Source organism: Xenia sp. Carnegie-2017, unplaced genomic scaffold (genome assembly GCF_021976095.1).
Source record: "Xenia sp. Carnegie-2017 unplaced genomic scaffold, XeniaSp_v1 HiC_scaffold_24, whole genome shotgun sequence".
Taxonomy (NCBI): domain Eukaryota; kingdom Metazoa; phylum Cnidaria; class Anthozoa; order Malacalcyonacea; family Xeniidae; genus Xenia; species Xenia sp. Carnegie-2017.
In genome coordinates, this window is record NW_025813487.1 from 5,992,802 (window position 1) to 6,136,980 (window position 144,179).

The following is a 144,179-nucleotide window of genomic DNA, read 5'->3' on the forward strand; positions in this document are numbered from 1 at the left end:
ATCTAATATTTTAAATCTATATTTATACAAAAATGTAGACAAAAAGATAGCACGGTATTTTAACATTTGTGCAACTAATCTTTGCCACAGCGATGGCAGACCTAAATGACAAGATACAATTGCCCACAACTTTCAAAATATTAAGTTTCAGCCATCAATAGTTTCACCAAAGCCAAGTTACATCGCATCAGGATGCGTAGATGCAGTGTAGATTTTGTTAACTGAGTAAAGAATTGAATTCAATTTAAATGATTCTATACAAGAAAACGTATTTTCTGTATAGGCAAATTAGAGCTTGTGTAAAATTGAAATTGAAGTTGGTGGATCTTTGCAATATACATTCGCTTTTATACGAAAATTAGCTCACAAGGAATAATTACCCTTTTCTTTTGTTTTTTCGATTCGACAACGAAAATACAATAACACTTCTAAACTCCAAATCAATTCTCCGATTTGCTGCGGGCAAATGTTGAATACAATACTGCATTTTTCTTAGTAAACAGAAAAAAAACATGCTGTTCTCCACGAAGAATCATACATGGCGAGAAGATCATTTTAAATTAACCGCTGAATTTCGTTTTGCCAATCAGGAAAGAGTTTGTATTTTCAAAAATAAACCAACCAATCAGAGAGCGCAAAATGTTTTTGAGAATATACTTCTAAAACTGAAAGATTCATGTCAAGTATTAGTTTTTGCGTTTTTGTTTGAACTTTAAAATCATAAATAGCACTGCAAGGTAAAAGAATGACAATATGTATATCTGTGAGCCAATGGCTGTGTTTCTTTAAATAGGATCTTGTACATGTATAAATTTTAAGTGCCTTGCTTCTGACATATATTTCCAACCTAACAAATTAACCTAACACCTTAACCCTTAAATACCCGGGGTGACATATATGTCACATGTCTATTATGGGAACGTCCTTGTTTTAAAATATTTATTTTCTCTATTTAATACCCATTGTGACATATATGGCACTCTTGGCCGCCATATTAATCATTAAACTCAATAAACGGGGGGGACAAGCACTATATATTTTGATTTCAAAAAGGCTGCCATCACGCTTCGAACATTGTAATGATGTCCTTGAGTTGTTCGCGATAGAAATTGCACTTAAACGGTAAAGCTATGACATTTTAGCTGTTTCATATATACAAGCTATAGTTAAGGTATAAAATATAGTTAAATAATGGCATTAACATAAAAAATTTTCATCGTGGAATTCGTTTGAATTGAGACCTGCCAAATATGTCATATTGGTCATTTAAGTACCTTGAAAGGCATTATTGAAATGAAGTAGAAAAACTGCCATATTTTTAAATTATCATTTGTGGAGATATTATACATCTATGTATTCTCTGTAAATATTATTATTACAAATTAAATAATGTCAGTGTGCCATTTATGTATTTTTCATAGCTTTTCTTAGTTCATTCAGTTGACAGTTTCATATGTAAGTATGCGAAGAAGTCGACAAGCTTATGCAGTAAATGATCTACTAGAGTTGATTGACAAAAGTGATAGCCAGTTTGAATTCAGTGATGGGGATTCTGAAGAAGAATACCTTCTTGAAAATGACCAAGAGGTTGAAGAGTGTACTAATAATCAGCAAGGAGAAAATAGTAGTGATGAAAGTGACGGTGTAGATATTGACAATGTCCCTTTGGTTGAATTACAAAAGCGGAAGAATTCCTCCAGCTCCTCTCAAAAAAAGTATGCATACAGATGGAGGAGCCATGGTTTTGATGCACCAGAAGTGCCTTTCCTTGGTGAGGAATGCATTGTGCAAGATCCAGAGCCATCACCATTGGAATTTTTTCATCAATTTGTTTCAAGTGAGATGATTAAAAATATTTGTGAACAAACAAATGTTTACAGTGTAGAAAAGGATGGTGCTTCTGTAGATACAGCAGTCAATGAGCTGGAGAAATTAATTGGCATGTATTTCCTCATGGGGTTGATTCAGCTTCCATCAGTACGTGGAACGTGCCACTCGGTTTCCAGCTATTGCTGATGAAATGAATCGGAATCGGTTCCAAAAGCTCCTTATCTCACTTCATTTTGTTAACAACGAAGTTACTGATGATCAAAAAAAAGATCGGATTTGCGACAATGGCTAAATCAGCTGAGACTAAATTTTCTAAGAGTTACCCCTGAAGAGCACCAATCCATTGATGAGGTCGTAGTAGCATTCAAAGGTAAACATGGGCCTTGTGTGTACATGCCAAATAAACCAAACAAATGGGGCTACAAGTTATGGGCACGGGCTTCAACAAGTGGATTTATGCATGACTTTGTGGTCTATGAAGGGGCATCAGAAGAAACCATTGATCGTTCAGATGTTGGTGTAAGCGGTGAGGTTGTATTGAAACTTGCATCAAGCTTATCTTCTGGTAAAAACCATAAGCTTTTTGCAGACAATTATTTCACTTCACTTCCCCTAGTTGAAAAGCTTCATGAGAGAGGGATTCAATTCACTGGGACCATTCGTAACAACCGATTGAAAGGATGTCCACTAGTCTCTGAAAAAAACCTAAAATCAAAAGGCCGAGGATCGTATGATATGAAAGTTGACTTAAACAAGAAAATTGTTGTTCTAACATGGCCGGACAAAAAAGCTGTGACACTGGTTTCAAGTTATTGTGGCGCACAGCCAATGGGAGTGGCCAAGAGATGGAGCAAAACAGAGAAGTTTGTTGACATTCCAAAACCCAAAATAGTTAATGAGTATAACAAATTCATGGAAGGGATTAATCTTATGGACATGCTCTGCTCTCTCTATTGATATTCGATCAGGTCCTGAAGATGGTATTTGTACATCTGGTACCACACCTTGACAGTTGCCTTGGTCAACTCATGAGTTGTTTATCGCAAGCATCAGCAAAATGGTAAATTCATGGAACTTAGCAAATTCCAAGGCTTGGTTGCAGAAGGTTTGTTAAAGGCTGGGAAAAGCAGGAAAAGAGGTTGTCCATCAGACACCACATCTCCACCATTTAGAAAGCTACCCACCGTAGTGCCGGTAGATGATGTGAGATACGATTGTTGTCGACCACATGCCAGAATGGGACAATGAAAACCGGCAATGCTGCAAGCTTTGTAAAAATAATCACTCTTCTATTATGTGTAAAAAGTGCAAAGTTAACCTGTGTTTCAACAAGGAAAGAAACTTATCTGGAATATCATACCAGGCGATAACACCTTAGTTACTGTATATGGAGAATAATCAGTTGATACTTGACATACATTAAATAATGCCATTTTTTACTATAAATAGTTCATAGACATCTTATGGGTGCTGTTTTATTAAAAGCTTTGGGCTTAGCACATAAATTGGTGTTATTTATAAGTTGCATGTTTCAGCAAAATATTAGAGTAGCACGCACCTGAATGCCCAATGTGACAAATATGTCACAGCATAGAAATATGCTCTAAGAATAAAAATCTTCAATTTTTTTTTAAACTTTACATTTTGGCACTATTTTCAATAAAAATTCAAAAATTCAAATTTTTTTTCAAGTTTTTTATACTTTGGGTCTTTTGGGGTTAATTCGCACAAGACACAAGTACAGTGCATGAATTTTGACTGATAAACTAAACTAAAACATAATATTGTTAGTGTTTTGTTGTATATCCAGGGAAGGATTAACTCTCTATTTGAATAAATTAAATTCAGTCAGGAAATTTGCTTTGCCTGATTGCAACAAATGTAGTGCTCTTTGGAAGGCTTTTTGAGGCTGCATGGAGAATGTCTCTTGTCAGTGCTAGACCTGGCCATTAGCATCTAAAGGTTTTGTTTATCCTAGCATAAACTACAATCTACTTAGTAATTTGCAAGTCTAAGGCAGTGGAGGATCTAGGGTTGTTCAAAATAAATTATAAAACTCATTTTTAATTGAAAAATGTTTTTAAACAATGCAATTGGTTAGCAACTTCTAATGGATAATTAAGACTAAAACTCTTCCAAAACGATTTGCCCTAAAATATTGTTAAATTAAAAAAATTTTCATTAATCATTGTATTCTACCCTGGATGTGCTAGTGTCTAAGGACATTATTCTAAAAACCTGCTTCAAGGGGAAATACTGTACATCCCAGCTTTTAGGTTTGAACACTAGGTAACATTTTTAAAAGTTCAATAACCTGCATTTTCCTCTTCTACCTCTCCTCAAACACTGCTTTCCAGTTTGTGTTCAACAGGCAGTTTTGATTGGATCACCAAACAAATACTTTTTATGGCAGTTTTCAGATTGCTGAACAAACATGTTACAATGGAGCTTATCCAACTTGCAACTGTAACAGAAATGTTATTGCTATCTGCTAACAATTCTGTTAACAACTTCAATTTGATCTCAGGTATGTACAGAGGATGTGAGAACTCAAGTTTCTATATCAGATCACTCCTGTTGAAGACACTAGACTGGAGTATATAAGAACTCAAATTTCAATATCAGGTCACTTCTGATGAAGACACTAGACTGGAGTATACAAGTGCTCAAGTTTTAACATTAGATAACTCCTGATGAAGACACTAAACTGGAGTATATAAAGACTCAAGTTCCAACACTAGATCACTCCTGATAAAGACACTAGACTACAGTATATAAGGACTCAAGTTTTAACATCAGATCATTCCTGATGAAGACAATAGACTGAAGTATATAAGGACTTAAGTTTTAACATCAGATCACTCCTCATAAAGACACTAGACTGAAGTATATAAGGACTCAAGTTTCAACATCAGATCACTCATGATGAAGACACAAAGACTGGAGTTTACAAGTGCTCAGGTTTTAACATCACATCACTCCTAATGAAGGCACTAGACTGAAGTATATAAGGACTCAAGTTTTAACATCAGATCATTCCTGATAAAGACACTAGACTACAGTATATATGAACTCAAGTTTCAACATTAGATCACTCCTAATGAAGGCACTAGACTGGAGTGTATAAGGACTCAAGTTTTAACATCAAATCACTCCTCATAAAGTGATTAGACTTGAGTATATATTCACATTGAAACAAAAATAAAATAAGCAAACAAAAAATTTCAACTCTACACCAACAATGCATACAGCATCACAGCAACAAAATTACATAATTTATTACTCGGAAAGTTAATGTACAGCATACCTAGGAAATCCTGACTTTATTTAAAATCGTGGCCAGAGAATAACACGTTTTTTCAAGGCCTTGACCGTTCACAATTCACTCAACTTCTCTCCCTCTCCGTCAAAAACTGTCATTTCTTCTTTAACGGCCAAGTTTATCAACAGATTGATGGTGTGGCTATGGGCAGCCTCCTAGGCCCACTATTTGCGAACATATTTATGGCCTTCAATGAGAATTCATGGCTTCACAACTGTCCCTCCAACTTCGAACCCCTTCTTTACCAAAGTTACGTTGATGATTGCTTTCTACTCTTCCGATCATTGGATCACCAGGGGCGGATCTAGGATTTTTCAAACATCAGTCATAAAACATAGGAGGCCCTCCGCACCTGGGGGGGGTCTGAGGCATTCTCCCGTGAGAAATTTTGAATTTCAGAGCCTAAAAATGACATTTTCTGCCTTTTAGAGCATTACAAAATGTATTTTGTGGGCATCGTTTTTGCGTAAAAACAACTCATTTTGCTTACGTTTTTTTCAAAAAAAAAAAAATGAAGTGGACAATACTTGAATGTTTTGCCAAATATTTAGGCTCATTATCACGCCAAATATATGGCTCATTAGCATGTCTAGGAAAGTAAAATTTATTTTACAATAATGCTATTGAAAAACAGATATAGTCTTTAAAAATTTCTACCAAGTTGTCAGGCATAGACCCCCCAGAGACCCACATTCAATGTTTAAATGTAGATCTGAAATAATTTAGTTTAGAAATTATAATGATCAGAAAAATTACCTAGTGATCATGAAAAATACTTTGCTGTTTTGCCAAATTTCAAGGTTTATCTGCATACATAGGAAGACATTTTTACTTTATAGAAAATGCTTTTCATACATCAATAGCCCTTTGGAATTTATGGCAAACAATCTAGTAAGTAAATGGACTCCGTCGTTTTCGACGTATGAGGGTTCCACACACAAAATGGAACATCCTGGTCACTGAAATTATAGTGAAGGCAGCTGATCAGACTACAATCACTCCGTACCCTTCACGCAACTACAACGCTGATATCAGCGTGACACAGGGTGACAAGGCTGCAACATTGCAGATGCAGATACAGTCCATCGAGGACATAGTTTCCTCTACCAAATTTCCCTCACATGGCTTTGGTCAACCCGGGCTAGGTTTTCAGACACATTGCCAGATGTGCCACGAGCCGGGAGTGAACCCGCGCCGTCTGGCTTAAAGCTCACGCAATTAACCATTCAGCCACCCGCCCCGTCCCCATCTAGTATGAGCCGTAGATTAACACACCTTTACATCGTGTCAATCTAGTATGAGCCGTAGATTAACACACCTTTACATCTCTACATGAGGTATGCAGTTAGAAAAGGGGACAATATGTGACATGGGACAACATTTCATATATGTGAAATACAAAGGTTTAATACCATTCCAGTCAAATTGTCAAAATAAAAAGCTTCATGGCAGGGGCGGATCTAGAGTATGTCAAATCCGTCGCGCGACTGATGTTTGAAATTCAAAAATTACCTATTCATATTAATTAAAAATTCATTAATTATTCTTACTTTCTTATCGCATTTACTTCGTGATAAAAATCCAGCTTTATTTATTATTGAAAACTAATGACTAATCCAATGAATATCTCGTTGGTAACCAGATCAGTTGAATTTTAATTGACCTGGAATAACCGACTGATAAGCGGGGTGGCTTGACTGGTTCGACGGATAAAGGAGTCTATGAACGTCAAAAACGCTTATTTTATTGGTCAATAGCCAGATCAGTGGACAGTCTGGAATGGTCTCGACTGATAATAAGGGTGGCCGGACGTATAAGGGAGTCCAATTGCTATCTTACAATTGGTTCATTTGAATTTTTGCTTTATTGTGATTGGTTTGACGGATTTCGACTGATAGCCAACTGAACTAACATAGTCAAGCTCACTGTCTGAATTGAATGTTTGATCGTTTCATAGTAATTTTATAAGCATGATAGAAACTAAACTACAATCAGATGGAATTTATGGAAATCTTTTACAAATTCATATATTGACATGAATGCTGCTGTCCAAACTGTGAATTTTTTCAAGAGGGTGAAAAATTTATGGATAAATTTTAAATGCTTGGCAAAGACGATCTCGCGAGCGACATTTCAGTCATTGATGTTCAAAAGAAAGCCAACATTGTTTTGAGTTTTATCAGCAGAAATTTACATCCAAAATCGTAAGTAAAGGACAAGTGAAGTGTATGCATGAATGTAATATATCAAAGTCAATTATGCGAGTGTGTGATGCGATTTATGTCAATATGGCGTATGGTAAGCAGATTGATGCTTCTAAAATTGTTGTTGACGAAGGACTTTTAGCTATGATTTCTTTAGTGCTTGGGGAATCGTGGCCGTTATATGGCAGCGAAATCCTACATTCCTGCAAATATATTTCAATGGACAAAAAATCTGTAGCCATAAGGCGCCATACTATTATTTACTTTATCATAAACAAATGTTTGGGGCTTTTCAGTTTATGATCATTGATCATTCAATCATTGGACAGTTATACTACATATTGTTTAAGATTTGAGAAAACTAACATTGATTACATGAGAAGCTGTTTACTATAACCTGTGATTTTGAGTCTTCTGATCCATGAAGCTTTTTATTTTGACAATTTGACTGAAATGGTATTACACATACATGAAATGTTGTCCCATGTCACATATTGTCCCTTTTCTAACTGAACACCTCATGTAGAGATGTAAAGGTGTGTTAATCTATGGCTCATACCAGATTGTTTGCCATAAATTCCAAAGGGCTATTGATGTATGAAAAGCATTTTCTATAAAGTAAAAATGTCTTTCTATGTATGCAGATAAACCTTGAAATTTGGCAAAACAGCAAAGTATTTTTCATGATCACTAGGTAATTTTTCTGATGATCATTATAATTTCTAAACTAAATTATTTCAGATTTACATTTAAACGAGCTTTGATCATATGAAAAGATATTTATCATAACCAGTAAGCATGACACATGAACCAATTTTAACATTCATGTAATTATATAATTAAAGACATGTTGGTTACATTCTGTTTGTATTTGCAAATACAATGCTACTAGTGATTGCTATATAGCACACCTTGCATATACTTACAGGAGATAATAGTCTAGTGAAATGCCTAATAAACATTTATGGCATTAAGCTGTCCTTAACTGCAAATTTTCACTCTGATAATTTTTGCTTAACCTTTGGCAGAAAAAATTTTGAGTTTTTTCTCAAAAGGTGAATTTGCTGGCACTGATGTGGAGATGGGTAAAGGGTTACAATAAACTTGCATGGTTTGAAGTCTGAGCTTTTCTATATCTATGAACTGTCACTTGTAGTACCAAATTTCTAACTTAACTCATTACATAGAGGTTTGAATGGGGTCTCTAGGGGGGCTATGCCTGACAACTTGGTAGAAATTTTTAAAGACTATATCTGTTTTTGAATAGCATTATTGTAAAATAAATTTTACGTTCCTAGACATGCTAATGGCCATATATTTGGCATGATAATGAGCCTAAATATTTGGCAAAACATTCAAGTATTGTTCACTTCATTTTTTTTTTTGAAAAAAACGTAAGCAAAATGTGTTTTTTTTACGCAAAAACGATGCCCACAAATACATTTTGCATTGCCCTAAAACGCTGAAAATGGCATTTTCAAGGCTCTGAAATTCAAAATTCTCAGGGGAGAATGCCTCAGACCCCCCCAGGTGCGGAGCGCCTTCGACGTTTTATGACTGATGTTTGAAAAATCCTAGATCCACCCCTGGTTGGAACATAAGCAGCAGCATGTTGGCCTCCACCAATAGAGTGCTTGAATAGCAATTTGTAAAACATATACTGTAATATGGTCCACATGACTTAACTTTGTTATTTCTGCCTTTTTAAATTCAATTAGGAGATTATTTATATATTTGACATAGATGCTTATTGATGATGTGAGAAGTGAACATAAAAAAGCTTCCTGAATGCTTTTGTGAATTAGATTGGTGTTGGCTTGGCACAGTTCCCCCTGTTGTCAAATGTTTTAAAAAGGTTTTCTGGTGTATCTGTGTTTCACCTTTTGGTAAACAACTTACTGTGTAAAGTATTAAGATTTAAATAATGGCATTAAGAGTAACTATAACTGGTTTTTGTCAGATAAAGTTCTGTTTGTGACATGATTATTTACAATAAAAATTTCTTTAATGAAGTTTATGGATTTTAGCAAAAATTAAATGTTCGAGCCCTTTGTTGCAATAATTTCTCTCTGCTGGTTGATCAATGTGGTGAATCAAATTCATAATTCTAATCATTTTTCACATACAATTGTTGGTCACAACTCACAAGTGAAGTTTAACCAAAGAGCTAAGCTGTAGGAGTTCGACAATATGTTTTACATAATGACAAAGTTGTTAATTTAATAGAAACAATTTATCAATAACTTCATTCTTTAAATAATTGTGATTTCATATATTGTTCATTAAAAAAAACATCATTATTTGTAAGTTAATACAAATTTGACAGACACGATAGCCACAGGAACTCAATATACAATTACAAATAAAAACTTTCAATTACAATTATGCTGACAAGCTACATTGCAAATGAAAAGTCCCAATCCAAGCATCAAAAATAAAAGTAGTTTAGTCCAAATTTTATACTAATAACGTCTTCATCTGAAGAACGTTCTTTACGCACAGTAGGTCGTTTTATCGCTTTTAACAAATCCATTGACCTTTCAAATAAAAAACTCTTCACTAGAAAATACATAAATGGAATCACACTAAATATATTTATTACCTTTGTATTAGTCCTAAATTATAAATCCTTAGGGCAACTGCCGTTCAATGTAAGAGACGTTCTAAACATGGATTTCGCATACAATTCAAGGCAAGAAACTACGCATAAAACCCGTAAAATTATAGTTGACGAACGTATTTTACAACAAAACTGTTTCTCACCTCATATCCTTGATATCCTGTCTGATGGCATCAAAAATTTTGTCCATAAGTGAATTTACATTCGTCAAATTTTCGAAAAACAACTCTCCATAATATTAACATATATGCATTCTGGCCAGTTAATCTCGCTGATATGTATATAAGACTGGGTTAACGCATCTCTTGCGAAAATTCAAGCCGGAAGATCGATCATTTGCTACTGGCTTCATGGGGCGTATCGGTCCCACTTTACTTTACTTTTGTATTACAAAATCAAAGCTTTCGCGTTTTTATTCGTTTTACAAACTTCTTATCAACGCAAAATTTTATGACATTTAGAGGAAAACTGGTAGAGAGTTTTAACCTTGAAGCTCTGTTTTTTTCGCTTTGTAACGACTGAAAAATAAGATGGCAAGTTGTATTGAAATTTGAAAGTTGAAGGTGACGAGGACAATTTCAGCCGTGCGAGGCATTTTTAGAAGATGAATACTTAAATTACAAATTTACAACAAAGTAAGAACAAAGGTATTCATATCGTCAACATATTCATCGATATTGAAGTTGTTCACGTATGAACTGGTTGAAAATTTTGCTTCGCTTTATGACAACAGAGGTACTTTAATTCGCATATTTTGATGTACATCTCGTAGAGTTTAATCATACCGTTTTCAACTTCTATTGTTCATCAAAATGTCTTTCTCATTATTTTTCTATGTCGATTTGTTTTGTTTCTTCAATGATATAATAAAGACGTAATTTGAAATTATTATGATATTAGCGATGTGAATAACAAAGTGTTGTTAAATAAGTAAATTTGTAGCAATCTTCCATAAACGTCATTGCAGATGAAATTTTGGTAGCAGTAGTAGGATTATGTAATATTTGTACATTTTTTAAGAAGCAGCAGCATCATAATTTCAAAACAATGCAGGTCGACCTTGTACCATCTCACTTTTCTGCCATTATAAAGCCAAGAAGACAAACTTTTTAGGATTAAATATCTTTGCCAGTTGTTCTGTCCCTTTCACTAAAATTTTGCTCGAATCAAAAGTTTGTATAACGAATAAAAACGAAAAAACTGTGATTTTGTAATACAAAAGTGTAGTAAAGTAGAGCCATCTATTTGTAAGAGTTGGGACATCTATTGTTCTCCGTTTTGCTTACATTGATTGGACAATATTGATCACCTGATCAATTTCCGCCATTTTGGTTCCTAGTTTTGAAATTACAGATAGTGTTTAAATGGCGATTACTGCTAGTGATATAGCATTTTGAGATAATATTACGTTTTGTTATGGATAAGTGTATAATATTTGATCGTTGACGGCTACTAAATGTCATTACATATCGCCAAAATCGAGGAATACGAAAAAAATGAAAGAAATGCTTTTACGTCAAAATTACGAAATTTGATTGCGTATGGTGATTGTTGATATAAGGCTCACTCAATTGACTGAAGTGGAGGATCATTTTAGTGCCAACTATAACTGCAAAAGTTCGTGTTAATGCTTTTTCAACAGTTTTCTTATGCTATAGCATGTTTTCAATGGAGAATTATAATTTCTTATTACATTCTGAAATATGGGTCAATTTACAAACCTCTCAATTTATAGCCACTTCGACACTAAAACAAACAAGTACACCAAATCACAAAAAGCTATTATGATTTTCCATGTTGTATGTTTTTTTTATTTCATCATTTAAGAATGAAGTAATTATAATGAGGATATTCGCTGAAACTGCCGAGTACAATGTTTTATTGGTAATGAATTGTAAAATTATACATTCCCTTCTGTAGCTCAAAGTAAAAGATATAATTTACTTTAATAAAATGTTTTGGTCTATATATAAACACAAAGGCATATTTCCATAATTTTAACTAGGAGGGGGCTCTTTGATGTGTATTACAACTGATGCTGGCCTTCTGATGTATATTAAATGTTGCTATGGCTTTCTAATGTATATTAAATTGTTTCTGGCTTTCTGATTTATATTAAAACGTTGCTGGCCTTTTGATGTATATTAAAATGTTGCTGGCTTTCTGATGTAATTTAAATGTTGCTTGATTTCTGATGTAAATTGAAATGTTGCTGGCTTTCTGATATACATATTTCACTAGCAATACAAGGCATTGAATTTTTACAAGAGAGCTGAACCCCCTCCAACACACCCTAGTATGGTCATAAAAATACAGAAGTTTTGTCATTCCTCAACCAATATATTTAACTCTTTGCTAAATTAAAGATTGGATTAGACTTAAAATGCTATATCAAAGACTCTACAAACAGTAACATTTATAGCAAAGAGACTGTTCAACAACAGAAATGTTTTGTGTAAGAGAAATAGTACACTCATTACATGTAATTAGACGACGACTAGCCTTATTGGCATTAGCTATGCCCAAAAAAATAACAAAAATTGATAAGAAAAACCAATGGATATCAATCAATATCCATTGGTTCAGGGTCTTCTTCATTCCCTTGTTGTGAATGACTTGATCCCACAGCATCTCCTACAGGATAAAACAAAAAAATGAACAAATGGCTAAACAATCATTAACAATTTAAAATTTAATTTAGCTATCAACCATTTTAAAATGCTAACTCACGGCTAGGTTGTTGACGAGAAATCACTTCAGTCCTTGGCAACATGGATGTTAAGATAGTCATTGGCACAACAACTCGTACAAGAATATTACCTTCAACTGGAAAAAAAATTCAATTCTAGAGTGTTTGTCAATGTCAACTTTATTTCTTGGATGCAAGTAAAAAATGCTTTAGTCAGGATGAATATGAATATCAAAAATAACAAAAACAGGTGCACTTAGCGTACATGTGGATAGCTGCATTTTGAAAAATGTGTATTGTCACAATAAAACAAGTTGAGTTGTAACAAATATGTGACCATAAACTGATGCTCAAACCACATGTGATTGGAGTATAATATTATGTTTGCATAAACAATTTACAAGTTTCTCATGAAAGTATAAATTAATGCGATTGAGAAAAAGTTTTACATCATATAAGACTTTGAATTAATCCCAAAAGTACATTGCATAGATAAGAGCACTGTTTGCAAGGGCATGGCATTTTTACTTCATAATAGATAACAAAAGAATTGAATACAACACAAAACACAGAGACAGACAGACACATTGCTGGACATTTATGTGTAGACATAGATGGAAAATGGATAAGGTTGTCTGCATTTAGAGATACGATGACTACATAATATAATATGTAAATTGTGTACGTTGCTGTTGAAAGTAAATACTCCAATAAATGCAACAGTAAATCAGATGACTAATGCGTTGTTACGAATGGAGAACATTTCAATACAATATAACACTAACTCAAATTATATTTTAGCAGCATTTTTGATTTTAAATGTTGCTTACTTTGTAGAACTTATCATATAGGTTTGTTAAGTTATGGTTTTTCTATGGTTAGTTTGAATATTGTTTACTTAAAGGCTTTATTTTGTTAATGATAAAAGATACATTATTTTATTTTTACAATGTTTATTCATATTACCTATGGCAGAGTAATAGATTACTTATCATATCTAAATAGTCGTGAGACTAGAGTTGTGTTCTAAAGAAAATTACTTGTTGATGTTGTGTAACTTATTGTATTGTCTGGATTCAACTGCAAGAAGATGAAGAATGAACACGTATGAATAGCATATAAAACTGTCTTCAGAATGTATGACTTTGAAGAAAACACGGCATTCGTAGAGTGTATTCAAATATACTGTATGAATTGATTCCTTCGTAGCTAATGAACTGTCCTTGTAGCTCATGTTTATGAACAGTGACTTGGGAACATAACCTTTGTAATGTAACTATAAACACTGTATGAGATGAATCAGACCCTGATGCCTTTTGAACACTGAACAATGGCTTTGTCATCATTATGAACTATTTTGGGAAAAGTATGATGTAGGCAGCTTGTTCTCACAAAGTGATTTGCTGCACATAGCTACTCACAAAAATTGTCCAAATGGGTAAAAATAGCTATTAAAAGTTTGTAATCTACATTAGTTGCTAACCATTTAAATAGCAGAAAATTTTTTTCATATCTACATAACTTACCATAACAAAGAGGAAAAGCAATGTCTTCAATTTCGGTACTTTGCACCAACACAAATGGTACATTACCTGTTGGTAGTTGATCTTTCTGCTGAACCTCAACTGGAATAAAAGTTTCAATTAGATTTTTTGGATGCATTTTCACAAAAAATTTGTAAAAATGCCTGAATACTGTTAACTTATTGTTCAATTGGATAGAAACAAATCGATATATTTAATAATAGAGAAAGACAATACATTGTCTTAAACCATGTAGTCATATTCTGAAACTATGCTATTTGGATTCCATATTCTATTCTAAAACAAAATCACAAGTATTTGGTTTTTCAAAAATATGCACCCCCTCCCTTATAACTTTCTGTTTACGGTTTAATTCATTTAGAGCAAGAATTAGTGTGCATATAATATTACATCATTCTTTTTAACAAGTACCTGGCCCAGTTACAACTTGCAATTTTTGTGGATTACGTTTGGGAACATTTATGAAAATTTGTTGTTGGTTCATCTGAAAACAAGTAAACATCAGATTTATAAGATCAGTAACAACAACAACTGCTTTGAGAAGCTCACAGTTTGATTTACTTTAATATATTTATACATTTACTCCATTTATCATTATTCCTTGAGTTTAAAATATTCCTTAATGAAATAAAGCTGTCATGGCATTAATGTTATGTTGTATAACAGTTCTTCATAGAAACACAAAGTTGCTAACATAAAGTACGCTAAGAAAACGAAGAACAAACTCATTTCCTCAAAGAGATTTTGCAATAATCAGTATTAATAAACGAAACTAAGTAGCACGTTTAAAGGGGAAAATCGATTTCCCCCACATAAAATATTCTTCTCTTTGAAAACTTGCACAATATTTCAATAAAATAGAACTTATGTCAACAATACTGATAAAATAAAATTCAGTTCGCTAAAATTGTTCAATATATGTTGCTCTCCGAACGTCAGGAAACACTCAACAGACAAGATGGTAGACAACATAAGATAAATTTTATTTGAACATAAAATTATTTTAAACTACGCTCTACTAAAGGCATTTTTATACAAGAAAATTGCCGCTTCATTCCAATAAGCTCACAAGAAACGAGAACAAAGTCATACACTCATAATTTTATATTTTAATAATGCATGTCAGCAAAAATGAAGTAAAAATGTTCCGTCATTTTTATGGATAATTTACATTTCAACATGAAATAATTGATTTCTTCTACCTTCCGTACCAAGGGAAAAACACGTAGAATGACAATCACACACTTCTCAACTAATGTACTTAAATAATATTAACAAATACCAGTTGCAACAAGCTTTAAAATATGGAGTGATCTTGCGGGAAAGTTTAAACTTTAGTTATAAAACAATACTTTCCAACAACAGGAATAACCGCAGAATTTTTACTGCGTCATCCCGTGAATTAGACTTTGTGCTATAAAATTATAAAACTCGCCTCTTAAAGTTTACGTATAAGAATCAAAAAGTTTAAAACACAAAGGATAAATGCTTCCACGAAAATACTACATTACAAATAACTAAGGAACTTACGATAAGAAATTTTCTCTCTACGGAAATACGCCACGACAGCGAAGAGAAATATACTTAATATTTTAAACTCACAAACCTAGTTTACTAAAAAACCCTTTTGTCGCAAATTTGCACGACTTTAACATGAACTAAACGTTTAACGGCGTACAGACATAATATAAAATGAAATCAAAATATAACAGCAAGACAAAAACGCTGGTTTCGATTTTAAGTATCGTTTACTAATACTGTTAGCTTTATCATTGGTATCATTTAACATTTATATGGAGTATATCATCTCCTTTCGTTGATGAAAACATCAATTTTTAAAGACAACCTTGCCATAAAGGACAACATATTCATGCATGTAGCGTTGGTGTTTCGAGCAAATCAACACAACGAAAGATAATTAAAAGTATTCACGGTGAACATTATAGATATCTTAAATGCTAGGTAAGCCAGAAACAAGTTAAAGGTGATAACTTGCATTAAAATAGCGCTGTAATTTTGTTAAAAAAGAACAATTTCACATAATTTATTAACGTATTACATCACGCAATGCGATATTGAGTCATCATATTTGAACTCGGAATTTCTTCAAAAATACTAACAAACTAACAAGATGAATTAACTTACAGTTAATGATCTTCGCAAGATAAAGTCAGTTGATACGCAGAGAGTAGAAAGTTTCACTGTTTCAGATTTACTTGGAGAGTCGCTTCGTGTTGACCGTGAATAATCTGGGTTCGATAAACAAGTGTAAACAAGTTGTCGTACGCAGTGACGTAGTCACAGAATATACAATATATACACTGATCTGATAATAGACTGGATATAGCTTCTGCAGGTAGCAAAATTGAAGCCTAATTATATATGCAAAATGCACTTCCGGGTACCACAAGAAATACAAATTACTATAGAAATGTATGGCGGACAACGTTTACATACAAGGATTTTCGAATATTTAAGGCATTTCGTGACCTTTTACTAATCTCAAACATCTGTCATGGATAAAACAAGTTATGTTAATCAATTTGACGTCAAAATGATACCGATATCTGCAAAATATCGGCGTTCGTGTTCAATTGAAAATTGCGCGTGCAAGAATCGAATTTTCTCCATCGTTGCGAAGGCAAGATAATTCACAGCTCATTTTCCAAGTTCAGAGGCAGTTATGATCTAGAATGAGTTTCGATGCTTTAACAATTCGTTTTGTACCTTTCTTTTATCATTTTTTATTATCTAGACATTGTTGTATGTTACTTTTGCCGTGACTTCATTAGCAGGGTACTCTTGTTGTAGGAAAAAGACAAATTTACTAAGCTTTCTTCCTCACTTTATTCTTATTTTCATTTCCGTTTTTATTTTATAGAGATAATTTAATCACCACGCTTTGCTAATACATTTGGACATGGCCTTCATCAATGAGTGAGTATAGTTGTTATTGACATAACATGTGCATCAATTGCATTGTATACAAAGATTCAGCAACAGAAATTGTATTCCCGTGTAATAAACTACCATCAGAAGCTGAAAACACCCTCCTGCCTTGTTTCATGTTGATATAACGATAGCTGTTGGTTTGAAACAAATTACTTCTGTAGACAAAATATATACTGTGATGATTATCAAGATTATAGTTGTGCACACAGCTTTTCCATTGTTTCTGAATTTAAAGTGATTGCAATACCATACATGGCTAATTTTATAGGCAGATGCTGCCAAAGAAAACCACCTGCCCTACTTATTAAGAAGCTGTTGGTTGAAAAAAATTATTAAAGTGAATCTGTTTTCCTATCTTTAAAAGACATGAGTACTTTGATTCAAACCAACAGCTATTTTTATTCAAGTATGCAATAAAACAGAAAGGTGCTTTTAACTTCAGATGGCAGTTTACCACATTACCACAATTCCTGATGTTACGGCAAAAGTAACATACAACAATGTCAAGGTATTAAAGAATTATAAAAGAAAGGTACTAAACGAATTTTTTAAGCATCGAAACTCATTCTAGATCATAACTGCCTCCTGAATTTGGAAAATGAGCTGTGAATTATCTTGCCTTCGCAACGATGGGGCAAATTCGATTCTTGCACGCGCAATTTTCAGTTGAACAAGAACGCCGATATTTTACAGATATTGGTATCATTTTGATGTCAAATTGATTGACATAACTTGTTTTATCCATAACAGATATTTGAGACAAGGTCACGAAAGGCCTTAAATCCCACGGATTGTTTAACCGTGTGCGTCTTTCTACGACCATAAATTGTTTCCACCCAGAATCTAAATATCACACGAACGAGAAGCAATCATAAAAACAAAATAACTACCTTGATAATAGAAGATAAATCCAGTAAACGTCTCGAACAAGTTGACTTTCTCACTGACAATGACTCAATGTTGTGGTCGATATTCAAAGCAAAACGACCGGTACGAGCACCTGACGATATTAGGGAGTTTTAGCAGAGCTTACGAGTACAACTACGAGTACGATTTACGTCATTTTAGCGCGAAAACATTGTTGCGACAACAAAAACACGTAGCCGTCATCAATCTGAGTACGATGTTTTGTAAAAAATTCGTAGTCGCGACTACGATGTCTTTTTAAGCAAAGAAAGTAGGTATATTTCTTTATTCTGTAAGAAATTAGTTTACAGTACTATTTTCGAGCATCCAGGCTTTAATTTAGAACCCTTTTTGAGCGCAGATGTACATTAAAAAGGAAAATATGACCTGCAAAACTTTCATGTATTTCGTACGCAAAGTGAAAGGTAAACAAACAATAAAATAGTACAAATATATCGTACATAAAACTTAAAATAGTGAAGATTTTTCAGTCTAAAGAGTCCTATATTCTCGCAAAACCAGTATTACCGAGTCATTGATATCATTATTGACAAATAGAGCCGTAGCTGCTTCGCAAACGTCGGTGTTTTTTACAATAAAAAGGCTCGTTCTGTTGTTTATAGCTAAAACTAAATTTTGACGAAGCGACAACGACAACAAACTTCCTCGTGCCATTCTCTTACACGGTCAAATTTCGTACTCGTTCTCGTAGTCGTACTCTTGCTAAAACTCCCTATTAGGGATGAAACCACGGTTAGTTCAAAGGTCAGTGAGAAATTCGGTAGAATTAATCAGTTTTCAAAAAATTGTCAACATTTTGCATTATGCAAACATAATGATCAGATAAATCAAAATGAGAAAAAGTCTCTTTTTTCTAACTATGTATATTTATATATATATAACGACAGTATTTAGGCCAAAGTATAATAAACGCCGAAGTGTATAATGACAGAATTAAGATTCAAACTTTAGAACTGCGACATGTAAAAAATGACGTCATATATAACACAAACTTACGTCATCATTTCGTATATGGCATACATTACTTTGAATGATATTCAGATGCAGCCAGATCATCAACTGGTAGAGAATCTTCCCAATCCAATATTGTATCACGCAATTTACCTCTGAATTGAAAAGAACTGTCAATGTAATACTCCAATTTGAACGATGAGTATTGTGACATGTTCAAGTTAAACTAAAATACAAAATATTTCCTTGGCAGTGATGGCTATGATTTTATGTCTTCTTTTTTAAGTGTGCAAATGATGAAATTGCTAATGACATTTTGAAGGGCAACTCCCCAATCCCTTAACTTGCCCATTTCATGCACAAGACAGACTCTGCCTCCTCTAAAATAACCACTCTTGATAAAATGGCTGCAATTATGAAATGCACATTTTTCATAAGAACCAGATGAAAAACAAAACATGGCATTTTTTTGCCGTATCATGTAATATTTCCTTCATTTCAGGCTTTGTTCAAGGTAGTAAGACCTATATTCTGAAATTCTACCAGGTATTTTGCAAGTCTAAGGATAGTTGTGTATCTAGGGTAAGGCAAAATAAAAACAATAGATGTACCTAGTAGTACCTGGTCCATTAATAATTTTTAAAGACTTTTTTAGCAATGCTCTTGGTTACAAATTTCAGAAGAATATTTACAACTGAAACACTCAAAACTGCATTTGCAAAATGAAAATTTAATTGTACAATTAATTCTGATCTGACCTATCCTAGATCCATCACTCTCTAAAGATATTGTTCCAAAAAATTGTTTCAAAGTGAAATACTGTATATATCCTAGCTTTTGGGTGTAAATGCTTAATAACATTTTGAAGTGTTCAATAACCTGCATTTTCCTCTTCTTCCTCCCAAACACTGCTTTCCAGTTCGTTTTAAACCAACAGTTTTGACTGGATCACCAAAGAGATACTTTCTATGGCAGTTTTCACATTTCTGGACAAACATGTCACCGTGGAGCTCAGCCAACTTACACTTGTAAGAGAAATAATGTTATGGCTATTTTTTAAAGTCATGTTTTCTGGTCAAAAATGAAGATGATGAATTGGGGTATATAAAGACTCAAGTCTCAACATCAGATCTCTCCTGATAAAGACACTAGACTGGAGTATATAAGAACTCAAGTTTCAACATCAGATCACTCCTGATAAAGACACTAGACTGGAGTATATAAGAGATCAAGTTTTAACATAAGATCACTCCAGATGAAGACACTAGACTAGAGTATATATAAACTCAAATTTCAACATCAGATCACTTCTGATGAAGACACTAGACTACAGTATATATAAACTCAAATTTCAACATCAGATCACTTCTGATGAAGACACTAGACTACAGTATATATAAACTCGAATTTCAACATCAGATCACTCCTGATGAAGACACTACACAGGAGTATATAAAAACTCAAGATTCAACATCAGATCACTCCTGATGAAGACACTAGACATAAAAACTCAAATTTCAACATCAGATCACTCCTGATGAAGACACTTGACAGGAGTATGTTAGAAACCAAGATTCAACATCAGATCACTCCTGATGAAGACACTAGACTGGAGCATGTCACGACGCAAGTTTTAACATTAGATCACTTTTGATGAAGACACTAGACAGGAGTATTTAGGTCTAGAGCATCACCATTAAAAGAATGATAAAATAAACTAACTCAGTCTTTAATCCTATGTACAGCAACAATATCAATCAGCAATATAATAGCAGCAAAACTATATAATAATTTACTACAGTATCTAAGTTTTAAGAATTATTTATAATTAAATACAATACCTTGGAAATTCTGACTTTAAATGCAAGCCATCAACATTTTGACTCACAACAAACTTCAAATAACCTTCCCTTTCAAGTTCCACCATTGCCATATGTGTCAAAGTTGGAGCAGCACTTTTAAATGTGACGTCAAACTTGGGTTTCTCTCCCTTGGCTTCCAATGTCCAAACTCCTTCAGGTCCACGAAAATCAGGGATACCACATGAAGTACTGATTCCTGCTCCAGTATGCAACACCAAATGTTTGCATTCCTTGATCAACTTTGAAAGCTCTATGATTTTGCTTGCAAGTTCCTCTTTGGAGTCAAAAAGCTGACAAAGATTAGAAATTTTTTATTAGTTGGTTGCTTGATCAAATTTGTAGTATACACAAACTGTATCAAAGTAGGCAAATCCATTTATATAATTGTGCCAATCATGTATATGCCTACTAAATTGTGATTAGGCCATTACAATTTAAAAAATTCATTTACTAGCGGTTTGAAAGACTTTTTACACCTGCATCATTCTACAACATCTAAGGATAAACCATCTAGCTTGGAACACTTTTTAATTCACAGTTATTGATAGTTTTTAGCATATGACTAGTCATTATATTTTATCAGACGATACTAATTACTAAACAATTAGCAAATCTAACTTGAAACACAAAGATTTTATTAGAGCTGTCTAATTTCAAAATTAGGATAGCATTACTTCAATTTTTATCTGAATGAATTTGACTAGATAAAACTTCAATATATAGGAATGCTAAAAGACATTCTCCTGAAAGAGCTGGATTCTTTACTCATTTGAGTTATTTTGACTCATTTGTTTTGTTGTCAAAGACTCAATCAATGCTAGACACTAGACAATATGTTGAGCCCTTAGCCCTTGATGAAACAAAATGTACAGTTAAAAGAACTCAAACTACAGTCAAAAACATAACGAAAATTATCACAGGCTATTGATTTAACTAACCTCAGGTGCCCCGCACTTTCCTTTATGTGGATAATCTGACAGCCCAGAAGCATAATCCACCGCCATTGAATCACTACTTGTAAAAGACAATGCCAGTCTTGATATTGTGCGTTACAGCCTAGGTACCTGAACAAACTAATTGAGTAATTCGTAAAACTCCGGAGTCCTGATTCATCTGGTTTGAAAACATTTGACAAGGCTTTGGGTTAAATCCACTTCTCCCTATCCTGGAGAATGGGGAACAAGATGAGTTTGATCAAGGCAATTGGATAATCTATTATCCACTTCTTGTTCAGGAAATAAGAAATTAGGTACCGACGTGCCGGATGATTATGAGATAAAGATGGGACTGGGGAACTGAGGATGATGTTCATATCAATGTAACAAAAATGATTTATTATAAATGTAGATAATGGTGAAACAACCATTGATGCACTTGTTATATATTCTTTTGCTTATGTTACTGCATGATTCATTGCACAGAATTCCTTGAATAAATGTAATCTGCACAAAGAGGCAGTTGTTTATGAATAAAAGAAAACTATTCAAAGCAAGAAAAGACAATTCAGTATGGTTTCTTAAACTTTATTCGAAATTCCAAGGCAACCTTAAAAATGGTGATCTTTCAAGGCATTATTGTTGTCAAGATCAGCAAAGTTAATACTTCATGTTGAAAACTGATGTCTGAACTACTTATGGATAATGTTTTTGAAAGACAGGTGTCATGAAATCTGCTTTATAGATAACCATGGTTTCGAAATTTATTGTTATTGCAAGAGAAAACCACTGGTTGGGCTACATGTTATCAAAAAAAAGGCCAGTGCTATTATTGAGTTAAAGAAATATAGATGGTAAAAATGTAAATTGCCATCCAAAAGAACATTTCTAAATGTGGGGATAATAATTAAAGGACTAGCCTGATTGGCATCAGCTATGCTCAAAAAAGGGGATGTTGATAACAAAAACTCCGTTAAGACAATATAGGTGATACAACAATTAAAAATTTTCAACAGTTTGCAGTGCTTTTATACGTTGCAAAAAAATATTACTTCTATCAGGTATCATAAAAGGCAGCCAATTAATTTCCAGGAAATCAAACAGTATCACTTTACATGTCTAACTAAAAGTAATTAATGTTATCACACTAGTACATTAATTATCATACATGAGTAAATATTTCACTGTGTATTGTTGATATAGTTTAGTGTATGTTCAAGTTTGAACATCAATATCCATTGGTTCATCATGTGCTTCATTCCCTTGATTGAAATGAAATGATTCCACAGTGTCTCCTACAGGATAACACAAAAAAAAAATCAACAAATGGCTAAAACAATCATTAACAAGTTATAATTTAACCATTTCAAAATGCGAACTCACCGAACAAAATTGTTTGAAGCACTTGTAGAAGAAGATTATCTTCAGCTGGAAAAAAATTCAATTGTAGAGTGTTTGTCAATGTCAAGTTTATTTTTTGGATGCAAGTAAAAAAATGCCTTAGCCAGGATGAATATGAATATCAAAAATAACAAAAATAGGTATGCTTAGCGTACATGTGGGTAGCTGCATTTTGAAAAATGTGTATTGTCACTATCAAACAAGTTGAGTTGTAACAAATATGTGATCATAAGCTGATGCTCAAACCACATGTGACTGGAAGTCTGGAACATAATATTATGTTTGCTAATACACTTTATATGTTATTGACCTTTCTCATGAAAGTATAAATCAATGCTATTGAGAAAAAGTTTCACGTTTTTGTTGGACATTATTGAATTATTCTCAACTATGCAATTCGGATTCCATATTCTAATCTAAAACAAGATCACAAGTATTTAGTTTTTCTAAAATATGCACACACACCTCCTTATAACTTTCTGGTTACGGTTCAATTCATTTAGAGCAAGAATTAGTGTGCATATAATATAACATCATTCTTTTTAACAAGTACCTGGCACAATTAAGATTACAACTTGCAGTTGATGTGGATTACGTTCAATTCTTTGATTCATCTGAAAAAAAAGTAAACATGATTTATACAATCAGTTACAACAACTCCCTCAAGAAGCTCACAGTTTGATTTAATTTAATATATTTATACATTTACTCCATTTATCATTATTCCTTGAGTTTAATATATTCCTTAATGAAATAAAGCTGTCATGGCATTAATGTTATGTTGTATAACAGTTCTTCATAGAAACACAAAGTTGTTAACATAAAGTATGCAAATATAGCGAAGAACAAACACATTTTCTCAAAGAGATTCTGACAGTTGAACCACACATACAAGGTCGGCCCTAGATCATGGTTAACAGACGTACACACCTGCACATCCATATTATGTCAGCAGCCAGTATTATACATACAATTGACAAGTTTCATGTAATTCATAGCCTTTACAATATTTCCCTTCACATAAAAATGGACAAATGACGATCGTCTTTTTTAACAAACTCAATACAGACGAAAATGGCAAATACAAAAAGTTTCTTCTTGAAAATTCAAATTTGGCGCCTTTTAATGGCGCCATTTATTGGCGCCAGTTCAAGTTTTATCGCTACGTAACTCGAGCAGCATTAAATATATTGCGATAAAATTTCGCCAGAAGACATTTTTTTACATACACTATTAATCTATGAAAAAAATGAGAGGCAAAATTATCGTCATAGTAGCACTTTAATCTTTTCTACTTTGTATATTGCAATATAGTCATTGGCAGTATTATACTTCTTATGAATTATTCTTGTATAATCACTCCACAAACAATGAGATGTGTGTATTCAAAAATGTTCAAAAGTAACTAACCTCTAGCCCAAAAAAATGTATTAAGGTATTATAAAGAAAGTATAAATGGCTTGTAGTTCTAAGCAAAGTGAAAACTTTCATAATTATTAATGTTGGGTGTTGTTTGAATGAAAACTATATCAATTGATAAGTCTACATAATAAGATATAAATACAATCTAGACAAACAGCATTTACAGCACTTACGATTTTTTTGAACAAATTTGTGAACAAAATTTTTTAATTTCGTCGATAAACAATAATTTATTTCTCCTCGAACACAACCGCCACTGGCGGCGGCAGCGTTCGTGGCCATCTTTTTAGCACAGAATAGATACGTATAAAAATCTGGCCACTGATCTAATAATAGACTGGATATAGCTTCTACAGGTATCAAAAGTGAAGCCTAATTATATATGCAAAATTAACTTCCGGGTACCACAAGAAATACAAACTACTATAGAAATGTATGGCGGATAACGTTTACAAACATGGATTTTCGAATATTTAAGACCTTTCGGGACTCCTTACTAACCTCAAGTATTAGTCATGGATAAAACAGGTTATGCGAATCGATTTGACATCAAAATGATTCCTATAGCTGTGAAATATCGACGTTAGTGTTGATTTAAAAGTTGTACATGCGAGAATGTATTTTGTCCCATCGTTGCCAATGCAAGATAGTTCACTGCTCGCTTTCCAATTTCTGAGGCATTTATGATCTAGTATACGTTTCAGTTCTTTAGAAATGAGGTGAGTTACTTTTTTATCGTTCTTTCTTTATGTTGAGAGATTGTTGACATTTTATTTTTTCTGTAACTTCAAGTACTACTGATGCTTAAACAAGACAAGTTTATTTAGTTTCTTTCGCACTTTATCTTTAGTTTCTATTTCTGTAGTTGTTTTTCTCAAATGGTATACTCGCACCTTGCTGTAACATTTAGATATGGTCTTCATGAGAAAATATGATTTTCGTGAACAGTTGTATTCAACATGTGTGCGTCGAGATCCTTGAATGTGGTCCTCAAATCTATACCATTTAATACAGACAGGTGCTGAGAAGAAACAGAGAGGTGCTTTCAGAGAATGTTGGCAGCTACATATGGAAATTTACCGAGAGGGAAAGGAATTCCTGATGGTATTGCTGTGTCTGTATTAAATGGTATAATGTTATTCAAATGTCGAGTTCACTGGGCTGCATTTACCTGGCTGGAAACATGGCCGCCGTGTAAAGTTCCCGAAATACAGCATCCTGTTCTTGTATAAATTTTAAGTGACTTGCTTTCTAATATCTAACAAATATTTCCAACCTAACAATTTAACCTAACACCTTAAATCGCACAAGTACAGGGCATGAATTTTGACTGATGAACTAAACTAAAACATAATAAAGTTGGTGTTTAGTTGTATATCCTCATGAAGACACTAGACTGAAGTATATAAGGATTCAAGTTTTAACATCAGATCACTCCTGATCAAGACATTAGACTACAGTATATAAGGACTCAAGTTTTAACATCAGATCACTTCTCATGTTGACACTAGACTGAGTATATAAGAATTCAAGTTTCAACATCAGATCATGCCTGATGAAGACATTAGACTACAGTATATAAGGACTCAAGTTACAACATCAGATCACTTCTGATAAAGACACTAGACTGGAGTGTATAAGGACTTAAGTTTTAACATCAGATCACTCCTCATGAAGTGATTAGACTTGAGTATATATTCACATTGAAACAAAATAAAATAAGCAAGCAAATAAATTTCAACTCTACACCAATGCATACAACATCACAGCAACAAAATTACATAATTTATTACTTGGTAAGGTAATGTATAACATACCTAAGAAATCCTGACTTTAAATGCAAGCTGTCAACATTTTGACAAAACAACAAATATAAATCACCCTTTACATTATCCTTTCAAGTTCCAACATTGCCATAAGTGTCAAAGTTAGAGCTGCACTTTTAAATGTGACACCAAACTTGGGTTTCTCTTCCTTGATTTCCAATGTCCGAACTCCTTTAGGTCCATGAAAATCAGGGATACCATGCATATTATACTGATTCTGTTTCCACTGTGGAAGACCAAATGGTTACATTCCCTCTTCAACTTTGACAACTTTTGAGTTCATGTTACTCGTCATATCTCTTACACTTTACACTTTCAGTAACAACCACAATTAAACTTAATGGAATAACTGGTTTTATTGTTTTACAGAGCACTATTTATAGTATTCATTACAAATAAGAAATATAATTATTAGTCAGAATACTGCCTCTATTTGATCTATATATGGTGTACATAGGGAAATTTACCAAACATTGATAAGTGTTTCCAGGGTGTTGAAATTTATTGTTGTGCAAGAGAAAACCACTGGTTGGGCTAAGTGTTATCAAAAGAAAGGCCAGTGCTATAATTGAGTTAAACAAATATAGATTGTAAAAATGTAAATTGTCATCCAAAAGAACATTTCTAAATATGGGGATTATAAGTAATTAGACTAATAGCCTTATTGGCATTAGCTATGCCCAAAAAATGGCATGTTAATAGCAAAAACTCTTTTAAGACAATATAGATGATACACCAATAAATAATCTTCACAAATACATTGCATAAATATGACTTTTGCCCACAGGCAGGTATCGTAAAAAGCTGCCCGCTGAGGAAGTCAATGGATATCAATCGATATCCATTGGTTCAGTGTCTTCTTCATTCCCTTGGTTTGAATGACATGATGCCACAGCATCTTCTACAGGATAACACAAAAAAATGAACAAATGGCTAAACAATCATTAACAATTTAAAATTTAATTTAGCTATCAACCATTTTAAAATGCTAACTCACGGCTAGTTTGTTGACCAGAAATCACTTTGGTCGTTTGCAGCATGGATGTTACGATACTCATTGGTAGAACAACTCGTACAAGAATATTACCTTCAACTGGGAAAAAATTTCAATTCTAGAGTGTTTGTCAATGTCAACTTTATTTTTTGGATGCAAGTAAAAAAATGCCTTAGCCAGGATGAATATGAATATCAAAAAATAACAAAAACAGGTGCACTTATCGTACATGTGGGTAGCTGCATTTTGAAAAATGTATATTGTCACTATCAAACAAGTTGAGTTGTAATAAATATGTGATCATAAACTGATGCTCAAACCACATGTGATTGGAATATAATATTATATTTGCCAATACAATTTACCAGTTTCTCATGAAAGTATAAATTAATGCAATTGAGAAACAGTTTCACATCTTATAACACATTATTAAATTAATCCCACAAAGTACATTGCATAGATAAGAGCACGGTTTTCCATGACATGGCATTTTTACTTCATAATAGATAACAAAAGAATTTAATACAACACAAAAGACAGAGACAGATAGACACATTGCTGGACATTTATGTGTAGATATAGATGGAAAATGGATAAAGTTTTCTGCATTTAGAGATGTGATGACTACATAATATATGTAAATTGTGTACGTTGCTGTTGAAAGCAAATACTCCAATAAATGCAATAGTGGATCAGATGACTAATGCATTGTTACAAATGGAGAACATTTCAATACAATATAACACTTACTCAAATTATATTTTAGCAGCATTTTGAATTTAAATGTTGCTTACTTTGTAGGACTTATCATGTAGGTACTTTGTTTGTAAAGTTATGGTTTTTCTATGGTTGTCATTATTTTTCTAAAACTGTCTTCAGAACGAATGACTTCGAAGAAAACACGGCATTTGTAGAATGTATTAAAAAAACTGTATGAACTGATTCCTTTGTAGCTAATGAACTGTCCTTGTAGCTCATGTTTATGAACAGTGACTTAGAAACATAACTTTTGTAATGTAGCTATAAACGCTGTATGAGATGACTCAGACCCTGATGCCTTATGAACACTGAACAATGGCCTTGTCATCATTATGAACTATTTTGGGAAGAGTATGATGTATGCAGCTGGTTCTCACAAAGTGATTTGCTGCACATAACTACTCACAAAAATTGTCCAAATGGGTAAAAATAGCTATTAAAAGTTTGTAATCTAAATTAGTTGTTAACCATTTAAATTGCAGAAAATTTTTTTCATATATAAATGACTTACCATAACGAAGACGAAGAGCAATTTCGTCAACTTCGGTACTTTGCACCAACACAAATGATACATTACCCATTGGTAGTTGATTTCTCAGCTGAACCTCAACTGGAATAAAAGTTTCAATTAGATTGTTTGGATGCATTTTGCGACATTGAATGTTGAGGGTGAGACGGTGGAGGAGCGATGGACGTGCTTGGAGAAGGGTGTTTTAACGGCAGCGGAGAAGGTATGTTGTAGAAGTAAAGGCGGTGTAGTAGAAGAACAGGCATGGTGGTGGGATCAACGAGTCAGCGAAGTGATTGGCGAGAAGAAGTTGGCATTTAAAAGGTGGAGAAAGTCGCGGACTGAAGCAGATAGGATCGATTACATCCGGTTCAAGAAAAAGGCGCGAAAGGAGGTGGCTAAAGCGATAGAAAGGCATCAGAAAGAGCTTCTCGTAAAAATGCAGGAGAATGGACGAAAAGCGTTGTTTAGAAGAAGGAGCAAGAAGGAGAAGAACGATATTTTGGTGCTCCGGCGTGCAGAACCACGATGGGGAGTTGAAGGTGTTATTGGAAGACAGGTTAGAAGTGTGGAGGGCGTACTGTGACCGTTTGATGAATGTAGAGAATGAATGGAATGGGAATGGGAATGGGATGATGAGTGGATGGAAAGGTGGACCGAGTGAAGTGGTGCGAAATGTTGGACAATGAACTATGGAGAGTGTAATGTAGCGAACGAGGTTTTGAGGGGCTCCCGAGTACAAGAGTCTAGTGGTCCCGCTGAAAGGAGCAGCGACGGTATGTGGGAATTACAGGACTATTAAGCTGATGGAGCATGCGTTGAAGATAGTAGAGAGAGTGTTTGAAAGAAGGTTGAGGGAAGTTGTTCGGATGGGGGAAGAGCAGTATGGGTTCATACCGGGGAGAGGAACGACGGATGCGTGTTTTGTGTTGAGACAGCTGCAGGAGAAATTTTTGGAGAAGGACAGAGAATTGTATATGGTGTTTGTAGATTTGGAGAAGGCGTTTGATAGAGTTCCGAGAAAGGTGATCGAGTACGCGCTGCGTAAGAAAGGTGTGACAGAGAATATGGTTCGGGCAGTTATGGAGACTTATGAAGGTGTAGAGGCGGTGGTTACGGAGGAAGGTGTTAGATCTGGTGTTTTTGAGGTAAAAGTTGGTGTTCATCAAGGTTCAGTCTTGTCGCCGTTACTGTTTGCTTGTGTGATGGATGTACTAACAGAGGAAGTGAGAAGAAAAGAAGGATGCTGGTGTTTGTTGTATGCAGATGACATTGTCTTGGTGGCGGAGTCGAAGCAGAAAGTCATGGAATGGTACCGAGAATGGAAAACGGCAATAGAAGTCAAGGGACTGAAAGTGAATGAGGCAAAGACGAAGGGCATGAGATGCTCGAGGCAGGTGGTGGTGAAGGACAGTGATAAATGGATGTGTGGAAATGGAGGAATTGATAATGGAAAGTGGGTTCATGGAAGATGTTCAGGTGTCCGTGGTGCATTGACAAGAGTAACTGATTTTGAGTGCGGGACGAAGTGGTGGGCGGTCGCGATTGGGTTTGAACTGGGTGAAGTTTGGAAGGTGTATCGGAGTTTAAATATCTGGGCGATGTGCTAAATGATGGTGGAGGGTGGAAAGAGAACAGAGTTCAAGCAGCGTGGTGGAGTTTTAGAGAGTTGTCGGGAATGTTGTGCGGAAAGTCGACTTCGTTGAAGCAGAAGGAGAATTGTATAAGGCATGTGTTAGAAGTGTTTTGGGATATGGAGCAGAGTGTTGGGCGCCGAAAGCAGAGGACCTGAGAAGATTGGCGTCGACGGAAAGGAGAATGCTTAGGATGATGTGGTGTAACGTTGATGGATAGGATTCGAAGTGAAGAGATTAGAGAAAGAGTTGGTGTTGAGTGTATCGAGAATTGGGTAAGGCGCCAGCGTTTGAGGTGGTTTGGGCATGTGGAAAGGAGGGAAGAAAGTGCTGAAATTCGTAGAACGTTGCATATGAATGTTGATGGAGTCCGCAAACGAGGTAGACCGAGAAAGAGATGGATGGATGCTGTGAACAGTGATATGAAGGCGATGGGTATAACGAGAGATATGGCGAGAGATAGAGACGTTTGGCGTGGAAAAATTCATGGACCGGTCAACCCCCCTAGCGGGGATTAATACTGGCCGGTATATAAATGTTGTTTGTTTTGTTGTTTGTTTGTTTGGATGCATTTTCACAAAAAAAATTTGTAAAAATGCCTGAATACTGTCAACTTATTATTCAATTGGATAGAAACAAATTGATATGTTTAATAATAGAGAAAGACAATACATTGTCTTAAACCATGTAGTCATATTCTGAAACTATGCTATTTGGATTCCATATTCTATTCTAAAACAAAATCACAAGTATTTGGTTTTTCTAAAATATGCACCCCCTCCCTTATAACTTTCTGGTTACGGTTCAATTCATTTAGAGCAAGAATTAGTGTGCATATAATATAACATTATTCTTTTTAACAAATACCTGGCACGGTTACAATTTCCAATTGTTGTGGATTATGTTTGGGAACATTTATGAAAATTTGTTGTTGGTTCATCTGAAAAGAAGTAAATATCAGATTTATAAGATCAGTAACAACAACAACTGCTTCGAGAAGCTCACAGTTTGATTTACTCTAATATACTTATGCATTTACTCCATTTATCATTACTCATTGACTCTAAAATATTTCTTAATGAAATAAAGCTGTCATGGCATTAATATTATGTTGTATAACTTTTCTTCATATAAACACAAAGTTTTTGACATAAAGTACGCTAAGAAAACGAAGAACAAACTCATTTCCTCAAAGAGATTTTGCAATAATCAGTATTAATAAACGAAAATAAGTAACACGTTTAAAGGGGAAAATCGATTTCCCCCACATAAAATATTCTTCTCTTTGAAAACTTGCACAATATTTCAATAAAATAGAACTTATGTCAACAATACTGATAAAATAAAATTCAGTTGAAATTGAGGTAAAATTGTTCAAAATATTTTGCTCTCCGAATGTCAGGCAACACTCAATTTTATTTGAACATAAAATTAATTTAAACTACGCTCTACTAAAGGCATTTTCATACAAGAAAATTGCCGCTTCATTCCAATAAGCCTACAAGAAACGAGAACAAGTCATGCACTCATAATTTTATATTTTAATGCATGTCAGCAAAAATGAAGTAAAAATGTTCCGTCATTTTTATGGATAATTTACATTTCAACATGAAATAATTAATTTCTTCCGTACCAAGAGAAAAACACGTAGGATGACAATCACACAATTCACAACTAATGTACTTGAACACTAAAATCATATTAAAAAATAACAGTTGCAACAAGCTTTAGTGATCTGGAGTGATCTTGCGGGAAAGTTTAAACTTTAGTTATAAAACAATGCTTTCCAACAATAAGAATAGCCGCAGAATTTTCACTGCGTCATCCTGTGAATTAGACTTTGTGGTATGAAATTATAAAACTCGCCTCTTAAAGTTTACGTATAAGAATCAAAAAGCTTAAAATACAAAGGATAAATGCTTTCACGAAAATACTACATTACATATAACTAAGGAACTTACGATAAGAAATTTTCTCTCTACGGAAATACGCCACGACAGCGAAGAGGAATATACTTAATATTTTAAACTCACAAACCTAGTTTACTAAAAAACCCTTTTGTCGCAAATTTGCACGACTTTAACATGAACTAAACGTTTAACGGCGTACAGACATAATATAAAATGAAATCAAAATATAACAGCAAGACAAAAACGCTCGTTTCGATTTTAAGTATCGTTTACTAATACTGTTAGCTTTGTCATTGGTATCATTTAACATTTATATGGAGTATATCATCTCCTTTCGTTTATCAAAACATCAGTTTTTAAAGACCTTACCATAAAGGACAACATATTCATGCATGTAGCGTTGGTGTTTCGAGCAAATCAACACAACGAAAGATAATTAAAGTATTCACGGTGAACATTATAGATATCTTAAATGCTAGGTAAGCCAGAAACAAGTTAAAGGTGATAACTCGCATTAAAATAGCGCTGTAATTTTGTTAAAAAGGAACAATTTCACATAATTTTTTAATGTATTACATCACGCAATGCGATATTGAGTCATCATATTTGAACTCGGAATTTCTTCGAAAATACTAAGAAACTAAAAAGATGAATTAACTTACAGTTAATGATCTTCGCAAGATAAAGTCAGTTGATACGCAGAGAGTAGAAAGTTTCGCTGTTTCAGATTTACTTCGTCGTTTGGGTCGCTTCGTGTTTGACCGTGAGGAATCTGGGTTCGATAAACATATGTAAACAAGTTGTCGTACGCAGTGACGTAGTTAAGCAATCTTTTGTTAAAGTGCTACTGAAGTGAAATTTTCATATTTCGTTTTTCGATACAAACGTTTTCTCTGTATTTTACTGATCATTTTGAGCTATCGCCCACTGAATTTAATCGATGGGAACGCATCGAACTTTGTGTTCAAACATGGCATATTTGCTTGTTTTGATGCGAATTTTACTTTGAGTGCGTGACGTCATATAAAGGACGGAAGTTCAATTTTAAAGCTCTTAGTATATAAAAATTATATACGAACAAGCATATTTCCACCTGGAATTTTACATATTTTATAACTTCTCTTCGCAAAATTGCGTATATTTAGTGACAAATGAGAAACACGCATAGGTAAGCAACATTTACAATCGATTAGAGTTTTATAAACTTCTTGAATTAACTTATATTTCTCAATAAACTGGGTGCCGCATACTTGACGAAGTCTGCGGTTTTAACACACACGCAATGTTATCAGAAACTAACGCGCTTATTTCCAATCATCCAATGTATACTACTTTTATAAACTTCTGGATTAGACTTATCATTCTTATCATATGGGTGTCGCATCCTTGACGTAGTCTGTGGTTTTAAAACCCATGCAATATTATCACAACGCACATAATATAAGGAGAATAATTTTTATTAAGTTAGTCAAACGTAACGATACACCGCAAGTTAAAATATGGCGAGTAGGCAAAATTCTGCAAAAATCGTCGAGGAGGACAATATTGTGTTGCTGGTTGGCCCAACGGAAAAGTTGTACAAACAGTCAACACACAGAGGGTGTCGCAGTACATCGTTTCCCATGAATGACAAGGAGAGGCTGAATAAATGGACGAAATTTGTTAGGAGACATAGGCCAAAATTCGTTCCTCAGCAGTACTCTGTGCTATGTTCAATGCATTTCGCAGATTCTGCATTCACCTTGAACGCAACAGTTGCAAAATCGCTAAACATGAGACGACGATTGCGAAATGGAAATCCATTGCTAGGCACATTACAAACAAGCATGAAAACCATCCAGATGAGTTGTTTCCTAAATGTGCTCATGGAGAGCTAGATGAACGTCTATGGCTTCAAGTTGGTATGAGCATGCACACATTTAGGCAGCAAGACAGAATTGAGATTGTTAAAATGTCTAAAATGTTATTTACCACTTTTCAGATGGGATTGTATTCTTTTTAAGGAACATATCGGCGACTTTCCTCCATTCTGTTGAAAAAATCTGTTCTCAAAGATGTTAAAAAACTATCTTCAGAAGCACAAACTAGTTGTCTCAAAGGTTTTCATTCAACATTAAATGGTTGGCATCCAAAGATGACCCACTTTTCTTGGCTTGGTACATATTGCAGGTAACTTGTAATCACTGTTCTCTATCTGCCAAGCCTTTTTTACTTGTTCCTAGTCAAGAAAAAAAAATTACATAATAAATGGTTTGTTCTGTTTAGGCACGTACTGGCAGTACTTCATTTCAATGAAAACCTTCACAGACAGCCAAAAAAAACAAAAAATGGAACACCATATTATTCTGTGACATACCCAAAATTTAAATCAGGGGATGAAGTAGTAAGAACTGTTTCTTCAGCACCATCATATTGTAAATTTAGCATGTATGCATTGGTACTCTTGACTTACACATCTAACCACTTGTCATTTTTCCAGACTATGTTAATGAAATCAAAAATGTCAAGGTTCTTAGTTGTGAGGAATCCATGGACAACATATTTAAGAAGTATAAGGAAAAAGTCCCAGAAGCCTTAAACAAAACTTTCTCGGATCGAATTTCCAAAACTGAGGCAATCCAACGGCATTTGGATAGGAAACAACTATCTTCAACACCATTGTTTCCCACATGTAAGTTGTTCATGCTACCATGCATAATAGGTATGGCCAGTGCATTCTAAAAGTAAACAAATTAAATTGTTATTTATAGATCAACAGCAAGATGTACTGCAAGCAAAAGGTTTAGACAAAGAAGAACAAGCTGCTTCAACAGGTCCTTCAGATCCAAAAAAAATGTGCTTATGCAAAAATTGTGGACAGCCAATGAAAGGACATCCAAAAGGTCATTGTCCACAAGAATTACTTGACAAATATTCTTAGCAGGCCAACTTTAAAGTTAGTTATAAAATAATATACTATGCTATAAAAAATGTTCTTATTTGATTAATTATTTTGACTTCACACAACAAAATTGTGAAGCATCACAGCACAATAATGAACCACATAAAGGTAAAAAGTAGAGATACATGGCAAGATATTAATCATTCGTTACAAAACAAAATTAGAAATCAAAAATGTACTAACTCATTTTCATGTATTCTTGGTCATACGCTTGTATGACCTTCCATCTTGGTCTCTTAGAAGTGAGCCAACATTCTTCCAACATTCTTCAAGACTGTAGCATGTGTCATAATCGTGTACTCGTCGTGAAGAGTAACATAGCTAATTTTTTCAATGCTAACATCGAATACCAGTTTATGTAAAGTAGGCCCAACCTATTGACAACAACGGTATTCAATGGCATCTGTCAGCAGTTGAGTACGACCCAAGCTACATGCACACCTATAAAAAAGTGGTTTGTTATCATATTTATGCACCACGACATAAGGACAAAATAACATGTTTAATTCATGGTTTAATTTCTTCTAGAGTTCTAGTAACATTTATCAACTTACCACTTATCTAACTGAAAGGTTCCTTCGAACCTCGCTTCCAATGTTCGAAGTTCTAAGCCATCTGCGTCTTCTTCGACCGACACAAAATTCTCTCCGACTGCGTTCGCAAGAGGTTCATTTTCGTAAGGATTTACCACTGAATTAGCCACAATTGTATCCTCATCGCCGGAATTTGAAAGTAAATTTTCATTTGCCATATCTGAGTTTTCAGTATCCGAACTGCGTTCGCTTTCACTGCTTGAAGAACTCATATTTTATTGTGTATATGTGTTAAAAATCTAACAAAATACTAGTAAATCAATGCTCATACTTCGACTTCCGTCCTTTGTATTACGTCACATCCGTATAATATTTCAGTGGTAAAAATTCGCACGCGTAACCCAACTTTGAGCAAAAATTTATTGATATCTTCAATATGCATAAAAATTATACCAAAGTGATCAGGAAAGATAGAACTATTTGATTATAGAAAAAAATCGATACCCAAAATTTCACTTCAGTAGCACTTTAAGATGATGACAACGAGTACAGCTAACACCAATGTCTATGGGAAGTCTTCTTTCCGCCTGTAGCATTACGATCACACATTATGCAACTGAACAAATGAACGACGTAGCTTATCATATTCCTGGTGTTTGTTCACGAACAACAGAATGAGCGGCAACCAAAAACAAAGAAAAAGCAGACCATTGAGTCAGATTATGTGTTAATGCCTCTATCTCCAAGTCTGTGGTTCTGACTGCCAAAATTTCAGTGCAGTCAATTGTGCATCTGCAAGTTTTTAATGAATTTGGAAGATACAGTGTATTTGTTTACCATTTCCTTGGACAGCCAACATTTATGATATCTAAGCACAGACAGGCAAAACAATTTACCATGTATTAAGCATTTGGGATGCCACACAGACACTGATGCCATTAATGTCATATAATAAAATTGTATTTTAAGGTGCATAACACATCTTGTTCAGTGTTAGTAGACGTTGCTTTTTGTTTTCATTCCTTGCAATACTGTTGTACAAAAAATGCAGCAAAGTAGAAGACACCGTAGTTTACATGGTAAAGTTGTGGATGCACTGAATAAAGAGTGTTCAAAGATCTTATTGGGTAGAAAACTTTATGCTAGTGATATGATATCTTCTTGTTATTTTATTTAGTAATGGATAATGACAAAGTTGATATAGTTATTTGGGGGTGGTATGTACATATACCATGCACTGTAATATGTAAGTGTTTTCAAGTGTTTATTGATAGTCCCTAGATGATGCTATACTCAACCCAGGTGGTCAGGGTACCAAATTTTTTCCTCTAGGCACTATCTGTAAATTTAATAAAAATTCCAACACATTTTCTGTAATTACACCCAAACATAACCAAGCCATGGCAAATTTGATGTTCATGCCTCAGACCCAAAAGAGAGTGTGTGTTTCGCAAAAATGTTTATAAGCTGTGAAATGTACACACACAGAACACGTCATCAAATTTGATTCCAGTCTATATTTGAAAATATTCAAACTACTGAATTGTTGTAACATTTGTATAGCAAAGGATTAGTGATTTATGGCTTTATGTGTTGGTTAATATTGCCTGCAGTTCAACCAGGCCTGTCCATGAGGGGAGAATGGGGCAATCTACCCCAGGCTTCCAAGGGGAGCTGAGCAGTTTTTATGCACTTTGTATAGCTACATTATTTCCACTGGTCCTTAAGGCCAGGACCCGCATTCCCTGTTGTAGTCTGCAAGAGCCACAGGTAAAGGCAGCAGAGAAGAAACTGTAGCTACTTCTTACATTAAATTGAAATTTACTCAACTGTACTAAAACCAAAAACCACAATGGAAAATAACAAAAGCAACTTTATTAAAAACACAATTCTAGCAATTCAATTCAAATGAACCTACTTTGTATAAGAACAGCAAGGAAGCAGTTGCAGGCAGCAAAATAAATCTGTCTTTCTTTCTTCAGTCTAAGATCCCAATCATAAGGTGCAAAGTACCGAAGTTCATCAAATTTATGCACTTCGATACTTTGCACTTTAGTATTAAGGTATAAGAGCTTGTTGCAACAATATAATAAACCTTGAACAGGTCTCATGTTTTGGGCAGGATCCTCACATGTGTCAACAGTTCAAGTTGATAGACCACAATGCAACATTCCATATGCAGATTCCTGTGATTTAACACATCAATATATTTGTAATTATTAAACCATGCTAAAGGGTGTTTGCATCGGCGTCATGTTGGAGGAAACTCCCAAATAGTGAAAAGAAGTAATGATAAGTTAATGCTTTTTTGATCATTGATTGGCACTTTGATGAAGTCCTCCAACATGGCTGCTTAGACATCAAATGCAAATACCCTATGGTTCATTATCAAGCATGTCTTGGGGATGCATGGCAAAATATGATCAATTAAAATTGCACCATCATCGCTTACAAATCAATGGTGGGTGCTTAAACTATTTATAGAGCTCTACATGGATAGTATTAGACTAAGACATTGAGTAAAAATTAATACAAAATGTACAACACATGACAATACATACAGACAAATGCATTCAGCTTGATTATTTATACCTGCTATGAAAATTCTCTATTAACTAACTACAACAAAAACAAATTTCTCATATTTGCATAGCACTGTGTGTTGCCATGCAACTAATAATATGGTATCTTACTAAAAAAATTTCAGCTTAGTGAGAATCCAATTCCAAAACGGGGGGGGGGAAACTTTGTCAAATTTTTTTAAGTAATAATGGAATATCCTTATTTGTTGTATCTCCATATAATTATCAACCTGCATGCCTATCCCTAACCTAAAAACTTTCCTAATAGTAATCAAGCCAGATTATCTTTGGCAGTATTCGATAATTGTGCCATAGGACAAATAATGAAATGATAAAGATAGTCTTCATGCTATAAAATCAAATTAAATTAAACACAAGTCTGTCTTCATGTGTGTTTTATCCAAACTTTATGAAACCTTCCTATTTTGGAGAGTTCAATGTAATCACATCATTTTTAAAACAAAGAAAAACAAAGTACGAATAAAGACATAATAAAGATATTCTTTACTACTGTCAGTCCTTCATGCGTGTTTAGCCAGGACTTGAAGAACGTAATCACAAAAAAGTTTAACAAAGATAATTGAAGGATAAACTAACAAGATTACAAGAACATTAATTTCGTCTACCTGTACTTTTTGCGTGTTCAACCAAAGTTATCATCTATATTTTAAATCTATATTCATACAAAAATGTAGACAAAAAGATAGCACGGTATTTTAACATTTGTGCAACTAACCAAGACACCATTGCCCACAACTTTCAAATCTTAAGTTTCACCCATCAATAGTTTCACCAAAGCCAAGTTACGTCGCATCAGGATGCGTAGATGCAGTGTAGCTTGCTCTGTTTTTAACTATATGGTTGTTGTTATCTGAGTAAAGAATTGAATTCAATTGAGCTGATTCTATACAAGAAAACGTATTTTCAGTATAGGCAAATTAGAGCTTGTGTAAAATTGAAATTGAAGTTGGTGGATCGTTGCAGTATGCATTCGCTTTTATACCAAAATTAGCTCACAAAGAATAATTACCCTTTTCTTTTGGTTTTTCGATTCGACAACGAAAATGCAAGAACACTTCTCAACTCCAAATCAATTCTCCGATTTGCTGCGGGCGAATGTCGAATACAATACAGCATTTTTCTTAGGAGACAGAAAAAAAAAATGCTATTGCTCCACGACAATCATTTTTGGACTAGATCATTTTAAATTAAACCGACAAACAGTGTTGCCAGATGAAATTTTGCGTCAAAAGTTCACAAAAATGGCAAAATGTTACATCTAATTTTTAAGATCGGAAGTTAACGGATTAATTCGGAAATTGCCGGAAGCCCTCGGAAGTACCCGGAAAACATTGGATGAGATTGGCGTCGTGGCAGTCCCTAAATATAATATTGCACCTGAATGTCCCCCGTCAGCAAGAGCCAAGAGAAAGGTAAGTTTATTCATTCCATTTCAAGAGATTAACGCACGCTTTTTAAAACATGGTAAATACAGTAAAATACACATGAACCTATTTTGAGAATCACTGTTTTGTACATAAATTTGTCGACATTTTCGAAAGGTTTTAAAGGAAGCATTGTCCACAAGTTTGTCTCGACCAGGAGAATCAGAAGAAGAGCCAGAGGATTTCGAACACTGCGTGCCAATGGAATTAAATGTGGATGAAGAGATACCAAGCGATGTTCCTTGCAGCAAAGTATATAGTATATACCTTTATTCCTGCTCGTATAGTGCGATCTTACAATTTGATTTGCCATTCGTGAGCTTTTCTGTCAAAACATATGTTGACCCCTACTGACATTATGCATACATTTTAAGAAAGACTTTTTCTTTTAGACAAACAGCGCTTTGACTCAGACAGATGGTTGTGTTGGTTGTGCGTACCTACTGAAAGAGAAAAGGAAAACACGGAACAAATATGTAGCTCTGAAAGCAAAATACGATGAATTAGTGAAAGCCAAACGTTCTAAAGGTATCGTGTTTGGCACATAAGTACTGCACACGTTTCGTGTTTTCACTACAGGGGAAACCCGTATAATATTTCCGGCATTTATCAGCCGTGGTGCCGGTTATTATAACTGTATTGCTAAACTCACGCAATAGAATTAAAAGAAGACATTTTATGTTAAATGATAATTTTATGAAACTTTTTTAAATTAACTTGTTCGATTTTTTATTATTATGTAGGTGTTCAGTGCAATATACTGAATGACGAAGAGGTCATTCAGCACAGAGCTGAATCTGAAATGACGGCAGGCAACGACGTAAATGAAGAGTCTGAAGACAGCGAAGTTGAAATAGACACGGTTGCGGACGACGATTTTAAAATAGAAGACGAGGCTGAATCGGGAAGATCGGAATTTGATGAATTAGAAGATGAATGCAGAAGGTAAAATATTTGACTTGTTTGTAAATTCTATCTAATTGTGAATCATTCTATGTCTTGATGGCACCCGTATGACTCTATCTTCGTTTAGGAATCCTAGAGAAAACATACGGAACGAAGAAAAATACATTGTTTTCCAATCCCAGTTGATGTTACTGTTTAAATTTTGCCATGTTTGCAAGGCAGATAACCCGCTCGTAGAAATGGTAACAGATGGTACACTAGTTGTTGTCAAAACAACCTGTGGAAACCCCGCGTGCGATAAAAGGAATAACATCTGGAAAAGTCAGCCACTTTTGCCAAACACAAAAGTAAATGCAGGAGACTTCCTTTTAAGTTTTGCCATACTTGTTTCTGGAGGATCTTCCACCAAAGTGATCAACATGTTTCGACACATGGGGCTTGCTACAATATCTAATGAGTCTTTCTATAGACACCAAGTGGTACGTTCTTTTGCATTAAAAATACTTGGACCGTTCTTTGTTCGAAGAATTTGATAGTATTTCTTATTCTTACTTAAGAAAATGGTGCTTCCGACAATCTTTCTTCACTGGAAAGACTATCAAAGAAAGATTCTTGATAGATTACAGGCTCTGGAATCAATTACCATTTCTGGTGACGCACGACATGACAGCATGGGTCATAGTGCAAAATATGGTGCTTATACAATATTTTGTTGTACTTCAGCTGAAATAATCGATTTTAGTTTGATCCAGGTATAAACAAATTTTAAAATTCAACCTCAAGCAATGTGACTATCATTCAAAGGTTATGCTGATTGTGTCTCTTCCTTAATTGTAGAGAAATGAGGTTGGAAGCAGCACAGGAATAGAATTCGAAGGTTTTCAGAGGTGTTTGAATTTTTTGTTGGATGATGGTCTGAACATTTCCACAATGGTGTCAGAGTAAAATCTCGTCAGCCGATGGAACGCAACGAGCCAAATGATACCACATCTGTTACCAATGGTCTGCTTCTCCCTGAATAGTAACAAAAACAATTTATACAAAAATTCCGTCTCGAATTTATTTAGCAGTTACATTGTTGCATTGTAAAACTTTAAACTTCATTGTTCTTGCAATCTTTGCTTCAGTTTATTCGTACTTCATGCACGAATACCCAAAGCGGTAGTGTTCTTGTATATTAGCGGGGAAACGTTTGTTTCTTGTATTGATACTTTATGTACGGTACGTTCTTGCTGTTTACTATGATTATCGCTAAAAACAATTAGCGGTGCTACAGCAGTATTATTAGCCATTAAACAGAGCGTCACGCAACGTTTTCACAGTGCAACTGATGTGGCTCTACCGTGAAATGAATTCCAGAATCCAGCAAAATGTTGCACCTATTCAGGGGGGAGTGGACTATTGATGTCCATATGGTGGTTACGTATTTCGCTCGAAAGTTTCCATCTAAAAATTAATTTGGTTATTTGAAATAACCAAATTAAAGTCAGTAGGTTAAATAATAAACACATCTGGCGCCCTATAAAAAGAGTTACAAAGTTGGACCGATAAAACATATGCAAATGAGCCGTCTTCCGGCTTCAATTTTCATACTATACTCTACGTATATGTGGTGCGATATCCATAATCCAGTCTATACTGTTCACACCCCCCTTCGAATCATAATTTAGGGGGGGTGTGAGCACGCGAATTACGAGCTCGACAAACGAGGTCAAACAGCAAAATTTTAAACAACAGTCACAAAAACTTTCGATCTTTCTACGAACTTTCTACTGTATCTAATGTTGTAAATCGTGCTTGCAAGGCCATCTACACTGATCAAGAACAAGTATACATTAGGATTCCTAGAACAAAAGACATAACTGTGAGTTTTTTTTATTTTTTATGGGAGATTTTAGATTTTGTGATGGGATGAGGTTCCACCACTAACTTATGTGTATAAACAGAATAGGCTGCTACAATGTCAATATGTATGGTCTGGAAGCATACCTTATGTAAGTAAATTTGTAAATGGTTTGAGCCCGGGAGTGTTGTTACATGTTTGTAAATGTAGATCGTCCAGGTTGGTATACTCCCGAGAAGGACTGTTTTTGTTGTTGTTGACTAACGTTTCGACAACCTTAGCGGTAGTCATCTTCAGAGTCAAATGAGGAGTAAACGTCAGGTTGGCCGTATTTGTTAGCGTATGCGTCTGACGTTGCTTGCAAAACGTATGAACGACAGAAACATCAGTCAACAACAACATTTACAAACTTGTAAGTAATTTTGAAAAATAAGGTATCAGGGACCACGGAATATCGATAATTGAGGTTGGGTAAAGGGTGGCTAATATTCATTTGGCATGTTCTATTTTATTAGTTTCTCTTGAAAACTGATTGTATGAATATGAGCCACCACCAAAAAAAATGGCATATCGCTTTAGCCTATGTTTTCATACTTATATGTTGAAAAGTTTGACTCAGGTATTGAGAATGAAGTTTGAATGAAACATACACATACCATATGATGTTTTTTGGAGCTTTATCCTTCATAGATCACAACATGTGAGTTAGTAAAAATCCACCAAACTATAACAACAACTACCTGAAATTAAAAAAAAACAAGTAAAGTAAATGATCACAGGCTAACTACTTAACAAATAAAATTATTACTTGTTCAATAAATGTCATACTTTAAAGTGAATTTTTAAGTGAATGTAGTGCACAGTAACCTCAGTTGCACATTGCATACTGTTTTTGTTTCCCTTGCAGAGGAAGATTGAATCCTTATTCGTCCCAGCTCAATCACAAAGCTCAAAAAATAGAGTGATTAAGCTTGGTAAGTTAACTTTTTTGTTGAGTGTATACCTTGGCTGCTGATTTATTTGTATTCCTATTTTCAATCATGAGCAAAGCATGCACTTGAGTATTTATTTCTCCAACTTTAAATGAAATTGCAAAATTCAAACACGATTTTTCTTCAAACGACTGTGAAACTTTTCTGAAATTGTTGTGCTACTTCAGTCGGTGTAGTTTCCTGGCCACAGACCACCATACAATGACTATACTGAAGTCTACAAAAGCTAGCCTGGCATTGGCTAGGATGGTGAAAGCATAACAAAAACATGTTTTATGTAATCATAAGATCTTATGAATATCATATTTGAGTGAAAAACATGCGATAAATTTAGTGTTGACAAACAAAAAGTTGAAAACTAAAATTTTTAAAACGAAACACCAACTGACCACCCATAGCAAAAGCTTGCATCTTTGGTGACTGATGTTGGCCATTGATTAAAATAATTTTCCTATGGCCTTAAACGATCACAACATTAAAAATAAAGAAAAGTACAGCAATATTATGATAAGTTCACAATGTTCAATGTTATGGAGACCATCAATAAATTCTTGTGTATGTTGAATACTTTTGGAAAAAATTGCAAAATGGTAATAATTATGAGTTCTAAAATAAAAAAATCATAGTACCATGACAAAGCCTGGTACTATGGTTACAATTAAGGTAAAGGTGGATTCTTCTTATTTGTAGAACACAGACTTATTTGCCTATGTAATAAAGAATTATTAAAGTTGCAGCAATAGAAGAATACCGGAAATGATCTTTGGAGTTTCTCAACAAAACTCTTTGAAAAACACTTAACTTCCTCCTGTTTAAATTTGACCAATCATATCATGTGTTTTTTTATTAAACCAATCATGTCAAAGCTTAGTGAATCACTCTGACACTGAAAAAGCTTGGATTGAATTTAATTCAGTATAAATGATTTTAAATGCTGAAATTTTGTAAAATGAAAGAGCTGTTGATGAAATTGTGGTGATCACTAGAAGCTATGATCATTGGGGGCTGATAGTGATTGTATTTATGGCGCTGACGATTTATTTTGATGGCTGTCAATGGTAAAATCTTTATGATCGTCATAATATTTGCCATCATAATTACCAAATGCATCAAGACACAGAGTGATTCACAAAGCTTTAACATGATTGGCTAATTCAAAAAATGGACATGGTATGAGTGATTGATCCCAAACCGGATGTTAAGGGTTTTTCATTGAGTTTTGTTGAAGAACTCAGTTTATCAACTGATAAACATAAGCTAATGAATTGATCAAAATTTATCAGAATGCTTCTATTGCTGCAACTGCAAAAATAGTAGTCAAGTACACTTAGGGTGAAATAAAGTCCAAATTAAGATTTTTTAAAGGTGAATGGCAACCAATTTTTTTTTTCATTACCAACAAATATTTAAGATATTTAATAAAGAATGAATTTTATATGACATCATAATTCTCTATAGCTCTCCTTTGAATCAATTTGAATACAAATAAAATTGAAGAAAGGAAGCCATCTTTAATTGAAAAACAAGCTATTATGGAAATATGCATGACGTCAAAACAAGGCATAAATTGTTTTAGGAACTTAAAAAAAGTGAATTTTTTTGTCGGGATTTTTTTCAGTGCTGCTATTAAAGTAATAAACCGAACAATACATGGCTATATGTTAACATATATACACAAGACTTGTATTTGCCAAGGAAGGCTAACCCTGTTGTGATGTCATTTTGCTAAAGCATGAAGAAATTAGGATAATAAAAATCTTTACAAGTTGGCGATGAACACGCTATGATTTAAATGAAAAAAGAGACGAATCTTTCCACCCAAAGGACAGCAATGACAAATTTTGGGGTTTTTTTCATATTTAGGGGTAATGTACTGTAATAATTATAAAAAACATATTGCCATTTCCCTTTAATTAAATAGAGTTTTAAATGAAACACATACCATATGCCATTTTCAGTTCCATATGAGTTTTGAACATCTTTTGCAATTTTTTTGAAATACACAGTTAAAGTTAACCAAATACAGCCCACAGACACAGTAATACAAATTCATTGAACTTCAGTCACAAGTCCCTGGAATGAAAAGTACAATGGTAAACAAAAATCATAAGATGAAATATTTTCAGTATACAATCATTAACTAATTACTTGAAAACGAAAATATTTTTTACAAAAGCAATAAATATGTCATAGTTTAAAAAAGGCAATTGTATTATTAAGGTATGTTTTATACTGACAAATCTGTACCTGAATTAGTGAATATTTGTGAAATTAGATATGAACCAAATAAATGAATTAAATAATTGTTTTCACTCAAGAATCGCTACACACCAGTGTGCGAATTAGTTCAAAAAAAACAATGTGCAATTTTTTCGACAAAAGTGTTTCTTTAGAGCCATAATTAAATCAATATTACATTAATTATTATATAACGCTAATTGCTAAATTAATATTTTTAAATGTGAACAAATTCATACGATTTACGACAGTGTTTTTCGTTATAACCACTGATTTTTGCACATCGTTTGAAAAAGTGATGAACAATTGTGTTCATTTTAGCTAAAACGATGTGCAAATTGCACATTGCACACTGTTAATTCGCACATTGCTACAACACCTATCTTTTTATTTCAACCCTTAAATTTTTACATTGTTCGAAACATTTTCTTGTGAACTGTAAATCTCTTTGCAAAAAATAAACTTGTTTAGGAATGTGATAATCTTTCATGTAAATTGCTTTCTCCCAAGTTGTTTGAGAATGCATGCCAGATGTTGAAAATTTGAATTTGTCCATATGTAAATGTGGAAAATGTGTTCAAAAGGACTTGCACCTACCTTTGATAGTACTTGATAAGATTTAAATACAAAGATTCGAATGCTGTGCCCACAACCAATTTTTCTTCATCAGTATTCTTAATCCAAAATAGTAAATTCTGAGACTCCAGGTACAGTTCTGATTCAGTGTCATTAGCATCCATCCAATTTTGGGAAGGGCTTATCACTTGAAAAAAATATCCTTCCAACATAATTCCTTTGTACTTGGATTTGATACTCTTCAGTCTTCATTCATTAAACTTGAAGCATAATCCTAGGCACATTGAAAATTTTATTGGTGTCATGAAGACAATGAACTTGAATAAACTGTTCTGTTTTTCTTGTTTTTGAGAATCAAGCTTAAATGAACACATACCATTTTCATGCTCAATGCACCATTTTGAGATAATTTATACCAAAAGTAACATGTAAGTTTTTCATTTCTATTGATAAAGTTGCACATGAAATGCCTGCGTATCATTCCAAAAAAAAATGCACTATGTTAACATAAAGCTTGTCAAACATGAATGGTGTATGACTGCCAATATGAGAAATTTATATTATTCTTTCATTGTATTTTCTAAAATGCAGTGAATGACTATATTTAAACTTATATCTTTTTTAAGAGTTGAACTTTAAATGTGCCAAATGCATTAAGAACATAAGATATAGAAAAAGTTCATCTCATTTCCTTTTTTTTAATGCAATCGGCACATGCTAAGTTTGACGTTTGAAACATTTATCAAACTTTTCAACAAAATCAACCTTATCATACTTAATTATATATAGTAGGATACATCAACACATACAAACACAAGACTTAGAATAAATGATACTTTAGTTATCAATTAAACTAAAACTTTATTCAATTATTACTCCTAAACCTCAGCTGCACACAGAATTTTGTTTCAAATACAGGAAACTATTTATGGAGCCACATGTTAATATACGGGCCACATGTTAATATACGTACCACACTATTTATCGCAATGAAACAGGGGAAGTGGACAATTAAGGGGTAACACATCCATATTCATGTTGACACAGTATGTTAAATTGAAGTTACCTTTTCATCCCACTCATCCCTACATAGCCCCCAGAGATGGCATTAAACTTCAGTAAGTCCAAATTTGACCAACACATACTGTTTAGAATCATTTCAGTTTTTAGATGTTGCAAGTGAGGTGTCAAATGAATGGAGGAGGTGTTTTTGACCAAATAAATAGAAGTATTTATGCACTTTTTTACATACAGATTAAATAATCTTTGTCTGTTTACATATAGAAACCCTGGTATAACATCATTTGTGCTCAGAACAAAAAGTTGGGCCAAATGAACAATATTTGATCTTATCACAAATGACATCAGACCCCTGAATCTATAAGTGAACAGACATGGGCTAGTGATATCTATTTGCATTTTATAATACATCGGAAAAATTCCCAAATTTAATTGACAAAACGCTTGGATTCTTAAGATTGTTATATGTTTAAATTTGACCAATCATATCATGTGTTTTTTTATTAAGGCCCGGTTCAAACGTCGCATTTTACATGCGCCGAATCAAATCTGAGTTTTAGTCGACTAAAATAGTTTTATGCGTAGTTTGATTCAGACGTCGAATTTAATAGTCGCATTTATTATAGTTATGCTTCCACTTTTTCATAGTTTATTCATTTTCTTGTACTAACTTCCTAAAATGGCGAACAGAAAAATGTTGAGTTTATGCATTTCAAATATGATTCGTGTTAATAGGAAAAGACGAATATTGATGCATGTTACAGCAAATAAACTATTAGAAACGAGACGGCAGCTTCTGCAAATTTCCCATGTTTTTCTACCGTTAATTGGTCAAAAAGCCTTCATACGTAGCCCTCCTTATCGATCATGTCGAAGACAAGATAGAAATTCCGGCTGGTGGAAGAAAGTTTGGAGTATTTATTCTGATTCAAAAACATTTCGTGTATCTCGAGGAAACTTTCCTTGTACATATAAATTTTTGCACTTTAAACAAGTGTATTTTGTTAAACTTGTGCACGAAATACAAGGGCCATTACCATCACTCGCCGCCGCCATGTTTTTACAACTTTGCGCATGGCATTTAGCATGGAAATAATTGATTTTTGCTTAGAAATATCTTAAAATAAATTATGCATTAAATTCGGCTCATGTAAAATGCGACGTTTGAATCAACATCGAATTTCCGTCGAATATTCGACTAACTCAGTCGAATATGCGACTAAAGTCGCATTAAATTAAAATCCGTCGTCGCACTTTACATGCACATAATTCTCGCATTTGATTTGGCGCATGTAAAATGCGACGTTTGAACCGGGCCTAAACCACGCTTGAATTCTTGAGATTGTTATATAATTTTAATAATATATATTGTTAACTGCAATATGCACTATTTTATATGAATACAAACACTTTCATCTTTGATCTTTTTAATCAGTCAAATTTCTACGCAAATGACGAGCATAACGTCGAGAACCCCACCTAAAAATCGCGCCATATGCGGCAACATGAATATGGATGTGGCCCCTTTTCACACGAACTTTATCGATGGATAATTTTATGAATTTTCAACGAATCTTATATACGCTGAAACTGATCGCATTTGTTTAGCGAAACGTTGAGTCATTTGCTCAATTTAGATGAAATGTCTTCTTGGGAGCAATGAAAATATTAACACTCAGCAGGAGACTATTGTGTGCAACCATGCGATTCGGAAATCTATTCATTTTATTCTTACTTATTCGCAATTTCACTTATTTCAAAATATCTTGAATGGCAAAGACTGGCCGCAGAGATTATGAGAGAATGATGTATTAACTTTGTAAAGATTCAGGTTAATAAAGTCCTGAGAAGGACTGTTTTTGTTGTTGTTGACTGACGTTTCGACAACCTTAGCGGTAGTCATACTACAATATTCGACGTTAAACTAAAATACAATAAATAATGAAAAAAATATTTTACCTTATTGTTGCTTTGGCCTTATGTAGACGTTTCTGCTGACAATTGTTGAAGGCAATGAACAATAAAAGTTTTACCTTGGAGCAACCGAACGCTCAATTTTTTGAATATACCTTCGAGCCAACATACGTATCATTATCGCTCGAATCTGAATACTTGCTAGTATTCGTGAGACATGTGTCCCCAATTGAACGTTTTCGAATTCACTCGACGAGACAAACAGGAAACATCACACTGTCACTAACACAGAATCCTTTATATCGCCCAAGCATGCCACGCATTTCTCTCATCAATTTATGCAACAACAATGAGCTAACTCCGCTGGTGGTCGCATATGATTAATTTATTATTAGACCAGATTCCAGCTAGATTCCGAAATTCGACTTCCTGCTTCTAATAACGAAAGGAAAGAAAATATTAAATAATTCACAACGTTAAGAGAAACTGTGCAACAGTTAACAGATGCACAGATAACATAATCAATAAAACATACAGCAAAGTAGCAGTAGTGAGACCAAAAGATTACTAAGTAGACGATATAATTGATAAATTGAATATGTAAAGTTGGCAAACGTGATATGTATATTATAACCACTGATTTGTATATTAAGCGTAACCGCAACAAGTCTGGACAAATACGAACGAATCCGGATACGTGTGGACGGAGAGTGTTACTATTCACAAGTAGATCAAGGAATTAGGAAAAAATAACAAGTTCTTTTTAAAAAATCACTTAGCTTGATAATGACTTTGAAATAAAGTCGAAATATTGCTTTAAATCTTGTCTCTTGCTATTATAACTGAAATCTTGAGTTTACAAGATGATGCTTATTGGAGTGTGTTTTTTCATCTATTTTTTGAAATAGTCGAGTGTATTTTTGTACCTCGTAATATAAATTAGCAGCGATTATTTTTAAAGTCGAAAAATATATAAGATTCGGTAAAAATCGGTACATTCGTTCGTTTACATCGAACATTTAAATTGCAAAAGTATGTACAATTTTAAAGTGTCAGTTTATCGTTTGTATTAACACAATGTCCTTCTCAGCTCATATCCTGCTGTCTCCGTAAAACAAAACAAAGAAATGTTATAATGACGTCATGTCATTTTAGAGATTTAAAGTAAATAACGATATAAGTCAACGAAGCTTGTTCTCAAGAAATTGCACATCTTTTTTAATCAAACCTTACATACTCTTTCTTTAAAAATGCTTTTGCTCATTACAAAGTGTACCGACGACATATATTTTCTTTTGACTTTATATAATGCTGCAACAGCCAATCAGATTGCAGGAAAGACTAGGCTTCCGTATGCTACTAATTTGTGAAACAGTTAACACCATGCATGGCGGCAGACTGATTTTAGGGGATATTAAAATGTTGAAAGTTAAGAACGTTATTTTATAAATCATGTTGAATTTTGCCAAATCATCAGAGTTTGCTAAAGAATTCGTCAATTATGTAGCATGTGAAGAAAAATTCGGCAAGAAAAAAGAAAAACCTCAGCAATACAGCAAAAGTGCAACAATACAGTTAGCTTGAGAGACCACGATTATTCTCAAGCTTAAGATCTCAACTTTAAGATCAATATTTTTATCTATCTATCATTTTTGATATGGAAAACGGCTAAAACGTTGACAGCTAAAATAAATAATCATTTACGATTTAACATTTTTCATTTTTACTAAAAAATTCTTTATTTTTAAATATAACCAAACAATATTTCCTCATTTAGAAAGCAACAATGACTAATAACATATCTCAAGAGTGCGCAGCGGGTGATAGCCATACTGATAAAGATGAATATTATTCAGATCATTCATCTCATACAGAATCCTCTAATGAGGACTGGTCTGATAAAAACTCCTCGGACAGTGAGTTTTCTGAGTCTTCTGAAAACCAATCATCGAACGTGGACTCGTCTGATGAAAACTCCTCGGACAGTGAGTTTTCTGAGTCTTCTGAAGACCGATCATCGAACGTGGAGTTGTCTGATGAAAACTCCTCGGACAGTGAGTTTTCTGAGTCTTCTGAAGACCAATCATCGAACGTGGACTCGTCTGATGAAAACTCCTCGGACAGTGAGTTTTCTGAGTCTTCTGAAGACCGATCATCGAACGTGGACTCGTCTGATGAAAACTCCTCGGACAGTGAGTTTCCTGAATCTTCTGAAGACCAATCATCGAGCGTAGACTCGTCTGATGAAAACTCCTTGGACAGTGAGTTTTCTGAGTCTTCCCAGCCCCAGTCATCCAATTTGTTATCATCTAATAACGACTCCGAGTATTCCCAATTTCAATCATCAAGCAATTTTTCCTCTCACGAGTCATCGTCCAATTCATGCAGTGCTAACATACATAATGACAACACAGAGCCATCAACTCTACGATTGATGGACACTCATTACAACGAAATGCAGAATGTCTCAGAAAATCAAGCCACTGAACATGATGAGAGGCGTGTACTTCGATTGCCAATCCCAGAGACTGGGCAAGACGATGGCCCAGACGATGATTTTCTCTTCGACGAAATTAATTGGTTGTCTGATGATGACGTGACACCTCGTGAATTGTGACAGTTAATATAATAATTGACTTATAAGACATTTAAAATAGACGTCAAAAGAAACGAAGTAGTTGTTGTTGTGGTTTTGGGCGTGTAGTTCGTTAAAAAGTAAAACAGTCTGATGTAGTGTAATCGTTGGGTATGACAGGGTTAAGTAGAGTGCATAAGCACTTGGAGAGATTACAGTTATATGAGTTGGTGGACGAGACTATAGGTCGAATGGGAGGGGCATTGTAATTTTCACTATGTGTATGAAGTTTTTGGGGAGACCATAAAAGCGAGTTAGTTGTGAGCCTCTAAGGAAAAAAAGATTTGGCTTGAATAAATTAATTTATTTTTATTTTTTACATTTCATAATGTCAAATGTTTGTGGATGCATATTTTCTTAATGCAAATTTTGATGATATTTATCTTAGTTTATGAATATTTTAATACACATTTCAAATTAGTATGTGCTAGTCAATATGTAATTCATTTAATTCAATGAATTTAATTAAAAATATTAACGTGAATAACGTATGTTAAGCCAACTCAAACTTGTATTTCATATAAAACGAATTGCAATCGTTTTCCTAATAACAAATATAAAAGTAGGTACGCTAAGTGTACGTGTGGGTAGCTTTAAGATCAGAGTAAAATGGTAAATACATTAATACAACTGCAAACTTCTCTTGGCAAAGTGAAATGGAAATCATCAAGTTTTCAAAAACTCCGAGAGGTTACCAGTATTTCATCAGTTGTCTAAAAGCTCATCGTATAATTGCAGCAACTTAAGGAGTCATTTAAATTAATATTTAACTTGGTTTAAGACTGATGATGATAAGTTTATGAACTGTCTTTACATTATGAACATTGCTCTTTAGACTTTTAATGAGCTGTCTTTGTAGTGTACGACTTATAAACTCTGGTGTATGAATAGCGCATGAACCGACTTCGTAGTTTAGTTGCTTCCATTTAGAATGACCTCATGATGGCTGTAGACACGTTACTCTTCTCACATAGTAGTTAACTGCGCAACTCCAAACTAAAAAAGCGAGCTGCCTTTGCCAATTAACCGATAAAATAAAATTATACTAACAATTCTTAACATTAACACCAAATGCGCTTATACTAGAGAGATTTAGCAAACACGACGTATCGTCTAAGACGTCGTGAAAATGACGTAAAAATGGCGTGATTATCCCATATACGGCTGGATCCACGCCATACTTACGCCATTTTCACGGCGTCTTAAACAATACGTCGTGTTTGCTAAATCTCTCTATTGACTGGTTGACTTCTTTCTCTATATCTAATATTCGTCACGTTTTCAAAAGAGCAATAAGCTAATTGTTATTCAAAGATTATTGATGTGTGTACTACGTAACTAATGCAGATTGATGGTGGAGATTAAGTAGAATTTCTTGATATACTTTTCGACAGATCCCAAAAGCAATGTAATTGATTTATTACTACATCCTGTTAATGCATGTTTTATTTTATGAAAAAATGTTATTCCACCAACAAACAGTACAAAATTGTGAAGCACTTTCTCTTATTAAAACAATCTTACACTCATTCTTTTGTTAATTTTTTGCATGAAAATTGATCGTCGACAACAACACTACACCAATTAGAAGAAACTATGTCGTAAATGACTCATTTCGAACTTCACTGAGTCGACTTTCAGGGCATCTCCAAGCATTTAAAATTTCGTCCGTACTTACATCGGATTGATGACGTCTTAGTACGTCAAATGACGTCAAAGAACTACACAAGAGTCAAGAGAAGGTACGTTTGTGTATAAAAAGGCTATCAATATATCATTAAGACGAAAATTCCTTTATGCGTTACAACATTCAACTTAAGGCAATAATTTTTCCCAGCGTTTGCATAGCCACTTTCCCTTTTCACAAGCTTATAAAACCGAGTTTATGATCTGATCTGCTCGAGAGTTCTAACAAACGTCTCCGCGATTTGCACATGTCAGTGCAAATATGAATAATATTTTTCCGTCTTTTTATAATATAACAATAATGCAAGCTGAGGTTTTGATCAATTTGCGCACACGTTGTATTGTTAATTTTCATACCATTTTATATCATTTAAACAGAACAAAAATTATGAAGGGGGTGGGAGGGAGGTAGGGAGTGTCATACCCCGAAAATGTTATTTGGATTTGCAGTCGGTAGAAGTAGGATATACGGATTAGTCTGAAGAAAAAAGATTTTTTGACCCCTAAACAAAACATTACATGAACAGTGTCACAGTACGAAGAGAACTGGGTCGATTACTGTGTGATTACTTTGAGATTACTGCGATATTAATTAATAAAATAACACATCCTTGAAAATTGTCTAGGTTTTGTCCTATAGTGTATTCGGTACAAGTACGTTGACCAGTTGTTCGAACGGATTACACACCCCCACCCCCCCTGATGAACTGTGTAAGGACGGCCTGCATTTAAATTTAACTTTCAAAAATTATCAGTAATACATTAAGACTTGTATTAAGCAGATGAAACTTTAGACCACGTTAAAACGGAGGAAAAAATGAACTAACCTTTGATCACCAGCTGTTGCGACAGACCATCGTCATCGACAGTTTAAAGAACTTGAAACACAGGCCAGCCATGTACAACAAAGCCATAAAGGGGGTGTTTACATGAATCCGGAATGACTTTCAATCCCGATCGAAACGTGATGTCAATCCGTGTTTACATGAAACTAATTGTTGTTTTTCTTCGCACTCATTTTAACCCATTTAGCCTCTTTATTTGCTTACGAACTTCAATTTGCCAGAAGACAATACCCATGGCACATGCGTGCTTCGTCATTAATCACAATCTCATTCCAGAATGAAACTCAATTCGCGTTTACATGAGATAAAAACTAAATTCGATCCGGAATGAAATTTCGATCCGGAATGAAAATAGGAATGAACTCGATCCGGATCGAGTTGTGACTCATTCCGGATTCATGTAAACATGCAATAGGATTTCTTTTAAAGTGGAATGAGTTCATTCCGGATCGAAACTCATTCCGGATTCATGTAAACACCCCCAAACAGAAAACATTTCTCAAAACACTATTGGGATTTTAAAAGGTTGATAAATAATTTACATTTGACGACTTCACTATGTCTCTTGCAGCTGCCAGCAAGTAAATCAGGAAAAAATGTTCTTACAAGCAAAATTTCTCAAATGATGCAATGCGAAGCGCGAAACGTATTTATATAAGAAGGTACAAGGCAAGCTACAAAGCTACAAAGCAAGGGAAATTGAATTCAAGTACTTTTGAAGGACTTTCAAGGATGTCCTTAAAATAATTGAAGGCGAGTAAAAATTAATAATGCATGTAAAACACAACAACAAAAGAGCTCAACATCGAAAATAAAGTCAAAGAACTTTTTCAAATTAATGTTGTCTTTTCATTTGACGTGAGCCGCCATGTTTGTAGATTAAAATGTTAACTTTATCAACGAAAAGTAAACTAGACACAGAAATTTGACCGAAACACTTAAAATTCAAGATCTTTAAGCACCAATTTATAAATTTATGACTTTTTAAGGACAACGAAGTGTTGTACAAACCTTGTTGAACTAAGTATTAAAACAACTTCATGAATTCAGCCTTGTTTATACACAACAACTCATATTTATCTCAAATGACATCCATGAATGTACTAGCGTAAAACGAACATGAGATGAATTATAAGAAATAATTCATGAACCATTCAACCTTTACCTGAACAAGAAGCCAAGTGTATACAATATTTTGCCATCGCTCGCCCTCAACCATAAACCATGCACATGTTCGTTAAAAATTCGACAAATTACTTCAGAAAAACATATCATCCAGATTTGTTAAACGACGTATTTTAATTCAACTGACATAAGTGAAGTTTTCCCATAAATTAACCTTTACAGTTTACACAGATACTAATAGGAAGATGTCGTTTGTATTTGAGAAAGAAACCAGCATAAAGTTAACATGAAGTACTGCCTGAGGCTGTGTTGCCACTCCTATTTTTTACATTTTACTATTTTGAGGAATGGTGAATACGTTTTACTATTTTGATTTCCATTTCAGTACGATGTTTGTAGGGTTTGTTTAAAATTGACCTGACGTGGGTTGCTAAATGTCAACTACAAAGATAAACTGTTCATTCTTTATAGGTAAAAAAATGGAAAGCAAAAAACAGGGTCGGAATAAATCCATGCAAGACAAGAGTTTTAACAATTTTGAAACTGATGTCTTTGGGTAGGATAACACGCTCTAAAGTGCCTGACTCATTCACATATAATTACATGTGCACTAGAATAATATTTTCATACAAGTGTCCTGTAGAGTACAATAAGTTGTCTAAATTTCATTCATGGGGTTTTCTACCAAGTTGAAAAGGCTACAATCTTTTCAGAAAGTCGTTTAACAATAATTACTGTGTTAAGTATTTATCCTTCTATAAAGCCTTCCCTTATCAAAGTTGTCTCCAGCCCATATGTGCATAAAGCATTTGCCTTGGCAAAGCCTTTTGAAAAGATTGCAAATACGATGATGAAGATGACCTTTTTCATGGCAGAAATTCAGATAATAAAATGTTCCAAATACAGCATTATATCATCAACACATTGATATATATAAGGTCAGTGTGTGGTATATGTCACGATAATTGTCACTTCATCAACATTCAGGTATTAAGGCAAAAAAGTGGCCGCAACTGCGGCGTTTATTTGTTAAGGTTTGCATAATTGTCTTGTAGAGATTGGATATTGTTAAATATGTAAATAATGTAGGCCAAGAAATGTTCACCATCAAGATTTGTGGAGTTATTAACATGCGAGGTTCACCACAATGTGAAGCAAACCGGGATTCGTGATAAACTAACAACCATTACAGAACATTTTTGGATAATCCGTGGTCGAGAAGCAGTAAAGAAAATCGTCAGGAAATGTGTTGTTTGTCGTAAAGCGGAAGGTCTTCCTTATGGGGGAACACCTCCTCCAGATCTTCCTGTTAGCAGAGTGTCAGATGATCCCCATTTCACAAACGTAGGTTTGGACTTTGCCGGACCGTTGCTCGTACGAGAGAGTTTTGAAAGGAATAATTTGTCGGATATACCAACGAAAGTGTATATTCTACTGTTTACGTGTGCGTCTACTTGAGACATTCATCTGGAGCTCACTCCTTCCTAAAGCGTTCCAGCCTTTCTACGCGCGTTCCGCAGATACGCTAGTCGACGAGTACTGCCAGCTCTTTTTATATCCGATAATCCTAAGACTTTTCAAGCTGCATGCTTAGAAATTCGCAAGTTATATCGTTCTGAGGAAGTGTTACGCTATCTTGCAAGCCATCAGATTACATGGCAATTTATGGTCGAAAAGGCCCATTGGTGGGGACGCTGCTGGGAAAGTTTGATTCGAAGCGTGAAACGTCCGTTGCGAAAGGTAGTTGGTAGAACCAATCTATCCTACGACGAGTTGCATACTATTGTGGTGGAAAGCGAGGGCGTAATAATTGCACGACCCCTAACCTACGTGCACGACGATGAAGAAGCTGTATTTCTTCCGCTAAGCCCGTCGCACTTGGTGTATGGAAGACGAATAACGACCATGCCAAACAGTGAGCACTTTGAAATTCAGACCACCTATCAATCTTTGACGAGAAAGGCGAAACATCACAAAAATTTGCTGCAACGTTTTACTCTTCAATGGAGAAACGAGTATCTTTTAGCCTTACAAGAGCAATACACTTCAAAATCAAGAGGTAATCAAAATCCCGAAATAGCAGTTGGAGATATCGTAATTATTCGCAACGATCAAACAAAACGTATCTTTTGGAAGGTAGCGAAAGTTGAACAATTGTTACAAGGTGACGAAAGAATTACACGAGCTGCACAAATCAGAGTCCTTCGTGGAGACTTTAGTCATTCACACTTGTTGCGACGTTCTATCAGGCAGCTTATTCCAATTGAGGTTCATCAGGAAGAACACAGTAACGAAAGAGTAGAGAGCGATAAGAACGGCGAAGAAGAACAAGTGCTTCGTCCAACTGATCGACCACAGCGCAACGCGGGAATAACAGGACAGTTGCGAAGATTGCAGAATACAAACAAGCTCTACACAACTGTATATTCTTAGCTAAAAATAGTTTTATTTTTTTGTTTTGTTTGTTGACAACATTTTACTATGTCAATCCTGGGGAGTGTATGAAAGAAAACATGTCAGTCATACGTCAGTAAAATATACATCTTGTTTATTTAGTGAAAAAAGATTTGTGAGTGTATATTTCAAACGAACATTAAACAACTCAACAATAGGTTCTGTGCCATGGCAAGACATGATTGTAACATCACGACCCTGTGCGTTTGACAGACTTGTAATAGGTGAAACAGTGGATTGACATACACTCTTAATGGTTAATTCAGCATTAATCAAAACACTATATTCCTTTTTGTAATAAATATACTTTTTTCCTCACCATATCAACATATTTCACAATAAAATTTGAAAGAAATATCAATATCATAGTTTTTATATGAGGAATGACGCTTGAAACCTGTACTTAGTTTACATACATATTTTACTCACATTTGCATTTTCATCATCTTCCTCAGATCCACGACAAAATAATTCACCTGCTTCACAAGCTTTTTATGCTGCTCATTAAATGTCGGATCCAATGTCAACTGATTAAATCTCAAATTTCTGTACACTTGACAACTTCAAAAAGCAAAGTTCTTGCAAAAATGAAACAACATTGTATTTCACAACGCCATAGAGAATGATCCTCAAGCAACTTTAAACTTTAACTTCCACATTTACGATGAATGATTCAACTTGCTTTACGTTTGTGCTGTTAGCTCATCATCTCAGAGTGAATCGTGTCTAGAAATGTTTAAAGTTTGCAACTCCACAAAAATTCAAACATCGCTGGCCACTCTTTCTCAGATATCATAACAAACCACCACACAGTTACAATAAAACACAAGTGTATGAAAGCAAAGTTATCATGAAAATAGCATGCAAAAATATGAATTTTAAATAAAGTAGAAAACCAAACCCTATGGATTCCTCACTCTTTTGACGCAAACTATAATGGAAACTTCTTTATTGTTTATGCTTTCACGTTTTGTGTTTTGTATTATAACTAGTTCTGTTACAAACATTTGTCTGCACAAATATCGTCAAATTGCTCTTTCGGGAAAACGTCTTCCATCGTATAATCGCTAACAGCCTCAGTTCCTAACTGAAGATCATAAGCAGGAAATGGAAATGGGGATATTTGCCGGCAAAACTCTCATTGCAAATTTAAGACACATTTTTTACATTTCAATCAGACTTAATGTTAAGTGTGTGTATCAATTGCTAACTGCTAACGGCTTACCCATAATGAAATGAAGCAAAACTTTAAACCAAGACGCTTCTCCTAGACACCAAAACATTTAAGGACGAGAAAATGAAATAGAAACTAGTGTATCGTGCTATAGTCGAGAACCTGTATAAGATTTTGGATGCACTTCATTTACCGGAAGTAATCTCAACTGTTTTTGAGTAAATTGACCATGACGAAAAACATGGCAAATGTGCCATTTCCTCAAACCGGTACGAAACTCCTGAAATCAAGACGAACAATAAAATTACACAATAAAAAGAAATTATATCGGCTTTGGTTGAATGATCGGTGGCATTAGGTTTGTTTGTCCAGACAGGATCATGCGGTTGTTTTAAATTGCAAATTTTGCGCAAAAGGACACAAAGTAAAGTAATGTCAAAATCGTTTTCATTAGGTAATCTTGGAGGATCTGGATACAAAAGAATCCATGCATCGTGCCTGATTATTTTTTTCTTTATTCTCAAAAGCTTTTTTCTATTTTTAGTGGTATTCAAGAAAAAGAATAATTTAGTACCTGACATTTGTTTTCTCAAGGTTATTCTTAAATCTTCATCAACATATTCAACAATCAATTTCCCCAACATTAAAATGTTTGCTTCATTTTCTGACTTGAAAAAGGACGCCATGTCATCACCGGCAACTAAGAAAACAGCTTACAATTCAATGACAGATTTTCAGTGACGTATAATCACATCAAAGACAAGTCTTTAGAATCTGATGTATAATCATTTATAAATAGTGATTGAGAATACTAATTATATAATCAAACATTCTTTTTTCAATGTGTGTGGTCGGGATTCGAAACTGTATAGGGGAACTCCATTCTCACAGAATGTTGGTATTGAAAGTTGTATTTGTATGCAAGGGTTACAATATATTTTGAGATTTTGAAATCAGGTGCTTTATTTTAAACGAAACCACATCTTCAAGTGCTTCATTTGAGCTGTTTTTGAGGCTTAGCAGCGTATGCGCTGACGGAATTTATTTGACGTCATATCGTCAAACCAATTTGTACGATTGCCGAGCTGTGACTTGATTCCAAGATGTAAAATTTACGATTTCCAACTTCCTAGGTTCAAAATTTTCGACACTTCCGAGATGAAAATGTATTGTAGAAATCCGTTTCCAGCCAACATTTTCAAAAAATAAAGGAAAAAACGCAATCCAAAAAACATCATCTGGTAAACTCAAGAGTCGAGTTATAAAAGCAAGAGACAAGATTCAAAGCAATATTTTGACTATATTTCAAGTCATTCTCAAGCTAAGTGATTATTTACAATTATGCGTGATTTTAAATAATTGTTACAAGGAAATGATGTAAGCAATGAAAAGAAAGAAAGGCGATGAAAGGAGGTGTTACTGTATAATATTACATCAAAGAAATTAAGAAAAAATAGCAAGTTCATTAAAAGCCTTTGATCCAGAATTTAGCTGAGGCTTTTTGAAACGTATATAAATAACCTTAAGGAAAAGCAAGGCGATGAGCAAGCTCTTAACCTCCTTTTATAGCCTTTCTTTCTTTTGATTGCCTACGTCATTTCCTTGTAACAATTATTTAAAATCACGCATATTTGTAAATAATCACTTAGCTTGATAATGACTTTGAACTAAAGTCGAATTATTGCTTTGAATCTTGTCTCTTGCTTTTATAACTTGAATCTTGAGTTTACAAGATGATGTTTTTTGGAGTGTTTTTTTTTCCTTTAATGTATTGTATGTTTACGCTCATTCAAAATGAACGAAGAGGTATGTTCAAACAGTGTAAAATGTACTGCCATGTACTAATAGAATTCTATAAATTTACTTATATAATTCACTCGCATGTTTATTATATTGATAAGGACAAGAGAAAAGAAGCATTTATGTATTTCAACTTTAATGAAATCGATGTCATTGTTTGTTACTTTAGAACGATTAAATTCGGTGCAACTGTTATTTTATTACATATTGTTTACTGACAAATTTTCGGATCCTAGAAAACGGATCCTGTGAACACAAAAAAGTGCGTCAGATTTGTCGATCTAAAAAATCGTATGAAAATAGAGCTTGTTCTATTTTCATTAAACAAGATAAAAGAAAACTGACTAGTCAAATTACATAGATTTGATGAAGACAAGTAAACAAGAACAAAAATACGAAACATATATCGATAAATATAATATAAAACAAATTCCGAAGAAGTAAGACATCTTGACATTGCAAAATATGAATCAAAACAAGACGAGAAGTAAACTGTTTACTTCTCGTCTTGTTTTGATTCATATTTTGCAATCTCAAGATGTCTTGCTTCTTCGGAATTTGTTTTACATTATACTTCTTCAAATTGTCGGCTGGTCATGGTTTTTGGTCTATATCGATAAATTTTCCGGATAAAACAAATATAAATATCCCAACGAACATAAATATTAACAAAATCATCCAACCGTCTGAGCAAGTAACCATATTAAATTCGAAACCGAAACAATCGGATACGACAAACCGGTTCGTGCGAACGGGCCTACATGCATAACAAACGCAAATCATGAATTTTCAGCGCTAAGAAGATATTTTAGTGTTATCAGCAGAGAACGTTGATTCCTAGAGAACATAATGCACATTCAAGAGTGCATATACAGAAATAAAGAATCCCCGAAAATGCAACAGAAAACTTTTTCTACGAACATCTACTTTTAAAAGTGCAATTCTACTTCATTTTACCCGCTACACTTCACATGCAACTTGAGACATAGGGTCATTTTTTCAAGCAGAAGAACAATGTATAGCTAATGTCTTTGGCACAGAGCTTATATGCTAACTATATTCACATGTAAAATAAATTTTTGCGAAGTATTTTTTGATTAATGTTTTAAAACAATTTGGTTTTACTTTCCTACAATTTGGTACATGGAACAATTTAAACAACACACGATGCAAAACATTTTCATGATAATTTTGCTAAACACCAACACATGAAAAGAAGTAAGATTTTAAGAAAATCCGTGTTAAATCCCCTTATCCGTGTTTTATCCCAACCCGAATTGGACTAAATACCAGACAAACAGTACATCCTACTAAGTACAAGTTGCTAGTACCGGTCGTTGGAGGGGATAAAATTGATATTTGTGATCGCTTGCGTTAATATGTGTGAGCTAAGAAATATTTAATACGCGACGTCCGAATTACAATTTGCCTAACCTTTTGAAGTTAGTAAAAAAAATTCTTTGATTAAGTATCTAGTCTTAAATTAATACGAGAAAGCATTGTCCAAATGAGCTTTAAAGGTTAGGAAAGATGTAAATAAACGTGTCATTAAACTGAAGTCAAATTTATAAATATAATACTACCAAAATGTACCTAAACGTAGCTCAGTAAAACTTTTCACTGCTTTCTATTGTATTAAAACACAAAGTAAATAAAATAATGAAGCAAAGCAGTTGATTTTTCTGATAGAGCAACTATGAAGGCCTTATTGTTAATCATTTGTTCCTTTGTTGAAACTCTAAATTTCATCATGGCATGTACAAAGTAAGCACGAACGTTGTGTGTACGAAAAAAATAATATGAATGAGTCAAATATCTAAACATGAAGCTAGTATATTTATTGGTAAAAGCAAAGTCACATAACAATTCCCCTATTTCTTATCATACGTGGGTAAACAGCTAACAAAATCATGTGATAGTCATTGCCTCAATCCATGTCAATAAGCTTATTGGCAGTGTTGGTATATAGTTCATCATGAATATCCAACATGATTGAGATATCATTCCTTTTATAAGTTGTTCTACTTACCCATTTAATACAATGTTCCTGTAGCTTGGTTAGCAGTTGGATCATTTTAATGTATAATTCTTAATATAAAATGTTTGATTTTGAATTACCTGTGTATTTTGTAATTGTGAAGGATAAATGTGTATGGGTGAAGGATGAATGTGTACGGGTGAAGGATGAATGTGTATAAATGCTCATATTTGCAAATTAAGTGTCTTGCTACATATATATGTAGCACATTATACTGGAAATTACTGAAATAAATTGAATTAGTACATGACTATGCATGTAATTGCATTGGTTAATCAATTAGAAATGCAAATAGTTTTCCAGCTTTTGCCATGTCATCAAAGGAAGCAAAAGTTTTTACTATGTCAAATGGCAATGGTTATATGCAGGGGCGGATCTAGGATTTTGGATACCATAGGCAAAACATTATGACGTCATTCAGTGCTAAACCTATGACGTCATACTTTGCAAAACATACTACACTATTTATGCTTTCGATAAATTGTTTAAATCAAACAGTCTAATCATTCAGCTATGCAGAATCTTGTAGATCTCAATCGTATAAATACATAAAAACATTGTATATTTATACTTACATATCACAAGGTCGTTGATTTTCACTATTCAGAATATTGAATGCACACAAGACTGTTTCGCCCCATATCAGGGCTCATCAGCATGCCTAGGAACACTTTAACGCAAAACAAAAAATCGTGATCCGGCATGGACAGCCCTGTGAGAGCCGAATTAAGCAGACTGGTTATGGCGCCAGAAGTTCGCCTACACACCTTTGAAAAAGGAGTTTGGTTAGAAATGGGTGACTATATGGGATATTTCATGGATGTGATATTGCTCAATTTTTCACACCATCCCAGTCAATTCCAACCCTTTACCCCCCACCTAAAAATGAGCACTCTGGTTTTTGAAGGCGCCAGAAACTCGCCTTTCACACCTTTAGCAAATAGCAAAAGGAGTTTGGTTAGAAATGGGTGACTATGTGGGACATTTCATGGATGTAAGATTGCTCAGTTTCTTACACCATCCCAGTCAATTCCAACCCTTTACCCCCCACCTAAAATGTGCACTCTCATTTGCCAACAAATGAGCAGAATGTAAATGTAATGTAATAGTCAAAATAGAGCTTTGTATAAAGAGTCTTTGTGAAGACTAAAATTTGGTGTAAGGAAAAATTATTCTATTTATGCTTAACAATTTTTGTGAAAGTAAATTTATGTCGACAACGGCCGAGTACCATACACGTACTCAGCAGTTTTAAGATTGGAATGTATATAGGGAAAAAAAACCTTTATCGGGCGAGCTATTAGTTTGATGCAAATTCTATTGACGTTACTATTGTGTACAACGCACAATAAATGGTTAACATATGGACATTTCAACAAAATAAAAAACTAGGATATGAATAAATTCATGCAAATTTTAGCCTTGTATTTCCAACAGCAAAAGTATTAATAACCTCACCAATATCTGGTACAATTTCCTGATGAATTTGCATCAAGGCCAAACCATTTAAGCGTTCCCCAACCATGGTACTTCGCTGATAGTTTTTTAAGTGTCCTAAGGGAAGAAATAGATCGTTCACATTCACAAGAGGTAATGGGGAGCGTTCCTAAAATACGTAGTAAAATTTTAATGTTTTCAAATCCGGCGAAATGAACAGATTTTAAAGTCTGGGCAATGTTATCAGGAAGGAGGCCGCAGTGGGTCTCCCAATAAGTGTACCACAACCTAAGTTCAGCATCTAAGGCCAAAGGATTTGGCAAATCATCATAATAAAAGTTAGCCACAGTTTTGAATGGCTCTTTCCAATCCACCCCATCTCTTGTCATGGACATCATTTTCGTCGGTACAATGCTAAGGCCTTTATAGACATTCACACTCTCAAGGTCGAATCGTGATTCTAAAGAAGATTGCAAATGATCTAGTAGAGGAAGAGTAATTGCACGTTTATAATACTCAGAAATGGTTGTGTGGGAATATTTTCCCTGGTCGTTTGTTTGCGCACTGTTCTTGGTTTCCATTCTTCAATGCCAACTTTTGCTGCCAGTTCAAGCGCTTCGTCATACCAGGTGTCATGATAAAAATCAGAGGAATTCCTCATGTTCACCACCTCAGTTTTCAAAGTTGAAATTAAATGAATACCATCCATTATATCGATACTCTTACCCTGTAATAACTGTGTTACTGGAAGAGTTGAATCAAGAATATTTCTCGTGATAACTAAAGCAACGACGAAATCAAACCTGTCAATAAGTTGAAACAAAGATGAGGCATCAGACTGAAGCGACGGTTTGAACTCACCATCTAGATTTTCAGACATATCGTTAAGGGTGGTGTATACAGGTACAAAAGCTCTTGGAATGTATCTAAACCTTCGATACGTTCTACCCATCTAGTTTTGCAAACGTCTGTTAATCTAGTCTTTTCGAGTTTGTTTCTGAATTACGTATATGTTTTCAAAGGGAATATTGCGAGTTTGGGAAATTTTAATAAAATTAGTGGCATTGTTAACATGTTTCAACATATCATTGACAACACGTATACTCAAAGAATCGCAAATGGATAAGTTTAACCTATGACTATAGCAGTGTGTATAAAGAGCCTTTGGGTTAAGCTTTAAAATTTGAGCTGCTAGACCATTAGTGCAACCAGCAACTGAACCAGCCCCATCATAACCTTGCCCCCTACAATCATCTATTGATAAAGTCAGTTCCTTTAGAGCCTCTAAAAGTAGCTTGGCAAGTTGAGCACCACTTAGTCCCCACTTAAAAAGAAATGAAATGAATTCTTCCCTGATATTCATATCGGTATCAACAAAGCGCAAAACAAGAGACATTTGTTCTTTATGTGAAGAATCAGATGCTTCATCAGCAATAACAGAAAAAACTTACTTTTTGATATCAGAAATAATCTGATTACTGATTACCTGGCCACAACATTTAATGATTTTATTTTGACTTGTTTTAGAAATATAACTTCTATTCTTACCACAATTCTTTAAATGATTTTCTAAAACTTTATCCCCTCTCCTAACTCCATAATTGAGTGTTTCAATGAAATTACCAACCCCTCCAGATGAATAACAACCAACAGTAGGGTGATACTTGGAATCATCACGATGCCCACGAAGAGGTAAACCTAGACGTCCACAAAAAATGACAGAATCAATAATTGGAGATAGTATTTCCCTATTCTGTTCTATTTCTTTCTTGATACCAGCATCCATGATCATCTCGATAGGCTGCAGAGTACCTGATATTTGGGAACGCAAAGCATCAAAATTGGTGATGTGGATGCATGCAAACCGACTTCCCTCCTTTACTTTTTCCAGCATGTTGAGTGAAAGAGCATTTAGCATTCTTCCAATCTTGAAGAGGTTCAGTAAACAACTTTTTTACTTTACTGGCCTTGCCTGGGAATCTATTGCCAAACAACACACACGATAGACAATACGCACCATTTTGTGAAGGTGAATAGCAAAGCCATTCATGCTGGTCTAGCCAATCATGCCTAAATGATCTGCCATTAGATTTAGGAAAATGATACTTTTTATCTGGTTTATATACATTTTTTATCAAATGACATATTTCAGAATTATCCATACCCTTAACTTTCTCCCTATACAAGGAAACATCAAAATTATGGGTTAAAACAGCAGGTTGCATATCACCAGAAGTTGGAATACCAGGCAATAGTTCCTGGGATGATGTGTGAAGCAAAAGACTATTGGCTTTATTTAATGTCTGAGCAAGAGCTGCAGCAGAAGAAAAACTCTCATTGGGCATCCTTTTAAAAGTTGGTTGGGCAGCAGGCCTATTAGTTGAAGTAAAAATTTGAAATGTCAACTGTTTTTGGTGCAATATTTGGAAAAATTTTGACAAATTTTCGTTTCTCTGTTGTTGAGCTGCTAGAATTAGACTGTGTACAGGAATTAGACAATTTTCGCTTCAACCTGTGGGCATGGAAAATGAGAGGCACAAAATGATTAGACTGAAAAGTCTCACCTGGTTGTACAGATCCTTCATGACAAAACAAAATATTAATAGCATCCAAACCTCTTTGGCTTAATAACTGGGGCTGAACAATACGATTAAATAACAATTTATATCTACTTTCACCAGAATCAGGATAAAAAGTATGAATTTTTCTACCTAAAACAGAAGATAGGCCCAAAATACAAAGAAAAGATGACCATTTCTGGTCATTACAATTTAAAATAGCCTCCTGTTTTACCAGTTCATCTGTTGTATATCCAGTGTCTAAACATTCTTTAGACACTGACAAAGGCAAAAGATTGTTTAAGCTTTGGGCAAAGTAATCACTGTGCTCACTTATAACAGACAAAAAGCATGGGTGTTGAGCATAAAAAAGCAGCATGAATAAATAGCTCAAGCGATGTTAAAATTCGCAAAGTAGGGACCAATGCATTGTTACCTACCAGAACTAGGGAAGCTGAACTGTAGAGGCAATTGCCAGAAGCTTCAGATCTTAAAAAAATATTCAAGAAAAGAAATTAATATTTTGTTTGGTAGATTGATTGCATTGTATGAATGAATTGCTGACTGTAGACAAAGATATAGCCTAGCGAAATTGAGATTTAACCATTTTACACGTATATATAAATACTACAATACGATATATATAATTATAATATATTTACCTTATTGCAGTACAAGTCTTTCCGTCATGAGCGTGCTTTGGCACATATATTTCAGCTCAAAATTTCGACACAGAGTATGGTCGGGGTCATAAATTCTATCTAACAGCTGCTCGTTAGTAAACATAGGTCGAACGTCGACCAATAAACGAGAATAAAGCTCATTAAGGCATTTTAAATCGTTTTTGGCCAACGCAGACTGAGCAGTCTCGTATAAATTACCACAACACAATGAAGACATTATAAAATATCACAAAACCGTAAACTGAGCACAGAGGCTGTTCAGAAACAATACGAGTGTATGTTAATTTTCAATTGCCTAATTTGCCTAGCTCAACTATGCTTATCAACAGCAATGATTGGTTGGAATTGCTCAAGTTAGGCAAAAAATTGACCAATGAAAGCATACGGTTGCAAAAATTGCCCAATCAGAATACCTATACACGATGTCAAGTTAGGCAAATTCATCTTGTTTAGGCAAATTGCTAACAACCAATCAAATGGCTAGATCGCCTTCTTGACTTAGGCAAAATGGCTGCTTTGCCTAACGACACGGAGCTTTATAGATAATCATACGCATCTGGACTACGATTCATATCAAAATTACGTCATTTAATTGCACAACATTTCTAAACAAAAGTCAGATGATTTGACTGCGATAAAGTGCCATTCATAGTTTCATAATTCGATAAATTCGTATCGAATCTAAGTCGAAGTATATTTTGGTAATTTCACCATAGGCACTTGCCTATGGTGCCTACCCCTAGATCCGCCCCTGCTTGCGGAATCTTCGAGAATGAGTGAAAATTTACTCCTTTTCAGTTAAAAGTCAAGAAAAAGAATTGATGAAAAATTTTGCTTGTCACATACCTTGATTCGACGCCATGTTAGTGTTGTCTAGCCGAAATCGCCACAAAAACAAAGAAAATTTACTCTACATATTAAATTGCCTTGTACTCGCCATTGTTTAATGGAAAGCGTGCTCTCCAGTATGGCGTTACCTAAGCACGTGACCTCTAGCTGCAAAAGGCCTATTACACACTTCAGCGATGCACTAACACATTTTCACAGTGCATTTTATACATAAACTGCACTGCAATCAACCTATCACTGGGGCTTAAAATCTGTAGCTTGTGAGTTATACAAGTTGTATTGTAGTGATTATTACATGAAGTACCCCCACCTTAGTAACCGCGCCTAGTTTAAGATAATTACTTATAAAGAGACATTTTGTAGATATTAATTTAGTGTTGAGTAAAGCCTTATTTCAAAAGGTTGTTCTTTGGTGTTTACTTGAATTCAAACTTCTACCACAATTTACTCAACACTAACGCCTTATACCTATGGATAAAGTTTTGAGACCTGAACGGTTTGATGTTATTCCGAACTCGCAAGGCGCTGCAAAACGTTGGACGCACTGGCTCGCGACATTTGAGAACTTCATCGATGCAATACCGTCCATTCCTGATACGCGAATAAATAAACTACACATTCTGGTGAATTATGTCACCTCTGATGTTTATCAACTGTTCTGTGATACTGAAACCTACGATGAAGCCATCACCACGCTGAAAACCTTATATGTCAAGCCTCCGAACGAGATTTTTGCTCGGCATAAATTAGCAACACGTAAACAACAAGCGGGCGAAACCCTTGACGAATACCTACAAGAACTGAAACACCTAAGTAAAGACTGCAATTTTCGTCAAGTCTCTGCTGCTCAATATCGGGATGAAGCAATTCGGGATGCTTTCATTAGTGGTCTATTGTCGGGAAGCATTCGACAACGTTTACTGGAGAATAAACAGTTGGATTTACAAACGGCATTCGATCAAGCTCGAGCTTGGGATTTGGCACAAAATCATCGGATACAATTCGAATCCCTTCACAAGCGCTGCTGTTACGGCATCTAACGGACATGACGAAAATAATGAAGAAGGACTAAGCGAGAGGTATTTAGCCTCCACTTCACGTTCCGCTAAATGCTTCTTTTGTGGTAATAAGCAACATCCCCGGTCATTATGCCCTGCGAAAGAAGCTATTTGTAATAAATGTAAAAAAAGAGGGCACTACCAAAGAGTTTGCCGTTCGTCAGCAGTAGTCTCTAATTTAACGCAATCAGCTTACATAACTCTAGCTGCAATGGGGGAGTCATTGTTAAGTACATGTATTGACATTCGTTTAAAAGAAAGAACTGTTACAGCTGTGGTAGATTCAGGAAGTACTCACTGCTTCATACATCCTGATTTGGTTGAGCAACTCTCATTGACAGTTCATCAGACCAAAGAAAAAGTTACGATGGCTACATGTTTCAATTATTCCACAAAAATGCAAGGATATTGTCTTAGTGATATAACGTTTAAAGGCCGGTTGTATTCTCAGGTTAAGCTATATATTCTGCCCAATCTGTGTACTCATGTTATTCTAGGGCAAACTTGGCAAGCCCTGCACGAAAGTGTCACTATTCAGTACGGTGGTTCTGCCCCTCCTTTGAAACTTTGCAGTTTAACAGCTTTGAACCTAGACCCCCCACTTTTGTTCCAACATTTAACAGAGGGTTGTAAACCGATAGCTATTAAATCAAGGAAATATAGCCGAGAAGACAAAGAATTCATTACAACTGAAGTACAAAGGCTTCTAGATGAAGGTATTATTGAACCGAGTGAATCACCGTGGAGAGCACAAGTGGTCGTAACTAGAAACGATCGACAAAAAAAAAGATTAGTGATTGACTACTCGCAAACTATAAATAGATTCACACACCTGAATGCTTATCCTTTGCCTAGAATAGATGATATCGTCTCTAAAATCGCTCAGTACAAAGTTTTCAGCACCGTTGATTTGAAAAGTGCGTATCATCAAGTCCCAATTCAAAAAGAAGAAAAGAAATATACTGCTTTCGAAGCTAACCAGCGTTTGTACCAATTCCGTCGAGTACCATTTGGAGTAACAAATGGAGCAGCAGCTTTCAAAGAATGATGGACAACTTTATCGCTAAAGAATGTCTAGAAGACACGTTTGTGTATCTTGACAACATCACGATTTGTGGCCGGGACCAAGCCCAGCATGACATAAATCTCGAAAAGTTCCTTCAAGCAGCTAGAAAGCGAAATTTGACGTTTAATCAAGACAAATGCTCCTTCTCAACAACCAGTATTTGCATCCTCGGTAGTATAATCGCTAATGGAGAAATAAAGCCGGACCCGGCACGATTGAGACCTCTGCGAGAGTTACCTGCCCCGTGATTTAAAAGAACAGAAACGGATTGTGGGTCTCTTTTCCTACTATTCTCAATGGATCAAAGACTTTGCAGCAAAAGTAAGACCACTGACACAGAATACTGTATTTCCAATGGTAGGCGATGCTCTTACTTCGTTTAATCTACTTAAGTCCGATGTCGAAAAATCTGTGGTCCAAGCTGTTGACGAAGCACAGCCCTTTCAGGTGGAAACAGACGCTTCCGAGTTTGCTCTTTCAGCCACTCTCAACCAAAACGGTCGCCCAGTTGCGTTCTTTTCGAGGATGTTAAGCGGATCAGAACTTAAGCACGCTTCAGTGGAGAAAGAAGCAGCGGCTATCGTAGAAGCCGTGAGGAAGTGGAGACACTACCTTACGGGTAAGCATTTTATGTTAATTACTGATCAGAAGTCAGTAGCTTACATGTTTGATACCAAGCAAAAGAGCAAAATTAAGAACGATAAGATAATGAGATGGAGGATGGAACTATCCACTTATGATTTTGATATAATCTACAGAGCAGGAGAAGAGAATGTACCAGCGGATACATTTTCTAGGATAAGAGCAATGAGCATGACCTCCGATAAGCTGATAGAGCTTCATGAATCCTTGTGTCACCCAGGAATAACGCGGATGGCACATTTTGTAAAACCGTAATCTCCCTTTCTCTATGGATGAAATTAAGCTCATGACACAGTCCTGCAAGATATGCAGGGAAAGTAAGCCTCAATATTACAAAACAGAAAATTTCCATTTAGTAAAAGCGACTCAACCCTTCGAGAGACTTAGTTTGGACTTCAAAGGACCATTGCCGACGACTAATCATAATAAGTTTCTTCTTACTATAATAGATGAATATTCAAGATTTCCTTTTGCTTTCGCTTGTAAAGACGTTAGCGCGGAGTCAATTATAAATTGTCTCTGCGAATTGTTTTCGATTTTGGTATGCCTGCTTACATACATTCGGATAGAGGTTCTGGCTTTATGAGTGCAAAAGTTAAAGACTTTCTCTCCAGAAAGGAATCTCGTCAAGCCGAACCACACCATATAACCCAGAAGGGAACGGCCAAGTAGAACGTTTGAACGGCACTCTATGGAAGACTATTTCCCTCGCGATGAAGACGCGAGGACTACCGACCAGCTGCTGGCAAGAAGTTTTGCATGATGCTCTTCATTCCATCAGATCTCTGTTGTGCACCGCTACTAATGTAACACCGCATGAACGCCTCTTTATCCACCAACGAAGATCGACGAGTGGAACTTCCATACCAACGTGGCTATCCAAACCTGGACTGGTACTGTTGAAGCGTCAAGTAAAACAATCTAAGTATGACCCATCTGTCGATGAAGTAGAGCTAATCGAAGCAAATCCTCAGTATGCGCATGTAAAATTTCCCGATGGAAGAGAAGATACCGTAGCCACTAAGTTCCTCGCTCCACAAGCTGAGGAAAAAGAGAAGTTATGCGAGAAACCGCTACCACTATCGCCTTATAAAGATAATACTGTAGACGACCCACGTCTATCTCCTTTGGCCACAAAAGACGCTGGGAAACTAAATAATAGTTCGCCAAAGAAAGAAAGAGAAGGGAACTCACTACTAGAGGATCCCGCTCTACCTGACCAGTCGTCTTCACAACAGACACTACCGTTACGCCGCTCGCAGAGAGACAAGAAACAACCCGACCGCCTGACATACACATGACATTGAACTAAAAGAAAAAAAGACAATCGGGCAGGACCAGTCTTATTTAGATTATTAAATTTAGATTATATAGTTATTTCAAATAGGAGAGGGTGATTGTAGTGATTATTACATGAAGTACACCCACCTTAGTAACCGCGCCTAGTTTAAGATAATTACTTATAAAGAGACATTTTGTAGATATTAATTTAGTGTTGAGTAAAGCCTTATTTCGAAAGGTTGTTCATTGGTGTTTACTTGAATTCAAACTTCTACCACATGTATGCATATTAAAACCGGCCTAAATTTCGTTTTAAAGGTAAAATAGTATATGTGCCAATTCTTCAATCTGGGATAAGACTCCTGAAATCAAGACCGGCCTAAAATGGTAGAGTCCACATAATTTTAACTATCAAAAACAAAAGAAATGACATGTTTGTAAATTTAGATCGTCTAGGTTGGTAAAGTCCTGAGAAGGACTGTTTTTGTTGTTGTTGACTGACGTTTCGACAACCTTAGCGGTAGTCATCTTCAGAGTCAAATGAGGAGTAAACGTCAGGTTAGCCGTAATTGTTATCTGGTTCTTAAGTCATTGTATTGTGTGTACAGGAAATGTGTGGATGTCAATTGTGTATAGTCATTGTGAATTAGTGTGAAGTGTAATGTTTTTAGTTGATCGTTTGTATTGTAAACAAGTCGTTTGTAAGGTGCCGGTAAATGCTGTGATCTGTTCAGGGGGGTATGTTCCAAGTTGGTATACCAACTTTCTAATGTAAGCCGTGGTCTATAGTCAGTACTGTAAGCAATGCATTTTGCCTAGTCCCAGTCAATTTTGTGCTTTGTGATTCGGTGATGTTCGGCAATGTGATTAGTTTTGTCATGTTTCTCAGTAGCTCGTTTGTGTTCAGTAAGTCTTATGTTTAAGTTCCTGCCAGTTTCCCCGATATAGGAGGCGTGGCAGTCGGAGCAGTTTATTTTGTAAACTGCATCTTATCGTTCGTTGGGTTGTTCTTTGTCCTTTACCAACACAATCAGAACATTAGCAAGACGTGCACAAATAATATGTGATTCACCGGACGCTCTACACAACGAAAAAAACTATCTCAAACGTGTTTTTGACAAAAACAACTATAAATCTGACTTATTCAAGCGCAACACTTAAAAACCCAACGAACCCAACGAAACGAACAAATCAGTGACAACAGCAACGATACATTACATCAAAGTTACGTCTGAGACTATCTCGCGTATCTTACGACCATACAACATACGTGTCGCACATAAAACTAACCTGTCGTTAACTCCTCATTTGACTCTAAAGATGACTATCGCTAAGGTTGTCGAAACGTCAGTCAACAACAACAAAAACAGTCCTTCTCAGGACTATACCAACCTGGACGATCTACATTTACAAACATGTCATTTCTTTTGTTTTTGAAAGTTAGAATTATGTTCACTCTGCCATTTTAGGCGGTCTCCATTTTAGGAATCTTATCCCAGATTGAAGAATTGGCACATATACTATTTTGTTTGTTATTCTCATTTTACCACAAATAAGTTGAAATTAATTCCGGTGAACGAAGTGCATGCAAACTTTTATACAAGTAGTTTTCGACCACTACTCATTCATTACACGTTTGCAATTGATCGTGCTTCGTGCATAAATCAAACATTCGTTATAGTTTCAAAACTTGACGTTACTAACGTTAATAACAGCTATCTCATTGTTAATACGTAACCCTTAGTAACCACTTGTTTATAACTAAGTATTAAACTTCGACTCTACGACAATGATTACTTTGTGTCACTAATATTAATATTTTAAGTCTAACATCAAACGACAGAATCCGACGTGCTCAAGCGTCCTTTCATACTTGCTGTATTTCAACATGCTACGGTCGTTTATTGCATAAAAATAACAGCTTCGATTACTTAAGTTTACAAACATGTATTTTATTCAGAAGCACAATACAAACAGAAGTGCACAAGCGCAAACAGAAGTATACTGTTTTGAGTCTACTCGATAAATTCCGTGGCATTTTTATTTCAGGTAGTACTTTTCTAAATAAGTTCAAAAAAAAAGGTTGCGTCGACGCGGGAATATTCTTAATGAAGATCGTATCAGACAATACATTTTACGTTAACACGACGAATGCAATAATTTGCTTGGATATAGAGCTATTTGGAGGTGTTGGAAATCTAAGTATAACGTACAAGTACGTCGTTCAGCTATTTAAACTATGCTTAAAAAATTCCACTTTGAAGCGTCGAGACTTTGAGGAGCAAACAGACTAATAAGAAAAAAGTATTTGAATCCACGACCTAAATACATCTAGCACGCCAATGGGTAAAACAAACTGAAACTATATGGTTTTGCATTTCAATGATGAATTGAGGGTTTTGTAATTAAATTATCGGCTTTCGGATGATTACAATCAAAAGTATTGGCTATCGATAATTATAATCAAAATAACTGATAATCATAATCAATACATACCGATACACAACAAAGAAAATGTAATAACAAAGAACTAGTAACTATGAAAACAAGTAGTGTCAGAGTGCTTTGTTAACAATGTATGTTGGCAAATATCTTGATAGGGTGTTATGTTTTGTTATAAAACAACTCCCCCATTTACCAGGCTTTATACTAGAAATTTTGGTATTTTGCAACAGTCATTCATAAAAAAACAAATCCCTACGCACTAATGGATGCCTATTTTTTACATTTGATCGACTTCTAATATTTGCAATAACAACCTAGACAGAAAAAAACGCATTTTAATACTTGTGTAGCCCGCCAGATATTGAATATGAAATAACAGGTATTAACTGTGTTTGCACTGGCTTATGCAAATCCAAGACACGTTTGGAAGAACTCGAAATCAGATTGATTTGATTGGTTAAGCTCCCTTCGGTTTTCACAGGCTAATTCAAACACATCTGTAACCCAATCAGTGCACACGTTTTTTAATGTATGTTTTTTTATGTAAGAAATAAAAGATGCTTACTGTGTTTTCACGGCTTATGCAAACCGAAAAGACCTTTAAGAGAGCTAGAGAGCAGATCAGTGAAAGCCCTAGACCAGGGGTGTCCAAACTACGGCCCGCGGGCCAGATGCGGCCCGTCGGGCCTCTCAATCCTGCCCGCAGAGGCACTTAAGGAAGAAAAATAATATAAACAAAATAAACTTTGTGCAGAAAGTTCACGTTATGATGCAAGCCAACTTGCAAGAGTGGATTACGTCAATTTTTGTCCCAACTTCCTACTTCTGTTTCAAGCACATTGCGAAATTTAAAAAGCTGAAGGATAACGTGGAAATTTTTTATATTCTTCGGCCCTCAACATGCTGGATGAAAGTTCATGTGGCCCTCTGGCTGTAAAGTTTGGAGACCCCTGCCCTAGACCAAAGGTCGAAGGTTGCACCTGCTCGAGAATTCTCACAAACGTCATCGAGGTTTGCAAAAGACAGGGCAAACACGAAAAACATCTTTTAAACGTCTTCATTTCAGTAAACGTTTTCATTTTTCCTGTAAAATGTATTCATGAGGGATTTGATTCTCTTTGTGGGGATCGTTAGGATTTGTTGAGTTCAGATTTGTTTTGCACTGGCTATTGCAAGCACGGCTATAGACCAAACTCTTGTTTCATAGAGGCTCCGCAAATTTTGTTTCGACACTCATTTGATAAACGCATTGTTGTTATTTGTTCACATTTTACGCATTGAGCAATGTTGCAGTTTACGCAGAGTTGTAACTTTGCGGCTAAAAAAATATATCTAATTTCAAGGATTAAAACAATTTATTTTAATTCACTTGGTAACGAAAAAAACGTTTGTCGTCAAAAGTCGCGAAATTGTAAAGATCGTATTGTTGTCAAATTATATCAGAATTAAAATACAGTCCCAATATATCTTGCATCGCAATCCAGCACCTGCACAAAAGAGCGCGCTCAGGTTGTGCGACAGATACTAAACCATGCTAACGCTAGCTTGCTCATAAAGTGTCTCAATACTTTTTTTGAAAAGCAAACAGAGAGCATATAGACAAAAATTGTAATTCATAAAAAATTCATCACAATGCTATTGTTGTTTGAGTAAAGAAATATAATAGATAATATGTAATTACAACTAAACTATTCACTATACGTAGCTATGCACACAACAATATGAAAGATAATTTTAAATAAAAATGTAAAAAATGTATAAAAAAGAAAAAGTAAATTTAGAAAAAGGAAGACATTCTGATGTTCAAAAACTTATTTATGTTACTTGAAGTTGCTCCTATATATATAAGTGACTTTTGCTGCAACTGATTATTGGACCACTCATATAAACTAGATGATAAGTCTATAACAGCTTTTACTTCGCAAAAATTGTTGCCATAAATTTGTCTCAACTTTTCACGAAACAATAAGATCTGATTATACGATTCAAATATATATTTGGAACCCACGCAAAGGTGACTGAGACACATTTTTTTACACTGGTAATGTTTTTATACCAAGAAGCTTCTTGAGTTGTTGAAGTTAAAACAAAATTACCTTTGAAGAAGTTCATTAGCCAGATTTTTCACGAAATCTTATTTCTATTGTTGCTCTGCGATCACTTATCCAGTAACGTTATCGTATTCCAAGGCACCATCAAAATATCCACATAAAGATAATAGTTTTGCATGAGAAAAAATTGAATAAAAGTCTACTGCGATATTTTCCAACTTTGACCGCAGGCCAGTGACACCATGACACAGCAAAAAAACAACAACAATCCCACATGGAATCCAGGTGGATGTTTAATAGTTTTAAGAGTAACTTTTTACTTGTGAAGTATTGACGTTTCTCCTCGTATTATTTTAAATTGGACAATGGAGGTTTTTGGTAAAGCCATAAATGAATAACAACTTCAAGTTGTGTTACTTGCAGTATGTTCGTTGATCAACAAGTATTGAGGATGCTTTTTTCAGAGAAACGACACACACGAAATATCGAATCAAAAGTCACATATTGTCATATCATCAATCTTGGTATCGCTGTGTTTATTAAAAGTCATAAATGTGTCTTTGGAAATCTTCACTAATTATCCGTCGTTCTACTTGCAAAATCTTCATAAGTTTTGTTTACTTTTTCTGTTAAACAACAAGTCAGTTTGGCCCGTTCAAATACAATGGTTACTTTGGAAATGACGATGACAAAAATCAGTCATAAAGTCTTTATATGTGTAGTCTACAATTTTTTTCTTCACTCTCTCAGCAAGAGGAAACTCCACCAAGTTTTATAGTTGCTGGGCTCGATAACACTCTGGCAACTGTATCTTTTAACACGTTATTGAATACACATGCAAAATTTTGCCAGCAATCACTACCTAAAATTATTTACATCTATTTATATACAATTTGTTCAGGAAAGGAGTTGTTTTGTGCAAAGGAGACATCCAGTAGCGTAGCCAATCTGAAGATTTACTCCCGCCATGGAAATTTTGAAGGATTGCCATTATTCATTTCTTTAGAAATCTATTTTTCTCACGGTCAGTGAACACAAAATATTTGCATAGCGGGAGTAAAAAACGGGCTGGCTAATCTACTGATGACATCAAACCATTAATTAGGAAACAGCAAGTGTGAATCATCAGGAAATTGTAAATACATACTTTGAGAAAAGGAAAAACGTTTTCCAGCAGACAATTTGAAAAAATAAATGAGAAAACACACTTCAAAAACATCGTCTTGTAACTCAAGATTTGAATTACACAATAGCAAGAGACAGGATTTAGCAATATTTCGACTTTATTTAAAAGTCATTACCAAGTGACAATTTAGCTCTCGTTATAACTACTGTCTGAATACATTCTGTTTATTCCTTGAAGAATTTACATGGCTTTAAAAAAAAATTAAATTCAACTTTCAGTTTGTAAACAAATTTTCACATTAACACATTTCGAAAAAATATCACTTTTGGACAACGGTCAAAGTATCGTAAAAAGCTGCCAGCTGCTGCAGCCAATCAGATTGCAAGATATCAAAATATATCGCTTCAATTGAATAAATACTATAAAAATAAATGTATACGAACGTCGCAACAACGTGTAAAAAAGTTGCAAGAACGTTGCTCAATAATATGTCAAATATTATTCATTATGTGCCAGTACAGAATTACTTTAAAACGTGGATTTAACCTTGAAGATATAGCTATTAGCTAGGTACATTCCGCCAAATATCTCTCATAAAGTATAAACCGTGGAACGTCTTTGCCTAACGTTGTGCTTAACATCGTCACGACGTCCGCTGTAGAGTACAAATTTCCGCTTTTATAAGTTTGTTCCAAGACGTTTTCACTAGAGTATAAAAACTCTGTTAATAATTTAAAAATCAATTTTGTCAGCTACAAGTTTGGGCATTGGAAAAAGAATGGTGGGTTTATAAAGCTGTTTGTTTTTGTTTTTGTTTATTTTATTTTTTTCCTCTTGACAATCTTTGAAAGTTTTCTTAGCAATGCTCTCCAATGAGTTCTGTCTACACTAGTATAGCAAGCCTGCTTAATTTAGTCGTTCTTTGTAAGTTTTTTTTGTTTTCAATCACTGTAAAAACAAAAGTATTAAAACAAAATCAGTAGCGTATAGCCAGCCAGAAAATTTGGTCGTGCTATGTAAATTTCAGATCATGATTTTCATTCATTTCTATAGATTTGTATTGTTTTTACAGCAAGTGAACATAGAAAAAGTTAAATAGCATGAAAAAACTTGCAGGCTGGCTACGCCACTGAAGAAAATGAATTATGATGCTCTCTGTATCGTCTAAATTTTCACTGCTTTTTGTTTATCACCTAATAAAAATCGCCTTGTTTACATTTTTATGCCGCCATGTTTTTGGCGTGAATGAACTCACGTGGTTAGGATTAAAATACTCGATATTTAATATAATGCAATGAGAAAGTTAAAACTGTTCAAAGCGAAAGCGTGCTAAAACTCCTTTAGCTACCACAAAAATAAATCTTCGTAAGTCCAAAAAGAAGGAAATAGAGTGATAGCAACATCTTCAAAACCACAGTCTAAGTTACATTTTTTCAAATATGTATACTTCTTTCAGTGGGTAAAGAAATTTAGCTAGTTTATGTTTTCGTTGGTGAATAACAAATGTTCTCCATTTTTTTAAGTTTTTAATAAATCCAATAAGAGTAACCATTGTAGCCACACACAAAATTTTCCCTTCGTTATACGCGAAAGGAATACAAGAATAATTTTAAACATTTGAAAATAGAATGGGGAATTCCCAAGTTTAGAATTTTGTTATAAGAAATCGGTACGCCAGTTGCCTCATAAAAAATTATTTGTGCGTCCTAGTTTAAGCAAATTATGAATTTTAATATATGCCCCCCAATTATTGCGGATAAACTTTTTACTAATGTTAGCCGTGTTTAATGGATCATCCCATCTCATTGGTCTATCTATTTGTGACACATAATAATCAATCAGGCAATGTGCTTCTTCATCAATAGGGAAAGTTTTTGTTAAAAATTCACAAGGTATTAAAAAAATATAAAAAGTAGGTCCGAAATGGAATAAAAGAACAGTGTCGTCAGTCAATAAATAATAATGATAATAGAGTAGAAAACCATTACAATAAAACCTTGATATGTAGTCATCAAATGGATCAAGTGGATAAAAGCGTTTGCTATTAAGATCTAAACCTGGAAGTGTTTCATGAGTGGGATTTACAAAGAATAGTGCACTATTCTCTTTATAGCCCCTGCTATGCAAAGCGCACCAAGAATGAAAACCAACAGGAAATTTGATCTTTATCTTACCAACAGGTATATTTTCGTCGTTAAAAGCAAGACTTTCATAGTTATTCACTACATTATAAATTACAACGCCGGCTTTGCAACTAATAACACACAAATATCTTCCAGAAATAGAAAAACACAGTGAGATCACTCTACTACAACTAATACTGCGTTTCTTCTCACCTTTCATAACGTCCCATACAGTCAAAGTACCTTTGAAATATGTGACCATTGTGTACTTATCCCTGGAAAAACATTTGTTGGTAAAGAACTTGGAAGTAGAATCATCACAATGGAAGGGACTGGAAGATATTTTACCGTTAACATCTAGTACCGTATCAAGCTGGGAAGCAAAAATCAAATCAATGAATGGATGAAAGACAACGCAAATTTTTTCCGCTGTATATTGTTTAAGCTGACCAGCAATATTTTTTATCCATAAGCATCTGTTTGTTTTCAATGAAAAAAGTTGCACGGTGCATCCTTCATAACCACAGATGACATAATCATGATTTTGTGAAACATCAACACAAAACAAACGTTTATTTAAACGTAATAACCGAGCCTTCACAAATCCAGTGTCGTTGAGCTCACTAAAATAGCTGTTTTTCACACGTGTTTGAAGCATTATGGTGGCTTGAGACGACAAATCTTTGACTACGTTGGCAACTTGTCGCAAAAAAAATAACTCATTGTCAGAGAACATAGAGTACGTCATTACAGAATACACTTCATTAAATAACAATCGAATATCCTCAGAAATAAGAAAGTACACATCATGTGCGTTGAATAAAGAAAAATTTTCAACAGTCCGACGACCATCAACCAGCACAGAAGCAACTAAAACTTCCAAGTCGAGAAGATATTTACCAACATTTTCAACGATATAATCATTATCAGAAATATTAAGTAAATGAAGCAACCAATACTTGACTGAATACCTCACTGTCACATGTTTAATGACGTCATAGTTTACACCTTCAGCTTTGAGGTTATCCAAAGATTTTAAACAAACTTCTAAAACAAGTCGATGACCACAAGAAGTTTTTACTGAATAATCATGTTCTCGATCATCCAACAACCAATCATTTAAGGATTTGTGAAAAAACGAAACACATCCTTCTCCATTGCTAACAATCAGACAAGAGATAATTTTTCTAACCCCAAGTGATTCGCGACTCGAATTCAAACAAAGAACGTCATCAATCATTTTCCAAGGAAGAGGTTCTTTAGCAACAGCCAGAGCATTTAAAATTGACTGAAACTTTTCGTTACTGATATGAAACGAATCTAATTCTTTACTTAATCTTGTTAAGGAAATTTCGTAATATTCATTGAGATCTTTTGGTATGGACACATTCAACAAACCCTGATTTTTGACTTCACTGGTAAGAAGCGATGCAAACAACATAAGTCCGTCAGCTTTTTTTGCCAAAATATTTTTAAAATCAGAAAGGCTGTCAGTAGAGCCTATTCTTTCTTTAATCAATAATTTAATATCCTTTAAATTGCGATAATCGCTACAAGTAATGAACAATGGATTTAATTTTTCGAACTTATTTAAAGCAGCTTCGTTAGGTCTTGTTGTAATTACAAAGCGAAAACAAGGCGGAAGTTTGTGTAAGTGATTAGCAATCAAATTAGCAAGGTCATCTCTTTCTGGATAACCACATTCATCAAGGGCGTCAAGTACAACTAACATCGGCTTGGGAACTTCTGAGATTTCACAAAACAACTCAGTAAAAAGAAGGGAAAATAGTCCTTCAACATTCATGTCATTCAAAGGCTCTGAGAGTTTACCTGAAAGTTTTTTCTCAAGAAGTTCTTTGTATGCAGGAAAATTACGACTAATTTGCATCGCTAAAGATTGAAGAAGTACATTGGCTTTATTGTAACGACTGTTGTTGTGTTGAAAGAAATGAACTGCAGTCAAATATCGAGGAAAACGTTTACATAAAGTAGCTGCAATTACAGACTTACCCATACCAGGAACAGCAGAAATAACAAATGCACGATTTTGAGAACTGTCGTCTTCGAACCAAGCTAAAAACTCATCAAAAACCCATTCCCGTGTTCCCTCTAAAAATTTTTCATAATGATGTTTAATGTCGCTTTCAAAGTTACAGCTAACAAGGTTTTTTGTCAAAATATCTTCTTCTGGACCTAAGTGAGGGTGATGTCGTATTTCATGTACTTCGTCTTTAACTACTGCGACACTATCTTTTACCTGTTGCAATTCTTTCTTGACACCTTCCACTGTTTTCTTAATACCTTTCTGATTAGTTTTAATATCAGTTAAATCGCTCTTTAACATATCCCATTCTCTCAAAATTTTTTGGCATTCTTCATTACCAAACAACTCATTTTTCAATCTATCTATTTCTTCCTGACTTATTCCTAAACGAACTAATGGTTCGCTTATTTCTACCCAAAAATTTTGAAAGTCATTAGAGCTTACTGAAGTGTTAGGTAAGTGTGCAAAACGATCATTACGAAATAACCTGATACGGGTAATATCTGCTTCAGTTGAATAATCAGTGGGGTCATTTACTGACGTCCATATTCGATCACGAGGTGATTTTAAACCACAAATATTACGCAGGAGAATACAAAGTAAAGTAATGTCAAACTTATTTTCATTTGGTAATATTGGAGGAGGAGGATACAGTAGATCCCATTGATGTTGCTTTATTTGCTTATCTTTTAGCAATAAAAGCTTATTATAATTTTCTGTCTTATTTAAAACATTAAATAAATCAGTACCTGAGAGTTGTTTCCTCAATGTTATTCTTAAAGCTTCTCCACCAACATCAACAATTAATCTCATCAACTTCAAACCATTAGTTTTCTTTTTAGAGCTCAAGACAGACCCCATGTCAATGTTTGCTGAAAAAAAGTAGGTCAAACTTTAATGATACAAATTCATTGTGATTATAATCGAAAACCTGCGGCCGGTTACATAAAGGCAGATTAGTTTTATCCATTAGATTGCAAATTGTTTTGAACTTTTACAAAATCTCTTTAAAGGGAATAATACGTGATTTGAACTGAGCATTCACTGAAATAAAATATTGCTTCTACGATTACAAAAATTTCTTACCCCTAAGGAAAATATAAACACCTTTTTCTAATGTTTGAAAATTTTACTATCCGACGAATAATGCTATCCAGGCTTCGTGCAACCGTCTCCAGATGTACAAGGTACATAAAAAAAATAGGTACGTGTGTGTACATGTAGGTAGCCTTGTTCAGAGTTACAGTACATGGAACAAACAGTAGTCAGTAGTCCAACTGCTTAGTGTTGTATTTTTCATTAAATTAAGTGAGGTCCCAAGGCCATTTCCAAGGTAAAGTCCCAAGGTCATACCATGTGAGAAATAACAAAAAATATTTTCATGTCAAAATGCCACAAAATGAAATCATTCCTGCCTTTTGCATTTCTCTTCGGTACAAAACTTTCTCTTGCTCCATGTTTAATAAAAATGCCCAATAATTATAATTATGCCTCCTTTTTATTGCTCTCCTACGCTCAGTGCATGTTATGTGTGCTGGTGTTCACGTGCTAATATTGTGCAAAAGAAGCTGGCAAAAAAGATATATTAAATCGGTTTGTTGTGTTGTACGAATTTTTGCTTATTAATAGGACTATGTTGCCGATGATTCTGTTGCAATTTAAATTTTTATGTTTATTGTTAAAATGAGGAGGCATTGCACATGGTACATATATCATTGCTAATGTAGTTATTTTTCATAGGGACATAATATATTTCAATTCTTCGTCATTTTTGACGATCTGTTAAATCCAAATCGTCGTCATTACTAATTAAAATAAATATAAAGAAAACTATATCCTGTCTACTTTACATTTTCCTCACCAAAAAACAGAACACAGGGTGAGAGCTAAACAACATGATATACGAATAAAATACCGAACAAAATACAAGCAAACTACTACCTTGGATGACGTCAGAAAATTAGCTAGTTTCAGACTCCTCATTATCACGGACATCGTTCACAAGAATATACGATTTTATTGAATTTAACGCTTTTAAAAAATCAAACGATTTAACCAAATTCAAAACTTTTTCCTCAACGAGGATTAAAATCATCTAGAGAATTGATATTGATAAAAAAATTTTCATGGAAGGTAATAAAAATATAAAAATATAAAAATGTACATAGAAGGACCAAACATTTTATCACTCTGGCTACACCACTGAAAATTTTATTCTTTAAAAATTCATAATCATTATCATGGTTTAAAAGGTTTTGTGATAAAAAAAAAATGAGCAGGTGTAATTTATTTTGACTAATACTTCATTCACGACTTAGGACCTAAGGAAAACATAATGTAATTGAGGCACAGTCATAGGAACATATAGTATGATTTTATAGAGAACATACAGTAGATTGCATTGAATATTTTTGTGCCATGCATATCTTATTTTGCAAGTGATTACCTTAGTGGCAGTCAGACACTACCATTTTTTGACCAATAGGTGCTCTGAGCTGGCAGACTACACACAGTAATATAATTATATATACAGCAGTAAGTTTCACAGAAAGTGGTCTTTTTGTATATTCTCTATACTGTGGTTGGGGTGACATAAACATTTGGATGTAATGACCCCCAAAACAACAATGTTTTTCAAAGAAACTTAACACATGTAGCCTATATTATGCATACATAATATGATCTCCAAATTAACAATCATCCTACAGTCCTGCCACAGTTTTTCTTAATAAAAAACGAAGTGTGTCAAGAAGTCAACAAAAGTGATGAAAGCAATAAAAATGGTCAACAAAACATTGTAATAAGAAATTCAATAAAAAATTGGTCTGGCATAATTTTTATGAGAGTTGACCCAAAATTGTGTAAAACATGTTAGAATTTGTACGCCTATGACCAAAACCATTTTTCATTATTATTAGATTATTATTCTAAAAAAAATCAGGCAAACTGAACAGAATTCATTACGAAATTTAAATATACGTAAATGTAAATAAGTATGCCCATTATTTAAGGAGCCTTTGCATTGAACCCCAGCAGTGTTGTGTAAAACCTCTTTAGGTTAGTATATACTAGATATAATAAATATTTAATAAAGCTTTTACAACAATTTACAGAACACTCAGAATCTTGGTGCTCTCATTAGTCAATCCTAACAAGTGTCTTCCGCATCTTATGCTGTGATGGAGAAAGTTTTAAGACCACAACGTTTTGACACCAACCCTAACGCTCAAGACGCTGCTAGATCGTGGTTGCACTGGTTTGCTACTTTCCAAAACTTTGTAGTTGCTATACCTAACGAAGAAGTGAACAAATTAAAGGCTCTAGTCAATTATGTTTCTGCCGACGTTTATCAAACTTTTCTGTGAAGCGACAACCTACGAGGAAGCTATAGAATTGTTAAAAAATCTCTATGTTAAGGTTCCTAATGAGATATTTTCGCGACATAAGTTAGCTACTCGTAAACAACAATCTGGCGAGAGCCTGGATGAGTATTTGCAAGAATTAAAATTGCTAAGCAAAGATTGTAATTTTCGTAGCGTGACATCAAATCAATATCGAGACGAAGCTGTACGAGACGCGTTTATAGCAGGTCTTCGTTCAACTAACATCCGCCAACGTCTTCTTGAGAATAAAACATTAGACCTTCAGACAGCTTTTGATCAAGCCCGAGCCTTAGATACAGCACAGAGAACTTCTGAAACTTATGCAGACGGAATTCCAATAACAGCTGCTGCTCTATCAAACAAGGACGGGGAGAATTCGTTTATTAATCAACGGGCATTCGAAAACCAAGATAAAACTGATCAATCTGACGGACATCAAGAGAACAACGGCATAGAAAGGTACGTTGCCGCCTCTTCTAGATCAGCGAAATGTTTCTTCTGCGGTAATCGACCACACCATCGTTCCGCATGCCCAGCTAAAGAAGCCTATTGTTATTAATGTAAAAAGAAAGGACATTTCCAAAGAGTATGTAAATCGGTCGCTCCTCAGGCTTCGTATATAGCATTAGCATCAACTAAACATACAGTAGCAAAGTCACTAAAGAAAGCCTGTATTGATGTCTTGATTAATGGAAAATCTTGCGAAGCTCTAATTGATTCGGGAAGTACACATAATTTTATACATCCTAAAGCAAGTAATCTGAGATTGAACGTTTATACAACTCAAGAGAAAGTAACAATGGCTGCATCCTCGTTTTCTTCTAAAATTCAAGGCTATTGTCTTGCAGATATTATACTTAAAGAGCGAGAGTATGCGAAAGTAAAACTGTTTGTCTTAACAAATTTATGTACGAACGTGATATTAGGACAAAATTGGCAGGAAAAACATGAAAGCATAATTATTGAGTATGGGGGAAAATCGCCCTCTTTAACGATATATGGTTTATCAACTAGAAATATAGGGCCACCGCCGTTGTTTCAATTTTTGTCTGAAGATTGTAGACCGGTAGCTGCAAAATCAGGAAGATACAGTGCCGAAGACAGAGCGTTCATCGCAACGGAAGTGTCGAAATTGCTTGAAGAAGGGGTTATTGAAGAAAGTGACTCTCCCTGGAGAGCCCAAGTCGTTGTAACCAAGAACGAAAGACAAAAGAAAAGACTAGTAATCGATTACTCTGAAACAATTAATAAGTTTACTCAGTTGGACGCTTATCCGATGCCAAGAATAGATGATACAGTAAACGCAGTTGCCCAATATAGTGTCTTTAGCACTGTAGATCTTAAAAGTGCATACCATCAAGTACCTATCAAAAATAAAGAGAGAAAGTATACGGCTTTTGAAGCTAACCATCGACTTTATCAGTTCCGTAAAATCCCATTTGGTGTAACTAATGGAGCGGCGGCCTTTCAACGATCAATGGATACTTTCATATCCGAAGAGGCTTTAGAAGATACTTTCGCGTATTTAGACAATATTACTATATGCGGTTACAATCAGGAGCATCATGATAAAAATTTGGAACTTTTTATGAAAGCAGCGAGGAAACGTAACCTAACATTTAATGAAAACAAGTGCGTTTTTTCGGTAACTTCAATTAGTATACTCGGAAGTGTTGTATCTCAAGGGGAGATTAAGCCGGATCCGGAGAGACTAAAACCTTTGCGGGAGCTGCCAGCCCCACGTGATGCAAAAGCTCAAAGGCGTGTCATCGGTTTGTTTTCATATTACTCCCAATGGATTAAAGATTTTTCAACTAAAATTAGACCTTTGTCTCACAATTTAGCTTTTCCATTATCAAATGATGCGTTGCAAGCGTTTGATTTACTGAAAAATGATATTGAGAATGCTGTAGTAGGATCAATTGATGAATCTTATCCTTTCCAAATAGAGACCGATGCATCAGAATTTGCACTTTCAGCGACATTAAATCAACAAAGACGACCAGTAGCATTCTTCTCAAGAGCACTAAATGGTTCAGAACTAAAACACTCGTCAGTAGAAAAGGAAGCAGCTGCTATCGTGGAGGCCGTTCGTAGGTGGAAACATTATCTAACAGGTAAACATTTCAAACTAGTAACGGATCAGAGGTCAGTAGCTTATATGTTCAATTTGAAACGTCATGGTAAGATTAAGAACGATAAAATAATGCGGTGGAGATTGGAACTTTCTACGTATGATTTTGACATAATATATAGAACAGGAGAAGAAAATATACCAGCGGATACCTTATCGAGAGTGAAGGTTATGTCGCTTACACTGGATAAACTTTTCGAACTTCATAAAGCACTGTGTCATCCTGGAGTATCTCGCATGAGTCACTTTGTAAAAAGCCGAAATTTACCATTTTCGATAGAAGAAATTAAGCGCATGACCGAATCATGTAAAGACTGCCGAGAATGTAAACCCCAATACTATCGACCTGCACAGTCACATCTGATAAAAGCAACACAGCCGTTTGAAAGACTGAACCTAGATTTTAAAGGTCCGCTGCCTAGTACGGACAAGAAACGATATATATTGACTATCATAGATGAGTATTCTAGATTCCCATTTGCGTTACCATGTGAAGATGTTAGCGCTCGGACTATTGTTGCTTGTCTTTCAGAATTATTCTCAGTTTTTGGTATGCCACTGGCAAGAGGTGATGCTGGATGCACTCCATTCGATTAGGTCCTTGTTATGTACGGCTACAAACGCTACTCCTCATGAGCGATTACTTTCTTTTCAACGTAAGTCAACGAGCGGGGTGTCGGTCCCTTCATGGTTAGCTACACCAGGAAAGGTTCTATTAAAACGTCAAGCGCGAAATTCAAAGTTTGAACCATTATTGGACGAAGTACATCTAATACAAGCAAACCCTCAATATGCTTACATTCGACACGCTGATGGAAGAGAGGATACCGTATCAACAAAATACTTAGCACCTCAAGGAGACTTAGGATTTCAAGACGGTACAACAACTTCTGCCCCTTCAATAGAAGTTCAAGACACTACAATACGTCCCACAGAAGACGCAAAGATAGAGATATCTACGCCAACGGAAGAAGTGAGAGGAACAAATTCATATGATGAGAGTGTTGAACAGCAGTCGTCGCAATTACGACGTTCGGAAAGAAGAAGAGCACCAGATCGATTAACTTATGATTAAAATAAAATAAAACAGAACGAATCAACTAACATTTATTAAAGTCATTCTATTACCTTGAGTTAGTTAAGGACAGTTATATTAAATTTAGCTACATATATGTTTAGGTATTTTTTGTTGTTAGGGTGAATGAACAGAATTCATTACGAAATTTAAATATACGTAAATGTAAATAAGTATGCCCATTATTTAAGGAGCCTTTGCACTGAACCCCAGCAGTGTTTTGTAAAACCTCTTTAGGTTAGTATATAGAAGATATAATAAATATTTAATAAAACTTTTACAACACAAACTACATGAAATAGCTAGCAACTGAAGAATAAAAACATATCATGTACATAAATTAATATGAGTCCCCAGCCACAATTATTGATATTCCTGTACTTGAATGAATCCAAGTAAATAGATAAATCTTGTAACAAAAATATATTTAGCAACCACACATCGTCCACAATCATTGATCAGTTATAAAAGATGAAGAACGCATATAAAATATTGACTTTAGTATGTTATTTTAGTAGCAAATCAACAGATATCAACAAACAAGTTTTATCATATCAAAAGTTCAAAATATGTTGATGTACATAACTAAGTGATGAAAAACCTCTACAACAATCATTTTAAGATTAAACAATGACAAAAATAACTTTCGAACAAGAACAAATCATGCTAAACACAGTGATTCAAAGTTCCGTTTCACTTATATTCATTTCCTATACAATGTTTGAAACCTAACTTGAATATCTCGTTTATATTTGTTGTATTTTATGGTTTGACAATAAGCATGTTCAAATGCTTATCAAGATTAACAAAGGAAACTAGTTTTAAGGTCGAATCATACCTACATTAGTCAAAGTCTTACTTAAATGAAAAACTGTCTTTGTTCTACTTAGATAGATAAGTAAATTAAAATTAATTTGAGTCGCCATCTAAGGATGCAAAATCTTTATCTTACCGTTTTATTAGATGGAAGGAGTAATTCTTGATATCATGATCATATATCGCCAGAAAAATATCTCCAACTTACGTTGACGTGGATGTATTTGATAACATAAAGAATTTTAAACATTTCTCACAGCAGGCTGCAGCTTCCTTATTTATGTGCAATTGTGTTACGCGCGCGATCTCGCGTGACTTCCACGTATGTATGGTTAAGGTCTTATACTTTGGGTAACTCTCAAAACAAAATACAACCAACCGTTAACTCAAACACTTTCACCAAACGGTTCATTAAAATATCTTATATGTAAATAGTAAAACACGAAAAAAAAAGGACGCAATAATAACGAATGACTTTACTACCTTTTTACAATGCATATGAAAAACGAGAATGTTTTAAGGGTTTGTCATAGCAAATGTTTTTCAATATCTGTGCTGGGCCTTTCAAAACCTATGCTAGGTTTTTTGATACCTACGTTGGACTCGTTTTATCCACCAATTTTTCCGATTGTTAATTTTCTTTGTAGTCAATAGACCACTTTTCTTTTGTCCTTATTTTCTACTGTTCTGGATAAATTTTGAGATTCATCAACAAAGTCTTAAGGTTTTCTAGAGATCATATTTGTTCAGCAATTTGTCGAACTTGTCATGAAGCAGCCAGGGTTGCAATTTTAAATATTTGTGTTACAAGTTTTGTTTCGCCAGACTTTCGTCCGTTGCTGTAGTTGTGATATTCTCTAACCAAACTTCTTTCGTTGTCAACCACTTTGGATCCATTCACCACCGATCGTTTCCTTTACTCACTTTACCACCTCTGCTCGCTAGGTCTGCAGGATTATCTTGTCCAAGAATGTGTCTCCACTGGATGTAGTTTCTTTCCTGTATCTTCCTCTCCAGATTCCCTACGAATTGCTTTAGATCATCACTTTCACCATTCCGTTTCCAATGGAGAGCTACAGTTCTACTCAGCCTTGCGAAAACATTGCCAATTGGGTTTCCGTCCAGCGCTTCTTGACGTTATAAAAAAGGTTTGTTGCCATTTGTGCAGATATAATTTCTAAGCGTGGTATTGTCAGGTCCTTCTTAGAAAGACAAGATTTGGCAGCCACCTGGCCCTTGCACGTACCTAGAGAATGCCTGCTTTAAGTCACCTGTTAATGCAACATCTCAACATCACCTTCCACAATTGATTCTGCAGATGTGAACCGCCTTGTAAACATTCATTCATGGATGGTGCTTTATCATCATCACGCGCAGATCCGTCATACACGATCCATAACTCTGTTGTTTCTGCTGACGGCTTAACTACTGGTTTACAAGCAAGTAGAACTCTTTACCTTGAGCCTCCATTTTTTCTACCTTTACTATTCCTTTCTTCAACTATTTCAGCATAATCTCGTTATACTGCTCCATGATATATTTTGTTTTTATAATATTTAGTCAAATTTTTAAACTTCTAATATTACCACATTTACTGTTTGTTAACGGTGGATGATTTTACTTCCAGGGTGATCCTGTCTCATAGCAACCTTCTTCACTTCTCTGCAGCTGCTCTTTAAACTCACTGTACACATTCTGCTGATCATTGGTTCGAGAGTCCTCAAGTCCAAGAAAATCTAATCTACACAGTCGCTCGTACTCTTCGTGAGGTACTTGGGTAAAAAGCAGTTTATTAAGGTTAGCCTCCTCTCCGGTTGACATGGTTGTCCATCTTAGTTTTGTGAGCTCTGCAACAGGCTGACCTGGGGATCCAACGTTCTGCTTTAACGTGATTTTAATTTTTGAGTAATTCCCCGCTACTAAGAATAATCGTATGGGGAGTTTTCCTTTTCTTGTCATCATCATTCATGCTTATGCCACTTAGATGCGTGTACTCTGAAGTTTATATTGCATACTTTTGATTGTCAAGTATTAAAAATTCCCTTTTGGCTTCTCGTGTTACTTCTGTTTGAATTTGAAATTCCTCTTTTACGTCAGTCATTTTTATCTGATAAACTCCAACCAATTTTGTTGTTGTGCCAAACGTCATCTCAACAGATCCGATTTACCCCTTATTAAGTTGCTGCTTAAAAATGTCGAGGAACGTTTTGGTGAGGCGTAAGACTTCCTGCCCCCGTATCAATTAGAGCACGACATTTATACCCATTCACTTTACCAACAACAACGTGATGAACTACTGCTTTGGACTCATTAGATTTAGTATTCAGTAATCAATCATTCGTTGAACTGGTGGTAGCTTGGTTTTCACAGGAATTTTTGAAGTTAGAATTATGATGCCTTTGCTTGTAATAGCGAAGTTGGATTTGCTACAACACTCGAAAGCCTGATGTCCCTCCTCAGTGCAATTAAAGCAAGACGATTAGCCATAGATATCTTATATACACTAGATAGTGCATCCCACCCTGTCAACAGGCAAAAATTCAAGAATGATCGCAGTCGCAGCTTACGAGTGGCGTCCATAATGGTCGTTCCCACGAAGCGTGTTATTTAATACAATTTCTATTGTGGATGTGGAGAAAATCGGCAATACAGCGTGGTTTATTTTCACCAGATATTAATCATTCAGTATTTTTAGTTCTGGCAGTACAAATTAAAATGGCACTTTGATTCAAAATTATTGGCTTCAAAATGGGGTTTAACGAAAGAAACAGCACCAATCAGCGTTTGTCTTGTAAAATTTCCAGTAGCTTGTAACAATTTCAAAGTAGTCGCATCCAAACTGTATTTTCAATGCACAAATGTACTAAAATTTAGCGTTTATCATAGTATTTCATAAACGAGTGAGAACGACCAATATGGCTACGGTCTTTTCTCAAGGAGAAAACTTTTGGCTTCAATTTTTGTTATGCAGATGCGCTATCTAGGGTATATAAAATATTTATGTGATCAGCGCTGAGAAATTTTTTACGTTCTGCTGACGTAGGAACTTTACCAATTGACAGATGAATGGTTGGTTTCATTGCAATAAACACATCGTTTTGTTTAACTTCGTGTTGGCACGTTTGCAATGCACTAAATCGGGGATGTCTCGGCATGATGTTCTTAAAGTCATGTTTATCATGAATTTTGATGGATTTCTCTCCGTCCATTTCCTATGTGCGTCAGTAAGTTGGATAAAATCCCATTGCTTATGATTATCATTCATGCGCACTAAATTGCCCCGAACTCCCTCTAATTTATTAAGGCACATACGAGCATACCCGTTTACCTTTTTTAGTTTTCCCACAGTTTCAAGTGATTGAACGTTAAAAAAAAGTTTATCATAAAATGCGCGGATCTTACTGCAGTGTGTTCCCTGCATGTTAGGTAAATCGATGATGTTCTGTACATATAGGCGCTGACTATTTCACTGGTATCTTTAAACTTCGATTGTAGGATGTTCTTTGTTTGATGATATCCTTTGACAGAAAAGGCTAAACCATCTATGCACGATTTAATCTTAAGACCAGCAGGGATCAAGAGGTAGTCATAGCCAGTAGCAGTGAGCGAAATAAATTAAAGCTGCTCAATTTAAACTGAAAGTACTTTAAGAAAAGCACTATTGGTATAGAACTTCTAAAGAATATAATTTCACCAATTTATTTTGACTAACACTAGATCCGCCACTGCTTGGGAGACAGTAATTTATTTTGACTAACACTAGATCCGCCACTGTATGGAGACAGTAATTTATTTTGAATAACCCTAGATCCGCCACTGCATTGGAGAAAGTAATTTATTTTGACTAGCCCTACATCCACCACTGCTTGGGAGACAGTAATTTATTTTGACTAACCATAGATCCGCCACTGCTTGGAGACAGTAATTTATTTTGAATAACCCTAGATCCGCCACTGCATTGGAGACAGTAATTTATTTTGACTAACCCTACATCCACCACTGCTTGGGAGACAGTAATTTATTTTGACTAACCCTAGATCCGCCACTGCTTGGGAGAGAGTATTTTTTTCAAGTGAGACAACTTTGTCACCGCAGGGACATCCGCTTAATCAATGTCAACTTCAAATTGATTCCAAAATGGCATCTAATCTGTTGCTGTACAATCAAATTTGGTGACCACATGTGCTTGGGTAACTTTGGTCTGGTGTTCTTCGCTTTCTCATGGTCTTTTCGCAAGGATTCCATTTTCAACTCATATTTCAACCGTGGTTTTTGTTGCAACTTTTCGCGCTTCAATTGCTCTTAGAGTATGTCATGACGTAGTTTTGTTGCTCTCTTTTCTTCTAGCAATTCTTGTTCTTTTTATTCTTCTTCCTCCCTAGCTCCGTTGGTCTGCTTTACATTGATTGTCAATTTTTTACAATCAAATCCTTCCAACTCTAAGTTGATTTCATTTACCCATTTTTCGATTTTGTCATCCTTATCACCTCTCTCAATTCGAAGTTCTTGAATTCTGAGTTTCAGTTGATCAAATTGTGAAATTAGTTTGCCAAATGTAGTTTTCTGCAGCTATTAATGGCTCAATCTGAAAACAGCTCGCACATTCATAGTGATCTTTTTAGTTTAGAGATAATGCTTTATACCAGTATATAAGTTACATCTATATTTCAATCACGTTTGAATTATAATCATATTCCTTAGTTCCACGAATAATAATTCATACGGTTCAATAACTTCTAAAGCTGCTCGTGACTAGACGGATCCAGTGTCAACTGACTTCATCGAAAATTTCTATACTATTGACAACTTCAAAAAGCAAAGTACTTCTCCAATAGAAACAAAATTGTATTTCACAACGCCATAGAGAATGATCCTCAGGCAAGTTTAACTTCAACATTAAGGGCCTAGCTCATCTCCTTTTCTTGAGGCGATATATATACGTCTCAAAAAGCCTGTGCTAATTTCTGGACCAAAGGCTTCTAAAGAACTTGCTATATTTTAATTCCATTGATGTAATTCTAGACAGTAACACCTCCTTTCATCGCCTTTCTTTCTTTCATTGCTTACGTCATTTCTTTGTAACAACTATTTAAGATTACGCATGCTTGTAAACAATGACTTAGCTTGATAATGACTTTGAACTAAAGTCGAAATATTGCTTTGAATTTTGTCTCTTGCTTTTATAACTCGAATCTTGAGTTTACAAGATGGTGTTTTTTGGAGTGTGTTTTTTCCTTTAATGTATTGTATGTTTACACTCATACAAAATGAACAATAAGGTATGTTCAAAGAGTGTAAAATGTACTGCCATGTTTCATATTTACTAATATAATTCACTCGCATGTTTATTATATTGACAATGACAAGAGAGAAGAAGCGTTTATGTATTTTAACTTTAATGAAATCGATGTTATTGTTTGTTACATGAAAACGATTAAATTCGGTGGAACTGTTAGTTTATTACATATTTACTGACAAATTTTCGGATTTTAGAAACGGATCCTGTGAACACAAAAAAGTGAGTCTGATTCGTCCATCTACAAAATCGTATGAAAATAGAGCTTGTTCCAGTTTCATCAAACAAGATCAAAGAAAACTGATTAGTCAAATTACATAGATTTGAAAAAGACAAGTAAACTAGAATAAAATACGAAAAATATATCGATAAATATTCTGGATAACACAAATATAAATATCTAAACGAACATAAATATCAACAAAATTATCCGACATTCTGAGCAATCAACCAAATTAAAGTCGGAACCGAAACAATCAGATACGACAAATCGGATTGTGTGAACGGGCCTATGTGCATAACAAACGCAAGTCATGAATTTTCAGCGCTAAGAATATATTTTAGTGTTAACAGCAGAGAACGTTGATTCCAAGAGAACATAATGCACATTCAAGTGTGCATATACAGAAATAAAGAATCCCCGAGAATTCAACATAAACTTTTTCTACGAGCATCTACTTCTAAAAGTGCAATTCTACTTCATTTTACCCGCTACATTTAACCTGCAACTTTAGACATAAGGTCACTTTTTCAGACAGAAAAACTATGTATAGATAAGGTCTTTGGCAGAGAGCTTATATGCTAACTATATTCACATGTAAAATAAACTTTTGCGAAGCATTTTTTGATTGATGTTTTAAAACATTTTGGTTTTACTTTCCTACAATTTGGCAAATGGAACAATTTCATGATAATTTTGCTGAACACAACCAAATAAAAAGAAGTAAAATTTTATAAAGATCCGCGTTTAATCCCCTTATCCGTGCTTTATCCCTACATGCGTGTTTTATCTCAACACGAATTGGACTATATACCAGACAGACGGGAAGTTGCTAGTACCGGTCGTAGGAGGGGATAAAATTGATATTTGTGATCGCTTGCGTTAATATGTGTGAGCTAAGAAAGATTAATACGTGACGTCCGAGTTACAATTTTCTTAACCTTTTAAAGTTAGTAAAGATAAATTCTTTGATTAAGTATACAGTCTTAAATTAATTCGAGAAAGCATTGTCCAAATGAGCTTTAAAGGTTTGAAAAGATGTAAATAAACGTGTCATTAAACTGAGGTCAAATTTATCATAATTATACTACCAAAATGTACCTAAATGTAGCTCAGTAAAATCTTTCACTGTTTTCTATTGTATTAAAACACGAAGTATACAAAATAAAGAAGAAAAGTAGTTGATTTTTGTGATCGAGCAACTATGATGGCTTTATTGTTATTTAATCGTCCCTTTCTTGCAATTCTAAATGTCATCATGGCATGTACAAAGTAAGCACAAAGGTTGTATGCATGAAAACATAATATGAATGAGTCAAATATCTAAACATGAAGCTAGTATATTTATTAGTAAAAGCAAATCACATAACAATGCCCCTATTTCTTATCAGACGAGTGTAAACAGCTAACAAAATTATGTGATAGTCATTGCCTTAACCATGTCAATAAACTTATTGGCAGTGTTGGTATATAATTCATCATGAATATCCCACATGATTCAGATATCATTCCTTTTGTAAATTGTTTTGTTTACCCATTTAATACAATGTTCCTGTTGCTTGGTTAGCAGTTAGATCATTTTAATGTATAATTCTCAATATAAAATGCTTGATTTTAAATTACCTGTGTGTTTTGTAATGGCGAAGGATGAATGTGTATGGGTGAAAGTTGAATGTGTATAAATGCTCATCTTTGTTAAATTAAGTGTCCTGCTACATATATATATAGCACATTATACTGAAAATTACTGAAATAAATTGAATTAGTACATGACTACATACATATCAGTTTAAAAATCATAATCATAATTCATACTTTAATGTTACATCAATCTTTTATCCATGTAAGTTTTGTTACATAAACACATTTAAATAGCGAACAAAATGAAGAGTGAATCCGGATCTCCTTCAACAAATAGTCTAATAAAACATTAATGACATCTCTGTAGAACATTCTAGTTATATTACTAAGTATACATCACTGACTAAAAACAATTGTTACAGAAATAAAAATACATATATAAACATCTCATGCAGAGTACATAATAACATTGAGATTAGTCAAATTCCAAAGGACTAATGCTAAATCTTATAAAGTTTCACAAGTTTTAACTCGGGAATAGAGAATCACCTATCTAAGACGGGTTTGAATGCCAATGGTTAAGACACGATTATCGAAACTGTGAAGGGATTTTTTCCCCTCATTAATCAAGATATGCATACATGTATATTCTTGCACAAGTCAGTTCGTATTATAAAGAACCTTTGTTATTGAATAAACCATTGTAAATTATGAATACGAGGCAAACATCAACTGCACGCAATTATATTTACGTATGATCAATGAAGACACTGTAGATACAACAGTAAAGGTTGCAATGAAAGTAAACCTTTAAACTGTCAAACAAACATCATCACAAGTATAATTTTAGAAGTTCACAGTGTTGCATGAATCAACATTTCACAAAAATAGATTCGGTTGCGTTCTTTCTTTGTGTAAATACATTCTAACTATGTTTAACATTTGCTTATTTTACAAATGTTCTTACTTTTAAAATGAATGGTTTGTTCAATACAATTAACAACATTTTGTTAGACACACAGCGATTAGTCAAAAGTGGCGTTGGTATAAAAGGGAGGTGATGCATGATTGGACATGCTAACCACCTACATAAATTTTCAGAGATTCCCATTTTTTCCATAGACAAGTATGCTATTTCACCTCTCCCATATCTTTGAACAGGTTTTGCTTTCCTTTACCATTCAGCTTATTGTCAATAGTTAGAAAATTGGTATATCATTTTCGATATGATTGCTCATGCATGTTTAGTCATATTTTATCAAGATGCTGCTTTAGCTAATTTGTTATGTCGGTAATGTAGTTCTAAAATATCGCTTAATTTTTCTGAAATTACCATCGTTTTAGAAGTAAGACGACCGTGTGAACAGAATTATGCCTGCTTTAGTTCTTAACATGTCACATAATCAACAAACGGATGAGAGATTTAATATAAACAACGCGACCACACACATATCAGTTTAAAAATGGTGACATTATTCATACCTTATTGTTACATCAATCTTTCATCCATGTAAGTTTTGTTACATAAACACATTTAAATAGCGAACGAAAATGAAGAGTGAGTCAGAGCCTCCTTTAACAAACAGTGTAATAAAACATTGATGACATCTATGTAGAACATTCTAGTTATATAACTAAGTATACATCGCTGACTAAAAACAATTGTTATAGAAAAGAAAATACATAAATAAGAACCTCATGCAGAGTACATAAGAACATTGAGATTAGTAAAATTTTAAAGGACTAATGCTAAATCTTATAAAGTTTCATAAGTTTTAACTCAGGAATAGCGAATCATCTAAGACGGGATTTGAATACCAATGATTAAGACACGCTTTTCAAAACTGTGAATGGATTTTTTCCCTTCATTAATCAAAAATTCTATACATGTATATTCTTGCACAAATCAGTTCATATTATAAAAAACCTTTGTTATTGAATAAACCATTGAAAATTATGAATACATGGCAAACATCAACTGCACGCAATTATAATTACTTATGATCAATAAAGACACTGTAGATACAACGCTTGATACGGTTACAATGCTTGATTATTCCCAATGGTTATTGAATTTGTTACTTTTTTCATAATTAATGAACTTCTCGGCCAACCTTGACAATTCCAATAACTTATTGACAACAAAAAACTTATTTGGTTACAACAGATAGAGTGCCTCTACTTATTTGACTAGATATTATTGGATACAAAAAATATCAAGTTGTTTTTCCCCATAATATCTCTAACCTGTATGTACTTTCCTATTAATTATATTGGCAATATATTGGACGTGACGATATTTGAACCTTAATTAACTTACTTGAGTAAGTCTACATTTTACTATGGACTAATGATAAAAATGTTCTATTTATGTTCTAATTTACTCTGTCTATTCCATAACAGAGGCGAAGCAAACTCGTTGATGAGGAAGTGGGAGGGTACAAATTATGAATGCATGTCTTAATCTATAGAAAACAATGGATTTCAAAAAGAATTTAATTCTGCAGCACAAGCATGTATGAATACGTTCTCCCCAATTATTGAGATTGCTAAACAATTGCATATGGATGTAATATTTATGATCATTAACAATTTCAATGGTTGTAAAAAGACAAATTGTATTTCGACATGCCATAACAAATAACAGTCATCAAAGTTCCGGAGGAACCGACATAAAATCAAGATGACAGTCCATATTCTGCCTGCTGTCCTCAAAGAGATTGCTGACCTCAAGGTCTATTGATTCAAGTCCATTTAGTTCATCTTGATTTGTTTCTTGGAGTGAATTGGCATCATCAACTTGATTGGATTCCTCTGTCAGAAATTATAGAAATTAGTAAAAAGGTTTTTTATTTGTTTGAAAATGTAGTCGAGAACGGTATGTAGTGAGAGACAGCCAATCTATTGACTCGTGAAAGTCATAGTGGAATATATCGTAAACAAGCTTAAAGAAAAATGAGAACAGGTCAAATGGATCACTTTAGGGCAGGCCCTGTGAACTGTGAGTAGGGCTGTCCTAGAAAGTTATAGGAGGGAGGGGGGCTTATTCACATATTTAGTTGCGTCCAGATTTCTTTTAAAGCAATTTACTGAAAGTGCCAATGCAACGAAAATTTTGCAAGTTAAATTATGTCTGCAATGACTAGAACCTTTGAAATTACAGTGTACTTTCTAAAACAGTAAATGCATATTCTCGTGATTTTGACGTTTTTGTTATTTCCAATTTATCTAACTTGTGACGTCATACTGCATAATGTTCCCACAATGTTTCAAATATTCTTCAGTTTCCTGACAACTTCAGGTTGATACCAGTAGGCAGCATTTTATACCATTAACCCCGTCACAATGAAAGGAACTCTGTCGTTGTGAAGTAAAGTATCAGTAAATATACCTAATAATTTTAATTATGCAATGTGACGTCACAAGTTAGATATATCGGACATAGCAAAACCTCAATATCTCAAGAATTAAAAGTGATCTGCATAAACTGGTTTAGAATGTTCATTGTCATTTCATAGGCACTTTAAGAAATTAAAGAACTCGCTTTTAAAAAATCAGTCAGGCACAATTGAATATATGAACAACACCCTCCCTCACAAATCAACGTTTACCACGTGGCCGTGACTGGAGATGCATGTGCGAGGGTAACAAAAATAGTCAGTGACGAAATACTTTGCTAAATTGATCAGCACGCAATATTTGCAAAAATTTTAAGTAGAAATAGGCAGTTGGACTTCCAATGGTTCATCTGATAGTTAAGTAAATTTGTTTCAAATAATAACCTTTTTAGAGGGAGGAATGTGTTACAGAGAAGTGCTTTTGAAGTAGCTCACGCACAAAATGACAAAATTAAATGCAATTGAAACACAAAGGAATAAAACATGTCACACTTTGTTCAAGAAAATGAAGTTTTAAGGAATTTGGCAAAAGCGTACACGAACAATTAGCTTCCAAATCACAGATTATTTTGTTTTCGTTTATGAATACCTTTTTATAGCTCTCTTCAATTATGTATAAATTTCAGTTTCCAAAAAACCTGAATCATTATAAACAGAAAAATACATGATGATTTATGTAAAATGTCATAATTACGGAATCGTCCAAATTTACTAAAACTTAATTAGTTTGAACAACATATGCCATATTTTAACCTTATGCATTCCAAATGCAATCTATTGGTGTCAATTTTGACGCAAGCTATTTTAAAATAGTTTCTCGGTTACAAATTTTCGCTCTAACAATGATTATGATTTGCGAAAATTTAACTGTAAAACGTAAATGGTTTAAACCCGGACGTATCGTTACATGTTTCTAGATGTAGATCGTCATGGTTAGTAAAGTCCTGAGAAAGTCAACCTGACTTTAAAGGTGACGACTGCTAAGGAAGTCAAAACGTCAGTCAACAACAACAAAACAGTCCTTCTCATGACTCTACTAACCTGGACGATCAACATCTACAAACATGTGAAAATTTGACATTAGATAAATCATTGGAAGTCAAACTACTTATTTCCACCAAAGGTTTTGCGAACCTTGTACGCTGATCGATTTAGCAACGTTCTCTAACTGTGTTGTTTTTCAATTTTCCCAATCGTTTGGGGTAACCATTACCTCCGTAGGATTTCTAGCAATTCGAAAGAACAGTATATTGATATTTACTGTCTCGATTCAGAGACAAATCGTGCGGTCATAGGGCCGTATCTGCCACTGTAGGATTCCAATGGAATATGAATTTCAACAATCAGTTGCAACTAAAAAATACGTCAAACATGTCAAATACATCGAAAATATGACTGGACAACAATTAGTAAGAATTTATAAAATTACAATGTTGCCATTGAGGTTTTAGGTGTGAATCGAATTCTAAATATAAAGATAAGATCCCAACAGATCGTGTTTGAGAAAGCCATCAGCATTTGATTTTTCAGTATTTATTTAAAAAGCAAGCGACGTTTCGTCTTGACTCAAGACATCTCAGACTAATTACATAGACTTACTACGATGCTCAAAAGTTTCTGTTTATTACTTTTACTTTGCTGTGTGCCTTTTCACAGGAAGCAACTATCTATAACTCCCTTTTTTCTCTTAGGAGAATGCACATCCCCTCAGCTCTATTCATGGTAAATTTCCCCCCATTACTCACTCCCCCCCCTTATATCTTGTACAATCTTTCTTACATTTCCTAACAATATTCAATATCAGCTTTGCACTGTAAGTACACATCCACACAAACCTCACACCTTAACTATCTAAGTAATTACATCTCATTTCAAGATGTCGTGAGTCAAGACGAAACGACAAACGTCACTTGCTTTATTTTAATAAATATGAAAAAAATAAACGCTTATGGTTATCTTTGAAACGATATGTTCGACTCTTATCTTTAGGTTGATAATTCAATTAAAATTCTTTATTATTTCAAACATGTTACCTTCTTCAGTACATAAAACACTGTTTAATTCTTGTTGATCAACGTTATCAACGTCGTCGTCGGCGCTCATGATTCACTGTATAAAGAAAAAAACGTCAAACTAGATGAATTGGTCAATTTTGACTTCAAAATATTATTTCATTTCAATAAACATCGACGACAAATCATCTAGAGTTGCAACTACGTAATACGTACCGTGCTTATAGCCATGCATTAAAGTCAATAACGAGCATAATTTCTGTTCAACGAGAATGATCATGACGAAATAAGAGATTGCGAACTATACAATGTCACATGTGCAAATGCGTCATTATGTCGTAACAAAATCCCATAATTCTTTGCGAACGCATACGTGGTGCATAATAAAAGGAAAGCCGTTAAGGAGAGTAGCCTTTTGTCATTTCTTAAATAAATATGTTGACTGATGATTCTAAGCGATAAAATAAAATGCAGTCCACTGCTGTCGACACCTTAAGAATAAAATTGAATCTCAACAGATATATTTTCACAAACTCTTTCGATTTTTGAAATAGAATTTGCCAACAACCATCATGCATAGCGCGCGTTTGCTCATTTCACATCAAAACAACTGTAGAATCACATATATCAACTATTGTTACTTAAAAAACGAATATCAAAAATTCATCAAACATTGCAGTGATTAGTACAACGAAACATGTAACAATAAATTCAAATTTGGGAAGTGTTATGTCCAAACATTTCTAGGAGCGAATGTTTATTAAATGATTTTTATCTTCTGTCGAACACTCGAAGATATTTCAATCTTGTGGAAGCTGCTTTTAGTTAAATTCTTAATCACAAGCAGTAACTAACGGTGATTTATATTGACTAGTCTTTGGGATCGCATGCAATTTTGCATTGCTTACAATAATTCATACAATTTATGAAACTTTTAGCAACATATAGATAGCGAATGTTCACGGAAATAATCTTAACAATTTGTGACAAACTGGAATTTGAATTCAGGAGTTCGTTCCCATGTACTTTACTTATGTCACTGAAATTCGAACAACAAATACTCAATACATGATATTTACCTTTTGATGAAAATGTTTTGCACAATTTTATCGAAATTTTCGTAAGGCGTCTTCTCCAATGAAAACGATGACTAGAAAATGAAAGTATTGATCTCAGGAAGAATGTCATATGATCTCTGCGTGACTAGAAATACTATATGATTAAATATGATGTGTATAAACTCACACTAATTAACCTAATTTCTTTCAATAATTGACGAGAATTAGTCAATTTGATGAAAGAATTTTTGGTTTCACAAGAATTATTCCACAATATACAGCATAAGACTTTGGTAGAGAAATATTTTATTTCACAGTAAATGCTACACGCAAGAAGATACTGGATATTAAAAGGCTAATTTAATAGTCAATTGGTAAAGAAAAATGACGACAATAAAAGTGAAGATTTTAGGGGAGGTCAGGTAGTGCAGCCACCAAAGATATTAAAGAAAGTTGAAAAATTGCCCAGAAAAACTCAGTTCAACTGATTTGTTTCGCTAAAAATTGAGGGAGTTAAAATGTTTCCGACAGGAGTGTGCAATTTATTTTTGGGAGTTAAATCTAAAGTTTGTGAGCCCCACCCTGTAACCTGCTAAAGCACAATATTTATACATGTGAAAGACAATAAAAATGTAATTTCTCAAGACAGTGATAATGTGACAAATATTGTATTCATTTGATTTACTAGTTAGAGCAATAATTAGCAATTGGGAATAATAATGTGTAGTTTTGACATACCATAGAGGAAGATGTGGCACTGGAATATTTTGTGGCCGTCTTTCTTAAGTGAATTATCTAAAATGAAATTTTTTTATTACTTTGTGGGTGCTTGGTTTATTGTAATATAGTTGTTTTATGTCAGGGACTTAGGAACTGAAACACTTTTCCCTACAACTGAACAATCTTGATGCATATCAATTTAAATATGAATGAATTATGTAAGAAAGTGACTTTGTTTGAAAACATCTGTTTGGAGCATGCTTTTTTTCATACAGTGCTTATTTTTTGCAATCGTGTGGTAATGTCCCAAAAGTTCAAAATATAAATACTATTTAAGTGACCTTTATTGAACAATCCACCTATATTAAGTAGACATGGTCACCTTTTCTAAGATTCAAATTTGATTTTTCATTGTTCAAAACTGTATTAAATGGTCGGGTGAATTAAAAACTCAACACATATAACAATAAGGCATTTAAAATAAACAACAACTTTTTTATTATAAACATCAACTTACATTAAGTCAACTTTAGTAGACTGGAAAGTCGAAACATGTTTATAATAAAAAATTTTGTTGTTTATTTTAAATCCATAATTAATCTGGTGCTTTGGAGATCATACATACATACACATAACAGTTTATAAAACCAACACATACAGTGTTTTGTGAAGAAGGAAAAAATGCCATGTTTCAACAGATATTTCAGAATGCAAGATTAGTAAGAGATGTTGTGTGACTGGTAACTTTATAATAAGTCTCAAAGTATTTTAAATTTTTGAAAATATAATTGTATTGGGCATTAATTTGATTAAATCCAAACTGAGGTTGTTGCTTTTGTTTAAATATTTTGCTACCATTATATTCAAAGATGTGTTGTCTCATTTAACACATAAACGAATGCAGCATTGATAAATTAAAACTTAAAATAAAATGAATAAAAAAAAACAAATGTTTTGCCTTTTAGGTCCTTCTCAACTAAACGCCAATAACAAAAACAACATTGTAAAGCATAATACATAAAATGTTCAAAATTACTGTTTCACTTATGACCAAATATAAAATAAAATGCACTCGCCAGATAATTTTGTTCAAAATCTATATTATAAATCATTACAAAACTTTACTTACCAATGTACGTTTTACAGACATTGATGACGATGTGTTTACGGAATCATGAAGCATGCGACGTTTGAAAATTGCATCGCTCGCGCGTACATTCTGACTATTTCTTTTCTCTTTCATTTCATAAATTCATACACACATATAATTTTTCATAGCTCATACAACCAAACAACCAAATAAACGATGACAAATACACAAGAGTAAGAAAAAAGTTTAACACGTATTTGACTACTTCCGCTGGCATGAGCACCAAGACTTTTGCTTTGTAAGGGGGGAGGGGAGGGGGGAGGTGATATGTTGCAAATGTTTTGGCTTAAGCTGATATCGACCAATAACATATTTAAATCTACGATTGTATCAACGAAATCACCCAATCAAAGAGGGGCGGGAAATTTCGCGTTCAAACAGTACTTTTAACCACCTACGCGTTTCAACAAAGAGAATTATCGGAGTCTAGGAAAGAAGATCAAAAAGTTCGGATTCTTCGGAAGATAAGATTGGAATTCTATAGAATTACACAAAATGCGCACTTTTTAAAGTATGTTTTACTTCACATCAATAAATTTGCAATTAACGATAGATGATTATAAACAGAATGTTGGTAAATAAGCTGATTTGTTATTTTCAAAACATTGTTACAATCGCATTTTCGTCTAGGAAAACGCATTTTGATGATTTATTACACTAACATTCTAACGAAGGTACATTTATATGTCACTACGTTAATAGTACAACCGCACGCCAGCGATCTCCGTACTTTAGATCGCGAAATGTACACAATGGTACGTATTAGAATATTCTTTATCAGTTGGTTGCATGCGAAAAGAGCGAAATTTTTTGATGTGTATTTTCTGCTAATAAATCATACAATACAGATCCTATAACAAAGGAAAAGGTATAGTCATTTTTTAACATCATGGTTTGCCACAGACCAGAGGTACTAGGGCTTCTTTATTTGAAAGTTGGTGCTACAGTTGATGAAATTAGTAGAAAAGATTTCTACATTCTCATGTTCAAGGTGGTGTCGACGAAAAATATTGTTTCATAAATAATATCAAATTGTTTAGAAGCCTGGCATATATTCTTGGCAACTCAAGCTTGATTGAAATGCTGATATGCAATGAAATGCTCTCTAAGGTAACATTTTAAGGCAAACATCACGTTCCCATATGCTTACTTGCAGATTGTGGCTACTACAAATTTTAAAAGAGAAACCACACCAAAAGAAAAATTTTTAAATCAAGGTTATATTGAGCAAAAATGGTGGTCAAGTGCACAAAGGATGAATTTAAGCATTTTGAGTAACTTAATTTTGCACTTCATAATTTTTGAGAGATATGCAATGAGCACTCACCAAGTAAAGCCATGATTAGAATTGTCAGTGAGTTTTAGTTGGTTTTAGACCACTCAACTTCGACTTAAGTCCTGAAATAAGATATAATTTGAACAAATGATCACAAGCTAATAGTTATGTTTGCATCTGAATTTGCATAAAATTACAAACAATAATTGCTTTAATGCACAAAGAATAGACAGCTTCAAGATTCTGCACCACAATAATATCTTTTTATCTTGTTTAGAACATTTCTTCATTAACTACAAATCCTAGTTGCAGCATAATAACTTGAGGTAAGAGATGATCATTAATGTTGACTAACCTCAACCTGAAAATGTTTGAAAACACCTAAAAATATGAATAAAGTAGATTTATTTACAAGTGAAACATGTAGTTTAAGGAGCGGCTGAACCAGACGAGGGGGGGGTGGCTGTTAGGGAGCCCACCAAAATAATGAGTTCATCCATGCTTACTTTCCCCTATTAATTTCAGACTTACATAGACCATGCTAGATATTAAGAAAATACATTTAAGTTTGACATCTCTAAGGACAAATTTTCATATTCTTTACAGAGGTGCTGCTAACATTTTTTTGGGGGGGTGCTGGTAAGGAAGTGATGTAAGACATTGTAAGGGTCTATAATTTATGGTGGTCTAGTAGTGTAGCCATCAAAGGTTGTGTAGAAAGTAGTAATTTTGCCCTGAAAAACTCAACCATACTGCTGATATGTTTCACTAAAAATTGGGGAGTGGTAATTAAAATGTTCGTTAGAGGAACGAACATTTTAGTTAGGGGGTGAAATCTAGTGTTAGGGGTGTGGTACCCCATGCACCACCAGTGTGGGAATTAGTTCAGAAAAAACGATGTGCAATTTTTTTGACAGAAGTGTTTCTTTATATCCATAATCAAATCGATATTACGTTAATTATTATATAGCGCTAATTGCTAATTTAATATTTTTAAACATGAACAAATTCATATGATTTACGACAATGTTTTTCGTTAAAAGCGTTGATTTTTGCACATCAATTGAAAAAGTGATGTGCTATTGTTTTCATTTTAGCTAAAACGATGTGCAAATTGCACATTCACAATTCACAATACTTTATTTCAGAACAACATGTAAATACGTAATTACTAAGAAAAAGGAAACCCAGAGGTTAGCCCTATATCAAGGGTCTCCTATTTATGTAAAAAATCACATTGCACACCGTTAATTAGCACACTGCACCACCATGTAAATCCATCCATGTCACATATCTGCCAAACAGACTTGTCCACCTCTTGAGCTGATTTGTGATTTATTTCATTGTACCACCTACTGATTTTGAAAGATTTCTGCATACCTTCTATTACAGTTGTCACATGATAAGGAGCTCAAATTTCACTACAGAGATAAAGAATTTCACGACAATTTTGTAACCATCAACTCTTTTAACTGTCCACAATCATTCAATGCTTTAATCGCAAATATTTTACCTTCGCTGTTATTTTTTCCATTATATTAGCAGTTTCCATGAACAACGATTAGGGGAAGATTAGTCCAGTGTATGTCATCCACGCGGCACGCTTTGCCTCTGGTAGCATTGGACATACAAACAGATTCTTCCAGTTCGCTCAAATTTCGATTATGCACTGCCCCGGTCTGTTTCCATGTACACAATTTAAATCAAACATTATGATTCACTACGGTAACAGTTCAATTACACGACACAAAATACACTGACATTTCCACTGTCGACCTTTTGTTGCCGCCATATAACTATGAAAGCATGTCAGGAAAGAGCGCGAATTGTTTGAGGGGAAATGACGAAATCATTCTGGGAAGAAATGAATTTGAATATATGTAAATGTTTTTTCTCGATCTATTTGGATTCATTGTTTGATAGCGATTTGCGAATCCGATACGGATTACTTGCATCAATATGAAACTCAACTGAATACTTCGTTCAAGTGGGAGTGTGACCAGTAAGAAGATTGATCAATACCGTTTATATTATAGACTATTATGGCTTTCACAAAGTTTCTTCGAAGTTCGAACAAATGAGTTCTTGATACTAAAAGCCCAGAGCAAAGTAAGCAATGTTATAATGTATTATTTATGTGATGACAGGAGGCCTCATTGTTTATACAATATATGCTAGCTCCATTATTTCAGATTTTTGCTAGCAATTTCGCATTTGGTAATTTACTGTGGGCTCTTAACATCCTCGGTTTTACATTTTCCTTCTACCACTGAAATGTTAGGCTGTCAGGATGTATTGGATGTCACACGCAAAGCATTATTAAATATTTCAATAGATATGTTATTGATATTTTGTTAAGCTACACCTGCAAAGCATTCCAGCTGATAAGAATAATGAATCATCTTTGGAGCAAAATATTAAAAACTGAAAGATATCTTTCTGAACACCTTATTTGTGCTGTAGAAGATAATTGTTTAACCAATTGTTCGTGGCCTCTTGTGCTTCTTTTAGCTTTTTATATGCAATAAAACCTAACCTAAAGAGAAAAATACTTCATTGCAGTTACCTAATAAAGTTGTATAAATGTAAACTGCATATTACCCCTAGTGAGCCAAATCCATGCCTTGAAATTTTCACCAATATTGTATTAGTATCAGATAATTTTGACGTAGCAGTCCAATAAAAATAACATCCAATACCTTTCCTCCATTTAGTGACAGCATGTCATTCCTTCCTGTGCAAGGTAATTATATAAACTTTACATTTCCCAATTATGTCATCAATCAAAGAAAGTCGGAATGGCTGTTTTTTCATATGCCATTATCATTACATATATTCAAATAAATGTTTCTCTTGTATACTTAGTGATAGTTGCATGGCTATTAGAAATAAATGTTGTTATCATACCAGTGATAAAAAAACAAACAATTGCTTCATAGTGGCCAAGGTCTCCCATTTCTGTACAGTTCTGCTTAATATGTAAAGGTTGCATAAACATACAATTAAAAGGTTAATCTTTGATTTTTATCATCTAGTTCTCATGTGAATCACAACAAATGAAATAATGGAGCTAATTGTATACTGTGCACATGCAATATTTTTTTAATGACCCATACTGTCATCTCTACTATCACCAACTCCTACAATACTTTTATTGTTTCTACTGTCTAGTATTTTTTGTTGACAGGACTTGCAATACAGGGAAAAGAAAATGATGTTTATGATTACAAGTTGATTTGCTGTATCCTAGAGACTCATGCGTTGATAAACCTGAAAAACCGCTAATGTGCGCAGAAAAATGATGGCAAAGCTCAAAAGAAGATTAATGGATATAACTAGGATAAGGTTATCTTTTCCGAATGTGATGTTCATCACAGTTGTAGCAAAATCATTTGTTATCATGGTTACTGAATGGCTTGTTTTCACCTTAAGAACTGGCGCAAAACATAAATGATGTTGCTGACGGAGTTGCTATAGAACGATAAATTTCTTTGCTTTATATTTCGCACTTGTGTCTTGGTCTGTTGTCAAGAGAATGCAAATTTGGGTGAAAATACTAAAATGTACGTCTTATCTAGTGAAAATATATAATGAGACCTACTCTTCAATGCTTACAATGTCTTTATCAGCATTTTTGTTGTATTCTTTGCTTGGACATTCAGGATGTACATCATAACTTTCTATCTGCTTAAACTGTGGTGTATGTTGCATTTTTTGCATGGCTTGTGCTGAAGTCAATGCAAGTTTGGATAAATTACCAAAGCCAAGTATTTCAGTGAAACAGTGAAAACAGTGAAACTGTCTGATTCCAGTGCTGATGCTGCATCCTTTATGTAACTGTTATATTTACTTGCATATCTTCAGTATCTTTCATAAACTCTTCCACCACATCATCTACAGAACAATAATCAATAATTGTAATCTTTGACTTATAAATTAATAAGTAGCAATAATGTATTGCGGTGCCTGACGTAAGCCGACGCATAACCATTTAAATGAAACTAGCTCCTAAAACAATCACTAGTAAAATGCTCCAATTATATCGTTTGACGACATTTCGCATTTTCCGGAGTTAAAATTGATTTGCTTGTACAGGATTAACTAACCTCCCCATTGTAGAAACAATCTAGCTTCATATGAAGATTTTTTGTTTCTTGTGTTGTTTGCTTTCCATCCTTGTTGTTCGTATGCTAATTGTGTCTACTAAATTATTGCTAACCTTTGGTGTTTTCAGTATTTTTGTTGATTTTGAGGTCTGTGCATGCACATTTATGCATTTTTATCAGATGATGGTTGCATGAGAAAAAATACTAAATGCAGACACAGTATTGGCTTTCCAGTCTTCTTTTTAAAAATAAATTGCAAACGAAAGGCAACACACCATCTGAACAATTTTCAGATGGAGAAATAGGTGGCATAAACAAAAACAATGGTAATGTGCACCTTTAGCTAAAAGCACACTAGGTTTTGAAGACAGGAAACCAAGCTTAAAATGAAACACATACCATATTCTTTCGTACTTTTTGTGCTATACACACCGTGCACATCAAAGAAGTCCAGCCAGAGTAATAGATGACAGTAAGTACAAATGCTTTGAATTTTTGCAAAAAATGCCTGAAATGAGAAGTAAAGAGCTTAGTGGTAAAAATGTATAATATAAATCTTTACAAATTATTATTTTTTATCGACATCAAAATGAATGTCTTGGAATACTTCATGAAGTTCTTTGTTCTACATTTATTCCATTACATTCGTAATTGCTTGATGACGGTAGCGTTTACATCATCAATTCTATGCTGGAATTTACGTATTTTGGTAAGTTAAGTTCATAACTTTTAAATGTTTGATGTTTTCTTACTGAATTTCTACAGTTGATAAACGAATTTCAGCGTTTATGCAAGATTGGTCAAATCGTTAGAATTTATTATGGTTTTACGATTATTATTTCACGCGTAATATTTCTAGGAAATTATACTTCATGTTTTAAAAGGGCAGCATTTTCCGGCAATGTTCAAATTTGTGAGAAAATATTGAAGCAGCAATAAAATCACTGGTTATTTGGTTTGGGCAGCAAATTCAAAAGGAAAATATATAAACAATACATGTTATTCAAATCGAAAAATTTGCCTTTTCAACATTGTTTTTAAAAACTATTTAAAAATTATAAAGGCACTTTACGGACAATAAAATTAGCAAATGTAACATGGCGCATGCGTGCTTGCGTTTATCGAGCAGCAAATTCATAAGCGCGCATGCGCCCTGATACGCTAGGGCGTTGTAGATTCAGCCATTAAAATAACAGACCTCAAAACTCGTTCAATGTGTCATACCTTTGGTCGCAAAAGAGAAGAAAAAGGGTCGTTTTCAGGTACCAAAATTTTAATTCCAGTGTTACAATATATAAACTATAACTAATATAAGCTAGTTCTTCCATTATGTATAGACACTATAAACACAAAAAGATAGCTTCCCTTTCGGTAGACTATTGTAAATCTTAAACGAATGACAACCAGTCTCCAGAAGCTCAATTGCGATTGCTCTTTTATGATAAGATACTCTGGTTTTAAGATAATGGTTACTAACCAATAATATTTTTGAATGACTAGTGAAAGTTATTATATCACTATTCAAAGCGAATTTCTATATTGGCTATTTTTGTATTCAAGAGATGACATCTTTTTCAAAGCACAAGTGATTCCATTCTTCACATGCAAGACACTTTGCAAATCACTTCATTATCTGGGACTCGTTTAAATACGCAGAATAAATAGCTAGTAATATATCTTAAGGGGAACTTTCTTTTCGTCATTGTTTTCAGTGGTGTCATCAGGTTGTTTAGACTAGATAAGGCAATGAAATGGTCAAAGGTCCCATAAAAAATATTTGATTGTATATTCTCTAAGACGCTAATTTTTTTGGGCAGGTATCTAATGATCTAAAGCCATGTGTTTTAAAAGAGCAGCTTTCTGTTAGATATGTGTTAAGTGTATTCAATGCAATCTTATAGACAACTATGCTTGAAGATTGCTGTTTATTATACTGGCTTTGTTATGTGATCGTTTAAAGGAAGCAACTATTTTTATTGCAATTTGAAGTTTGATTCATTGCACTTTCCCCTTCTTCCCCTTCATTTTTTCCATGATTTCTAACATATAAAAAGTGGTCTTTGGAAGGACTAGTCTTCTCACAGTTACCTCCCTGGTGACGCCACTAATTGTGTCTACTAAATTATTGCTAACCTTTAGTGTTTTAAGAATTTTTGTCGATTTTGAGGTCTGTGCATGCACATTTATGCATTTTTATCAGATGATGGTCGCATGAGAAAAATACTAAATGCAGACACAGTATTGGCTTTCCAGTCTTAATTTTAAAAATAAATTGCAAACGAATGGCAACACACCATCTGAACAATTTTCAGGTGGAGAAATAGGTGGCATAAACAAAAACAATGACAATGTGCAACTTTAGCTAAAAGCACACTAGGTTTTGAAGACAGGAAACCAAGCTTAAAATGAAACACATACCATATACTTTTGTACTTTTTGTGCTATACACATCGTTCACATCAAAGAAGTCCAGCCAGAGTAATAGATGACAAATGCTTTGAATTTTAGCAAAAAATGCCTGAAATGAGAAGTAAAGAGCTTAGTGGTAAAAATATATAATATAAATCTTTACAAATTATTATTTTTTGTAGATATCAAAATGAATGTGTTGAATATATTGGAATTCTTCATCAAGTTCTTTGTTCTAGATTTATTACCTTACATTCGTAATTGCTTGATGATGGTAGCGTTTACATCATCAATTCTATGCTGGAATTTACGTATTATGGTAAGTCAAGTTCATAACTTTTTCATGTTTGATGTGTTCTTACTGAATTTCTACAGTTGATAAACGAATTTCAGCGTTTATGCAAGATTGGTCAAATCGTTAGAATATAATATAGTTTTACGATAATTGTTTTACGCGTAACATTTCAAGGAAATTATATTTTATGTTTTTAAAGTGCATCATTTGCTGGCAATATTCAAATTTGTGTGAAAATATTGAAGCAGCAATAAAATCACTGGTTATTTGGTTTGGGCAGCAAATTCAAAAGGAAAATATATAAACAATACATATATTAACAACATTAAAATCAAAAAATTTACCTTTTCAACATTGTTTTTAAAAACTACTTTATAAAGGGAATAGAAAACATTTTACTTGTTTCTATAAAGTTATAAAAACACTTGTGAAAGTTTGGGAGAAACTCAAAATTACTTGGAAACACTTGCTCGTTGTGTGTGTGCTTGCCACGCAATTTTCCGTTTCTCCCGACTTTTCAATCGTCTTTGTATAACCCTCCAAAAAAAAAATTTTATATAATTCTAAAATGATTTCATTAAAATAAAGATCGTTCATTACACAACATATGCAATATTAGACGTGTTAAATTACAGTGAGTGTGTGACAAATTGGCTTAAAAATATCTTTTTAATCATGGCATGAAAGTTAGGAAAGTAGTATATGCAGCAAGAATATAAAACACTGATTACATTTTGGTTTCTAAAATTAATTTGCAAAATATTACCTATCACATTCAGTGCATGTCAGGCTCAAAAATTTTAGGTCAGACCATTGAAGATGGCAAAGTAACTATTCATTGTTATATTTAAATAACTTCTGAAAAATTGTTAAAGATTATAATTATTTTATCAGAAGGTGCTAGATTTTCATTTTAAAGACGCCTTAACTTCTTAGGGAGCCATTGAAAGAATACCAGTATTTTCCATGAACAACTTATGGGATTCTCGTCTAAACTTTGACATAAATACTTTTATCAATATATCATTGTTAGAAATGAAGACAGTTAAAATAGTAACAGTTACAAAAATATTGCAACTCAACAATTGAGAAATCCTTTATTTTTAACATCATAATAAACATTCTTTATTTAGAATATAATTACGAGTAATAGCCCTCAAGTGGGAAATGGTTTCTTACAAGAAGATGAAGGTGAGCATCTCAATGACCAGCAACTCTTTTTGCTCATACAGAATACTCAAATCCCAAATCGTCTCATTGTAAATCCACTGACAACAAATCGTTTTATTGTGAAGATTCAGGTGATGAGTCCTTAGAAGACGAGTCATCTATTGGTGGATACTCTGATGAGGGATAAAGTGAGTACTCTTATGCACAACTATTGAATTGCGACTTTTTTGCAATCATGGAATTCCGAAACCAATGACTTTTTTACTTAGGCAGGCAGTGCTGATGATCCAAAAGAAAATAACGCTTCGGCTAACGCTAATGCAGATTTTGGTGAGACAACAGCCGCACTGTGAATTAATTTACTTTAAAATTTGAGGTTTTACTATTTTAGTGGACAGTCACTTGAAAAGAGTAAAAACTTATGCCATGCTTCAATCTTTTATCTATTGATATAATCAATTTTTAGTTGTATATTATTGGCACGTAAAAAAAGTGAAAAGTAATTTACTAGCTTATTTCCTGTTATTTTATTTGCTCGTAATATAATAAAAGCAGTTATCAAATTGTCAAAACGTATAGGAGAGATCATCATTCATTTTATATACGCTTAGTGCAAGCTATTAAATAGCTGGCCAGTTCTAGAACTTACGGTGGCCAACAAGGGAAACGTCAACTTTAAATCATTACGCTAAAGTTAAATTTATCACACCAAATTGAATATCATCGCACCAAATTGAAATTCATTGCACCAATTTGAATATTATCACACCAGATTCAAATTCATTGAAACAAATTCAAATTCACACCATTGAGTTCTATAATAACTGAAGCGGCTAACCTTACTGGGGCGAGGTCGCCAAAAAAATGATGGCCAACGGACGTATTTCCGCTGAAATGATCGCTTTGCAGAAAAATAATATTCTCGACCTCCCCCTGGTGTCTATAGTATATTATAAAGAATTTTTCAAAAACAAACATGATATCACAGAATGCGGATAGCGTTAGTTCCATATTCTGTGACGATATCTTTTTTGGCATTTCTTATAATGCCAACACTTCAATCGTTCAATTGTTGGATGTCATAGTTTCCACAAAAAGGAACATATCGCTTCTCACAGGTGAGATAGTTGCTTGTTTTTTTAGTCCGTCAACGATTGAAAAGCAATTATACATGCACTTGAAAAGCCATAAAATACATAGTAAAGATCGTTTTTTTAAGACTGACTTGAACTCCAAATATACTGATGTTTTCCTGTTTTTGTTTATTAAATTCTGCATACTTTTCTGTCATTTGTTAATGCATGAAATCGTAAATTTACCCATTTATTTGCAAAATAGTTCCCTAAAGCAAAAAAGACCCTGCACACATTTTGCTCTGTGAATAAGTATCAAAAAGAAATGATCAGTCTAAACAGTACCCATGATTCGGAGCAGAGCTTGTTATGTTCGATTTGCTGACAACATGCAGGGAAGACCAAGGAGTAAAGATGACTAGAAGATGTTATTGACCAGGCAGAGTCTTAAAAAATGATAATGCTGTAAAGATAATTGATTTATTGTCTGCCCTATCCAGAGTTATTTAATTTGATCATGGTCAAATTCTATGGATGGAGACAGTGGATTCACTAAGGATGCCTTGAATGCTTTGAAGTTAAAGTTCATGAACCAAAGAAAGATGGCAAGAAGGTTGTGTGTGTTTTGATGCTTAATGAAATGTCAATTCACAAACATATAAAATAGGAAGGCCATAAAGTTTGTGTCTATGTAAACATTTGTACTGAGATTGATGATGACTCGATGCAGATATGACGCTTCAAACTGTATAAGCCATTGGGTTTTATGTAACTTAAAGTTTAAATCATGTCATATTTTTATCAAAATATTTAGTTGAGTGTTGTTTATATGTTACTAATATCTAATGCACTATACTGAAGGATTAAAGATTCAGTGATGAAACCTTTAAAGTCACTGTACTGTATATTTCTTATATATTTCTTATATTTCTTTACGAAAAATTTGAGCTTATTTACCTATTAGAGTACAGAATGGAGATTTATCATATGCATTATTGCTGCTTTTTTAAAGAAAAGTTTTTTCACTTTTCAAAGCTTTTCTACAAACTTTTTGCTTCTTATTTCTTTTCATGAGATTGATGATATGCAGGTAATATAATCCAATAACTTTATAATTTCTAAAAAGCTTTTAAGCTTCTAGAATAAAAGTACACTATAGGTATTTAATTCATTTGGTTATATTGCCTTGCTATGACATATCTACTTGCTCTTCATCATTCTTGTATGAAGAAAACACCAGATGTGGATACTCAGACAACAAAATGCACTATTAACTGCTAATGAAATTTATTATTGACGTGAAAACTGTGTTAATCATTTAAATTGTGCACTTATATTGCAAATATAGGAAAAACAAAACAAAGTGAAAAAGAAGGGTAGAAGTATTAAAACTAAAAATGAATTATAAACACCATTGGAAGCATAAGTGTTTTGATGATTATTTGCATTTTGCTCAATTCATATATCAATACAACAAAATCAAAATGTGCTACAACTTTAAAAGTATTTGATGCAGTTGCACTTCAGAACATCACAAAAAGGTTACTTAAAGTAATTTCTATACAATATTGTTTGTTTTCATTTACCAAACCTATGCAGACTTTAGTCCTTTTGAAATTTAATATGAAACTCAATTACAGAAAATCCGTAAATATCCAGAGATTTAATATTTACTTTTTTAAAAAACAAGTAAAAATCCTACAATTGTGGCGAAAAAAGCCATTGCCTTTCCACGAAAAGAAGCAAAATAGCAATGATAACAAATAAGCTAACTTCTCTCTCGTGAACCACTGTGGAGATGAACTATGATATACTTTTTTGTATAGACTAAAGAGTTTAATCGATCAAACAAGTTTGACGCTGGTAAAAGAACGACGCCCATCTGCATTTATTCATGTGTAGCCGACATATAGCTATTTCGTCGAAAGTTATAAATGCATCCTCGTAGGAGCAGATAACTGACAACCACAGTTGACTCGCTGTTATGAATTTAAGGCTTTTACCTTGATTTTCATCAAAAAATTGCTTGCCGAATCCCAAATGCACACATACATTTTCCTCACTCTTTCCTAAGGAAGGAGTGGGAAATTGTGAAATTTTCCGAAAAGCGGTCAATTTCGGTAAATCTCAGCGGCAACGGAGAATTCCGCCATTTTTTGGCTACATCAGATATCTAAGGCCGCGCTTGAGATAGTCGCTACAGTTATTATAGAACTCAATGATTCGCACTCATCATCATGCCCGCGCATGCCCTCAGCGGCTTTTGTTTAAGAACACACATTACTTCATGTCACGATGCAATTTTTGATGCGAAAAACGGGACGAAAATACACAAATCATAAACAAAAGGCGCGTATTTTATTTGGCGACCATCATGTAGCTCAGTAAAACCTTTCACTGCTTTCTATTGTATTAAAACACGAAGTTTATAAAATAATGAAGCAAGGTAGTTGCTTTTTGCAAAGTTGATCTTTGTGATCAAGCAACTATGAAAGCTATATTGTTATTAATTCGTTCCCTTGTTGTAATTCTAAATGTCATCATGGCATGTACAAAGTAAGCACAAAGGTTGTATGCATAAAAAAATAATATGAATGAGTCAAATATCTAAACATGAAGCTAGTATATTTATTGGTAAAAGTAAAGTCACATAACAATGCCCCTACTTCTTATCAGACGTGTGTAAACAGCTAACAAAAATATGTTATAGTTATTGTTTCAATCCATGTCAATAAACTTATTGGCAGTGTTGGTATATTATTCGTCGTGAATATCCCACATAATTCAGGTATCATTCCTTTTGTAAATTTGTCTGTTTACCCATTTAATACAATGTTCCTATAGCTTGGTTAGAAGTTAGATCATTTTAATGTATAATTCTTAATATAAAATGTTTGATTTTGAATTACTTGTGTATTTTGTAATGGTGAAGGATGAATGTGTATGGGTAAAGGATAAATGTGTGTAAATGCTTATCTTTGTAAATTAGGTGTCTTGCTACATATATGTAGCACATTATACTGAAAACTACTGAAATAATTTGAATTAGTACACGACCACATACATATCAGTTGAAAAATGGTGATCATAATTCATACCTTATTGTTACATCAATCTTTTATCCATGTAAGTTTTATTACATAAACACTTGTAAATAGCGAGCGAAGATGAAGAGTGAGTCAGGATCTCCTTCAACAAACAGTATAATAAAACATTAATGACATCTATGTAAAACATTCTAGTTATATAACTAAGTATACATCACTGACTAAAAACAATTGTTACAGAAATAAAAATACATGAATAAGAACCTCATGCAGAGTACATAATAAGATTGAGATTCGTCAAATTCCAAAAGACTACTGCTAAATCTTATAAAGTTTCACAAGTTTTAACTCAGGAATAGAGAATCACCTATCTAAGAGAGGATTTGAATGCCAATGATTAAGACACGATTTTCGAAACTGTGAATGGATTTTTTCCCTTCATTGATCAAAAATTCCATACATGTATATTCTTGCATAAGTCAGTTCATATTATAAAAAACCTTTATTATTGAATAAACCATTGTAAATTAGGAATACGTGGCAAACATCAACTGCACGCAATTATAACTACTTATGATCAATAAAAACACTGTAGATACAACAGTAAAGGATTCAATGAAAGTAAACCTTAACCATGCATCTTATTGTCAATAGTTAGAAACTTGGTATATCAATTTAGATATGATTTCTCATGCATGTTTAGTCATACTTTATCGAGATGTTGCTTTAGCTAATTTGTTATGTCGGTAATGTAGTTCTAAAATATCGTTTAATTTTTCTAAATTTACCTTCGTTTTAGAAGTAAGACAACCGTGTGAACAAATTTATGCTTGCTTTAGTACTTTACATGTCATATACTCAACAAACGGATGAAGAGATTTAATATAAACAACGCGACCACATACATATTAGTTAAAAAATAGCGATCATAGTTCATGCCTTATCGTAACATTAATATTTTTAGTGAGTTTTTTTACATAAACACATTAAGTAAACGAGCGAAGATAAAAAAAGAGTCAGGATCTACTTCAACAAACAGTATTATGAAACATTAATGACATCTATGTTACAGTATAGACACAGAATAAGAATATACAGAAGAGTCACTTGTGTCGGAGACTTTGATGTTTTTTCCATTGCGCATGTTGTGGTATAGGGAATATACAGTAGGTCCACTTTGTGTGCAACTGGCTGCTGTATATTTAATTAGATTACTGACTACCGTTAGGCATTTTATCATTCCTATTCGTAAGAAAAAGCAATTGGCTGCCACTATGGTAATCACATGCGTAATAAGATATGTGTGGCACGAAAAATTTAATAAAGTCGCTCTACTGTATGTTCTTCTATAGTGTGTCTATGTAGAACATCTCAGTTATATAACTAAGTATATATCATTGACTTAAAACAATTGTCATGTAAATAAAATACATAAATAAGTACCGCATACAGAGTGAATGATAACATTGACACTAGTCAAATTCTAAAGGACTCGTGCTAAACGTAATAAAGTTTCACAAGTTTTAACTCAAGAGTTGAGGATCAACTATCTAAGACAGGATTTGAATGTCAATGCTTAGGACACGATTTTCGAAAATGCGAGTGTTTTTTCCTTTCATTAATCAAAATTCCATACAAATAGATTATTGCATAAGTCATTTCATATTATAAAAAACCTTTGTTATTAATTATGAATAATTGTTAAGCTCCAACTACACGGAATCATATTTACTTATGATAAAAAACACTGCAGACACAAAAGTAAAGAATGTAATGAAAATAAGATAATGCTTATCTCAAATGTCTAGTAACGATGAGAAACACATTGTAGTTGAGTCTCAGTAGGCAAATTTAAAAGATTAGTGGTACCAGTAAGGGAAAACACCCCCAGAGCGCATTTACGATTTCAAAAAGTGAATGCTCATAGTGAGTTAAATCACAGTATAGGAATATCATGTAGGACCCTTTAATGTGCAACTAGCTGCTGTATATTTAATTATGGGCTGTTCACATGAGCCCGTAGCCGGGATTTGGCAAATGGAAAAGATTAAATACTTTACAACAAAAATCTTATTTGAGCAAGTTCTCTGTAATATGACTTTGGAAATTCAAAAAACCTTTAAAATGAAGAGAAATAATTTAGCTTGATTTGAAAATTGCGACTAAAATGACTTATGACGCTTAAGAAAGGTTGTAAATTTTGCGATTCAAGCTTTCACTCTTGTCAATGACTTAAAATCATTTTACGCCTCGCAGAATCCCTGTTACCGGGTTCATGTAAACAGGCTCTTAGTTTACTGGCTGCTGTTTGCCATATCGTCAATCCTATTGGTCACACAATGCAATTTACTGGCTGCCAATGTGGTAATCAAATGCGTAATAAGATATGCGTGGCACGAAAAATTCAATGGAGTGGCTAAACTGTATGTTCTCTATACTGTGGTTAAATGTTCTTTTCCATCTCATGTGAGTTTTTCTTTAAAAATATGAAAATGCAATCTCTGCCAAGAAAATTGGTTAGTTTAAGCAAACTTTACATTTGACAAGAGATGGTACATAGTAATTTTCTCAGTAAATATTGATGTTATGCAAAGTATTTCCTCTCATGACCACCCCTAAAGTGAACCTTCTAAACATGTCAAGAACTTCAGAAAAGTTATTTCTTTTTGTTTTTGAAAGTTAGAACTATGTTGACATTGCAATTTTAGTGGGGTGTCGATTTTTGGATTTTCGTCCCGGATTGAAGAATTAGCACATGTACCATGGTGTTTGTTGTGGTAACAATCTCGCAAATGAATTCGACAATGTTTCCCAATGGAACACCAATTGGCTCTATGTACAATATTCAGAATGGAAACTTTAGAGCTTGTGGTCAATTGGCTGCTACTTCCATTGCTCAAAGAAGTCTCCCACTATGCATTTTGGACGAAAGTGCTTACAACTTGATGCTAATCCTAATATCCTAAGCTAATCCTAATCTCGACAGCAGCCTGGAAAGTCAGAACTTAGTAAGATGAAGTTCTTCTTAGTGATTCCTTCATCTATAATATTTAACAGCAGTGATATATCATTGCGGTAGCCAGGATTTTCTGTCAAATGGGAGGAGATAAAAGGGAAGAGGAGCCACAATCAATGTTGTAATTAGGGAGCTTTAGCAAGAGTACGACTACGACAACGAGTACGACGCTTGACCGTGTAAGAGAATGGCACGACGAAGTTTGTTGTCGTTGTCGCTTCGCCAAAATTTTGTTTTAGTTGTAAACAACAGAACGAGCCTTTTTATTGTGTAAAACACTGACGTTGGCGATACAGCTACGGCTCTATTTGTTAATAATGATATCAAAAAATCGGTAATACTGGTTTTGCGAGAATATAGGACTCTTTAGACTGAAAAATCTTCACTATTTCAAGTTTTATGTACGATTTGTACTATTTTATTGTTTGTTTACTTTTCACTTTGCGTAGGAAATACATGAAAGTTTTGCAGGTCATATTTTCCTTTTTAATGCACATCTGCGCTCAAAAAGGATTCTAAATTAAAGCCTGGGTGCTCGAAAATACTACTGCAAACTAATTTCTTACAGAATGAAGAAATATATTTACTTTCTTTGCTTAAAAAGACATCGTAGTCGCGACTACGAATTTTTTACAAAACATCGTACTCAGATTGATGACGGCTACGTGTTGTTGTTGTCGCAACAATGTTTTCGCGCCAAAATGACGTAATTCGTACTCGTAGTCGTACTTGTAGGCTCTGTAGGCTCCGTAGACTCGTAGTCGTACTCGTAAATAAAACAATATATTTTAGTGGACCCAAGAATTTTGCCAGGGGGCCTGGCTCTCTGTCTAGCTATCTCACCATTGATTGATACAAATGATTTCCTTTGTATTAAAAAAGTGAATAGAGAATATATAACACTAACAGGACCTGTTATGACTCACATCACAGCAGTTTTTCTCAAGAAATCCCATGTCTAGAAATAGTGACATTAAAAAACGGTACGAATCTTATCCTGTGAGAATAGACGAACTTAGTAGCTATTATAAGAGCAACAAAAATCACTTTGGCAATATTGCCAGTATATTTTTGAACGTTTGTTAGTCATTTTATCAGACATCAGAAACAAAACAATTAAAAAAATTTGATATTTGAACAAACATCTCTGCTTAAATAAGGCAAAATTAGTGTAAATCAGACGTACCTGTGTCGAGAGGAGTGAAGAGCTTGCTCAAATCAGAAATTTGTCAATATACCGTAAAATGTCTTGAAAAAAATGATGCTATCTGTTTCAATGCGATAGCTTTTAGAATTTGTGAAGCTCCTTAGCAGACGTAAAGTCGCAATCAAACACTGCAGGTTGCTAAGATAGAAGGAATGTTGATGAAATTGAACGAATGTTATTCGTTGGCAAATAATTAGTTATGCTACTAGCAACTGTTTCTATGAAGAAAAATATTTAATTAAAAACAGTGGATTTCTGTAAATGGACAGCTGTTTTTACATTTGTAGTTCACCCATTTGATCTAAACTCTCCGAAATTATGTCCTCTCATTTGTATTTAGCATTTCCTTGACATATAGAATTAGCATATCTTATAACACTTAAATAGTCTGCTAGTGAAGAATGTCAAGTCACGATAAAACGTTTACACACATAAATTATTCGCAACGACAGGAGCGCTACATGCGGTCGTTTCTACCAGAACTTGCTAATGCAAGCCTGAAAATTCAACTAGCAATCTTATATTCTATAATAATAAATTACGTCAAAATGGTTTCCATCTTAGTTTCAATGTGTTCTCCTCGAAACACTTCTTATTCATGTTAGAGGATATATTAAAAAACTTTGCTTTGAATTTATCTTTATTACATTATTGTTATTCTAGAAAAGAAATATAAAGATATTTTCGCCCTGATCTGCTTTCAAGTACTCCCAAAGGTCTCCTTGGTTTTCATATTTCCACAATAAACATCTTTTATTTCTTAATTGAACATCTGCAAATCTTGCAAAGTACACCGAGCGAAAACATTTGTTTCCTCCTTAGAAACGTACGTCAATTTGAAACCTCCACAGCAACAAACGTGACTATGCCACATAATAAGTTGCCACAAAATGAAAATTTTGCTAATTGAATCGTGTTTTTATTGAATATTGAACATAAAAAGATCTGTCCATAAGCTAAGAGAGGACGAAAAAGTTAGTGTGGCTAAAACCTGAGCCATTTTTATCGAATACAAACACTAAATATGTTGGTCCTAGCTGCTGCAACTCTTAAGACATAGATGAATTGAATATGGAGCCTAAGAGTTTGGAAAACTATATATATCATAAAATGGTAGAAAGAGACATATAAAACTAATTGGAACCAAAAAGTTAAAATAAGCATAATCCGTAAAAGGGCATCTTGTAACCTCAAATAGTGTAACCTAGTGTAACTCATAATGTAACCACAAAGATATAAAACAAGACAATTACGCGGCATTATTTCGGTTTTATTTAAAAACCATCATCAGAAAGGACATATTTACTAGTTGCCAGTTAATTCTACATATATATACATAGTTTGTATACATATACAGGTGTTCAGTTACAATACGAGAAAATTTAGGGGCTGTTTACATGATCCCGGGTACCTGGGAGCCAGCCAAGCGTAAATGATTTTGGCAAATGGAAAAAATTTAATATTTATCATCAGATGAATGTTCTTCAGCACTTTCACAATATTCCGATTTAATAACTATACGCATAACATTCAAAATCGAACAACAAATTTGGCCTTATTTAAGAATCACAACAGGCAAAGGCGTAACTAGAACGTTAATTGGGGGGTGTGGGTGGGTGTGGGTGGGTGTGGGTGGGTGTATAATCATATATTCAGCTGTGCCCTACTGATTTCTTTTGAAATTCAATTCACTTTCAACCTGACAGTTGAAATGCCAAGGCCTTTATATTTGAGCTACTTTGTTAAGTCTATTTATTTAACTTTCAAAAGACATGTACGAATATTTCAGATGTGAAATGAAGGAGTATTTCTTTACAAATTTACTTCATAAAAATCACAATTTTCCGCCAGTGGGAATTCCATTTTTTTTCTTTCAAATTTACTCCCATAAGGCTTTTAAATGCTAATCATCACTGCAGACCTAATCCATAACTTCTTCTTGTATCGTATGCTTTACAAAGGCAGTGGCTCCAATTAAGAATGGCAGAAGGCACATTTCTTGTGAAAACGCTTTTTGAAACCGGTAGTTTACAAAAAACACGCAATCAGTTCAAACAAAGATTTCCAGAACGACAAACTTTGGCCCTCAGTATCATCTGGTACACTGGTACAACGTGCGTAAATTTGAGCAGAATGGAACAAGCCTAAATCGTAATAAAATTATGTAAATTTTATTCGAAAACGAGTTCTTAAATGTTAAATTGCATTATCTTTTGTCTTGACGTCTCACTTCAAATTCATTAGCGGAAAAATCTTATTTCAAGCTAAAAGTTTGAACAGAAGACTGCGTGCTTGATTTTGATAGAATCGTCAGTTAAGGTGTATAAACAGAAACCTAATAGGTTATTCTTTATCACCATGTAAAAATTATAAGCTTCACTCAAGTACACTGTATTGTTTGCCTCCATGATTGTTGCTTGCTGTGCTAAAAATCATGATTTGTGCAAAGAATCAAGATAAACTAATGGTTAGCTATCACTACTATTACCTGGTTAACACAGAACTTTAGGAACTCAATTCTTTCCACATTGAAGTTATGTTTCATCATATTAACTAGATCCATTTAACACTTTCTGTCTAAAACTGCCTAACTCATAAAATTATGTACCATTGTTTACACTGTTCTGGTTAACACAGAACTTTGGAGCTTGATTTTTTTAATATTTCAATGGTCTTTTCACTTCATTTTCATGTAATCAAATCACCTCTTATAAAACTATCTGATTCTTGGTTGTTTTAAACCTAAATTAGATTGTCAAATTACTCCGTAACTTTCAAACTCAGCAACATTTACTCAAAATATATGTCTTAAATATGCTATAGCATTTTATGCTAAAGATTATTCAAAGAACAATGCCAGCTAAAGACTTTTACAAACTTTAAATATATGCTTTGCAGTAAACAATTTTTCATCGATAACAATTCATTTCAGACAGACTAATTTTTGAGTGATTTCTATGGAAGACCAACGAACATTTTCCTGGATAAGGCGTGGAAGTCACTAGAATTTATTTCTAAGAAAACATTACATTACTACAAATCGGTTAAAATTAGTCTTTGTGAAATGATGTTATCTCATTTTGAGAAATTATAAAAAAATCTTCAGCTGCATGCATTAGTTCTTTCAACAAACCAATAAAAAACATGTACATTTTTAAGACTTGTATTTTTGATTAATTGTAAAAAAATATTAATTTCATATACACATAAAAAGACTCAAGGTTTTGCAAATGCATGTCCCTTGCCTAATGCCAGCAACATTCTTTTGAATTCTTCTGGATTTACCATATGACAGACAGGAAAGGTTCTGTTCCTTCATGATCCATTGTTTTAAGCAAGTCTTGGACAATGGCTGTTGGAACGTTCCGTCCTTCCATTTGCAGACAATGCCAAAACCGCTCTGTGACCCTTGGAATTCTCTGGACCACTAACTAATTCTCTTATTCTTGTCTGCACCCTCTGAAATGTATTATCGAAGTTGGGAGAATCTTTCACATGTCGACAATGAAGACCATAATCTTTCAAGCATCTGAGAAGTGTACTGTAACTCATGTTACAACTGTGGTGCTTCGATAAAAAGCCAAGGATTTCATTATACTCATACCCACAACAAAAATAGTATTTTATAGTCGCTTCGACATTGAATTCTTCTCTAAGCTCTTCAGTAGCGACTTCAGTAGAAAACAGTAATTTTCAGATTGCGATACTTAAAATATATATGACTGTTCAAGCAATATTCGAATTTCCTCTCCTGTATAAATGCGGCCCCAAAACATTTTCATTTACTTGAAACTCGTGAGATGTTACCCAATCTTTTTTTTACATTAGGACAAAAAATTTGAGAAAAAGGATTAGCATTGATTTTAAGGGCACATTCAAATGTGCTTTGCATGTTTATGTCAGAATTGTTTTGGCAAAAATTATGAAAAAACCCATGAAAGGGGGATGACCACCTTTATAAGCATAGCTATAAATGGTACTGTAGAATCTGTGTTGTGTCAGCTGTAGTCTGTGTATTCAATGTATTGATCAATTTTCAGTCAAAAGCAAAACATTGTAAAGGCAAATTTTAATGTTTCATACGAAGGCAGATATTTGCGCAACTTTTAATTTCACTTAGGAGTTGAGGATCAACTATCTAAGACAGGATTTGATTGTCAATGCTTAAGACACGATTTTGGAAAAGGCAAATGTTTTTTTCATTTCATTGATAAAAATTCCATACAAATAGGGTATTTCATAAGTCATTATATATTATAAAAAACCTTTGAAAATTATTCATAATTTACAATGGTTTATTAAATAACAAACTCCAAGTAGACAATCATTCATACAATTTATGAAACTTTTAGCAAAATATAGATAGCGAATGTTCACGGAAATAATCTTAACAATATGTGACAAACTGGAATTCAAATTCAGGAGTTCGTTCCCATGTACTTAACTTATGTCACTGAAATTCAAACTATAAATACTTAATAAATGATATTTACCTTTTGATGAAAATGCTTTGCACAATTTTATCGAAATTTTCGTAAGGCGTCTTCTCCAATGAATACGATGACTAGAAAATGAAAGTATTGATCTCAGGAAGAATGCCATATGATCTCTGTGTGACTAGAAATACTATATGATTAAATATCATGTGTATAAACTCACGCTAGTTAACCTAATTTCTTTCAATAATTGACAAAAATTAGTCAATTTGATAACAGAATTATTCCACAATATACAGCATAAGACTTCGGTAGAGAAATTTTTTATTTCACAGTAAATGCTACACGCAAGAAAATGCTGGAAATTAAAAGTGCTAATTTAATAGTCAATTGGTAAAGAAGTGACGACAATAAAAGTTTAGATTTTAGGGGAGGTCTGGTAGTGCAACCACCAAAGATATTAAAAAAAGTTGAAACATTGCCCAGAAAAACTCAGTTCAACTGTACTACTGATTTGTTTCGCTAAAAATTGAGGGAGTTAAAATGTTTCCGACAGGGGTGTGCAGTTTATTTTTGGGATTTAAATCTAAAGTTTGCGAGCCTGTACCCCTCCGCAGTAAATCTGGCCATGTTTTATAGTAATTATGTCATTAATGGCAGGAGACATGGTAAAGCTGTAATGCAGAAAATTCTTTTGAAATACTTTTGTTTTCTTGGATTACAGTAAATCACTCTACAAATATGGAATAAAGAACAATTTTTCATTCAAAGAAAACTTACATCGTCGATAGGAAACAATTCTTGTACTAATTGTTCTTTAGTTTAAATGGAAATGATAGTATATATCAATATATGAGTGATTATTTTACTTTTATTGCAAATTTGTAATAGTTAAATTTTAACGTTGCCAACAAATAGCAACACTCTTATTTAAGCAACGTTTTTCAAAGATGAAAGTTCAACATACATCATGTCATGAAGAAATTTATATTGCATACGAATGAACGTAAGTTGTGATCTAAACATGTTTTTGCTCAATAACCACATACCCAGAACTACATAGTTGCCTGTGAATTTTAGATAGGTGTGCTAAATATACAATGAAAAATATTAGCTATATGAAAACTTTGCAAAGAACGTGAAATTAGCACGATAATTAATATCTCACTAAAGTAAATGGTTTGAACCCGGGAGTATCGTTATATGTTTGTAAATGATGATCGTCCAGGTTTATAAAGTCCTGAGAAGGACTGTTTTTGTTGTCGTTGACTGACGTTTCGACAACCTTAGCGGTAGTCATCTTCAGAGTCAAAAGAGGAGTAAACATCAGGTTGGCCGTATTTGTTATCTGGTTCTTACGTCATTGTATTGTGTGTACAGGAAATGTGTATTGTCATTGTGGATTAGTGTGAAGTGAAATATTTTATTTTTAGTTGTGATGTGTGATTTAGCTGTGACGTTTTTAGTTGTAATGTGTGATTAGTGTGAAGTGAAATATTTTATTTTTAGTTGTGATGTGTGATTTAGCTGTGACGTTTTTAGTTGTAATGTGTGGGTGTCAATTGTGTATTGTCATTGTGAATTAGTTTGAAGTGTAATGTTTTTAGTTGATCGTTTGTTTGTATTGTGAATAATTCGTTTGTAAGGTGCCGGTAATTGCTGTGATCTGTTCCGGGGGGTTTGTTCAAAGTTGGTATACCAACTTTCTAATGTAAGCCGTTGTCTATAGTCAGTACTGTAAGTGATGCATTTTGCCGAGTCCCAGTCAATGTTGTGCTTTGTGATTCGGTGATGTTCGGCAATGTGATTAGTTTTGTCTTGTTTCTTAGTAGCTCGTTTGTGCTCAGTAAGTCTTATGTTTAAGTTCCTGCAAGTTTCCCCGATATAGGAGGCGTGGCAGTCGGAGCAGTTTATTTTGTAAACTGCACCTTGTCGTTCGTTGGGTTGTTCTTTGTCCTTTATGTTCGTTAGTACTTGTCGTGACGTTGTGATTGGTTTATGTGCGACACGTATGTTGTATGGTCGTAAGATACGCGAGATAGTCTCAGACGTACCTTTGATATAAGGTATCGTTGCTGTTGTCACTGAGTTGTTCGTTTCGTTGGGTTCGTTGGGTTTGTAAGTGTTGCGTTTGATAAAGTCAACTAATAACATCAACTAAAAACATTACACTTCAAACTAATTCACAATGACAATACACAATTGACACTCACACATTACAACTAAAAACGTCACACCTAAATCACACATCACAACTAAAAATAAAATATTTCACTTCACACTAATCCACAATGACAATGCACATTTCCTGTACACACAATACAATGACGTAAGAACCAGATAACAAATACGGCCAACCTGACGTTTACTCCTCTTTTGACTCTGAAGATGACTACCGCTAAGGTTGTCGAAACGTCAGTCAACGACAACAAAAACAGTCCTTCTCAGGACTTTATTAACCTGGACGATCTACATTTACAAACATATAATAACTCACTGTTGGTCATATATAAGTAGCTAACGGTTTAAGCTTGTGCATAGCTATATAGTATCTCTTGTAATTGTTGGCAGTATTGAGCACATGCTCTGTTCTACAGAGGAAAAATCCCAGTCTGCTTTCAAGACATCTATCAATGGGCTATGCTGATTTTGTAGAACTCATTTCTTTAGAAAATGTCAAACGCTCGCCACTTGTTAGTTTGTACATTATAAATTTCTTACAAATTTGTTATTTTTACATACCATCTTTAGAATATTCACTGTCTTTGCCATAAGATTCAGCAGTCTTTAGTTCATTCGTTTCATTTTAAAATTCTTGAGAAAAGAAGTTTCGTATAAGAGTTTCCATCAAGAGAAACATGTACTAAAGCACAATATTTATACATGTGAAAGACAATAAAAATGTAATTTCTCAAGACAGTGATAATGTTAAATGAAGATATGATCTTCGCACTTTGCTGGACAATTTAAGCAATCGTCTCAGGACCTGAAAAAATCAGGTGACTCAACGGGATTCGAACCCATGACCTCTGCGGTGCAGGTGCAGTGCTCTGACCAAATGAGCTATGAAGTCACACAGTGGTGAGCAGGTCAATATTGTTGGGCTCATGTTTCATGTTCACTGCATAAAATTATTCATACAGTGATAATGTGACAAATATTGTATTCATTTGATTTACTAGTTAGAGCAATTGGGAATAATAATGTGTAGTTTTGACATACCATAGAGGAAGATGTGGCACTGGAATTTTTTTGGCCAGTCTTTCTTAAGTGAATTATCTTAAATTAATTTTTTTTCATAACTTTGTGGGTGTTTGGTTTATTGTAATATAGTTGTTTTATGTCAGGGACTTAGGAACTGAAACACTTTTCCCTACAACTGAACAATCTTGATGCATAAAAATTTAAATATGAATGAATTATGTAAGAAAGCGACTTGTTTGAAAACATCAGTTTGGAGCATACATTTTTTCATACAGTGGTTATTTTTGGCAATTGTGTGGTAGTGTCCCAAAAATTCAATATATAAATACTATTTAAGTGAACTTTACTGAACAGTCCACCTATATTAAGTAGACATGGTCACCTTTTCCAAGATTCAAATTTCATTTTTCATTGTTCAAAACTGTATTAAATGGTCAAGTGAATTAAAAAATCAACACATATAACAATTAGCCATTTAAAATAAATGACAACGTTTTATTATAAACATCAACTTACATTAAGTCAACTTCAGTAGACTGGAAAGACGAAACTTATTCATAATAAAAAATTTTGTGATTTATTTTAAATCCACAATTAATCTAGTGCTTTGGAGTTCATACATACATACATATAACAATTTATAAAACCAACACATACAGTGTTTTGTGAAGAAGCAAAAAATGCCATGTTCCAACAGATATTTTAGAATGCAAGATTAGTAAGAGATGTTGTGTGACTGGTAACTTTATAATAAGTCTCAAAGTATATCAAAGTTTTGAAAAATATTATTGTATTGGTCATTAATTTGATTAAATCCAAACTGAGGTTGTTGCTTTTGTTTAAATATTTTGCTACCATTATATTCAAAGATGTGTTGTCTCATTTAACACATAAACGAATGCAGCATTGATAAATTAAAATTTAAAATAAAATGAATAAAAAAAACAAATGTGTTGCCTTTTAGGTCCTTCTCAACTAAACACCAATAACAATGACAATATTCTACAGCATAATTCATGAAATGTTCAAAATTACTATTTCATTTATGACCAAATATAAAATAAAATGCACTCGTCTGATAATTTTGTTCAAAATCTATATTATAAATCATTAAAAAACTTTACCACTGTACGTTTTACAGACATTAATGACGATGTGTTTACGGAATCATGAAGCATGCGACGTTGGAAAATTGCATCGCTCGCGAGCACATTCTGACGATTTCTTTCATACACACATATAATTTTTCATAGCTCATACAACCAAACAACCACATAAACGATGACAAAAACGCAAGATTAATGAAGAAAAGTTAAATCACGTTTTTGTACGACTACTTCCGCTTGCATGAGCACAAAGACTATTGCTTTGTAAGGGGGGAGGGGAGGGGGGTAGGTGATATGTTGCAAATGTATTGAGCTAATGACATTCGTTATCAGTTGATGGTTGCATGTGAAAAAAGCGAAGTTTTTGGATGTGTGTTTTCTGCTAATAACTCATTCAATACAGATCCTATAACAAAAGAAAAGGTATAGTCATTTTTTAACCTCATGGTTTGCCACAGACCAGAGGTACTAGGGCTTTTTTATTTTAAAGTTGGTGCTACAATTGATGAAATTAATAGAAAAGATTTGTTTAGTTTGTAACACGCTCTCCATTAATTTATCTCGTTTCCTCATTATTCTTATAACTTATCCAAATTTATATCTCTCATTGTTACTGTATCATAATACTTTTATAAACCCTGTATTTATTTATTTATTCACTCATACTGAAGATTTCATCATGAGATGTCGAAACATATCTATTTTCAAAACACTCGTCGTCTATATTAAATGCCAAACAAAACAACTGGCATCATATTCTACAAATTCACTATAGCGGCGATTGAAATTGTTGATCGTCTTGCTTTTATCTTGGACATACCATGCAAAATGATTCAGTTTAAAGCACTTCGTGCATTTTTTTCCATAAGTCTTGCATTTCCCTCGCTTGTGAGTGTAAGAATAAAATTTACAGTCTTTTAGTAGGGATTTATAATAACTGAATGATTCTCTGCCAATGTTTTTCTTTTTGTTTCTCGTGAATTTTCTCTTCTGTATACTGTCAATATATTCTTTACAAGTTTGTAAATGTAGATCGTCCAGGTTGACGTTTCAACAACCTTAGCGGCAGAGGCGAAACTAGCACGTTAATTGGGGGGGTATATATTTATATATTCATTTCTGCCCTGCTGATTTCTTTTGTTTGCGATGTTAATTTCAAAAGAAGTCAGCAGGGCAGAGCTGAATACATGAATATTTACCCCCTCCCCCACAATTAACGTTCTAGTTTCGCCCCTGCTTAGCGGTAGTCATCTTCAGAGTGAAAATTCTATTTAGGGACGAAACAGGTGTTGGCCCTTCCATAGCATCCGGCAACCAAGTATGTAATCCTAATTGAGCAGATTTTCCTACAGCCCCTATAGTTAATAATATACAAATCCAAATCCAAGCTCAAAATGGTGATAAAGCCGGAAACAAACTACAGTAATCAACTGCCCCAAATTCTTTCCAGATTAATATAATAGCCAGCATTAATCCTATGTCCCCTATTCTATTGATTAACATTACTTTAATTGCCGCCTTATTAGCTTGTATGCGCGTAATCCAAAAGTTGATTAATAAATAAGAACATAAACTAACACCCTCCCAACCAATAAATAATTGCACATAATTATTACTAGTAATTAAAATTAACATAAAAAAGGTAAATAAAGACAGATAACTCATAAACCTAGGTAAGTGGGGATCTTCTCTCATATAACTTGTAGAATACACATGAACTAACCCGCTAATTGTTGTAACTACAATTAACATTACAGCTGTTACCATATCAAATTGTAGGCCAAAGCTAGTTATTAGTAAATATGACTCTATCCATCTGCCTAACTCTATATATACTGTAGACCCATTAATCAGGATTTCATAACATAACACAAAAGAAAGGAGACTACTGACGAGAACCCACACAGAACTTAACAAGCCAGCCCCCTTTCTTCCTAAATAGCGACCCCCTAATCCGCTTCCGACTGCGCTTAGTAATGGTATTAATATAACTAGAAGATACATGGGAATAAATCTAAGATAATCAAGTGTACTAATTGAAAGAATAAACTAGGACATATTATAATTGTTAACACTAAATATAAACTTGCCTCCATTAATATTGCTTGCCTAAACTTGTTTCCTCGGGTGTTACATTGCCACATGGAGAATTTAATGTATTTGTTATAACTAAAGGCGTAGACAAAGGTTGACAGAACATAATTTTTACTAATCTAATGTAATAAACTCCAGCTATCACAGAACAAACTAAAGCCAGTAAAGCCCTGAGATAGTAACCTTGACCAACAACTGCTAAAATTACATACCATTTAGTTAGAAACCCAATTAAAGGAGGAATTCCTGCAGTAGACAATAAACCTGTAGCTAATGCTAATGCTAACATTGGGTTTAATCTTGAAACACCACTAAATTCAATAAGCATGTTTCTTTTAGGGGATATAATTAGGACTCCAGACCAAAGTAATACTTGAGTTATTATGTAAGCACCTATATACATTAAACTCGCCTGAAGACTTTCTATAGACCCAATAGCTATTCCAAGTAACACAAACCCCATATGGCCTATTCCGCTATAAGCTAGTAGTCTTTTTATTCGAGTTTGATTTAAAGCTCCTATAGCTCCAACAATCAAAGAGATTAACCCAGCTATTAATAGCCCCATTTCATTTAAGCCTATTTGTACTAGAATAGCTAGTACTCCTAATTTATTACTCCTTGTACAAGTGATTTAGGTGAGTTCCTTCGTATACATGGGGAGCCCACATATAAAATGGGGCTGCAGAAACTTTAAATAACAATGAGATAGTAATAAGACACTTACTAGCTAATACACCATAAGATTCTAAACTCATACGAATAAATTGAAGTTCAAGTTCTCCTGTGGAGCCATAAATTAAAGCACAACCAAACAGAAACAACCCCGAAGATAGTGCCCCTAACACAAAGTATTTAAGTCCAGCTTCTGCCGATAACAATGAGCTTTTATTATAAGCCACTAAGATAAACATACATAATGTTTGCATCTCTAATGCTAAATATATAGAAATTAAATTTGTTGACCCTATAAGTAATAAATTACCTAAGATCACTAATAAAATCAATAAAGAGCTTGATCGATGCGATGTTTGATGGTCCAGCATACATAGTATAGCTAATCCACTTATCATCACCAACATTTTAATAGCCTGTGTCCAACATAGTAAATGGGGCTCAGTTAATAACTCAGTAGCCCCACCACCCCGCAAGTAGTATAGCTAATCTTAAAGTCGGGGCTTTTAATCCATATGTCAACACTATTAGTATAATGAGCCCTAGTGTTAATTCCATAATATGCCAGGGGCTATGCACCCACATGGCATATGCCTTGTTAATCCCTAAACCTTTTGTTTTCCTTCTTTGCAGCAGCCAGAAGTTGATTACGTCAATGGGTCCAATATAGTCGAGCGTCGCTGAAACCATTCCTTGGGTACTAGGACTCAGAAAAGTTGGGATTGATCATTGTAGTTAGAAACCGAACTGTGTCACCACTAAACTGTCTTACCAACAACATTACTAACTCAAAATTAGGATACTTGTATCGATCATTTTTAGTCAACGTTATTGGTATCCGGTAAAGCTCGATAGGGTCTTTTCGCCTTACAATGATTATGTAGTATCTTCACTACAACTATAATTTCATCGGCTTTCCTCTTGAGACAGTAATACCCTTGTGGTTCCATTCATACACGCCAACAATTATTGGCTATTTATTGTGCTACATTATCACGGTCAGAGTTATCGCGGCCATTCAGTTGGGTTTCGCTTTAGACGTTAGTCCTTAGTTTCACTATGCAACCATTGGGCAGAATTCACCCTCTATACTTCAGTAACTTTTAGCAGAGAGCTATGTTTTTGGTAAACAGTCGAGATCTTATTTTGCCGAGTTCCTTAAGAGAAATTATGCCTTGATCTAAGTCCCATAATAACAGTTGAAGGTACAAAGTACCATAATATTTTCCTGAACAAGTACAAGAATTATAATTCATCGGGCGTAATACCCTTAGAAGCTGTATATAGATTTATTTGGGAGTGAATCTTGTACTACTCATGCCTGCATTATCACTTCTGTTTGTCTCACGAAGTATGCACATATCGTGCTTACAGAACGCTCTACTACCAAGCCAGTTGCTTCCTTATGGTCTGACTTCCAGAATTTTAGTTACAGATTTAGCCGCCTTGATTTTAGAGTTTTCTAGCTCATTCAGTGAACTTTTACGTTTTCCTGTACAGATGGCTGTTTCCAAGCCTACTTCCTGTTTGTCTAAGTTGAACCCTCTTTATACACTTAATCTGTATTAGTGACTTTAATTTCTGGTTAGGGCTTACCCCTTTTGACTAGAAGCCTTATCGCTATAGTCTTACTGCACCAGTAATTCAAGCCCCGGGTTTGGGGCGAATCAACTTGGGGCGCCTTACTAAGATAAGTTTCGTAGAGAACCAGCTATATCCAAGTTCGACTGGTATTTCACCGCTAACCACAGCTCATCCAAGATTTTTGCCACAATCACTGGTTCGGTCAGCAAATAGCTACCTGGCCATGGTTAGATCACTTGGTTTCGGGAAATTTGACTTACGAGTTTTTTTCTCTTGCTTTCACTATGCCTTTGTTAATACTTAAGCTTGCCAAATTTTGTCTTGCAGGCCCATTATGCAAAAGGTAACTTTCAGAACCAATTCTGAGTCTTTGCCTCACGGTACTTTCTCTATAGGTGTCTATCATCTTAATTATATGTTTGAGACAACTCCTCTAACGCTCGCCGCTACGCACGGAGTCTCAGTTGATGTATTCCTCATAGTCTAATAAGATGTTTCAATTAACTATTCAATTTACCCTTTTCAGTTAGGATAAACAAGTTCAAAGTCTCTCCCTTGTTATTTCGTGTTTACGTCCTTACCGATAGACCCTAGACTTTACTCAGTTCCACTGTCTAAGACTCATTAAGATAAACCCAATATAATTTCTTATGTCCTGGGGTTTTCTTCCAACCTAAAATAGAAATTTTATTTCTATGTATATCTAAATGACAGCTTGAGCAAACTGGCACTAAGTTTGACCTTCGATTTAATCTTCTACTACCTAATTTCTTAGGTTGAATGTGGTGGATAGCCTCCGCTGGAGCTCCGCATATTTCACATGAATCAATAAAAACTTGAGTATTATATTTAGAAGGGCGGAATACTGCTAAAGAGCTTGCTTCACTTCGAGATGGTGGTTTCCAGTTAATAAGTTTACGATATTTTAAAGCACTATTATAAAATTTTTTGTCATTAATTATGTGGCCCATAACTTCAATGCCATATTGGGAAGGTCCTGGGCCAAGTTTTAATTTACGTTCATAAATTAGGCCCAAATCTTCGTGTTGAATAACAGATAAATGATAGAACCGAACTGGTGAATCAATTAAAGAATAAACTTGGTGTAAATGAGTAGAAAGAGCAAAACTAGTTTGTGCAGTTGTTAATCTTTCAATTGTTGCAGCTAATATCGCTGCTCCTGAACTAACTTCTGTTCCATGACAAATTTCATCACCTAAAATTAAACTGTTATAATTAGCTAGCTTTAATATAGTTGAAAGATCTCTCATTTCGACCTCAAAAGTACCTCGGCCTTTATGAAGATCATCTCCCCCTAAAATACGAGTAATTAAATAATGATAAGGTCTTAACCTAAATGAATCTGCAGCTACATACATTCCTGCTTGAGCTAATATTACGTTGACTCCAATTGCTTTAAGTAAAGTGGATTTACCTGCGCCATTTACTGAGAATATTAACATTCCTTTATCTTCTAGACTTATATTATGAGCCACACATTCTTCTTGAGTGTTTAACTGTTCTACTAATGGATGTCGTAAATTAATTGCTTCAATTAGACCCTTGGATTGTTGGGATTTTGTTGGTGTCAAAAAAGGTTTAGTATAATTAAATTTAATAGCCGCGATAGCTCCGCTTAATGCAATATCTATTCTAGAAATCATATTTTCTAAAGGCGAAAATAACTCAAAATGACTAAAATATAATCTTTTAAGTTCTCGTTTATAAGTCTGTTTTACATAAACATTAATCTGCTCTTCTAATAAATTTAATTCGATTGACACTTTCTGAATGGTGGGGCTAGTAATTATAAGGTAGTTTCTTCTTTTACCCAACACAATAATTGAATTATTAGATATAGAGGCACTAGTCATGTAATGTTCTAACTTAGTTAGATTTTTAGATAAAATAGAGAAAGCATAACCCTCTTTATTAAAACAATCAACTTTAATAGAAATTGTATCTTGAAACACAATGTTTGAAGTCTGCTCGGCCCACTTTGTGAGTTGGGCCCTTAAAGTTTGTTGTTGTGAAAGAAGCTTGGTTAGATTATCAGATGGTTGTAATACATCTTTAAAATCGCCTAGAAGATTATCTACCTGGAAAATTAGACCTATTGCTTTGATTAACGATTCTAATTGGGGCTTAATTGGGGGTAATTGAATATTATTTATTAATTTGTTTATTAATTGATTAGCAAATAAATAAGAATGATAAATTTGACTAAGCTTTTTAGGTGGTAAGATAATATCACTTGAAGCAGATATTGCCCATTGACGGTGTAGAGAAGATAAATCTTTAATGTGTTTTAACTCGGAATTGTCAAAGATTTTCTCGCTAATTAATTGTTTAAATGTAGCAATATCTTCATAACGAAAATTTAATTCAGAATAATCTGTAATAGGATTAAGAAGTCTGAATTTTAGTAGTCTTTTACCCATTGCAGTAGAACAATAATCAACTAAACTAAGTAGACCACCTAGTTTTTTCCCCTTAGGCAATAAATCTAATTGATATTCTGCTTGATTACACAATATTAAGTTTAAAGGACTAATAACAGAATTGTAACACTCGGGAAGTTGTAAGTTCTTAATAAGATTGGGATTTCGATCTTTAATAAATTGTAATGCTCCTAAAAGGCTAATTATATTTACCTGATTAACATCTTCTGTCCAAGTACTTTGAAATATCTTACTAAGAGTATATTCTTGATAATTTTTGTTAAACCACTCTGCGTTAATACCCAAAAATATATGTAACAAAAGCCACTCCTTATTATCATTTTCGTACCTAAAAGAAAAATAACATGGGAAATTGATTGGCGCTTCTCCCATAACTTCAATTTTAACATTGGGTTCAGAGGGAAATAAATTCCAACCAATTAATAAATTATATATTTTATTTATTAAAATTTCTGAATCACCATCTGAATTTGCCCAAATTACTATTTCTCTAATACGATAATTAATTAATAACCGAACTACTTTATCTCTGTCCATCCAAGAGACAGGAAACATTATACTATGACCATTCATGGCTGAAAATAAAGTAATACCCAATAAGTCGTCCTGAGAAAAATAGATTGATAATACATATGGTAATTCCGAACAATCCTCTAAGTTACAACTAGGAGAATAAACCTGAGATACTGCACGTTGTTTTGGCCCCGATTTACCAGTAACTAATTCATCAATAACTATAACAGTCCAACCCTTATTCAATAAAGTACTTAAATGAGTAGTAAGGAATAAGTTGGAAACCCCATTTGAAGTAAAGATCTTCTAATGATTTTCATATCAAGTAAAGAGGCAACTTGTTCAATAGAAGGCATCACCTCTAAAGGCTTACTCCGCATGGAGGACTCAATTAATAACTCGGCTTGAGAGTATGCTTGTTGCCTACTAGGGGTGTCAGGCTCATGCCAAAGTTCATAGAACTTACCAATTTGAATAAGCTGGATGACTGATAATCCATACTTAGAATAATTCTCCTCTGCTAAGTTAAAATATTGCATAGGTATCTGATTCATTTTAATTTAGGGTTAACCTCTCAATAAATTTAAGGCTCGAACAGCAATTGTACCACGTAAACGATAATAGTTAACCATAATAGCTAAACCAATGGCAGATTCTGCAGCTGCAACAGTTAAAATTACAATCGCAAAATTTGACCAAAAGCGTATAGAGCACACGAGATTCAAATAGAAGTAAAATAGTAGAAGCCAGTAAAACTAGTTCTACACACATTAACATAATAATTAAATTACTTCTATTAAGAATAATACCTAATATTCCGATTAATAAGATGATAATTGATAACACTAAATAATTCATGCGCCAATACTAATTAGAAGCTAGTTTTCCCACTCTAAACCTCCTTCTATCCATTCATAAATTAACCCTAAAGTTAAGATAAATAAAAATAACATAACAACCCAATATCCAAATAAAGGTAAACCCATATATGTAACAGCCCAAGGAAATAAAAAAGATATCTCTAGATCAAATATTAAGAACAAGATACCAATTAAGAAAAATCTAACGGAGAAGGCATTTCCCGGATTATCAAAAGGGTCAAATCCATATTCATAAACTGACACTTTTTCCATGTCGGCTTGTTTATATCCTAATAGATAAGATGCCCCTAAAACTACAATTTATAATGTCCCACTAAAGATAAATAGTATTAGTATTCCTTTGAATTCCATGTTCCTCTCCATATTCCTAAGCGGAGACGGCAGACAGCACCTGACAGCACCTGAAGGTGCTTCTGCTGATTTGTAGGAAAAGATCTTGCCTACTACGAGATGATTCCTCGTGGGAATTATATAAAAAAGGTGAATTTGGCTGTTTAGCTAATAATATAGCCCCTATCATAGCGACTAGTAGCACCAAACTAGCAATTATTACTAATTCATAATAAGTAGTATAAAGATGACTTCCAATTGCCCCAATGTTAGTTCTTGATCCTATAACAGGATTGCTAATTTATTTAGGGATATTGGTTAGTGAAGTATAAAATAGGAATATAACAGATAATCCTACAGGTAAAAAATGTGAGTAATCTTGACAGTCTACGTTATTAGGCTGTTGAATTAACATAATGACGAACAGGAATAAAATAGCAATAGTCCCCACATTCACAATTATAAATATTAAGCCTATATAGTCTAATCCCAACGATATAAACATAACAGCAGCATTAACAGAAGCAATAACTAACCAGAATACTGAATAAACAGGATTGGACGAAGATATAACCATAAGACTAGCTCCAACTATTCCTAATGAGAAAACTATAAATAAACTTTTCATATTATTTAATATATTTCCTGCAGCCATATCGATCTCTATAGGGGCTACTAATTGTCATCGTACGCCTATTCTTAATCATAGGACTAACTAACATAACACTATATGTGCCATTCGTATCACTTACTCGCCTATACATATTGTGTTATTACTAATATTTAAAAGAATATAACGTACATGCGTTAATCTAGGTTTAAAGAATTATTGATGTAAATAACAGTTAATAGACAAAATACATATGCTTGAATCGAAGCCACAACAATTTCTAGTAAGGTCATGAAAACCATCACTAATATTGGGGCTAAGCTTAAAACTAACAAATCTTTACTAATCATTGTGAATCCAAAACTTGCTAATATAGCAAATAAAAGGTGCCCAGCAGATAAATTAGCAGCTAATTGAACACCAAATTTTATTGTTTCTATCTTGTGTATAAAAACAAAATCTTTATACTGTTTTTAAAGTAAATGGTTTGAACCCAGGAGTATTGTTACATGTTTGTAAATGTAGATCGTCCAGGTTGGTATAGTCCTAAGAAGGACTGTTTTTGTTGTTGTTGACTGACGTTTCGACAACCTTAGCGGTAGTCATCTTCAGAGTCAAATGAGGAGTAAACGTCAGGTTAGCACTAATTCACAATGGCAATACACATTTCCTGTACACTTAATACAATGACGTAAGAACCAGATAATAAATACGGCTAACAACAACAAAGACAGTCCTTCTCAGGACTATACCAACCTGGACGATCTACATTTACAAACATGTAACGATAATCCCGGGTTCAAACCATTTACTTTAACATATTCTTTGCCTTTTAATTTCCTTTTGAAGTTCTTTCGTATGTTTCTTCGTTTTCTCAGCAGCATGTCCAATTTGTACAGTTTTCTGTAGTGCTGATTCTGGTTCTCTAAGAAGAAGTTCACAAAGACGGTTATCATTAATTCCACATTTTATTATGTCACAGATGAGATCATCTCGAAATATTTCAAACTTGCATTCTGCACTACGCTCCTTCATACTAAAGTTTGATTTTCACGTAGAAATTTGCTATCTGTTATAAATATGGCTGCATTAACTATTTAAGGTATAGTAGTAGTATAGGAAATGTTACATACCAACTTCCAGAAACTACACCAGCTGTCCTACTTAGTTTCGGTTGGTTATAATTACACCACGTGCTTGAAAACGTGGAGATCCAATTGATTTTTCATTTGTAAATGTCCTAAAAACTTTTTCTATCTTAAAAATTGACATGGAATAATTTTTGCAAATGTATATGTATATATTTATAAATATGTTAGAGTTCACAACAAAGTAATCAAATGAAATGACAAAATACAATCAACTTGTTCGACTGTAGTGTAGATGACATGCATGATAAGCAAAAACACAAAAACAACAATATTGGTTTATTGGGAAGTACCTTAAATGATAACCTAGTTGGTTACAACTAATATAACACCCAGGAAAAAACTTAATGCGACAGTTGAAAATTAAATGTGAGGAGTAAGATCTGTTGATTTTTATGGCTTGCCAAAAAAATTATGACTAACACTATAAAAAAAAATTAGTTACTGTACACTCAGACTTTAGAGGAGGCTTTAAAAAACTACCACAAGCACAACAGAGAATCTAACCTTCTTAAAGCTCCAAAAACACATGTAAAAGCATAGGATATTAGATATAAAAACCAAACAGGGCCACCTCCCACAGAATGGATTAAAATTGTGATCATCATCATCAAAGTTCTGCAACGCAATCCACATCACACCAAAGTTTACAGATTTAAAGAATCACTAGAGGAGCAGAAATGTTTTCACTATTTAACATCAGTTGAAGAATAACCCAGATGCACTAATGCTAATGAACTGTTCATGATGACCAAATATACACCGGATAAAACTATCTCAACCAAATCTCACCAATAAGCAGCAATCCATGGCCCCCAAAACCACTTCCAGAAACGACAAAAGAACAAGGATGGCAGAGACCTTCACCACTACAGACTGCAAAAACCGTGAAAATATCTTTACCAGCGCAAACCATTACCCCAGCAGAACAAAACCTGCTCGATAAGTAACCACAAGCACAGACTACTTGATTGTAAAAAGAAAGGACTACAGTAGAAGCTTTACACAATGAGCGAATAACACATAGCTACCTATTATCTGCAACTGTACAATTTTACATCTTTAAAAAAGTTAGGTGGAAGAATTGAGCATATTCATATTGCCCTTAGTTAATATGGAGCGTGCACTCAAATTTTATTGTTTTCTATCTTGTGTATAAAAACAAAATCTTTATACTGTTTTTGTTGGAAACATTTGACAAGGATTCATATTTCGTAAAATAGGCTCTGTCCTATCTAGAAAAATGCCAAAAATTCGATGTCGATAAAAATAAGATCATTTTCTTTTTTATAGCACGTCTTTTGGTTTAACTGCCGCTAGTGATAAATATGAAATAATTTATAGCAGCATTTTAGGTCAGAGATCACTGGAGTCCCATAATTCAAACAAACACACAATACGCAATAATTTTTCAACAAAAAATTTCTTTACGACTACATTCTATATTACAGTGCAAAATTAATAAAAGTCACGCAAACACTTGTTAATAAAATCGACTAAAATTATTTCATTATATGTTTTTGCAGAATTTTTGACACACATATCATCTGCCTGTTTTTGTCCTACAAAATGAACAATTCATTTCCTTCGAATGGACAGTAATATCATATGTACATAGTTCCATACCACATTAAATCATTGACCAACAATGTAACTAACCCACTCTTGTTAGTCCTGCTATGCAAACTTTTGAGCATCCTCATCATTTATTTCTTAAGAAAACGGTCACATTCATTTTCAATTTTTAAATTTGCACAGTAAAACTTAATGAGTGAACTGGCTACACTACATTTATTGACAAAACATATAAAAAAATCCATAGAAAATTTCGAAAATAACCATTGAAAAATCCTTAAAAAACTTAACTTCCTGAGAAAGACGTTCAAAGTTTCGTATAGTTCTCATCGTTGTAGATTGACGTTACTTTCACATATTGATGTTATTGTAGTCTAGACATATTATTTATATGGAACAAAGTAGACATGAAACTGTCACTCCACTTTGAGACATCGACAAAAATGCTGAACGATAGCCCCTTGGCTACAAAACCTTTGTAATCATGCGACATTCTTCTATTCGCTCTCACAAATGTTCAGTCACTTTAATTGATTACAGTTTTTTAAAAACATTTGAAATTCCCTCGAAAACGGTTGTGTGGATGACCATTTTTTCACTTTCAGGTTTTAAAAGTGTTGTCAACAAAGTCAATAACCAATATCACAGTAAAATCACAGAGCCTTTGTCTTCCAGTTCTGCTCGCAGATTAAACTTCTTGGTTTGAGAAAAACAGAAAA

The 144,179-nt window shown here is 34.1% G+C and overlaps 11 protein-coding genes and 10 long non-coding RNA genes across 31 annotated transcripts in view; 7 read left to right on the top strand and 14 right to left on the bottom strand.

Moving 5' to 3' along the window:
* The first annotated feature begins 952 nt into the window (after window positions 1-952).
* On the top strand, window positions 953-3,510 carry LOC124451001. Its single transcript, XM_047001645.1, has 2 exons — window positions 953-1,122; window positions 1,422-3,510. Exon 2 carries the CDS (start codon window positions 1,462-1,464, stop codon window positions 2,014-2,016), a length of 555 nt encoding a protein of 184 aa, XP_046857601.1. The 5' UTR covers window positions 953-1,122; window positions 1,422-1,461; the 3' UTR covers window positions 2,017-3,510.
* Window positions 3,511-4,997: 1,487 nt separating this feature from the next.
* LOC124450815 lies at window positions 4,998-10,456 on the bottom strand. The gene is made up of 2 exons (XR_006950209.1): window positions 10,120-10,456; window positions 4,998-5,456 (listed from the first exon to the last, which is right to left on the bottom strand). It is a non-coding gene; the product is annotated as an uncharacterized LOC124450815 (long non-coding RNA).
* On the bottom strand, window positions 9,550-10,004 carry LOC124450816. Its single transcript, XR_006950210.1, has 2 exons — window positions 9,959-10,004; window positions 9,550-9,893 (listed from the first exon to the last, which is right to left on the bottom strand). It is a non-coding gene; the product is annotated as an uncharacterized LOC124450816 (long non-coding RNA).
* A 1,839-nt stretch (window positions 10,457-12,295) lies between the features above and the next one.
* LOC124450509 lies at window positions 12,296-19,171 on the bottom strand. 2 transcript variants are annotated; one of them, XR_006950021.1, is made up of 6 exons: window positions 19,085-19,171; window positions 16,355-16,458; window positions 14,621-14,693; window positions 14,192-14,290; window positions 12,707-12,802; window positions 12,296-12,610 (listed from the first exon to the last, which is right to left on the bottom strand). XR_006950021.1 is itself a non-coding variant. In XM_047001174.1 (6 exons), exons 3-6 carry the CDS (start codon window positions 14,691-14,693, stop codon window positions 12,540-12,542), a joined length of 339 nt encoding a protein of 112 aa, XP_046857130.1. In that variant the 5' UTR covers window positions 16,355-16,458; window positions 18,052-18,129; the 3' UTR covers window positions 12,296-12,539. The 2 variants fall into 2 exon arrangements, 1 of the variants encoding a protein (XP_046857130.1); XM_047001174.1 differs by lacking the exon at window positions 19,085-19,171 and adding an exon at window positions 18,052-18,129.
* Window positions 19,172-19,672: 501 nt separating this feature from the next.
* On the bottom strand, window positions 19,673-22,122 carry LOC124450508 (NAD-dependent protein deacetylase sirtuin-6-like). Its single transcript, XM_047001173.1, has 3 exons — window positions 21,840-22,122; window positions 20,881-21,191; window positions 19,673-20,064 (listed from the first exon to the last, which is right to left on the bottom strand). The coding sequence occupies exons 1-3, from the start codon at window positions 21,903-21,905 to the stop codon at window positions 19,965-19,967; spliced, it is 477 nt and encodes a 158-aa protein (XP_046857129.1). The 5' UTR covers window positions 21,906-22,122; the 3' UTR covers window positions 19,673-19,964.
* Window positions 22,123-22,835: 713 nt separating this feature from the next.
* Window positions 22,836-24,955, bottom strand: LOC124450514. The gene is made up of 4 exons (XR_006950027.1): window positions 24,833-24,955; window positions 23,791-23,851; window positions 23,220-23,264; window positions 22,836-23,131 (listed from the first exon to the last, which is right to left on the bottom strand). It is a non-coding gene; the product is annotated as an uncharacterized LOC124450514 (long non-coding RNA).
* A 1,867-nt stretch (window positions 24,956-26,822) lies between these two features.
* On the bottom strand, window positions 26,823-33,586 carry LOC124450510. Of its 4 annotated transcripts, none has more exons than XM_047001177.1 (5): window positions 32,953-33,586; window positions 31,248-31,320; window positions 28,750-28,848; window positions 27,483-27,572; window positions 26,823-27,386 (listed from the first exon to the last, which is right to left on the bottom strand). In XM_047001177.1, the coding sequence occupies exons 2-5, from the start codon at window positions 31,318-31,320 to the stop codon at window positions 27,316-27,318; spliced, it is 333 nt and encodes a 110-aa protein (XP_046857133.1). In that variant the 5' UTR covers window positions 32,953-33,586; the 3' UTR covers window positions 26,823-27,315. The 4 variants fall into 4 exon arrangements, with proteins under 4 accessions (XP_046857133.1, XP_046857131.1, XP_046857132.1 ...); XM_047001175.1 differs by having other exon boundaries at window positions 27,483-27,578; XM_047001176.1 differs by lacking the exon at window positions 32,953-33,586 and adding an exon at window positions 32,014-32,192 and having other exon boundaries at window positions 27,483-27,578.
* LOC124450515 lies at window positions 33,067-37,161 on the top strand. Its single transcript, XR_006950028.1, has 2 exons — window positions 33,067-33,131; window positions 36,298-37,161. It is a non-coding gene; the product is annotated as an uncharacterized LOC124450515 (long non-coding RNA).
* Window positions 33,732-36,145, bottom strand: LOC124450512. Of its 3 annotated transcripts, none has more exons than XR_006950023.1 (3): window positions 35,415-36,111; window positions 34,647-35,007; window positions 33,732-34,508 (listed from the first exon to the last, which is right to left on the bottom strand). XR_006950023.1 is itself a non-coding variant. In XM_047001180.1 (2 exons), the coding sequence occupies exons 1-2, from the start codon at window positions 36,034-36,036 to the stop codon at window positions 35,606-35,608; spliced, it is 318 nt and encodes a 105-aa protein (XP_046857136.1). In that variant the 5' UTR covers window positions 36,037-36,103; the 3' UTR covers window positions 35,281-35,605. The 3 variants fall into 3 exon arrangements, 1 of the variants encoding a protein (XP_046857136.1); XR_006950022.1 differs by lacking the exon at window positions 34,647-35,007 and having other exon boundaries at window positions 34,350-34,508; window positions 35,415-35,672; window positions 35,786-36,145; XM_047001180.1 differs by lacking the exons at window positions 33,732-34,508; window positions 34,647-35,007 and having other exon boundaries at window positions 35,281-35,672; window positions 35,786-36,103.
* Window positions 34,102-35,253, top strand: LOC124450513. 3 transcript variants are annotated; one of them, XR_006950026.1, is made up of 4 exons: window positions 34,102-34,191; window positions 34,294-34,704; window positions 34,807-34,961; window positions 35,041-35,253. XR_006950026.1 is itself a non-coding variant. In XM_047001181.1 (2 exons), the coding sequence occupies exons 1-2, from the start codon at window positions 34,820-34,822 to the stop codon at window positions 35,208-35,210; spliced, it is 312 nt and encodes a 103-aa protein (XP_046857137.1). In that variant the 3' UTR covers window positions 35,211-35,253. The 3 variants fall into 3 exon arrangements, 1 of the variants encoding a protein (XP_046857137.1); XR_006950025.1 differs by having other exon boundaries at window positions 34,104-34,191; window positions 34,272-34,704; XM_047001181.1 differs by lacking the exons at window positions 34,102-34,191; window positions 34,294-34,704 and having other exon boundaries at window positions 34,820-34,961.
* Window positions 37,162-38,730: 1,569 nt separating the features above from the next.
* Window positions 38,731-39,758, bottom strand: LOC124451014. The gene is made up of 2 exons (XR_006950309.1): window positions 39,377-39,758; window positions 38,731-39,217 (listed from the first exon to the last, which is right to left on the bottom strand). It is a non-coding gene; the product is annotated as an uncharacterized LOC124451014 (long non-coding RNA).
* A 13-nt stretch (window positions 39,759-39,771) lies between these two features.
* Window positions 39,772-41,812, top strand: LOC124451010. Its single transcript, XM_047001652.1, has 6 exons — window positions 39,772-40,043; window positions 40,184-40,319; window positions 40,535-40,736; window positions 40,825-41,176; window positions 41,255-41,449; window positions 41,535-41,812. The coding sequence occupies exons 1-6, from the start codon at window positions 39,993-39,995 to the stop codon at window positions 41,640-41,642; spliced, it is 1,044 nt and encodes a 347-aa protein (XP_046857608.1). The 5' UTR covers window positions 39,772-39,992; the 3' UTR covers window positions 41,643-41,812.
* Window positions 40,411-49,598, bottom strand: LOC124451013. Of its 2 annotated transcripts, none has more exons than XR_006950308.1 (5): window positions 49,326-49,598; window positions 46,368-46,620; window positions 45,475-45,605; window positions 43,197-43,280; window positions 40,411-41,711 (listed from the first exon to the last, which is right to left on the bottom strand). It is a non-coding gene; the product is annotated as an uncharacterized LOC124451013 (long non-coding RNA). The 2 variants fall into 2 exon arrangements; XR_006950307.1 differs by lacking the exon at window positions 40,411-41,711 and adding an exon at window positions 42,246-42,541.
* Window positions 43,445-45,823, top strand: LOC124451015. The gene is made up of 2 exons (XR_006950310.1): window positions 43,445-43,514; window positions 45,539-45,823. It is a non-coding gene; the product is annotated as an uncharacterized LOC124451015 (long non-coding RNA).
* Window positions 49,599-51,066: 1,468 nt separating the features above from the next.
* Window positions 51,067-51,897, top strand: LOC124452013 (dentin sialophosphoprotein-like). The gene has a single exon (XM_047002608.1). The coding sequence runs from the start codon at window positions 51,067-51,069 to the stop codon at window positions 51,895-51,897; it is 831 nt and encodes a 276-aa protein (XP_046858564.1).
* A 5,339-nt stretch (window positions 51,898-57,236) lies between these two features.
* On the top strand, window positions 57,237-58,004 carry LOC124452014. Its single transcript, XM_047002609.1, has one exon. It carries the CDS (start codon window positions 57,237-57,239, stop codon window positions 58,002-58,004), a length of 768 nt encoding a protein of 255 aa, XP_046858565.1.
* Window positions 58,005-64,955: 6,951 nt separating this feature from the next.
* LOC124452015 lies at window positions 64,956-67,418 on the bottom strand. The gene is made up of 3 exons (XM_047002610.1): window positions 66,492-67,418; window positions 65,926-66,286; window positions 64,956-65,277 (listed from the first exon to the last, which is right to left on the bottom strand). Exons 1-3 carry the CDS (start codon window positions 66,817-66,819, stop codon window positions 64,956-64,958), a joined length of 1,011 nt encoding a protein of 336 aa, XP_046858566.1. The 5' UTR covers window positions 66,820-67,418.
* Window positions 67,419-80,467: 13,049 nt separating this feature from the next.
* Window positions 80,468-90,105, bottom strand: LOC124452016. The gene is made up of 4 exons (XM_047002611.1): window positions 89,945-90,105; window positions 80,862-83,272; window positions 80,570-80,729; window positions 80,468-80,487 (listed from the first exon to the last, which is right to left on the bottom strand). The coding sequence occupies exons 2-4, from the start codon at window positions 83,259-83,261 to the stop codon at window positions 80,468-80,470; spliced, it is 2,580 nt and encodes an 859-aa protein (XP_046858567.1). The 5' UTR covers window positions 83,262-83,272; window positions 89,945-90,105.
* A 4,080-nt stretch (window positions 90,106-94,185) lies between these two features.
* Window positions 94,186-97,297, bottom strand: LOC124450409. Its single transcript, XR_006949968.1, has 2 exons — window positions 97,140-97,297; window positions 94,186-95,345 (listed from the first exon to the last, which is right to left on the bottom strand). It is a non-coding gene; the product is annotated as an uncharacterized LOC124450409 (long non-coding RNA).
* Window positions 97,298-99,442: 2,145 nt separating this feature from the next.
* Window positions 99,443-118,748, bottom strand: LOC124450405. Its single transcript, XR_006949962.1, has 15 exons — window positions 118,671-118,748; window positions 113,044-113,143; window positions 111,025-111,133; window positions 109,427-110,413; window positions 109,121-109,253; window positions 108,033-109,055; window positions 107,765-107,940; window positions 106,721-106,900; window positions 106,571-106,641; window positions 105,223-106,094; window positions 104,112-104,168; window positions 103,395-103,465; window positions 102,337-102,412; window positions 101,565-101,656; window positions 99,443-99,719 (listed from the first exon to the last, which is right to left on the bottom strand). It is a non-coding gene; the product is annotated as an uncharacterized LOC124450405 (long non-coding RNA).
* Window positions 118,749-143,292: 24,544 nt separating this feature from the next.
* The window catches only part of LOC124450404, a 16,774-nt gene continuing 15,887 nt past the window's right edge, over window positions 143,293-144,179 (bottom strand). The window contains exon 2 of one of the 2 annotated variants that reach the window (XR_006949961.1): window positions 143,293-143,583. This is a non-coding gene — a long non-coding RNA (uncharacterized LOC124450404). The other variant, XR_006949960.1, reaches the window with a different exon arrangement.

Coding starts and splice junctions, on each gene's coding strand:
- LOC124451001 (XM_047001645.1), top strand. CDS start 1,462: ATGCGAAGAAGTCGACAAGCTTATGCAGTAAATGATCTACTAGAGTTG.
- LOC124450509 (XM_047001174.1), bottom strand. CDS start 14,693: ATGAACCAACAACAAATTTTCATAAATGTTCCCAAACGTAATCCACAA. Junction 12,803..14,191: donor TGCTTTTCCTCTTTGTTATG/GTAAGTTATGTA, acceptor TTTTTTTTCCAG/TTGAAGGTAATATTCTTGTA. Junction 12,611..12,706: donor TTCTCGTCAACAACCTAGCC/GTGAGTTAGCAT, acceptor TTTATCCTGTAG/GAGATGCTGTGGGATCAAGT.
- LOC124450508 (XM_047001173.1), bottom strand. CDS start 21,905: ATGGCGGTGGATTATGCTTCTGGGCTGTCAGATTATCCACATAAAGGA. Junction 21,192..21,839: donor GAAAGTGCGGGGCACCTGAG/GTTAGTTAAATC, acceptor AATCTTTGTCAG/CTTTTTGACTCCAAAGAGGA. Junction 20,065..20,880: donor TTAAAGTCAGAATTTCCAAG/GTATTGTATTTA, acceptor TTCTCTTACAAG/TGTAAGTTGGCTGAGCTCCA.
- LOC124450510 (XM_047001175.1), bottom strand. CDS start 31,320: ATGAACCAACAACAAATTTTCATAAATGTTCCCAAACATAATCCACAA. Junction 27,579..28,749: donor TGCTCTTCGTCTTCGTTATG/GTAAGTCATTTA, acceptor ATTTTTTCCCAG/TTGAAGGTAATATTCTTGTA. Junction 27,387..27,482: donor TTCTGGTCAACAAACTAGCC/GTGAGTTAGCAT, acceptor GTTATCCTGTAG/AAGATGCTGTGGCATCATGT.
- LOC124450513 (XM_047001181.1), top strand. CDS start 34,820: ATGGACAACATATTTAAGAAGTATAAGGAAAAAGTCCCAGAAGCCTTA. Junction 34,962..35,040: donor AACACCATTGTTTCCCACAT/GTAAGTTGTTCA, acceptor TGTTATTTATAG/ATCAACAGCAAGATGTACTG.
- LOC124450512 (XM_047001180.1), bottom strand. CDS start 36,036: ATGAGTTCTTCAAGCAGTGAAAGCGAACGCAGTTCGGATACTGAAAAC. Junction 35,673..35,785: donor ACCTTTCAGTTAGATAAGTG/GTAAGTTGATAA, acceptor ACTTTTTTATAG/GTGTGCATGTAGCTTGGGTC.
- LOC124451010 (XM_047001652.1), top strand. CDS start 39,993: ATGGAATTAAATGTGGATGAAGAGATACCAAGCGATGTTCCTTGCAGC. Junction 40,737..40,824: donor TTAGAAGATGAATGCAGAAG/GTAAAATATTTG, acceptor ATCTTCGTTTAG/GAATCCTAGAGAAAACATAC. Junction 41,177..41,254: donor CTTTCTATAGACACCAAGTG/GTACGTTCTTTT, acceptor TTCTTACTTAAG/AAAATGGTGCTTCCGACAAT.
- LOC124452013 (XM_047002608.1), top strand. CDS start 51,067: ATGACTAATAACATATCTCAAGAGTGCGCAGCGGGTGATAGCCATACT.
- LOC124452014 (XM_047002609.1), top strand. CDS start 57,237: ATGGTCGAAAAGGCCCATTGGTGGGGACGCTGCTGGGAAAGTTTGATT.
- LOC124452015 (XM_047002610.1), bottom strand. CDS start 66,819: ATGCCCAATGAGAGTTTTTCTTCTGCTGCAGCTCTTGCTCAGACATTA. Junction 66,287..66,491: donor CTATTCACCTTCACAAAATG/GTGCGTATTGTC, acceptor CCCAAATATCAG/GTACTCTGCAGCCTATCGAG. Junction 65,278..65,925: donor ATTATTTCTGATATCAAAAA/GTAAGTTTTTTC, acceptor ACTTATTGACAG/GTTTGATTTCGTCGTTGCTT.
- LOC124452016 (XM_047002611.1), bottom strand. CDS start 83,261: ATGGGGTCTGTCTTGAGCTCTAAAAAGAAAACTAATGGTTTGAAGTTG. Junction 80,730..80,861: donor GTGGTTATGAAGGATGCACC/GTGCAACTTTTT, acceptor TTTGCTTCCCAG/CTTGATACGGTACTAGATGT. Junction 80,488..80,569: donor TGTATGGGACGTTATGAAAG/GTGAGAAGAAAC, acceptor GTGTGTTATTAG/TTGCAAAGCCGGCGTTGTAA.